Source organism: Erithacus rubecula (genome assembly GCF_903797595.1).
Source record: "Erithacus rubecula genome assembly, chromosome: 17".
NCBI classification, from domain to species: Eukaryota; Metazoa; Chordata; class Aves; order Passeriformes; family Muscicapidae; genus Erithacus; species Erithacus rubecula.
In genome coordinates, this window is record NC_136669.1 from 11102590 (window position 1) to 11246768 (window position 144179).

Consider the following 144179-nt stretch of genomic DNA (forward strand, 5'->3'; position numbering starts at 1 on the left):
GTGTGTGAGTAAATCAGTTCTTTAATACCTGCTGCTCATTTTAATTGGTTGATTCATGCTTGGTATAAATGAATAATGAAGATATTTACTCAGATACAGGAAAAAAAAACCAAACCAAAAAACCAAAGAACCCTCACCAAAACCAAAACAATCCAGTCTTTGGACATTGTTTACTTGATAAAGAGTATTTTCTTTCCCACTATCACTTCCCATCATTAATTTTCATCCCAGTACCCCAGAAATCTGTGGTTCCTTAAGTCTGCCATTTGATTAGATAGACCATGGTAAAATTCAGGAGCTGTTCTGGGATGTCTCAACCAGGCTGAACATGGCTTTCCTTTTCAACATAAAAACTGAATTAGCAGGGCTGTCCAGCAGGGCTCTATGGAATGACATGAGGAAAGTGATGTTGTTTGGTGACCAGCATGGAGAACTGGTATTGATGCTAAAAATCTTGGTTTACTCTACTTTAAACTGAGAATAAGAACCACCAAAACTGTTTCCTAATCTTGGGCTGCTGATCCAACAACCACTGAAAGAAAAACTCCAGAAGAGACTCTTAATCCAAAATGTGTTTCCCAAATTTTGTCAGACTTGTTTGGGCATCTTAAATATACTTCTGCATGAGATCTGTACACCTGTACCCTAGCATGGCATTTCTCTGTCTCCACATCAGCTCTCTCAGTGCAGTGTCTGATATCAGGCTGACTGGGACAGAACTCTAACAGCAGATTTGCATTCCAGAGTCACCAGACAGCAGTCCTGGGATATGACTGCTAATCAAGGGCTGGTGACATCTGTAGCAGAGCAGATGGTGATGTTCCACAGGTCCTGCTCCAGGGGCTCTCAGTTTTCAAGGCAGTTCTTGTAAATTTAGGAACTTTGATCTGTAGTCTTTGCCATCCTCTAGCACTTGGGAAGATGACATAGACAACTAAGCACAAACAAGGACCTTGAAGCACAAAGGGCATGGAATAATCCCTGCAAAACAACCAGGTGATGAACTCTACACCATGCCCTGACACCATTGCCCTTGGCTGTGGCCACTGCTAATACTGAGTTTGGCTCTGCTGTGTTTGTTTGCCTCTAGTTAAAGGTTTTCAGATTTACCCCATTTTGCTGTGCTGAACCCACTGTGTCCCTCATCCTGCATGCACATGTCCTCCTACATGGCCACCAACCATCTGCATAACCCTCCTCAGGACCTGTCTGGTATCTCAGCATCCCCCTAGAGCTGTGGGAATCAAATCATGCTCTGGGAAGGGAGATGAGCACCCCTGAGAAGGTTGGGACAACTTTCCCGAACCTGTTTGCCACATCCAGATGTGCCAGATACATGTTTGAAGCCAAATATGACTCTCCAGCTGGCAGTGCCAGGCCTCACAGGTTAGCATGGATGCATTATCTTCAGGAATTAAATACTGCTCATGTCCCCCCCACTCTCAGTGCACCTCATCTATTTGCAAGTTCCATCTAGCTCAGTACTGAGAGCACCAAAATAGCAGCTCCAAAATAAACCAGCATCAATTTGGTTCCAAGAACTGGCAAGCTTGACAGTGACCCAGGTGAATTCCCCTCTGCCCCTTATGACATTCTGATACTACCTCTGGCTTCTGCAATTCATTTGCCTCCTACTTGGAAGAATCTACTGAGAAATAACCTTGATCTTGACTTCTCACCATTCCCCAGGCAAATTATTATGTTTTCTTACTATTTCTTCACCTCATGGTATTTAGTAATTTTTGTTTCTTGCCTGGGTTCATTCAAAGCTTTAAAGTGCAAAACAAAAATAGCCCCAGAAATGTGCAAATAATGTAAAAATTTTTCAAAGATGAACCCAGCTGGAGCAGGGTGGAGGAGGGAAAATTGAGATTGACCTAAAACAGAAAATGCTAAATGTAAAAGAATAGTAAGGGTACAGCTTTACTTTATACAATAATTCATGGTCATTGAAAAACATTATTAATATACAGGGTTAAATACATTTTCCATTTAGAGTTCTGAGGCTCAGAAATATCTGCAACACATAACCTTGCACAGAGAAAGAACCAGGAGACTGAGAGCACAGGGAGGTTCTGGTTTCTACCTGGAATTCCTTTCTAAAGGGAAATTTCTGCTCAGGATTGGGAGTCTGTTTTACATGATGTTTGTGCCAGACAAGAGCTATTCTTATGTTCATTGGGTATCCAAAAGAGAGACAGAAAACTTTTGACTGTATCACACACAACTGGACAGCAGGAAATCTCAAACCATTTTTATGGAAAGGATGGCTACCTGAAAAAGTAGGTGGGGGAAATGACAGGTGGATGATGGACACCAAAACCCCACACAATATCTACTTACCAGCAAGAAGAAAGTAATAGCCAATTTCCTGCAGAACTGTAACATTTCTTCTGATCCCATTTATCAAAGACATGGGATATAAAGAGGGGAAAAGTCCTTAGAATGAAACTGCTTGTTGGTTAAAAACCACAGCCAGATTCAGATAGTTGCTGCTATGGAGATATTTAATAAAACACCTATTTTGCATTAATTGCCATTTTAAAGTTTAGTTATTTAGTTATTTCTGTTCTTACTAATCTATTTGCTGTGATGTATATCTGAACAGTTTCAAAAGTGGGGAAAAAACCAGAAGTATAACCTTAAGTTGCCTGAAGTTATGACTCACTATATTTTTTGCCTCACTTTTTTATTGCACATAAGTGCAGCCTTACTGTTGCTCATAAACAGATGTGAATCTGTCCCTGCTATCACACCTAACTATGCCAGGGAAAAAATAGAACCTCTCTAACAGCAGCTGCAGTGACACACCATTTTTTCAGTCTACCTAGTCCTGAGTCAGTTCAAGGGCTGCTACAATCAAAGCTAAAACCACTGAATTTTGCACCACAGGATGTCTTAGCCAGGTAACAACTTGAATCTATGTTCATTTACTCCTCTAGTTATGTATTAACAGAAGTCTAGTTGAAAAACACTGTCTTCTCCTCCTTGTTCTTACATGATCCAGAAGCCCACCAGATGTTTTGCCTCTGTCTCCTCTGGCTCTCCAATATTTGTGACAACTATTCAATGCTCTCACAGTGCCTCAAAACCAGTCCTGTGGACCTGCAGCTTGTGATTACCTCTTAACTAATTCTGAAACTTTACAGCCACACCAAGCACCCAAGGTTCTGCTAAGACACCCCCACCAGCTGCAGTATTCAGATGTGCTGAGGTGAAGATATCCCTGAAACATTGCCATGCTGCTCCTCCTCACCCCAGCAATCCCACAGGTGAAGATATCCCTGAAACATTGCCATGCTGCCCTTCCTCACCCCAGCAATCCCACAGGTGAAGATATCCCTGAAACATTGCCATGCTGCTCCTCCTCACCCCAGCAATCCCACAGGTGAAGATATCCCTGAAACATTGCCATGCTACTCCTCCTCACCCCAGCAAGCTCACAGCTGATGACTGAATGCAAGCCTTTGACCAATACACTCTTAAAAAAAAATAATAGCATAAGTCACTAACGAATTTTTCTGTAAAAGTCATTCTCTTGTGCCTTCAAATCAAATGAAATTCTTAAAAATAGAAAGCTGAAGCCTAATTTTCCTGTTTATCTGCCCTCATGACCTCTCCCACTGCAGGTGCATTGTTATTGCCTGGGCTCCCCCTGATGAACCTTACTGCTGTCTCCAGACCTTGCTCAGAGGAAAGTCAACAGGAGATCTGGTTTAGATATGTGAACATCAATAATCAGAGGTCTGAGGGTTGAAAAACACTCGTTATCCTTTTGGTCATGAGACTCTGCCAGTTTGATATCTGAAACTAATTTTTCTGGGACCTTATCATACCTTTGCCATGGCTCCAGATGACATTATGCACTGATGAAAATAAACTTACCTTCCAATAAGAATGCTGGAGACAGTGCAGGGCCTTTGGATGTGCACAGCATTTTTTGACACTTACTTTAGTACTTTAACAACCTGAACCTACCTGACTTTGCTGGTCCCAAAGCATCATCCTTCAATTCCAAATATTCTGCTGCCTATGTGCACACACACGTGCCCAGGGAGTCTGGCAAGCTCCAGGTGTCAGATCCAGATTTTGGTAACAACAGGGTAAATGAAGAAGGAGCTCCAAGGAATTATTGCACTGCCTGCTTGGGATTTCTCTAAGTAACTCTAAAATAATTAAGTTCAAAAATGGTTTATTAAATACCAAAAGATCCCACAGAAAAAGGGAAGATTATATGAGATGACTTGGAAGGTGTGCATAGAGCTAGCTATGGGTCTTAGCACTGTGTACACATGGCACACACAAGTGTTTGCCTTCATTAGCAAGAATCCTATCCCCAGCTTTGATTAATTTCGTTATTCTCTAAATGAAACATTCATTTTCCAAATTAATCTTCTGCAAAGACAAGGTGCAGAACAGAAGCATTATTGGTCTGAGAGCTACACTGAAGGATATATGAAGGAACAAACTGATAAATATCTTATTAGGCAGAAAAGAAAAAGGGAAATAAAATTGAATCAGAAAAAAAGTCCACCCCCAATCTCAGGATAAACTCTTCATATCACAAGCTAAAATTCTACTCTTGCTTTTGATAGCTGCTGTTTTTATTATTAAAGGTTTCATTGAGTCTACATTTTGATGTTAACATATGAAAATACATTGACTGGCACAGAAAAACAAACTCATAAATTTCAACTTTAAGTATCTGTTTTAATGTATTATTGTACTTTATTGGCAATATTCCACCAGCAAATGCCTTTTTATTATTGTATCCCCTCTTTGCAATAAAGAGGAATGCTGTTGACTGGCTTCCATTTTGGAAAATATGAAATCATTGTTTCTTGCTAGCTGTGGGCAAGAAGTAGTTTTCAAACCATGCTAAAGTTGCAAAAGTGTGCTCACAAGAAATATATAGCAAGAAATATGTTAGTACCTTTCATAAATTTTCAATACAGGGATACAGCAAGATCATTTCCAAGCATAAACAGACCCAGCAAAGGAAATATATTATCTTAAATCAGGTATCATTCCCCAGTACGACAAAAGATGGGCTGTTTAACAGCATAAAACAAGCAGACTTCAGCCTAGTATGATATGATAGCTGAGAAAGCTTTAATATTTTACATAAGTAGCCAACCATCTCTGGCTAAATCTTTTATCCCTAACTGAAACAAAAGGCACATTGACTTCTGAGAAATCTTTGCCTGTCTGCAGGGGAGATTGTTGAATTAATTCAAAACTTTTTCAGTAGCTGGCAAAAAAAGTTGAAGGGAGAATTGATGCATTTATTCTAAACTGCATAAATAGGACACATTTGTGAATTCTGCAGATTTTGTGGGAGGAGGGAAGCAGGAAGGGCCAGCATGGCCTCAGGAGCTCGTGTCACCCACACGGGTGGCAGCAGAGCTGGGGGACACAGCAGGAGCTCACCCAGCAGCCAAGTGCAAACCCTCTGCTCTTCCTTTCCTTTCTGTCCTTTCTCCAGCTAATAATGCACAGCCCCACCCTGTATTTCACAAAGTAAACCAGCAAATGGAAAAAGCTCTTTGGAGAAATTCTACCCAATTCTGGGCGATAGCATCAGTAACACAGGTGAGCAAACTCAGTGTCACTGGGCTGGCCCTGCTGTCACTCTGGTGCTTTGAGCCAGTCCCTTGCACCAGCTCATCACCCTGCCCTGTGTCCTGCTGCCTGACCACTTTGTACCACAACCTGCAGAAACCCACCTTTGAGCAAAGGAAGCACCAAGCACTGAATTCTGACACAAAATCAGCCTTGAAGCAAAGCAGTAATGCAGGACCCCTGGCAAAGAAGGTTTTACCTGGTGAGCTGCAGTCCTGCAGTCAGCCTGCAGGCACATCCTCCAGCTCAGACATTCTCCTTGGAAGCTGGAAAACACAACATGAGCCTGCAATCAATGAGTTAGCAGTCCACTACAGATACTCAGCAAACAGGTGGTTGAAACCCAGCAATTTCAGATACTTTTGCCCTCTTCCAGCTGGTACTAAGGCCCATAATGAAATTCTGTTAATATTTCATACACAGGTCTAAGTTAAAACCTAGAATCCTTTATAGGTAATATTCACATCATTTTTAAGGTAGTCCCTTTAATTTTTAATATGCAGTGGTTGGTATGAATAATTTAATTACATCCAAAGATCCACTATAAAACCCAATGATTTACTGACATACTGAAAATTGATTATAGAGGTGGCAGTGTCCTACTCTAAGCAACAACTGATGGTTTCAGTCTGTTTCCAGTGGATTTGGGTCAATTGTGCCATAAAGATCTTTGACACCAGCTGGTGAGCCTCAAGGTTTGCTTACAGCAACCACCTATGAGGGAATTTGGTTTTTCTGCTGTTATACTTGTTCTGTGGTGAGATGAAACCTACATTTTGGAGGCTTGTGAATCAGTGAAAGTTGAATAGAGCTCTAAATTCAGGCATAAATTAAGAGGTGTGGCTGTAGAGAGGATCTGGGTCCCAGTCAGCTGTATTTATTCCTGCAGCAGTCATTCTTTGGGGTTTTTGAGTATAAAACTTTGCCTGCTGATCCCAAGTCTGTGAGAGTAATTGGAGGCATCCAACTGACATTGAGCAGATATAGGTATTGTCCATATAAACACATGCCATATTACAGTTTTGACACCTGCTTTAAAAATAGTTTCTCTTAAGTCTCCAGTGACAGCATAATCATGAATAATAGAATAAGACAGTTGTATGCAAAACAGGAATGAACTTTATTTTCAGGTTTTTTTACGGACTGGTATGTGTTCTAACACACATGTAAAATATTCAGTAATAAATTTGTGTGTATACATATGTGTGCACACACAAATTCTTAGCAGATACAATCTTCCTGAAGAAGAGCTCCTTGTTTTACAAGAATTTGAAGCAACAGGGAATGAAGGTCTAAAAATACAGTCTTTTAAAAATCTGAGAGCAGGAGGCAAATTCTGAGCCAGTTTTATTGTATGTCTTAATTTCAGCCATTTCAGAACCTAATCCTAATTCTAAGGAAATATAGACACAACATTCAATTCTGCAATACATATTTTTGGCACACTTGTAAAGTTTCAATTTTTCCTACAATCTCAATAACAAGTATCTTTATAATGCCAGTTGAAATCAAGAGAGAGCACTGGGGGGCTCCCAAAGTGGTCATTTATTATCTACTTTACACAACCACCTTACCTGGGACTCCCATGGTCTGGGATTTCTAACAATATGGCAGTACCTACAGGAGATGCAATATTTGACAAATTGGTAAAATGATAATTTCAATGTTGACTCAGGGAGTAGATGAAGAGTAAGAAATCTTTGCTTACAGCAGGACTGGCAGGCATTGAGATGAAATGGAATCACACATATAAACATCAAGGACTAAGGAGAAGGATATTTGTTTAGGCACTGGGTTACAGTGATAAGTGCTCCACTCCTTTTGCCCTTTTCAATTATCAGGTCCTGTCCCAAGATGTGATCCTGAAAAACCCCCCTGTAAATCCATTCTGGGATCTCCCTTCTCTCCCTAGTCCAAAATCTCATTATACAATAGGAAACAATTGATACATCCATACAACATTTTTATGCAGCTCCTTTTCCTACTGACTGACTTTTCTTACTGACTTTCTGAGGAGTACACCTCCAGTCTGCCTTAGCAATATGTGTTATTCATTAGCAAGAAGTAAAAAAGCCCTTGTTATTCTTCTATTTGCATTCAATGTGAACATCAATATCACTGCTTAGAGCCATCATTAATTTTTTTAAACTCTAGCCTGTAATAAAAATCTAATTACAGTTCTACCATGCAAACACGTAAAAAAACCCCTCACATAGTCTTTAGTCCCTAAAATCTCACAGTCCAAACACGGGACCGTAATGAAGCATAAATAACCAAGTCTTGATCAGAAGCAGCTCTGAATTGTAGCTTCAGTGGGAATAGATAATAATGAACACATGGTAAGTACCTCAAGAAAATTTACATCTCCACCAAACATTAACGTAAGAGGCATAGCTGAAAAGACATGGCTAAACTCACAACTCCTTGCATTTGTTTGTAAATCTGGAATTTAAAAAATCAGATTTGCCCTCACTTCTGAGGCATCCTTCCTTTCTAAATGGAATTCTTTACCATCAACTAAGACTGTATCTGAAATACATGAAATTCCTGCTCCCCACTTACTCTCAGTTACACCCATCACCCCCAACACTTCAAAAGTTTTCTAAATGCAGATTCAATCCATGACTTCAGACAGTCATGGTATTCCCTGCTATTCATTTTTCTAGTATTTCCAGCACCCCAAGAGTCCCCATATGACCCTTGGGGAAAAAAGCAGCTGCTTATTTGCTTGAGACCCATTTGGAAATGTTGTTCTGCTCAACAGTGAGAAGTGATCCACTTATTACAGGCTGGAACTGTGGATAGGCTTAACTTGCCTGGTGGTATTCTCTTCCTGGCATTAATGAGAGAATCCTCCAGGCAAACCTCTTCTCCTCACAAAGTAAAATACCCTGTCCTTCTTGGCCAGAACGTGTTCTTTTCTGCCTGTGAGGCTGAATTCACAATGACCTGCCTACATGGAAATAAGGCTCAGAAAAGTTTGCTCAAGTCGGTTCACTCAAGAGGCTTCACCTTGAACTAACATTGTCCACAGGAATTAAGATTACAGATTTTTTTTTTCCTTTCTATGTCCTTGTTACAAAGGAGGAAGACAAGGTCACATAAAGAATAAATAAGTGAAACAACACACAAAAAACTCCACATTTTCAGGCAGACACCTGCTTAAAAGACAAGGAGTATATCCTTTAAAACTTCTAGTTTCAGTAAAATTACTTAAACAGTAAGGATTGAAGTGAAGGCAAAATACAGACTGCTTCCTTTCTGATCTGGCACATTCCACTGACACACAAAAAAAGGAATTTTGATGAAACTTTTTGCGTGGTTAGATTCTGTGTTTGTTCTCTCCAACATTTTGGTTTTTAGCTGACTGATGAATGGGATGACGTTACTTGATTCATTGGCAGTGTAAAGCACTGACTTCTTTAACAGCAATCACAAATGGTTTTGAGATATGAAACAAGGGTTGCAGCATGGTCCATTGAGCAGAATGGAGAGCAGTGCCTTCCCCAGTGTCACTGCACATGATATATTTAATGATTGCCACAGTATGTTTGGATCAAAAGTGCTTTTAGTCATCTACGATGTGGGATTCCAACTTCTTTATACTTTCCGAAAGGGCTACAAAGACATTCATAATTTCATTTTCTGTATTCAAAACTCTGAAATGCCCTTTTATACATCAAGTCTTCTTAGCTCCTTTAATTTTCCTTTTAATATATTTGAACGAATATATGATAATAATAAACTGCAATGCTTAAGCATTAAAAATGTTAATTATTGGCTGAAAAGAACATTGAGTCTGCAACAATTTAGGTTTACTATAGCTATAAATGCATTACACCACTATTCTGCTTGCAGCTGTTCATGAAAGCCATAATATTCTACTGTCGTTCTCAATATCTTGAAACATTTTTCAACAAGCAGCATTTAGAGCTGATAAAGAAAAATGGACTTTTGTTTACTAGAACATTTCAAAAATTTTGGTTTCATTTGTTCAGAGATGAAAGCCAGTATTTTTTAAATTCCTAGAAAAAATAGTTTTAATATTTTTTTTGCTTGTTTGGAGTGTTGCATCTATGTGGTAACATTTTTGAAAAATATTATCTATTCTAAAATACTGTATCAAGCAGATATTTATCTAAATTAATACATTGATTTGTGGAGGTGTTACAATATCATGGTGTTTTCCTTGAGCAAATTGTTAGAATTTTTTGCTTTAATGTCTTTATTGGGCTAATGTAGCTGAACAAACCCCAAAGTTTAAAATAGCAGTGAGACTTTTAAATGCAATCTATGCCCAATAAGGAATATTAGGATAGTTTCTTATCTGCAGGAAATAGCATCTTGCCCAATATTCTGAGGGCTTCCTTGAAGAAATTCAGTAAGTAATTGACAGGAGGAGAGGACAAGAGAAAACAACTTCAGTTGCCTCAGAGGAGGTCTAGATTGGATGTTCAGAAAAAAATTCTTTACCAAAAGTGCTGTCCAGCAGTGGCACAGCTGCCCAGGGACGTGGGGCAGTCCCCACTCCTAGAGAGATGTAGAAGTGTGGAAGTGGCATTTGGGAACATGGTTTAGTGTTGGATTAGTGGTTGGACTCAATGGTTTTACAGGACTTTTTCCACCTAAATGGCTCTGTGACTTAAGTGAATAATTGAAAACTGACCAGCAGGCAACAGTGTGAGGTAAAGATATCTCACAGTGACCAAGAACTGACCAGAGGCTCTCCCTGTGCTGTCCATCTCCTGGCTCCCTGTCCCCAAACCTTACTGAGTTCTGTCTGCTGCTGCTGCACACCTGAGGAACAACCACAGAAATTATTCAAACATCTCCCTCCTCTGTTTCCATGCCCCTGGACTGTGCCTTGCAGGGAGAAGTTCAGTGCCAGAATCAACTCTCAAACCCTAACCAGCCTCACCCCTGGGTGAAAGAAGGTGCCTCTCTGAACCCCTGGGGAGATGTTAAAAGTAGATTGACTCTACAATTGCACACAGAAATAGGAAACAACTATAAAAGAGCCACTTTGCATTGGGACTGTGTGGATCCAAATCAAGCATCTTTCTCAGAGTTCTGTGTTCAATACAGGGCATAATCCACAGTTTTGAAACAGATAATGATCCAGTTTAAGTCCCCTCCTCTGAGCAGCCATTTTCATACTATTTCATGACTTTTAGAAAAAAAACAACTTGCTCATTCCAAGCAAATCATATCACATATTCCTGAATGATGGTTTCTGTTCTATGTACTGTACCCTTAATTGTGCAGTTTGATAAAGGTAGTTGATATCCTCAGGATTTCTCTAACCTTTATTTTAGCACACTCCAGGATAGTAACACACTAATCAATTATAGCATGCTGATGGCACATGGGGAGCCCTAAATCTCCTATTGACAGCCCATCAGGAAAGTCAGCACTTTTTTGTAATTTTCCATTTAAACCGTTCCTTGGTACAAAGCCATCTCAAAGACTCTACACTGTTCACTGTCCCATGATCCTGACATGGAGGATACAGAATTTAATATAATTTTATGCCTTTATTTATGTATCTTTAGCTTGCTTGGTTCAGAATTTTTAGGTGTTTTGACTTCACACAGATACACAAGCTCATTTTCAGACAAACACTTGAAAAAAGATAAAAAGGAATAGCACTCATTTTTTATTCTGCTCTTTGGTTTTGTACTGTATTCTCCATGTTGAGGAACTGATGAGAAACACAATTTACTCCTTTAAAAGAATTTCATTTCACGGGATGCAACCTATGGCAGCAATTCATACACAGATATACTGCATGAATTCAGCCAACAATCCATTTCATTGACCAAATTAATTATATGTAAGCTTTCCAAATCATTAGATAGTATCTGTGAATCTGGTTACATTACTTCCTCTTGATCAATGCTAAGTTATAGCAAATGTCAAATGAATTAGTTAAAGAAAAAAAATTCAGCAAAATTTAAATTATCAAAACTGCAAGCAAGGTACATTAACATAAGAAAAATAGCTATGAAAGTTCATTCCAAATGTTGAACAGCACTGTTCAGAACACAGATTTTCCCTTATGAGGAAACCCCATCTCTGTGCATCAGATATACTTGAAAATAACAAATGCTGTTGTATTGGATATTTATTACCAAGTATTGTATAGAGAAAGAAAAGAAAGGTGAAGCCTTTTATTAGGTAAGATTCACTTTCCATGCAACTGTAGAGCTGTGACATTTGCAACAAAGCATAAGAACACAATAAATGTGATATACTGAGAGAGCTCTCAGACATACCTTTTCTATCCTTGAACTCTAAACAAGGATTTCTGCCTCCCTCTCTCCCATTAAAGAAACCCTCTAAGTATTAAAATACAGCAATTTCAGATGGATTTAGTCATTGTGCAACTATGAATTGGTATTCTTTGGAAATAGCTATCCTTATTTCAGAGTGAGGAATGTGAACTATCAATCCAGAGCATCTACTGAACCTTCTGTAAAGGTCAGTCAGTCCTGTTGTCAATGCAAACATTCTGCATGGTTCCTAAGCTTCCCTTTCACAACTGAAAATAACACTTTGGGCAGACAAGGAGGTTTCATTAAGTAAGAAAGGGAAGGAACCATTGCAAAGAGAACTGATACAGTAAGTGCTCTCTAAGACAGAAAATGTCATTAAAAAAATCATACAGATGCTGAATCCTTATTTCTTGTCTCCCTATTTCTAACGAAGTCTATAAACAGTCAAACTTCTGAGGTCAAAATGGTGGCTTCTTAAAATAACTTTGATTTTTCATATAGAGATACTTAAAGTGAATAAGATCTTTATTTCAGAATAGCCAATAGCTATGAGTAAAAGAATTAATGTGCAAAGTGTATCAAGAGAGAAAAAGTGAGCCAAATAATGGATTATCTGACATCCCTAAGGTTTTCTCAGTTGAGGATTTTGGCACATATTGGCTCTGTTTGCTTTTTTTTCACACCCAAAGCTACAAATTGCAGTCACTTCTGTAAAATTGGATGTTTGAAACAACCTTTCTGTTCTTCTGATGTATTTGTAGCACTTTTAGCTGCTTATGATGCACAAAAAGGTAAAAGAAGTAAGGGGACATTTACAGACTGGGGCCAGCTTACTGTACCTCATGAATTCACTGTTGTCCATAATTCTGATTAGTGAGGACATAGCCCAGTTAAATTCTGGGTAAATTCATTCACAGCAGGCTTCCAGGATGATCATGTTTGAGTTTCTACTCAACAACTCTGCTGTTATATGGGTAAAATACCTTGGAGAAAGGATGATGATACTAAAGCCTGCAGATACAGAACTGCCCCATTAGCACTGACACAGCTGGTGCCAACACCACTCTACAAACTTCATGTTAAATCTCTAAAATATTCCCCAACTGTTCTTGCTACTCAGATATCGAAAAAATCTTTTCTGAGAGCTCTGAACGTTATTTTAAGAGTTTGCCCAACTCTTAATCTTAAAAAAGATCTTCTGTCTTAATCGCCATATAGTATTTTCTGCCTCAAAACAGCTGTGTCAAATCTCTTGATCAAAACACACAAATTGCTACTAACTTCTTCAATATCAGCTATTTATGTTTTACCTTAAAAATGTTGCCTACAATTATTTACACAGCACTATCTGACACAAACAAGATACTATCTGTGGAGCATACATTCTACCATGTGAAAATCCATTATAGCAATTTTTCGGAGAACAGTTTAAACAGACTGTTCCCAAGGTAAACTTCTTTGCTGTAACATAAATATGAGTTTGTAAGAGCTCCCAAGCAATGATTTACTGCCTTGCAAGGTTGGTTTGGTACACAGTTGTGCAGTAGTTCTAGCTGAAACACGTTTAATTCCAAGCCTACATGATGACATTATCAATAAGTTTTGTCCTTAACTCATGACCTCAACTGCTAAAGACAAGCTTGCCAAATTCCTGCTACACATTCAGCTGACTGGAAGGAAAAGAAACATAGAAAAAAGAAATATCTAGGCATATATACTGACAAGGCACTAATGAAAGCAACATGGGTTCTTTGGGGCTCTGAACTTGATCTACAAGCTGTAATCAGTTATGAGCAGGAAAATCTCAACTAGCTTCTGGTGGTATTTTGGAAAACAAATGAGGAAGGAAGGTACATAAGGGAGTGCATGTTAAGAAGCAGAGAGGCAAACAAAGATATTTTTTTTAAAATGCTGTGGAATTTAACTCATGATTTCCCAGTTTCTGAGGCTCAGCAGTTATGGGCTACTTTGCCAAGAGAGTGAGAAGGAACAGGGCAAACATCTCCAAGCCCAGTCTCAGGAGGGTCAGCACAGAGAACCTGCACACACAGCTCCCTCAGGCAGAGGACATCTCTCTGCTCCTTGACTCATTCCCAGGCTCTTCCCTGCAGCACATCAGGAGCTCTCTCACACCCTGTGGTCACTGAGCCCTGCTCTGTACCAGTACAGTACTTGTTTTCATGTTTTCACCATGTTTTGTTTAGCAAAAGGAGGAAACAGTGTTCACAGAGATGTCTGTTCCAGATTAGTGCCATAAATAAAAATAAAAGCTTGTTCCTTTTCTTTCTGGTCTGCAGGAAGCTGAGCTGATAGAATACATTTGGTGAGTTTCTCTGCAGAAATCACAACATGAGCAAACCCACCAGTTCTTTGAAAACTGCAACTACCTTTGATGCTGGAAGCAGTAAACAACAAAGAATTCCCAGTCTCCTAATTAACATGAGAAATGTTTGCCTTTCTTCAGATATGCTATTGCAACGTGACTCTCAAAATCAGGAGAGGAAGACTGAATGGTTGGATATTCTGACAGTTTAATAGGAATTTATTACGAGGAAGTACTGCTGCATCATCCAGAGAATTCATCACAGACTGAGAACATGAAAGTGCCCAAGTTCTAAGTGTATTCTGAGATCAGTTAATTTCTCTATTTCTTTTCTTCCTGCAAATAAAAGTAATACTTACAGCAGCTTTCAACACAGATTAACCTGTATATTTGTCTATCAATTTTGCAGCACTGTGTTCACACAAATAATAACACTCCTTATGTAGCCAGGGGTTCCTTATCATCATCAGGTAAGTCTGCACAACACTTTTATGTGAATACATATTATTAAAGACTGACCAATGTAAGTTACTAAAAGCTTCACAACAACAACAACAAATCTATATAATCTATTTAATAGTATAACCTCATAGGGATAGAGAAATTTTATCTTGAGGCAAAAACACAGGTTTGTTTTGGTTTGTTTTGTTTTTAAATTATAAGACTCTATTCCTAGACCAATTCTGAGATGGAAACATTCAGCCTTTTGGTCACTGGAAATAACAGTCTTAGCAACAATATCAGATGAACATTTCAATAACATTCTGACTTGCACTTTTTTTTTTTTTTTTTTAATTCTGAACTACTGCTTTTAGCACTGTGGAGGAAGGACAATCCATGCAGCAGTTTGCCACTGTAGTAATATCTTAACTGAACAAACTAATTCTCCTGAAATGCATCTTAAAACCTTACTGCAAAACATAGGTAAGTGTGATGACAGGAATATTACTGACACAGGAGGAGATTCCCTTCACATCTCCAGGGTGTTGAACCGGGGCTCCAAATCCAAATCAAGCTCCAGAGATCAGGCTACAAGTCAACTAAATTTGTCCTCACCAACACACAAAACAAGCCCAAACAAACAACCCAAACTGTTCTCTTTTATAATGAACATATGTTTTGATCCTGTCTGTAATTCTTTTAATCTTCCTGGTATTTCTCTCCTTTGTTATGAGGAATGGGATGGCAAAAAACTTCTCCCTTGACAAATTGCACATAATAATCTTTCCCACAGGCAGAACTGAGAGTGCAGCACAGTTTCAGACTCTGAAGAATATTAAGGATGTCCAAACAGGGTCACTCAACTCATCGGTCACTCGGGCCCAAACAGCATTAGGGAAGTGTGTTCTGTTAATTTGGTTAAGTAGCTTGAGCTGCAGGACACAGAATTCACAATATTGAGCCACTGGCATTAATGTGATAAAACAGTTAAAGGCTAGCATGGTGGAAAGAGACTAAGAAAAGTTTATAAACCTCATTTAATGGATAAACCCCCCCCCCATCTTTAACATTCAAGTTGTCTTTGCTTCATTGTATTGATTAAAAAAAGACAAGATTTTGACTTGAGGCCTCTGATGATATAAATAAATGCTGAGCTCTCAAAACATTTTCAGGAAAATGCTTCTATGTGAGAGAGAAGTAAGACATCCTAAGTTTGACAACAGCTTTGTCATTAAGTGAAAGTTAATGAAATTTTTCATTTGGATAGGCTTCTTCATTGTTTTACTAGCTGATTTGTGCTGAGGATTAAATGCCAGGCTAACTGCTAAGAAAATTTAAAATTATTAAAAACCCACAACAAACAACCTTTTCTTTTTTTCCCGTCTCACTCCGGGTTATGCAGGTATTCCCACATTTCTTTAAATTTCATAAAGATCATAGACATATTTTTAACCAAACTGCACTTATACCTTCCTCACTGTAACCAGGATCACTGCTGCCACACCACTGCCTTTCTATTACAATTTTTAAGTACATCCATGAAGTATTTATTTTTAAATACTTTGTTCTTTTTCTCTCTTTCACCTGCACATAAACTCACATCCTATTAAAAAAAATGTAGTTAGGAAGGTCAGCCACCAAAGGCAGGACCATCAGGCTTAAGCAGGGTCAAAACTTTACCCAATGTGCTTGTTAAGTGAATTTCCAAACAGAAATGGACTTTTGCAGGTTAAATGTGTATTTTAACATTTTTCTAAAGAGGAACCATTAAACAGGAAGGAAAGAGCAAAGAGTACAGCAAGCTTTGAAATTATAGTCTATCAAGGTCTCCCATCCTAATGATGTATATAAAATTACACAAAATAATAAAGGCTTAAAAAAAATATAGGCCACTCTCAGAAACACCACAGAATTAATATGTATGATATTCAACAAATTGTTTTAAGCAGATGAGAAATGGAGTTTGATTTAGGGATGAAGGGCCCCCTTGGCCCATCAGTCCTGCTCCCCAGAGCAGCTGACAAGTGATGCTGCACCCTGCAAGGGCTGAGACAACAAACACCCAGCTCAGCAAGGGAGAGAAAAATCCACCCAAGCTGCCCCAAAAGGAGGATGGAGCACCCAGGGTGACACTAAGGAAAAGGATTTTGTCTTGTGTCACAAATTCCAAAACGCTTTTCTGAGGAGGAACCATCATTTCTCTAAAGAGGAATCTATTTTCCTCATCACAGAGAGCAGGGGACAACATCCAACTGTTATCTTAGTAAAATCCATTTTTGATTTGGACCACCCCTCAGTATTTCAGCTTAGAAGCTTTTTAGTACTATGAACCCAAGAGGCTTCTCACAACACAAAATATGTTTATCTCTACTCTATGGTCAAAAGTGCAGTCACAAACAGATTTTAACTCATCCTTGAATATATCATGGTATAAGGAGATTAAGGATTAGCTTGCTAGATACTGTGCAAGTGTGAGAGATTATTGTTGATGACCATTATCACATTTCAAATGATTCACAATTCAAAATTTCCTACATGGATCTTCCCTTAAAAACTTCAGCATCAAGCTAGTCTAATTTAAACCTGTTCACTAAATAAGAACTATCTTCCTATTTTAAAATTAGGCCTAGTAACTGGAACATTATCTTTCCTGGTCAGAAAGGTAAGCTGTTCTGCATTTCTCACTTTCCCAAGCTTGCCTTGCTACATTTCCACACTTTATTGATACATAATGTTTTCTAGGAAGAAATGCCCAGATTGCTTAAAGGTTTTGAACTTAGTGCACTTTGTTCCTTCTTTTGTGATAAATAAATACATACCAGGGTGACAGCTGCTAAAGGAGGTGCCAGGTACATAAATCAAACAGACAGAGCCTAGAGGGGGAAAAGTCTCAAATGATAAAAAATTACCAATTCTACAGACCTTGATTACTGCAGAAGTAATGGCTGAGTAAAAAAGATGAGGATTAAGAGAAATAGCTGAGCCAAGTGTCTGAGTGCCACTGGGGCTGGAGGATCACCCTTCTGCTCAATGGAGACAAAAAACAGGACCCTGCACTGCCCTGGGAACTGCTTTAGCAAAGGTCTGGAATGTTAAAGTTTCAAGGTGTCAATTATTTCATGGTTTTTCCAAACCCCTTTATTGCTCTGGTTCCCAAACTCTCTCCATGCTGAGGCCCAACACTGAACAGACTTTGGCTCAGTCTCTCTGACACTATACTAACTCTTAAAACTTGCTTTTCTGAGGTGTGTTAGTTAGCAGCTATTTTGTGGGGCTTTTTCCTTCCTCCTTTTCATTCCCTGCTAAAAAAAAAGTAATTTCAAAATAAATACTGGTATAGGTAAAATTGTTTTCTACTCCATGATTTAATGGCAACACATTTTCTGGTAAGTTCTTCAGCATTTTAAACTTATCCAAGTGATAATTTATTGTAATTGCTTAGAGTTTAATTAGAGCATGTCTTTCCAAATACAACATTTTTATATCTGTCAGAAGCTTAATATTTTAGTTTTCAAGAAATGAGTCTCTAGCATTCAACTTCATTTGGCTTTTCCACCACTGAACCAATAAATTATGACACTGATATTTTTGGTCAAGTAAGACTATGAATAACTCAGTTGTGGTTTAGGATAACAAGAAGTTAGTGAAAAGAGTGAATGGAATTGCTGATCTTAAAAAGAAAGACAGATACCACAATTCAAGAACATCATCTAGAAACTTTGGCTACTAAATAGGATTTTTCAACAACAATTAATACTAAAAAAGCAAATAGTCAAAAGCTACTCTGTGATCAGATTTTTCACTTCAGACTACTTGTTGAGATTCCTTATTCCAGTTTTAGTTATTATGCTCTTGACCAAAACTCCAGGGAAAGATGGTGAGGGATAGCTGATGAACTAGACATATCAGTTCACATAAGGATGCATAATTAGCCCAAATTAATGTTATTGAAGATGATCACATGGACAGTAGGTTGTGAACTTTTATGCCAATGTGTAGAAAATACAGTGTTGATTTTAATGCTCATGTTGCCATAGCTGTAGGAGCGAGACAGGATCACATATTTTGAACCTGAAAAAGTCATATAAAACCTCCCAAGCCTGCAGGTAAATTTGAACTATGCTTAATCAAACAAGAGATTGAAGCTCAGCACAATATTTCAGGCAGGGATATGGGGGAAAAAAATACCTCAAAGCAACAAATTATGTAAGGGCTCATGAGCTGCCATGAGCAAATGAATGGATTGTTACAAGAGCTGTGTCCAGGAGTCTGATACCCACAAGAGACACACTTCAGCCTGCTGTCATGAGGGACAAGACAGTTCTACAGAAGGAAAAGAAAAATGCTGAAAGCCAAATAAATATTTAATGAGCCTACCTTCCTCTACATTTGAAAATTTCACCCCATTTATTTGCAGAGCTCCCTGGCCTTAAGAAATCTAGTGTGGATGTTATTGGGGAAGGCTTCTTACAGCCTGGCCCAGACATTCTGCTCTCCAAGAGGAATAAATCTATTTGCTGGAGCATCTTGGTTGCATCTCTCTGCTACTAAATCCATGCCCAATACCAATACATGGGCATTACAGATATTCCAGCAGCCCTCTTTGCTTTATGGTGTAAATGCAGACTTTTTTACTAGTGTCTTTATAGATATTTGAGTATCCAACATAAAATATTCCATTACAAAGGGGAAGGCTAATAAGAAGCTATAACACAGCACAGCAAGGGCAGTGATCGGGCAAACGGAGAGAATTATGAAAGATATATAAATAAATTTGCTTTTTCACTCTGAAAGGTTACAGCACATACATGCAGACAATCTATAATTCTCCCATTTGCAGCACTGACTGCAACATTTACTGATCTGTGTTACTGCTGCACTCGTTTTAGGCAAGATGAGCTAAACTCATCCCTATTACAGATAAAGCATAGTCTGTGTGCCAAAGATCCAGAGACTTGTCATCTATTTTGATACTGTTATGTTAATGCTGGACTGGCAGAGTTTTTACTTCACAAGAATGGGTTCCAGTGAAGCTCCTTCCTGTGATGCTTTGCCTGGAGTCTCAGCAGAATGGAAATCTTTATAACCCCATAAGGATTTTATGACAGATGCCTACAGGAATATGCACACATATACAGTGTGAGCTAAAGCAAAGCAGCCTCACAGCACCTTCAAATTCTGATCAAGTTTAAATGCTAACGTATTCTTGTATGTTAAAATAGCAGATAGAAAAAATATCTCCCCATAATTAGCTGCTATATTTCTAAAATTTTTAATGACAAAATTAGATATCTTTATGCAGCTGAACCATGTAGTCTTCCATGGTAGGGAAAATTTAAAAAAAGCCCAGCACTGATAGAGAATCATAGAGTAGTTGGGAAAAGACCTTTAATTCTCATCTGCAATTTGGAGCCTCACAGTACAGAAGTCCAGGAGGAAGAATGTGTGCCATGGAACAGGCTTTGCACCCTTGCTTGCAGCATGCACCTTCACGCTGGAATTTATCATGGGAACATTACTAGGTTGGTAAAGCTATCTCCATTTCAGAGGGGTACAAAAAATTGCCTTCAGCTCCTCTGTACATTTTCATCCCAAATGCCACCAGACTGACTTGGACAGGGAGCACCAAATTTTCCAGTGGTGCAGAAATCCAAATTCTTCCAGAGTCAGAGTTACACACCAAGGTAATTTGGTCAATGTCAGTGTCCTGAGGTTCAGTAGTAATTCCCACTATATTTTTAATTAAAATGAAACCCAAACAAGCGCAATCTGTGGGCACAGAGTGAAATGAATCTATTAATTTACAACACAACCAAAAGCAGTGGCCACATTATCCTGAAGGCAGGCTGCCGACTCAGGAAGGGTCGGAAGTAAATAAATCATCTCTGACTGTGATAAATGATCAGTGCAGGATGTGTCAGAGTGCAGGCCTGATCAGCCATCCTTCTGAAATGCTCTCAGCTACCACGGGAGGTTTGGGGGCCTGCAAATATGAAATAGGCTCTTGTTAGTGTCAGAACTGGGCAAATGATTTGCCATGAATTAATACAAAAGCAGAGATTAGCCCTCATCACATTTCTGATCAGTGAGAAAGCAGGTAGTGTTTTTTAATAATGTACTTGCAGTGGTTGTTCCACTTTTTTTCCCCAGAATTGTAAATTCCAGTATTTTTTTCCCATGGTTATCTATTAACAATATGTCATGAATGGTTTAACTCAAGACACATCATTTATCCTCAAAATCCCAATACTTCATGCCAGTGTTAACAAAAATTCATGCTGAAAATGTTCTCAATCCAAAATAAAACATCATTAAGATGCCTAAATGTCACAAAGAGCTATTAACCAGGGGAACAGATCCCATTCCTTTTAAATTCCCAAACCCAGTAATGATTGTGTCACATTTTGGTTCTTTGTCACCTATTGTATAGCCCTGACAGGTGCAGAGACATATGACACTCAATTCCATGCTTGGAGGCATGTGCAGAAAAACATTTTGCTTTGTTTTGTTTTTTAATTAAAAAGAGATTAACAAGAAAAACTGTCAAACCAGGGGGAAAAAAAAACAAAAACAAAAAACATGCCATCAATACGAACACTGAAAAACCCCAAAGAGGTGACATTTCACAAAAATCCCATAAACATCAATAACAGAAGTAGGCTGTGGACTGCATTTATCTCAGCAAATCCCAGGCTGGCACTGGGGAGAGCTCAGCAGCCTGAGGGCCATGGAGGCTCACAGCAGTCACCCAGTGCTGCTGCAGGGACAGCTCTGTGCCACCTCTCAGAGTGTGCCCCTGCTGCAGGGACAGCTCTGTGCCACCTCTCAGTGTGTGCCCCTGCTGCAGGGACAGCTCTGTGCCACCTCTCAGTGTGTGCCCCTGCTGCAGGGACAGCTCTGTGTCACCTCTCAGAGTGTGCCAGCCCTGCTGCAGGGACATCTCTGTGCCACCTCTCAGAGTGTGCCCCTGCTGCAGGGACAGCTCTGTGCCACCTCTCAGAGTGTGCCAGCCCCTGCTGCAGGGACAGATCTGTGTCACCTCTCAGTGTGTGCCAGTCCTGCTGCAGGGACAGCTCTGTGCCACCTCTCAGTGTGTGCCAGCCCCTGCTGCAGGGACAGCAGGGTCACAGCCTGGGAGGGCTGAGGGGGTCACATTTCCCAGGACAATGCCTCCAAGGCTGTGCAGAGAGCACAAGAGCAGCTCTCCTGGAACCTTGGCAAGTCATCCTCTCCCTAAGGTTCCCTTTTCTCCCTCTATGAAGCATGAAAGCCAAACCTGATGGCAATGGCAGACAGAAAAGCCCAAGCAGGCACTACCTCTGCTACTCCTGTGGGGTTTGCACTGATCCTTTTCAGAACCCTAATTTTGAGAAAGGTCACATATTCAGGAAGAAAAACCCAATCCTCTAACACAGAGGGTCAAAACAGTTATGGTTTGTGGCTTTTTTGTGGTTTTTTTTCACCTGTAGCTATGCAATTAGGTCAGATGTCCAAGGTGATGACTGTACAGTGGCTATTCCTAGGAGTAACTCATACTTGACTATTCAAAACATCTCTGAAGCCCCTTCCTTTCTACAGGACTTCTCTGAACCTTCAGCCCAGCTGGGCTCTGATCTGAAGCCCCCCAGCCCTGCAGAGCCCTCAGTGAGGGAGGGATCACACAGCTCCTCTCTCTGTGACTGCTTCCTCCTCAAACACTAAATATCACTCCAGGATGAGACAACAGCCATGGGACTGAAGTTAATTGTTTCACAAAGTGGCCTGGCTGCACTCTTGCTTGACTAATAAAGTCTCTTCTTGACTAATAAAGATTTAGACTAAAGGTTTCTTTACAGTTTGTCAAACTTACTGTTATCATTTGATTGTGAATTTCTCCCTTCTCTTTGATATTACTGGCACGATGAAAAAGTTAGGGCCACAAAATTAATTAAAATCTCAATTATGTGGAGTCCTCCTTGCATTCCGCTATTATATAAAGCATTAAGTTATCATAATTCCATAATAAAAGGAAAAAAAGCAAGAGAGAAACATCAAGCAAATGATGGGAAAAGATAAAGGATTTGATTTTTATGTTAGATATGTGAGCACACAGAGCTGTATATCTTCTAGAATCAGCTAATGTAAATGCATTACCAATTTGACAAGACATGGCATTAAAAAAAGGTATGAATCCATTTGTCTTAGGTGCCATCACTGATCCTGGCTGTTTTTATGTATCCCTGAAGTTCCAAATTATTTAGACCTGGAGTGCTGAAATGTATGAAATGTATCAATGTAAACAACATCCCCAACCTTTCCTTCTAAGTTAATATGAAACAGGTTTTTCTAATCCTTTTGGGAACAGAGCAGACAGTCAAAATACATCAGAATATTTTTTCTATTTCTCACCTGGGCAAAAAATTGAAAATGCTGCAACAAATAGTTTTGCCATCTCTTGTGACCAAACTGAAAGTCTCATTACTCTTGTTGCTGGCTAAAAGTATCACTTTCAGATGCTAGTGATACCATGAGAACCTCAGTTTTCATTATTAGAAAATAAAAACTTTCCCAGCTGTCATATCGAGTACAGATCCATGATAACACAATGGCTAAGACATAATGAGAAAAACAATTGTTTAAAATAAAATTGTGACTTTGATGAAGAATATTAATATTAAATGGTTATTAAATATTGCTTAGGAACACTGAACTAAATCCTCAATGCTATATCCAATATTCAACAAGGAGCAACAGAATAGTTAAAATTGTATAAAAATCATATAATATCAAAGGGTGGATGTATGAACAAAGCTACCCCCAGAATTTTAGCTTCCTGTAACAGCAGGAGATTTGCTAGGCAAGATTTCCAGACTATTGCACCCCTTTTCTGTTGAAGAATAGAAAAATCCTGCAGCAGGTCCAGCTGCTCTGAGGGAAGGGAAATTCCTGTGCATGTCATGTGCAGGTGTAAGCTTGAGCTCATCATCTACCCCCTGCAAATGCAGGGCACACCACACCATTTTCTTAATCCTAATTTGTCTTTTGCTACAGTGTTTGGCATTTCAGAGTTAGATGGAGAGGGACAAAAAACTCAGCCCAAGAACTCTGAGAGGCAAAACAGTTTGTTACTTGTTTATTCAAGTGTATGCTGCAGAACTCCAAAGCTTAGCGCAATATATGTAGTGCAGACAAATGGAATTTTATTTAAACCCCATGGGGGACACCAGCATGCTGTGTGCCCAGATTCCTATCCCACCCTCAATTTTCTCCTTCCAAAAGCATACATTTTGTGCTATATAATCCTTTCTACATGCTTGCCAAAATGACTGTGGGATGAAACACCACAGCACACTGCCAAGGCAGTGCAAGGTGAGATGCTGTTTGTTTGTTTTTCTGCAGCATCAAATTCAGAATGAAAAGAATGAGAAAAGTGACAAAATGAAAATTAAAGGGAACAGCTCACTGACAATTAAGAACACATGTTCAGCTGTCATTTTGAACAACATTAATGCACAAACAGACAGATCTTGGGGACTGCAAGGCAGCACTAAACTGAGCCCTAGTCACCCACTAACAACTCACCCTGCTCTGAACCTTGGTGGGTTCACAGGCCACTAACTCATATTCAGCTAAGAGGCTTTAGTAATGTAGATTAATGTTTCATGCTCTAGGGAACAAGCTTATCACAAACTGTGTGGAGAAACTCTCTTTTCCCCTCCAGGGAGCAGAATTACATAATCAGTTAAGTACATTATGGTTTCTCAGCTCTTTCTGAGCCTTGGTCCAAGCAACCAGCAAAAACCTCTGCTGGGGTAGGTGGGTAAAGGGTCTCTATTCCAGTGCCCACTACCCACCAGAATGGTACCAAATAAATATATTAGCAGCATTCCAGCCGTGCTACTCATTCTGTTTAATTTCATCCATTAAAACCTAGCCCATTTTCTATCTGTGCTCCTTGACAATTGGCAAATGACCATGAAGCAGCCCATGTTTGCAATCACACAGCCCAGTGCTCCCCCAAACAACCTGAGAGCAAAGGCACATTCGTGGACTCCTACCAGCACCTTCCCTTTCTCATACAGGAATGGAAAACAGAAAGAGAATTAGGTTCCAAAGCAACATTCATTATTAAGGTCATAGCTTACAGCAGGCATGGCTACTGCAGCCAATTCTTGTTGCAACTTAAACTGAACGTGCAGCCATGTGATAAGAGATATAATGAGATTTTTAACACAGGGCTGCATCTGAGTGTTTGACAAAAAAAAAAAGATTCAGCTGGGGTACAATGAACTTATTTATTTCCATTTGAGTTTAGCAAAGGTTGTCCTACACAACTGTGAAACAATTTTACACTTTTTAAATGTATTAGCTTTGAACTGAAACAGTAAATAAACTATTTATTTGGATTTTTTTTTAGTATCTCAAAATGGATTAAGAAGGGTGTGTAGAGAGTATAACCACCACAGAGAACAATTTTTTGATGGCAGGCTAATGGGATTGCAAAGGGTTATTTTGCTGGAGAGGAGATTTTCAGATGCTTTCTCTCTAATGAAGGTTTTGTTCCTCACTTACAAAGTGTTTCTTGCCTTTCTTTTTCACCCTTTTCCTTCTTCTTCTTTTAAACAAGTCAGGGAAAGGTGAATTGCCTTGGAGAGCCATATTGTCATTGGACTAAATTAAACCTTAAAAGATCAAAGCTTTCAAAATCATGCTGAGATCAAACTGGGATCTTTGGAAGATTTAGAGGGAAGGAAAAAAACACTGATCTTTATGGGTTGTCTGAAAACATATTGCTCTTCAGCTTCTCAAAATATGCAGGAGGAACTGCTCTGTGTAAAACACCCCCAATCTCCAGTGGTAGCAGTGCAGTTTTTAGATAAATCAGTCTGAGAACAGGTGAAATTCACCTCTGTTCCAAGAGTCCACAGGTCCTTCCCTGGCCATGTTCATTTAACTCTCTAATGGCTCTGTGATTTTCCTATATATTTTCTCTCATGTGACCTTCTAAATCTCATCCTTCCAAAGACTGCTGAAGATAAAATAATGTTTAAATAAAATTTTTAAAAATATAAATCTTTCACAGCAGCAGGGAAAACAATTTTTTAAGTTAAATGTCTGCTCTCTTCAGAAAGCTCTAGGGACTAAAATGGCCTTTAATGTCCATGGGGCCTGATATAATTTTTCTCAAGTTTGAAAATGACCTGTACCTGCTGCTCCTGTGGTACCTCTGTCAGTAGTGGCTGCCCCAGCCAGGGGGGCACACACCTTCTGGGCAGGAAAAGAGGCAATTTCGAAGGTCACCTGTTTGAGATTTTGCCACAGGGCTGTTTTGGGGTCAGATTCTCTCTTCCCTAGTGCCAGAGAAGGACACTGACATGCTGTCACATCTGGCCTGCAGTAAGAGCTGGTTCCACCTACAGCCATTTCTCCCAACCTTGACAGACTCAGGATTGCTGTGCCACACCTGTGATGGTTAAACCCACCTTCTAAAGCTCTTTCTCTCTCACCAAGGTCTCAAACCTGCAGATTTCCAGCAAGCCAAGCCCAACCCACAGCCCCCCAACCCCACTGACTCCAAACCCATCCTTGTTCTGGGTGGCTCTGGGTTCCCTTGAGGAAACCAGGACACTGAGCACAGTCATTGCTCTTCATACAGCCTCACCTGTGCTCAAACATGTGACAAAATGGCTGGGAAAACTGCTGCAAAATGCAAAGGCACTGGGTGTAGGTAAGGGTAAAGTGTTTAGCTTTCCAAATGAAAGAGAGCCAAATTAATCAGATTTCAATATTGCACAGATGCACAAATAGCATTGAGCCAAATTGAAATGTTTGCCTTCACCATATCCATCAGAATTTTCCCTCAAAAGACATTTATTCATAGAACTAATGTTCCTGCGTGAACATTCAAATATAATTTTCTCTGGGATTTCCTTTAAAGAACTCATGATGGCACACATTCCTGGAAAAAGTCAATTCTGAGGAGAAAGAAGAGGAACAAGAAATGTATTCATTTAAGTCCTTGACTTCTGACTATTAGTACTCACAGTCACTTTAAACCATTTACAAATGATTATTTAGATTTTAACATAACAAAGACCAATCTGACAGTTTATACTGGAAAAAATACCTACATCAAATTATTTCAGCAATATCCTCAGTGGATTTAAATAGCTATGAAATTCAATACAGGGTATGGAATGATCACATTTTACAACACTGCAGCATATATTCTAAAAGGAATTCAGAGTTTCAGCAGTATCAATAAAGAATTAAAAGTCTACAAGGTGTTTTAAAGAGCAATTCACTTATCTATGTTAAGAATAGGACAGCAGTTACTATTCTAATTCAAAAGGCATAATCTGTAATATTGACTAGATTTAATCACCACTTAATTCAAACTAATTGTGTCAGATGGGGTTACTCCAGTCACATTGTATTTGCTTCATTGCTAGAAAGTTTTCATGTCTTTTATAAAACATTTTAGCTCAGTACCCACCATAGGTAAAATGGAAATCCACATTATTTCTGGCAGATTATGAGGGGCAGAGCAGGGGACAACTGGATCAGCTAAGTATTTCTGAGACTGCAGCAGCAAGGTTTTCTGCTCCCAAAAACATCAAAATTGTACTATGCTTTATTACAATGAATTTACAAATGAGTCCAACAAAAAGATAAATCCAAGTATCCCTCATGCATGAACTCTACTGCAAAACAGGATGAGAAATCATTTGACATACAGAATAAAATAGATGAAGCATATAAAAAAGTAGGTTTACTCTGTGATTTTCTAACATTCCCCCTGAACCATAGTGCAGGCAGCAAGGCAAAAATTACTAAACAAAAGGATCTTAGAAGCTGATAAGAAATATTCAGCCTGTTCTTTAGCATACACAGAGATGCACTATTATTAATATCAAAGAAAACACAGCTTACACTCCCAAATGCTGATTTATCAAACCAGAAAAGTAGAAGAGACAATTTTCCTCACTCTGATTTTCAAGAAAATTTGCTTTGGTGCAAAATGTATACCTCATTCAGAGTTCCCATCCATCCCCTGAAGTATCCAACAGATCATGGTTTTCTTCCACTACCTTTAAGAAAATGGCCCAATTTTTGTAGTAAAACATGCAAGAGAGTTCTCCTGTGCAGTATCACCTCCTTTCTAGAACATATTGTCAAATTCAAGGCACAAATGAGAACCATGCTCTATTTTACCCAAGGTTTCTGAACTCCCTGAGAAACTTTGTTTATTTTCATAAGTGTGGCTCAAAACACTTGCACAGGACTTCAGCAACCCCCTTTAGGAAAATCCAGCTAAGCCTTTAAACACATGCATGGAACATTTTATGTGAACATGAACATCTCCACCAATGCCATCAACTTTTCAGCAGCCTTAAAATCCAATATGAGCTTCAAACATTTTCTGGATTAGACCTTCTCTCCTTTCTTTATTAAAATGGGACAGTGGCTATAAGCCAACAGGAACTCTAGTGATAAAGTAGAAGACATAAAGCTGGAGAGAGATGTGATAAAATTCACTTCTATACATGAGGAAATGACTCCCATAACTCATTTCAGGCTTTACTTGTAAATAGCCTGGCCCTGTAAAAAAGCTGCCTCCATTTCTGGATGCACACTACACTGATTGCTGACTAGCTCTAATTCCACTGAGCAGGGGCCATTCTGAAGGGCTTTTGTTTCACCATCTTTACTGGATTTGTTTTTTTCCCCTTTGGATTAAAGAAGTGAATACAGAAAAGCAAAAAAAAAAAAAAAAAAAAAAAAAAAAGGTTCAGAAGGAAGACAGATCTACTGAAGAGGTAAAATTCACATTGCAATTTTTCTTCTGTTCCACAGGCTGGATGGATGATCTACCTTTCTTTCAACTTGCCTTTGCTGGAGGCAAGAATAGTGACAGTATGTTATAGGATAAGCCAAGGTGCAGAGCAGCTGGATTCTCCAGCCTTCTATAAAAAGGCCAGCAGGATGAATTTTGGTAAGGTCTAAAACTATCAATTACCTGTACATAGCTCTTGCAACATTGACTGCTGAGGTATATAATCTGGAGAAAGTTCTTCTGGCCAAACACACCCTCTCCATTTTACTGTATCGTGCAGCTGTCAAAGAAGTATCTACCCAAATCTTTGAAACACATAGCTGTGAACTGATTTTTATAGGGTGCTCAAAATTCCAAGGCCACAGTGACTTCTGTTAGTTTGGGTTCATTAATTATCTGTCATCCCCTCATATCAGACACTGATAAAACAGAGAAAAAACAAGTCCTACATCAAGGGATCAAGTCTATAGTGACAAAAAAGGCACAGAAGATAACTGGAACAAATTTATTTCTACAATAAAAGAAGAGGGAACTTATTCACATTTAAAAGTGGGATGGACTGAAAATAAAGCTCAAAAAAATTAAGAAAACAAAGCAACAACAAAGTATTGTGTTTCCAGAAAAGTCTCCTAAAAGCACATTTTACATTTTTGAACAACAGGAGTGCACAGGCTGCTGTACCCAGTGCAGTACTATAATGTACTTTCAGTCTTGGTCATTTGTTAGGAGTATAAAATTTATATTCCCTGTGCTGAAATAGATAAGAAAGGTAAGCAAATCAGACACTAAACAAACTCTGGTTTGAACTTGGCTCTTGCAATTATTGCAACTCAGTCAAAACTCCCTCACCTTATTATAAGCCTATCCCATAAAGATTCAGGCTAGAGGAGCTTGGTGTGCATCCAGCTTCAGAGAGAAAATATGAAGATACAGTGAGATACAAAAAATCCCCAAGTGTCTTTGGGGGCTCTTATAATGCCACAAAGCCTGGAGATTGTCCCCAGGAGACTCCTCATATTTGCTGGGGAGGGCAAGTCTGAGAGATGCTCTGGTCTAAGTGCTGCTGGCTGGATGTGCCTGCCCCATAAAGTACAACACTGGAACCAACAGCCCTCACCTGCAGCCAGAGGGACTAAATCAGGAGCCAGAGAGCAACTCAGAATGAGCAGCATGAGGAGAACTTAAATTATCTGAATGTTCTGCATGCAAATTCTCTGTTTGTACTTCAGTAAGGTCTTCTGCAGGAAGCACTGCCTGAACAGCAAGGAAAGAGAAATTACAGCCCAGGGCTGAGGGCCCAGCAGCCACTGCCTTTTACACATCCACACTTGGCTGTTTGGGTAATGCACTGGTCAAATTTACCTGAATTTACAGCACTGGGTTGGTAATAGATCAGGTACAGATCTTTTTGTCTGTTTAATGTTAATACAGGATTATAGATGCAAAGCATCTTGATATTTTTAATAATTTTTAAATTGCAGTCTATGTATACAATTATCCTAACAACACCTAACAGGATCCAGGAAATGTCTTGGTATTTATACAAAGTCTCTTGAATTTTTTAAGTCTATTAATAAAGAATCGGAATTATCACACTTCCTTTAATATCAGAATTCACTGTAATTTTTTAAGAGAGAAACAATCCCAGCTCCCTTCCTTCTCCTAGGCACAATTATTAAACTAAAAGGAAAAACTTATGAGAAAGAATATGCACCTTCAGAACAGAATCATCAACATGAAAAGTTTTCTGTTTTCAGGATATACACAGACTTGGATTCAAGTACAAATTGCCTTGTTGATTTTTATTTTTAAATTTCGTTAGGATTTTTTAGACTATCTTGTCCTGATTTCAGACATGAGAGGCTGTTCTCTCAATGTACAGCATGCTGGGGAATCTGATGAGTTCAGTGCATGCTCTGTTAAGATAAATACCTGTAACACAATGAAGATTCACCCTAGGAGACCAACACTTCTTGTCATGAAGGATGCCTCCTGAGACAGTATTTAGTCTTCAAGTGTCCTATGAGAGCCACTGAACATTCTGCTACTTAAGCAAAGCTCCAGATAATCTGAGTTAAACAATAAATAACTGCTTTAAGTATTGCAGTTTTATTAAACACTTCCTGGCTAAAGGTGACCCCACAGAATGAACCAGATGAGGAATTGTAGCAGCCATAGATTCAGATACTGCTTCTTATAAAAGAGAAAAGCAGAAATTTAGATAAATCTACCTTGTAGATAGATGGCAAAGCTGTTGTTTGATAGCCAGAATTTACTTTGAGAATAGATGGGCTGAGTCCATCTTCACTACCACAGAGCTGCCCTTTGCCAAAGAGCTGCAGTCACAGCCTGATGGAGTGGCTGTACCTGTGCCTCTGCAGGAATGCAAAAAAAATTATGGATAATGGGAAACTTCTGGGAGGGGAGAGATGAAGAGAGGATTCTGTTTTATACCTGTTTCAATTATAAACAGTACCAGGATAAAGTTCCTCCCTGACCTCTAGGCTAGCACAGCCCTTCAGGCAGTGACACTGCAGACTCAAACTTAACCCTTGTTTAGCCAAAAACCCCAGCTGGGAATGAGACACAGCAGCCCTTGCTGCTATCCATCCTGTGCCTCACCACTAACAAGTCTGGGAGGAAAAGTTCCTTTGTGGATGCACACAAATCACCAAAAGTGCACTCGATGGAAATGAAATCCAGACATAACAGCCTATTTTCTGTTAATGAAAATTTCATCTATAATTACTTGCATAATCAAAATCCCATTGGTTTTAATGGGAGTTTCTGAATAAGGAAATGCCCTTTAATCACCTCCAAGGTATGCAGGTATGTACAAAAATACACACATTATCAGAATTTCAGTGTGCTTATAAAGACAATGTGCTTAGTTAGCTATCAGATAGTGTTATTATTATTATTATTCAGATGGGTTCCTCCACAACAATGTCAATAAAAACCATTTCTTCCTGTCAGCCATGAAAGTGAGGAATCAAGTCAATGCATATGGGAAGAATGGATTGCCTGAGACCCTTGCCATGTTTGTGAGAATATGGAAGTTGATGTCCACCAAAGACTCTTTTAAATGAGTCTATCTTATATGAATTTATTTTTAAAAAGCATCTTTTCAGTCTTGGCCTTGATATTTCATTACAGTCTGTATCAGTTCTAACAAGAGTATGATTTTCTTTTTCAAATGAATATTCCTTACATCATCTGACAGTCTTTAGTATTCATCTTAAAAACTCCTTTTGGCATTTGGTGGACCCAGTTGTGCCTGCCAGAGCATTTTTAATTCAATAATAAAACCATGTGCTAAGGCAGTCAATTGACAACTGTTAATATTCAGTTCTTGTTCTTGATTTCTGCATTTTTAAATGACTCTGAAATGAATATCAGAGCAGCTCCAAAGGGGTAGGTTCTGCCTACCTCACCTGCAGACATTAGAAACAATTTTCTACTGAAGTATTAATTGAACAAAGTTTAACTACCAGGTGTTTGCTCAGACAGAAATGACAGCTCGTCAAACCAGCTCATTCACTTGGATCTCCAGGTGGAAAAAACACCTCAGCTGGACCCTGGGAGGGCTGGACAGTGCCCTGGAGAGAGGATGCTGCTGTGAAGGTGGGGATGCAGGGAGTGAGGACTCCACCACCAAAACACCTCAAGAACAGCACTTTAATCTCAATTTTTAACCCCAAATTTATCAGTAGAACATTTAAGCACTCTACAGACTTTAGTCACTTTTCTCTATAGTAAGACTTAGAATTAAGTGCTTTAGGATTAGTAATGTATTTAAGCATGTCCTCAGAAGTTTGACTAAATGAAAACCTTGAAACAGATATATAGAGATCAATATACATACAGATATAGATATAAAGTAATTGGCTCAATATATCAGTTTTTCATCACAGCCTCACAACAGATTTCAGAACAAACTTGAGAATTTCTCTCCTTTCATATGTGTTGCCATAAGTCTGGTCACACTGTGGAAAGACTAATTCAAAAGGTAATCAGCATGCTGAAGCTACCATTGCAACATCAAAAATAACAACAGCTAACATCTGTTTGGCTTTCCCACAAGCCACTTTGGAAGCACCAGCAGTTGCAGTGAGGATTTTTAAAATCTGGCTGAAGTTTCCAGATTGGTTCTGAGTCTGGGGTAGTGACCCCTGTCACTCACTACACTCCACAGAGCAGCACAGGGACACTTCTCTGGGACCCAACACTGTCCATTATGAGAATATCCTCTTCAGACCATAACATGGGGGAAAAGTTAATTTACCAGAAGGAAATGAGGCTTGCACCACAGTGCTGTGGAAAGGTGAGTTCCTGCCAGAGAGTGGCAAAGGTAAAGGGTGACCACTCATAAAGCTTCTGCCTGGAAAAACATCCAAGAGGAGACCTCCTGTTTGGGAGAAGCTTCATACAGATCAGAAACTTGAACACACAACTACATCCCCACATTTGTGGTAAATATGATACTGCATTGATAAAACAGTCTCCAGAACACATGTGGGGCAACACATGGGAAAATCCAGGGAGGGATCCAAGGTACCTTCTTTGCCTTTTCTTGTCTCAGTCTACCCTGGGATTTCCTTTCCACCAGCTCCTGGTGCCAGGAGCTGAGGCAGCTGCTGGCTCTCTAGAATGGGTGGCAATTTTCTGAATTGCCCACCACACTGCTCAGCTCTCTTTTGGCATAAAGGACCTCCAGAAAAAAATAACTTTATTATTCTCCCTTGAAGTTCCAACTTGACTTGCCTTTTTTTTTTTTTTTATCAGTTCAACCTCCTCTGTTACAGAAAAGAATTGGCCTGAATAATTAGATAAAAGACTGCCAAGCAGTGATAATGCATAGTGATTTTTCTATTTAAATTACAGGGCCAGTGAATAACAGAAACATTTGTGGTTCTCTTTAAATCCCAGCAGGCAATGAATGAAGCCCTTAACTTATACCTAGGGGATACAAAGGAGCCAGAAATTGCTTTCATGACAATAAATATCTGCATTGCCTTGTAGTTCTACTGAGTTTGGAATTGATTTTTGGTCATCTCTTAGCTGCACTTTAAAAAGTCTGAATTTGAATCAATTTACATACTCCCTAACAGAACACAGATGAGCATAATTACATTAAAAATAAAAGTGAGTATGGCAGTCTTCAGTCTTTGCCTGACATTCTCAACTATTCTGTCCACCACATGCATGACCTAATTGATGGAATCATACAAAAGCTCTGGAGTATCACCACTGTACTTTTTAGAAACAAGTTAGAATTTCCTACCTGAAAGCCTGATGCAAATTCCAGCCCAAATCCAGCAAAAATGTGTTTATTTTAAGAGCCTGAAAACCAGGTAGATGTTTCATGCAGTGTGCTTCAATAAGAAAAACTGTTACTTTCATACTGTCTTTTTGCTGATATTTCAGAATACTCAGAAACTAATAACCAACTTTGGGCTGTCAGGCAGATCCAGAGATAATTCAATGAGAAGTACTGTTAATCCAGAAGAAAACTTGACAGTTATGTAGATCTAGCACTCATTATTAGTTTATTAATATTTGATTAATCTTGTAACAGGAAGTAATCAGTAGTGCAGGAGCATATGTCTAGATCAGCACTGACAAATTCCATTTTGTTAATATTGGAGCTGGGGTGTTTTTGTGGGTTTTTTCCAGAAAGAAAGACAAAAAAAAATGTTAACTTGGGAAAGAATGTGCAAGACTTTTATGGTCCAAAGCCCTAGAAAAAGAAAAGAGTACTAATTAAAATTAGAGCATCAATGAGATAAATTTTAGCATTCACTACCTACAAAAACTTGTGCACCTTTATCACATCAAATATCCACACAGTGCTGGCAGCAATCCTAAAACAAACTCAGTGCCCACACTTTTCTAATTATCATCAACATTAAGGTCTAAATGATCAGTAAAACCTGAGGGTGGGGAAGGGGAGGAAGGAAAAAAAAATAGTTTGTGACTTCAAAGCATCAAAACCAAAATGCTGTGTTATGAAATTCTCATCTTTCCTTGACTCACAGGTCTGTGCTTTCCTTATAAGCCTTTTACAATATTTAGCTGCCCAGAGGTGGAGCTCCACCTTTCTGATACTTCCACATAATTAATACTAAAATCACAGGAAAATTAGAAATGGTGCAGAAAAGCTGCTGGCTAACTTATACAGGAGGCACAATGTTTCCTGCAATGTTTTATTATCAAGTCTTGCATTCCTTTCCAAGGCATTTTATAGGAAGCACTGCAGGGGAAGAAAAAGATTAAAAGACAATATACTATGGACTATTAATTAAAGAAATAATTAATATGATCAGTTCAGCATCAAAGTAATGCTGTACCTGAAACTATCAAGACAAGAAGTTATATCAGCATCTGTTAATAGCAGCAGGGTTTAAATGAGAACCAGGAAAAAAATGAGAGTATATTATAGAAAAGAAAAAGCCTCTCTCTAAACGACTGTCTTTTCAATTTATTATAAAGGATACAAAGGGCAAAGAGGGCCTTTCATACGAGATTTTCAAAGCTTTCTTGGAAATCACACATTCATAGATTTTCAGGGCTGACAGAGGCCAGCACAACCATAACTTCCTGTTCAACAAGCCAAAACTCATGCTCACATTCACACACCCCACAGATCTTGTGGCACTCCTCAAAGTTCTTCAGTCTTCCCATTTATTTCCTGTTCCACTTCAGTAAAATCTTGCAAATGCAAAATGTGTGATCCAGCTCTGCTGCCTATACCTGCATCCTCAGAGTGCCCAAGATCTGCTTTGACATTCTCCTACAGTGCACCAGTTGCTGGGCCTTAATTTGTTTTTTTGGGGGGCTCTACATTTATACAAATGTGTGTTTCCCCTGTCCCTCAGGGATTTCTCTCTCCAGCCACTGCTGCATGTTCTCTCACCAATCCTGTGTCATGGAAGTGGCACAGGACTTTCAGAAGTTACATATTCCATTCCTCTTATTCAAATCAGGGTAACCTGTATCCTTGTTTTAAAAAACACCCCAAATTAGAGAAGTGCCATACCCTTCATGTACCTGCTGGCATCCTGCTGTGCCACAGTAAATCTCTGTAGGTGCAGCTCCAAATCCTATGTGTTGGTTTTATGTGGATTGCTGTGCTTGCTTTCCCAGCTCTCTGACCCTTCTCATAACTCTGTTCCAACCTCCCCATGGAAAGCCAGAAGGGGAGGTTGCTTCACACACCCCATGCTCTTTGAGAATTCATCCAGCAAAGCTCACCTGAAACAAGTCCATGACAAACAGTGGCCTCTGAGTTAATTTATTTGGGTAGTATCTAGAACAGCATCTCATAAATCTTTCAATGAGCAACTTACTTTGTTATGCTGATCATGGGTAGGCTTTTATTAAATTTTGGTATAGATTTTTATATGATTTAGTCCTTTTAGTCCAAATTTCAGCTTTCTCCTTGCAAGAACAGAATTAAAACTCTGGCTGAAGCTGCCTCTGGCTTTCACAGCAATTTTTTAATGTGCAGATGCAAACTGTCCAAGAAAGGTGGCATGTTGAACTGTTTTCTATTATTTTGTCAATGAGTGTGACTATATTCCCCAAGGAATTCCTCTATAGCTAACTGGAGTTCCTTTTCACGCAGCAATAAAAATGAAAAGTTTCTAAAGCTGGACATGCGAGAACCTTTTTCTGTCATTTCAGCAATTTACATTTCAATTCAAAATAAGAATTCCTTGGGAGCTTTTCCCCTTCCCCTGCCCCGGATACTGTACTCCAAGATACAGCACTAAATTCCACTGATTCATTATTCCTATTAAAACAAACAATAACCTCCAATTGCTTAGCAAACCAAACAATTGCAAACAGTAAATTTAAACAGTAAAACAGGGAGCACGTTGGGTAAATGTTATTTCCCTGAACAAGGAAAGCTTTGGGCAAAGTGCTTAACTTGAATACAACAAAAGGCAATTTAATTTAGTAATACAGCTGGATGAAAAATGGAAACCTCGGGTTTAATAAGAAAGGGAAAAAAGACAAGCATATATCATCCAAAAGGATAATTATGAGAAACTATTTTGTATGATCCAGCTAAATCAAAGCTTTTAATGCTTTCTTACTCCTGTCAAAGGAGGGAGATTTAGTGCTTTAAAAATGGGGATTTTGCAGACTCCACTGCCCAGAAAAAATGATTTGTCCCTTGATAAATTACTATTGGGTTTCCTACTTGAAAAAAAAAAAAAATACACTTACATTGAAATAAATGCCAAGGAATGGCTAGAGAATTTATATTATTCACTCGTGTCTGTCACTGGATTGGTTGAAAAGTGACAGTGCCATTAAAAACATTCTCTTGCCTCTCGACAGAATGGCACAGAGGGGCCATGCCAGCATTTCCTGAATGGGAAGGAAATGGATACAGCAGCAAGAGTAAGCAAATCTTTATTCCCCTCCACCATCCTGACACACCAAAGAGTGACTCTGGGTGTCCCTGTGTGTATTTTATGTTTAGAATCTGCCAATTCCAATGAAAACTCCCTTCCCACTGGGATGGAAATTGCTCATTAATTTTCCTAAGGATTTTCAAGGGCTCTTAAATAAATCCTAGAAAATTTTTCTCTCTTCTGACAGATTGGAAGAACATACATATATGGTGATAGCTGAAGAGCTGCAGTGCAGTAAAAGCAGGTTTTTCCCCCAAGAAAGGAAGGTCTGAAGGTCTGTTCTTTATCCCCCAGTCCTTGAACAAGAACTGTAGGTGTCCTCAGGCAGCAGAAACCCTGGGCAGTCACAGGCACTGGGAAGGGAGTGGGACACTCACCAGGGACCAGATGTCTTCCCCAGGGGCTGTGTGGACACCAAAGGGATTGTTCCTGTGATGTGTTTTGGGACTACCTAAAAAGAGAGGCCAGACAAAATTAAGGGAATAAAAAGCAGTGCTATTTATTGAAGGTTCTTCAGGGATATTGAGGGCAGATGAAGCTCTCTCAGGGGCTACACCCAGAAATGGACAACAGGGTCACAGGTTTTCATACTTTTTTATAAGTTGGGTCCATTTGCATATTGGAGGTTAATTTTCAAATTACAGCTTCAGGTAATGAAGTCATTCACCCCATCTTTGCTCCCCCAACTCACTTGAGTTTACATCTCTCAGGGCCTGAGACAGTAAAATGTCCTTGATTCCCTGGCCTGGAGAGGAATTGTTGTGTCTGAACAAAATTGGAAAGCAGGAGCTGACACTCCATATGGAGTTTAGAGTTATCCAGAATTGCTGGATTACAGACAAATGAAAAATATAAAAGCTTAAATCCTAAGGCATCACCTGCAGGTATTAGTGCCTGGTAGGGGCTCAAGGTGCTATGCCAGAAGCACCTCAGTTCTTTGGGGCATGGCTGGGACAGCACATTCCTGAAGCCACCTGAGCTCCTCTCTGTCAGACCTCAAGAGCTCAAGTCCCTGTCCCCAAAACTACCTCTGTGCCACCAGGGCCAAAGGCAGAACTTACAAAGGGTGTGTAGGTGGCAAAAAAACCCAAAAAAAGCCCCATTGCTGGAAGTGGGGTGCCATGGGCAAGGTTCATAGAGCCACACAGGTTTACAGGACAGATTTTAGCTGTACTGAGCACTCAGATACTCATAGATCAGTGCTAATTTCACACAGACTTTTCATTACAGTCTGAGAGGCTCCTAAAAATTATTTTGTTAATTTCTGAGTTTGATATGATCTCAATACACTTTCTGTTCTTCTGTTCCATCCATAAGATTTCCTCATTCTTTAATTAATTGTAACATCAAGTTTCTAGCACATGCAAGAAATCTTTTGCATATTTAATCACTGACTGACATTGACATTTATCTGTCTCCTGAGAGTAGTAACAGCTACATGTTTTAATGTTTCTTTGGGCCCTGGACAACTTTTATGCCTACTAATGAAATGAGTATCAGTGGGAGAGCTCTGAATGCACAACAACAATCAAAAAGCAAGAATAAAAGCTTTCCCACACATGCACAGTCTTATTTGTTTGCAATCATTCAATGCTAAAATGCAGAATAGAGAACAAGCTGGAGAGAAATAAGAGAGTTTGACTTAAATGCCACAGTTTTTCATGTAGAGTGTTTAATCTATTAAATCTTTGCAACAGAAACAAACTTCTTTCTCCTTCACTCCCAAGAACCTGCCATCTCTGGCCCTGACTCATGAGCTCACTATTTAGAAACTGCCAGAATATGAAGACAACAGCAAAAAAAGAAAATGCTAACTTTAAAAGACAGTTTAGAAAATTTCCATCTGAACAAGGAAATCAGTCTCTAGAAACCATCACTACAAATTAGCCAAAGTTAGAGGGATTTTATGCAGTAATTTCAAAACCATCTGGCTTAGAGTCTTAAAGTGTCTACTGTTTAAAACCATATGGGGCAATGCCACCAAACCTGACCTCCAGCTCTTTAAATGTATTTTACATAGTTGTGCTTCATTATCCCAGGTACTAGGATTTTAATTTTTACTTCTATCTAAATCCCAAGAGGATTTCACTGGAGAGTTACTATTTGCTCCAGGGTTGTCACATTTTTAAATGCAGGAAGAACCATTTTATGAATTTTTGTTTTCACTTCAGAAAATGTAGTTCAGTTCTGCAGTTCAGCAAATGCAGCATTTGTAAAAATCTAATGAGTTACAAAGAATATCCAAGTCTCTCTTAGTAATAAAATGAAAAAAAATTAAAATAATATCATTGAAAGTCACAGAAAGTATGAATCATTGTCATTCTGATGTCTCAATTCTTTTTTTCATATGGATTATGCTAACAAAGCAAAAAAAAATTCAATCTATATCTTTCTTCTGACAAGGTCTTCTCACAGAATTCATAATTATATCATCTCTAGCCATTTATCTTAAGTTAATAATTCCACTGCCCTTCTAGAACTGGCATTTTGCAAATACACTACAGAAGCTACTTGAGGCAGTAATTTATTTTCAAATAACATTTTTATGTTATCCTTTGGCATGTAGGCTTAAGTAGATTGCTTATCTATAAAAAATGAATGTAGTAGAAAGTGTACCTCCCAAAATAAGTTTCATGAGAAAAACTAATTTCTTCCCAAAAATTGAGTTCTAATCACTAATTAGCATGCAAATACTAAAAATTACATGGAGAAACAAAAGAATAAATAGGGATTATAGCAGAATAATCCTTCCAGAGGTTTTTTTTTTTTTTTCCTAGTCTATTGTTTTCATGTTCTTAAATCTTTGAAGAATTAAAGAATAAGGCAAGCCATTGTGTCTCTGCCTTTTGCAGGTGCTCCCTTACAGTAGTTATTCCTAAGAACTGCTTCCAAACATCCATCACTGCTGTCCAGGACTCCTTTGAGCTGGCAGCCACAGCTTTGGTGGAGGGCACTCGAACAGGATACACCATAATGAGATTCAGCTGGTGAAAGTTGATTAACAAAACATAAACAATTTTCAACTGTTAGGATTATTAACCTCTGGAAATCCTTGAGATGAGAAAGAGTCTCCATCCCTCAATGTCTTTAACAAGCCAAGATAAAAGGGCAGAGAACAAGGCCTCAATAGGAATTATGAGCTGTGGTTGGTTGGTCCTTGTCACTGCAGATCATGGAATGTTAGGGAAGGGACCTTTAAGACCCTTTAGCCCCTCAAAGACCCTTTAGTCCCTGCATTCCTGTCAGGGACACCTGCCTCTAGATCAGTTTGCTTAAGGGCTAATGGAGCTGTGTCCCATTCATGTACTTTCCTGGCTACACCCAACAACAGATCCCTGTCCTTGGCACCCCTTCCTCCAGCCCCAGTGACGAGATCAGTGTCACCACAGGACTCCTGAGTAGGGATCTGTGCCACTGGGATCCCTCTGGCTGGAAATGCATGAGGAGCCTCAGCAGGGCCGGTCCAGGCCCTCCAGCATCCCTGGATGGATCCCTGACAGGGATCCATCCCTTTTGTAGAGGGACAGAGCTCACAGCATGTCCCAGGTTTCGATCAGTGCATCATTAATACAAATCAGCTGATGATTGCACTCTGGATTTAGTGATCTCTGCTGGAATTTATGGGGCTGCAGGACATTTTCAGTTCAAAGATGTTTAATCTTCAAATCTCTTCCCCTTTGATCTTAAAGTGCTATGTCTTCTGACAGCCAGGACAAAGGATAAATCCACAAAATCAAAATGGTTTTCTAAAGCTATCTTTGTCAAAGGAGTTAGGAACAGAGGACACCGTCAGAGTTGCTCTCTTACCATCCAAGATCAATTCTGCAGGCCAAATCCTCAGCCAGCATAAATCAGTGCAACTTCATTCAGGTAAAGTTGACAGGATTTTTTACTACCTGTGGAACTGGTATTGAGAGTTCCACAATTTTGTGAGCCTCTTTAATGTCTACAAAGGCCCTTAATGAAAAACAGCCAATAAACACATGCTAATAATCTAGCCTGATACACATGCAAACAAAGTAATCAGGTAAAGCAGGCTAGAATTATGATTTTACAAGATACTGTAAGCACAGGAAGAGAGAGAAGATAGAAAATGCATTCACGGATCTACCACTTGCCTTATTTTTGTTTTAAATTATAGCCCTGTAAATTTTTCTGGACTGTTTATTCAACATGCAAAAAAGGCAGCCTGTGCATAAAGTAGCCATTGTGAATCTCCTCATTTCTACACCCATTAGCTGAAAGTATACAGCCAATTCTCAGCCTTGTATTTTAGGTCATAAATCTGCTCCCTCTGTTCCATGGGCAAATTAAAAGCTATATATCTTTTGTCAAAGTCTTTCTGACACAGAGCTCCTACCTTCACAGCCTAAGGCTAGCTGTGTGTCTGGGAAAATTATATACAATAGGCACTGACAGCCATGGAGTCCAGCATTTAGGCACTAGTCAACATATTTTTATACATGTAAAAATCATCCTACCTTATAACCTGAGCACAATCTATACATATTTAAAAGGATTACGGGGGTATGAAATAAGAAAAATGCTTTCAAAAAGATGGGAAGGTGGTGTGAATTTGATACCCCAGCAATCTTTACAACTGTTCTGCATTAAGCATATGCATTAGCCCCTGCATTGCACTGATACAGGCTGCACTGGCACAGCCAGAACCTATTTCCTTGTGCTCTAACCACTGCCATGCTTCATTTTCTGATGAATGTGTGGGCACTGCTTTTGATTTCAGCCCAATGCGCAAACAGTATATGTATTTTAATTAAATGCATACAAAATTATGTTGTTTGGGAATGCCAGCTTTGTCATGTGTCACAGAAATGGCTTATCTAGTTATACTGGAAGTTTATGGCCTTGAAATGAGGCATTGCAAAATGGCAAGAGTTAAGAAGCCCCCACATGAATTTTGGCATTGTGGAAAACTTTCTAACCATGGGCTCCTGCACATCTTTTAAAAGCTGTAAGAAGCTCACAAAGAAGTAATTTTAACTGTAAGACAGAGAAATATTTATAAGAAACTGAGGGTTTCATCTACTTATTTGTTCAACAGTTCTGCCCCTCTGCCCAAGTCAGCAGCTCTTCACAGTGTCTCATTCTCCTCACACTGCAAGTGGCCCTTGTTTCACACTTTTACCTGAAACACTGCTTGCCCTCCTTAGACCTCTTTGGTTTATAGCTGCCATTTTCACCATGTCATATCTCATACACTGTGATCAGAGGTGTTCCTCTTTATCCTTTCCTAAGTGATATTGTTGTCACATAATTTACTTGTTCAGTTATTCTTTCTGGAAAACCTGGAAGGCCTGTCTTCCTTCCCTTTAACACAGAGCCACAATGTCAATAGAGTTGGTAGATCTGATCTGCAGTTTCCATTTATTGCTCATTCTGAAACAAGCACAAAGTAGTGCCACTATCCAAAAACACCTCTTACTCCTATTTTTGAATACATGGTTTATATTCCTTAGGAGAACATTTCCCTTTCCAACTGTCATCTTCTGTCCTAAAGCAACCATGTTTAGGATGCTTTTATGGGCCATGCAATTTTTCCTTCTCAATGATGGTAGTTAAATTTGAGGATGTGATGCTGCTGTCATGTCATTTCATGCAGCACTACAGGAAGGGAAGTCATATCTCACTTCAGAACAAACGTCATTTACAGAATACAAAGTGATAGAGAAGAGCATTAGAACTGTTTGCAGAGTCTTGTAGTCAGGTTCCTCTGACTTCCCAAGCTAGTTAAATACATGCCCAGGCCTTGCCAGTCTTAAACTACTTACAGACTTTTATTGTGTATTTCACACCAATTCAATTTCAAATCCCCAAGTCTGATTTAATTAGAAAGGCAACAAAATCTGGGAAAGCAACCAGGCATCTAAAACTGCTGCAGTCTGTAAGTGAAGTAGATGATGTTTATTGGGCTCTCAGAACATATAAACTGCTCAGCATCGCTGGCACTCCCAAACTGACAGCAGCTTCCCTAATGGATCAAACAGCACACTTTTCATCATGCAAGTCTCCAATAAATGAGGCTTCCTTGGGCCCAATCCACAGCTGGCACAGCTGTGGCCAAGTCATTCCCACACCTGCAAGGACGTGGGAGCACTCACACAGGCAGAACAGCTCTTGAACAGATCAGTCTGCAGCCAGGATGGACTAGTCCACAGCTTCCCCCAGAAAAAAATTTAAAATCACTGTAGTGCCAAGGCTGCATCCTGAAATCCATCTCTGCATACACAGATGGAAGACTTAATTTGCTTTACAAAACCCAGTTATTTTATGCTCTTGCATCTCATGCTGCACCAGTGGAATTTCATGCATTTCTTGTGAAAGTGGCATTTTACAATAAACACGTTTCTGACTGCATTGTTTAGTGCCCTGACATTGCTAATAAGCCTTTGGTGTGCTGGCCCTGTGACTTTGCTTGTCTGACCCTCACTTGGTGTCCTCAGTAAACACATTGATCTGGGCAGAAACATTTAAGTAATAAACCATTGCTCTGTGTGAGGAGGACTATCAGATTGCAATCAGAAATTGTTCTCTTTTTAAGCTGCTGGAAATGAAAAACACCACAACACTGGCATATCTGCTTGCATTGTTATTTTAAATTATATACACACAGCATCTTAATAGAAGAAATTATATGCTCCCTAGCTGACACATTTCACAGTTAGAAATAGATGTTAAAACATTTTCAAATAACAAATTGACAATCTTAGCACTGCTTTCCATGTGTGTGCATTCCTTAAAACCACAACCAGAATGGGGAGTAAAAAAAAAATTGAATTTATAATCCACCGCTTACAGAATTTGCAATAGTTGTCTTTATTTTTTTTTTTAATCTCTCAATTGAGAGAAATAATTTTTCCAATTTCCTTTTAAACTTCTGTTTAAGGTCACAATACTGAAGAGAGGAAACTATAGGAAATACACAGATGATGCATATGCATTTAACTGCATTTTTAAAAACATATCTGTGCTTCTAAATAGCTTCCTAATTTCAAAATGTTTATTTTTTCCTAAAAGATTGCAATTCACATTCACACAAACAGAGTGCAAGTCTCTACCAACTCTAAAATCTCCAAGTGGAATGTCTGTCAGACATAGTAGTACAAAACACTAGGTCAGGAGCAGTCTTTGTGGAATAATTTTAGCTTAATACTGGAAAAGGAGTAAGTAAAGCTCCCAAGAAATGCAGTATACTGATTATCTTTCAAAAGGAATGAAGAAACCCTCAGAAAGAGTGAGGTGAAGTGTCTGAGGAATCCTGCAGTCACAAGATGTGGTCCTCCTTATTTTTGTTTTAATCTGTTTATACATGGGACATTCTCCATCTTCAAAAATGGAAAGTTTTCTTTATTTTTTCCTCAGTGTACTGCAATTTTCAGAGAATTCTAATTTTTTTTCTGCCATAACCACACTGCACACAGAACTACACTCACAGAGGGGACAGAGATGCAATATCAAAATGTTAAAATATCAACTCTTTTTGCAACACCATGGGAATTATCTCTGTCCTGACACCAACCATTTACATGAAATCCTGGTATGCCTCATGCCATTAATAATTTTGTTCATATTTAGTAGTTACTAACATCCCTCAGCCAAGGAGTCACTCTTGACTTGGCTAAAACTGCACCAGCCACCAAGTGCATCACTCACAATCTATCTGAATTCAACAGAAGAACTTTGTTAAAACAAGACTAATCTTCCCTCCCTCATAGACCAAGCATGTCTCAAAGATATGTTGAAATACTGAATAGTTATGATTAATCAGTGAGGAAAAACCCAAATCAGGTTGCATAATGTTAGGAACAGAAATGCAGTGCTTCCTTGTGTGCTCATATAGCCATTACTCCTGTTAGACATATTTATGTTTGATATAACACCACATACTAGACTAGAAAATTATGATTTCCTCTGCAAATTCTGCATAGAAATACTCCAGGAAGAAGGCAGCAATGCTCCAGAATCATAATTCTTGTTACAAGCAGGAAGGAAATGAAAACAGAACTGGGGTACTTTCTCCATCTCTGGTCTGAGGAGCCCAGACTGTTCAAAGAACAAATAATAGCAAAAATTTCCTCTGTCTTGCAGAAGTCCAGAAAAGAACAGCAGAGAAGGCAATTAGTTTAGGGAGCAATTATCTTCCCTGAATGTCTTTACAGGACGGAACTGTGAGACAAGGCTGGAAAAAAATCAGACTTTGATAAAGGTCAGTGGCATATAACCTATTTTGGCAATTACTTGTCAAATATAAGAATGGCTTAAAACACATTGAAGCAACTCAGGAAATCTGGTGACAGGACTGTTTTAAGCAATGTACTTGCTATTCCTCAAAAGGTAACTCTGAATTTAACACTGGCAATACTGAAATAAAATTGGGAGTGGGAGAATGAGGAAGGAAGCAATATGCCACCTCCCTGATCTGAGGGGTTTGTGGCACAGCTGTGCTGTGGCACCTGATGCCATTTGGGTTGTTGTGCTCTCAGCCACTCCAGGCTCTGTCCTTCACCCTGCCCCACTCCCAGACACCAGTGACCTGCTGGCACATGGAGAGGGCTGAGCCCTCCTGTGCTCCAGGGCAGCTGGGAGGATTTCAGAATCTTCAGCACACTCAACGCCCCACTAGCAAGCATCCTTATTTTTTATTTTTTTTCCACATTGAATTACAATTCTCTCCCCTGGAGATTCACCCCCTAGGTCCCCATGCAAAGATGGGGGATGTTTGGGGTCAGATTTGAAATGTTTGACCCACCTGCTGTTCCAAAGCTACACAGGCTGCATTTCCCCAGCAGTTCTGACACTGTATGATTTCGTCTGTGCCAGTGGTGGAGGCTGATTGAACATCAGGAGGGAGAGAGAACATTCCATAAAACTGCAGGCGGAAAAGGTTTGCCAATTATTTTTCTTCTCATGACTTTTAGGATGCACAGATTCCTTTTGGCAGTTCCCTTTGTTTTGTGCCCATAAAATAAGTTTAATAGCTGAATTTTCCTTAAGATAATCAGAGGCTGTATAATTTATGCATCTGAATAGCATTGTAGACAGATGTAATTTTGCTTGAAGTTTCAGCATTACAGTTAGTAATGACTCTGCTGGCTGTGTTTTGTAGAATTTGCAATTTATTTAACAGTTGACTGAGCACTGACCCCATATAATATTGCCATAATCAAAATGTGGCAAAAATTAAAAATTAAAATCGAAAAAGAATTCTGTGCCTCCTGGGAACAGGCAGCCTACAAGTGGACAGTGTATAGAAGCAATCTCTAAAATGACAGGTAACTAACATGGTCTTTATAGCAAACTAGCCAAAGATTGAGCTGAATTAAGCTTTGAAACATTCTCTAAGTAATAGTTACGGCTTGAGCCATTTGGTTTTGTCAGCCTTTCTGCCATTCAAGTTCCTGTGCCTGATTGTTTCAAGAGTTCCTGCCTTCCCCAGGTGCTGTCCCACCCTGCAGAACCCTTCCTTGCTGTCCCAGGCACTGACCATGTCCTGCTCACCTCTCCCAGCACCTCCCACAGCAGATCTACGAGTATGTTTGGGTCATTACTTTAGTTTGGCCCTGTTTATAATAAGGTTTGCAGTTAATCCACCTTTTAGCCCACCCACCGGGTGACATTTAATAAATTGTATTCTTCATTAACATTTCCTGCTCAAGCATTATAGATGATTAATGGTGATAGAGGAATACAGTGTCATCAGCATAAAACAATGATTTATGGTGATAAAGAAAGCAGCATCATCAGCATAAAAAATTATTAAGTTATTTGAAGAGCTAAAGTTAAGATGGGAAGAAGCAGATCCAGAATTTGCTGCAAGCTCAGTCTAGCTCTGCTGCATTCATGTGATTTTTCCTGTGGAAATGAGTGGGGCTGGCACTTTTCAGTGTCCCCAGCAAGGGTGACAGATCCTGCTGGAGACACTGCACAGGGATGGAGTTTTCTCTCAGGCTCCCCCACGCTGCCTGTGAATCCTCACTGCATTCCTGAGCCAATTCAGATCACAGGCCAGTATTACACCAACTGCAGCAGGCTGCACTGCAATTTGTGTGCTGTGAGGGATAAAAAGAGCCATGAAAGAGTTCCCTTCAAAGCACTCAAAAGGCTGAAAAGATCTCTCAGCTGGTTGCCATTTACACTAATAATCCAATTGGAGTGAGAGTATTTCTAACAAAGTTTAAAAATGGCAGCACAATTGGAGACAGCAGCCCAAGATAGAAACAGCACTTGAAAAACAGAAAAATAAGTGGGAAAAAAAATTGCCTCATGGTTCACAGATACAGGACACTTGATCCAGTTTGGAACATATATTCAAGACTACAATGCTTTAAACCCCATGCAACTTCCCAAAGTTTCTCACATCAGTGTTTTTGTTTGTTTATTTTCCCCAAAGGAAAAGATCCCAATGACAACAAAAAAAACCAAAAGACAACTGTGCTATAAAGTCATATTAATTTGACAGTCCATTAGGAATGGACACCTGACCTTCAGGATTCTCTAAAGCAGGGAAGGGCTACAAAGCATGATAGCTGGTTACATCTAGGCCACAAGGAAAAGCTAACATCACAAACATAATTAAAAAAACAAACAAAAAACACTGTAATTCTTTGCACTCTTCTCTGAATGTCACTCATTAATAATAAAATTAATAAAAGAAAAAAACCTAACACTTTAACAGTTTGGGAAGGAGGGTGGTGGGGGGAGCTGAATGGAAGATAATCTATTCCTATTTTCATTCCATAGTCACATTCACTGCAGCTACAGAATCAGGTATGCCAGCAGTCAGAGCAGTTACCTTCTTGATAGCATTGTTCCTAATTATTTGCTGTTCCTTCCCATTAATTTTCAAACTTGATTATCTTGATTTCAACACTACTAAAACAGTCATTTAGAGAAATAATGGAAAAGAATGGTTCCAGTGCCAATTCATGCTGTCCTCTTCCATAAATCGCACTCCAACTTTAAAAAATTCATTTATAGCTACGATATTTTTGACTTTTGTGATGTTTCCAGGCCTCTTTAACCATCAGCAGCAGACTGACTACTGTGAGATTTTTCCTCCTGCATAGTCTGAGTGTCCACATAGAAGAGCCAGTGGCAGAGGAAATTAATCTGAAAAATTCTCCCCTCTCACAAAATGGAAACCTCTGATTATGTCTTTAGCATGAACATGGCAAATTTAAAGCTACAGTCTAAAGGTGCAGTATGTAGCACTTAAACAAAAACATGCAAATTTGAGGCCAAGGAAGCAGGGATCCTGCTTTCCCCTCTGCTCAGGTAGCAGCCACAGGGAAGAGCCTCTCCTGAGGGGAGGAGGAGTATTTTGGGAGCAATGACCACTGCACATATTGATTCTCTAGATCTCCATAGTGTCAGCAAACACATTTTCAACGGAAATGTCTCCTAGAGGTTTCCTATATGGTTTTGCATGTCACAAAGACAAGATTCTCCTGACACAAATTACAAATTTCTCCATTCAAGTCAAGCAGCAGCCAGGATCTTTCTACTAACATGAGGAGATGCTCCCTGACTGGATGAGTTCAAGAGAGTCATCAATAACAAAAGGGGAAGAAGGATGGTAAGAACTGCCAACTGTTTTCTATATATTTGTGTTTAAATATTTGAAAAAATTTACTTTGACCAAGTTCATAGTGTTTAAACCAGAATATTAACGAGAGCAGAGAATTCTAAATGAGTTATGGAAAATGTGTGCACATCAAAAGTCATTCACTCCAAGAGTACATGATTGTACAGAATATACAGACTTGGGGTAAAGAAACATTTCAGGTTGCTTCTGTATACAACAAAATGAACCAAGTTTCCAGGTCAGGACCTGGCTTGTAGAATTGCTTTGAACAGCAAATTAAGCTCCATTCTCTGCCCCACTGCTTTATGGACTGTCTTGCATGATCTGATATTTCTCAACTATTATTTTTTCCTGAAGTTCAGTTAAAATATATTGCTCCAAAACCCACAACTTTTACAGGTGAAGTGGAAAGGAAAAAAACTAGAGGCCGAAAAATACTTATTTGTTATTCAGCTGGGAAAGGCAGACTTGTTTTACTCTGCCTATCTCACTTGCTGGCTGTTTTCTTTTTCACCTGTGAAAGCAGTTTCTGTAATAGCAATTCAGTTCTTGTTCCTCAGACTATGTAGAGATTTGTTTGGGCTTGGATAAGTGCCCAAAACATACTCCTAACTATTCCAGTTCTATTGAGCCTCTGAAAAAGAGCTACATGTATCTTTTCAGAATTTAGGTCTTCTTATTTCAGTCTCAGATGAGAGCACACAAAGCTAAACAAGGAGAAAGGGAGGAAAGTGATCTGAACTACACAGAGATAAAGAATGGCTCATTTAGAGCCTGGCTGGAGTTCTGGATGAATGACCATCTTAACTTTTGCCTTATTCCAACAATTCTTCCAACCATGTTTTAACCCTTGCCACATAAAAGTGGATTATAATGATACTACATTTTAAGGTAGAGGAGATGCATGCAAAACTCTAATTTTTTCACTGGAAGTCAACAGTAAAATATTAACAGCAGTGACATGAGAGATGGCACAGTCACATCAAATAGAAAAGTTTTCACCTTGAGCATGGTGTAAAACTTAAACCATTACAACATAATTCAAACATTTTAAAATAGGAAGTCTCTCAACAGCTAGCATTCTAAAACTCCAGTAAGTTTTTTGTTGTTGTTGTTGTTGTTTTTCCATCATGGGACACTTCTCAGTAGAGATATTTGTAGGTGATCTGGGCTATCCCCAGTGCCAGGCTGTCTGTGAAAGCAAGGCAAGTGTCACAGTAGTCAGCAGCAGGCTGGCAGGTAGAGCAGTACATCATGGTCACAAACAATCACTCCAACATCAATCATCCTTCAAACAGGAGGAAAAAATACCTTGTTCTCATTCATAAACATGAGTTTGTTTTCAGATTAAATCCTTGCCCTATATTGCCTCAAGAAGTGTTTGAGCATGGACCTGGAGCAGTCCACCCCACTGAAATGTTGGTTTTTATAGCTTTGGTCAGCCCAAAGCTGCTTTCATTTTTTTGGCAGCACAGCCATGAGCTACAGGAGCCACCCAGCCCTCTCCTTTCCTGCACAAGGCACAGCTTTGCTACTGCAAAAACTTTAAAAATTTTTAAAAGGCCAGTGGGATGAGATATTCACCTTCCTCCCTCAATTCCAGCTATTCTCTCTTTTGAGAGCATCAAGTCACCATAAGACCATGTTCACCTCTGCAGCCCCAAGTAACTCGAGTGCCCTCAGGTGTTTTGGTGGGGCTCAGGTGACTCTGCTGTTCCAGAGAGCCCCAGAGCCTCCAGCACAGACCTGCTGGGGTGTTTTAGGCTGACACTGAGTGCAAGGTGTCCATAAGCTCTCCAGTCAATTTTGCCATGTGCCCTTCCCTGCTCAGTCCTCCTCTCCTGATCTTTCACAGGAGTTTACACAGAGCTTGGATTAACAGTGTTATTGGCTTTATGTGGAACAGTCCCCACCTTCAACTAACACAGACAACCAAGAGTTGTCCCAGATTCATTTGTAGGGAACTCAGTGCAGAAGAAAGTCAATCAGCTCTACCAATAGCAGGAAAGACCCAGAGCAGCTCTAACAGTTTCTAATAGCTGGCAAATTCAGATGGAACAATTCTCCAGGAGCTAAATTTGAGGAGTTGCAACCAGAAATGTATTTATTGCTAATAGTGAATCCTGCCAAGGTACCAAAGACTGAGCAGAGACCACAGGGAAGAAATGTAACCTTTGTTTGAGATGCTGTGGGTGCATTACAAGTCACTGAATGGGTGCCAAGGAGAGGAATGCTTTAAGGCAAAATGACAGGAATTCCCAACAGTGTTAGGTATTTGGTTGATTTGGAAAATTAGATCATTAGAAACTCGGGTGGTTTGAGTGATTTAAATATTAGAAGCAGAGAAGAAGAAATTAAATGCAACAGGAAACAAGAGCAATGACATACTGGAAAGGAGCAAGGAAAAACAGATGCAATAGTTCAAAATCACACAAAAAGAGAAACAGGAACAGATGGATTTCCATAAAGAATAGAAAAATCTCTATGTTTACTTTCATTTGAAGCCAATGGAAGAAAGAAGTCCTAAAGGCATTGGAATAGTTTAATTTTCAGAGCTGGTCTGGTTGACATTTTCTTTTGAACACCAGATTAAACAGCACAACTCAGCTCACAGCATCTTTGCTATAAATGCTATGGGGCTAAAGAGCAGATAAGCAGCAGCATTTAAAGGCTTTTTCCTTATGCAAATAAGTGCTGGTAAATACTATCAACATACACATATTTTGAGTAAGAATGAAAATAAAAATTGTTGACTGCTCCAGTCTAATCCTGATGCCAACACCTGACATACATCAGCCTGAGACTTATGATGATTCCAAAGATGTCCTAAAAGAGACAAACCTGTAAACACATTTAACTACCTACATGCTATTACTCATGAGTTGCAGTAGTTTTTTAATTTCTCAGTCAGGATCCCTTAACATGAAATATGAACACAGTGACATGACCATCAGGGTGCTTCAACTTCTTCACCTGAAGCTTCCATTCTCAAAGGCAACGAATTGACAAGAATATCAGTTCCCATATTAAGATTAGACTACAGGCCTCAAAATAATGAACAAAACTTTCAGAAAATACTCCAAAATTCAAGGTTCCTCAATTCTTCACAGGGAAGAATTAAACACTGAAAATTTAGATGCACATTTCAATCTTTATGTTTTTGCCATTTGAAATTACTTAAAGTTGCCTTATTTTATCTTTTGAAGCTTACAGTAGTAGAAAAGTGCACACATTGAACAATATTTTCCAATTCAAAAAAGAAGTAAAATGTTAAGACAAAAGCGACCAGCAAAATCAATCAACCAACCAAAAACAGTGAAAAAGAGTGAGGGCTGAAAGAGATTTTGGGAATGTCAAGCAGGATGTCACAGCAGCACTGAGCTCACCCCTTTGGAAGCAGAACACAGCCAGCACCACACCTCTGATATAGGCTGGACACTAATGGAGCCCTGAAGAAACTGGTGGATATTCCACTGGGAAAGCAGATCCATAAAGAGCCAGTTCCATGGAAAAGGATCTCAATTTTATTACCATTTTTGAGACCAGACAAGTTTTATACTCTAATATGTCTGCAATAACATCTGATATATCTGACTTAAAGGACAGAATTGTAATAAAGTTAGAAGCGTACAAAATTGCAGAAAGGACAATTTAAACTGAAGCTCTCAACATTAACATCCAGGTTTTGAGCATTCAAAAGTGAGCTATGAAGCACCAGAAAATTGAGACCTTTGGTAAATGTCAACCAGGGGAAATGTGACTTAGATTATTAGAGAGTCAAAGAATATAATCCACAGTAGATCACTTCAACCCTGGCTAATTACTAAAGGCACCAGTTCATTACACTGCTCTAAGTGTATCTAATTCAGTTTGCTCTGCAGTTCATCTATTATGTCTTTTTTATGTGTTCCTGCACCGGCTGTTGACATGTACAACCTGCTCTGAAGGTGCTTCTCAACTCCTGCCATTTCCACTCAGTAAATCCAGAAACTGTGGCTGAGGTTTGCTCAGTTTCAAGACCCAAAACCAAAAATCAACTCCTCACCTCCCCCCCAAAAAAACCGGAAACTACAGGTGAGGTATAAACTCATGTTTAAAAATCAGGACCACAGTTGAGACATTTCTTGTATTAAGTTAAGCAACTGGAGTTGGTTAATAAGAAACCACTGTCAGATGCAAATTTGAAATTCAAAAGAACAAAGCTATTTAACCTATGATCAGACCATTTAAAAGTTACATTTCATTATAAAGAGCTACTGAAATTTATTCCCATGAGACTCTGTTGGTGTTGAAATTTTACATGGACTCGAGACTTAAGTATATTCATATATTCAGAGGGGGAAAAAAATCTCATTCAGGGTTAACAACTACAAGTATCCAAAACATTTGTAAGTCACAGATGACTGGGGAGGTATCTTAAAAGGTCTTTTCTCACTTGTGTATTTTTCTTGTTGTCTGCCTTGGATGCCTTTTATTGACCAGTGCTGGTTGGCTGAACCTTTGGTGTGGCTTAATATGATCACTCAGGCAAACTCCTACCCCCTGAATCACTTAAATGTTCTGAACACAACACCCAGTTTTTTGCCTTTTCACAGAGCAAGCATAAGGTAGTGACAGCTACACACACCTCACAGACCTCTACAGCATTTAAAAAGACTTTAAGGACTTCAGAAGAGCAGCAAAACACTTATTAACAGGAACAAATATTTTAAGTTGGGAAATTTGAAGTGTCAGTTCATAGAAATCTCTACTCCATATGAAACAATATTTACTACCCATATCTGACTTCCCAGTAGTTCATAATAATAAAAGCATTTTTTTAAGTGACCATAACAAATTTCTTTTACACAGTCCATGCCATTCTTGTCACTTTTATGGCTTGGAAATACAGCAACATAATGGATATTAAAGCTGACATACTCCCATATTTTAAATAGTTCTCATCTGCTCATATTTTTTGTTTAATAGGGTTCTCAAAAGTCATTCACAGCTAATTGATATTAGTTTTAATTGAGTTTTGTGTAGGTATTAGAAGGAAAACTGAAAAAACAGCTTGCAGTAATTTCCTATACAATGAATCAAAAAATGCAGTATATGTGAAGACAGTGTATAAATTAAAAATGACTGAAAGGCAAAAGAAACTGCCAGACAAAAATGATCTGTGAGTGAAACAGGACCCATTTACTTCTGTTTGTGCAGTGGGTGGACAGTCCAGCTCTCTCTAGCACAGATGAACAAGAAAACCAAGCAGCTTAAACCCTCCCTTGCAACAAAAAGAAAAGTCCAGGCTGTTCTGGAGTCATACTGGTCATGCTGGGAGGGAGTAGCTGCCTTTGGCCTTCCACTACCCAACTAACCTTCAGCAGTAAACTACCAAAAATAGTGTTTCCTAAATCCACAAGTTGTCAATAGCACAACACGTTCCCAGCAGCACTCTTATCACATCAGTTGCAAACACAGCCACAATTCCCAATGTATTTTTTAAACCCTTGGATTGTGGAGAGCAGGCAGAGCCCCCAATCTGGACAAGAGCCTTCCTTCCAAAGGCAGCTCTGTCTGCTTGCTGTGACCCACAGGAGCTGCTGGGGCACATTGCCAGTGGGATGGTTTGTACCTGCTGGGACGTGGTGGTGGCTCCCAGGCTCTGCACATTGCCTGTTGGTAAGTGTGCCAGCATTTTCAGGAATGTGATGGCAAATTACTGACCAAGCTTTAGCTTGTGAAGGACATTAGTAGGTTCCCTGAGCTGTTTGCAGCCCCAGGTGCCTACTCAGCTGCTCTTGGGTTTTGCCTCCTTTTTAATCTGGATCAGCTGAAGCAGGGCAAGCTGACATGAGCCTGCTCGCTCTTCAGTTGCTCCTTTACCCAGCACACCACAGACACAGCTCTATGCAGCAGCAAATACATCAGAGCCTTCTTGTGCCTCAGAGCCTCTTAATCCAAAGGAGAGATAAAATCCTGAAAAACCAACTGCATGATACAGAGCAATACAGCAGAGTACTGGGTGTTATCACTTCCTCTCTCACTAGAGCTGACTTTCACGTCTGTGATCACTTTTCCTTCCTTTAAGCCCCAAACCATCACTCTAAAGAAGATAAGGAACCAAGGAACATGGGGGAAAAAAATAAAAGAGGAGGATTTTATAGCCTTATTCTAGACCTTCTGCACTACTAGCAAGCCAAATGCAACTGCTGCTACCTGTGCTGGAAACCAAACCCCGGCAGCACCAGGCACTGACCTCCATCCCCTGCCCCAGCAAAGCCACAGAGACATCCACTGCTGTGACCAGCACCACAGGTCTGGCCTCCAACAGCCCTTCTTCCTGTCCCAAAGTCAGCCTGCAAGCCCCCAGCACTCAGACTGCTTCCTGAGGGTGATGACCCTGGAAATACCTCTGCAGCTGACACCTGGGAAAAGCTGCCTGGTTCAGGGGTCCCTCACACTTCAGTATATAATGAACAAATTGCCTTATCTTCATTAATACTCCCCCCACTGCATGGTAGAAGAACAACAAATACATCACACACTATTGCCTGTTGTCTTCTTCACTTTCATAAAGTTGCCCCTGTAGTCTGCAGGTCACTCATGGAGTTCTTGATGCCTGTATATTAAATACAGCAGGATGATTTGTCCTCCAGGTCCTTCATTCAACACAGTAGGCAAAGCTCTGTTTTCTGGCAAAACTGTTGAGATGGTGAAATAAAGACTTTCTATGAAGGCACAATACAAAAAACACTCAGACAATGAGGGCTGGGCTGCAAAAATAAAGAAATGCTCAAACCCTGATGTTTGCACCAGACATTTCTTTTAAGTGTGATTTGATTCCAGATGCCACACATCAGAGAAAGTAATTAGTTTATTGGAGTAATTTCTGCTAAAATATTAAAAGGCTTATCCATCACCACATGACATTAAAAAATTACATTTCACAGCATTTAGAGAAAATATACTATTTCATAAACACAAAAAAGGACTGCTCAAGATATGTCCTGTGTATTGGCAAGGAAGGTAAAAAGCTTAATAAAGAGAGATTAAAATAATTTGCAAGAAGTGTTTCAGACTATAACATCATCAGCAATAGTTGATGACCAAGGATTAAAGTGGTGATGAAGAAACATTTGGCAGTGTGAGATTTGAAGCATTTTAGATCTTTGGGCAAAATGTTACCCTGCATAGAGTGTTTGGGCAAAATGTTACCCTGCATAGAGTGCAGCAGGCTACCAACAGGTCTAATCACTAATATTTAAAGTGTACATTCCTATTATTTGAACCCTTGCAGTGTGCAGAAATGACTTGCTTTCTTTTCAACACTTTTTCTGTGCCTAGTTATATCTGCCAAAATGTTTATGCTTTTTTCCACCACATGACATTTTCAATCTGCTCCCCATGATCATCCCTAAACTGAATGTTTGTGCCCCATTACTATTATTATGATTATAATTATTACTTTCATCTTCATCAAAACCTGATTTTCAGATTAACTTTCTGAAATAAAAACCTTGAAAAACTTTAGGGAGACTATATCTTTCAATCAACATATGGAGAGGCAGTTTGGTTTTATGGTTTGAGTTTAATATCATCTTTACCTTTACTTTTACTTTTGAAACAAACGTAATATTTCTTTTCAAAATTGAAAATCCCAATAACTTTCTTTCCACAGTGTTTGTCTCCTTCAAAACTACTGCAATTTTGCAAAATAGTGAGAAGACAATGGTATTTGGGAGTAAATAATTTAGTGTTATTTTTTGCCCAGTAATGTGCAGTTACTTGGGGATTTCTGCCTCATGTAGGTTGGCATGTGCTAAGTCACTTAATGAGCAGAGGACACGTGTGCTGGTGCATGTCCTATAAACTATGGAGCAACACTGCCCTCCCCACTTGGAAACTGCCCAAGTGTTACAAATCCTTACTTAACTAGGATGGATATTTCCCCACACATTTTTCTCATGTCCTGCAGCTGCAAGACCACTGCAGCTTTACCTCTACACCACTGTGGGCTAAGGGAAGCTCAGTGAAAGCAGTGAGTTTCTGAAAATGACTGCAATTACAGGTCAGAATTAGAAACCTACTAAGCACAGGTTGCCCTGGAGCCTGCCATACCTGGATTTGGCACAGTTTCTGACTGATGTCACCTCCCAGTAGCAATGTTTACTGCTTTAAGGTAAAAGGTGAAGCAAATCTGCTGTCCTTCCATTTACCATTTTAGCAGGTCTAGGGAAAAAGCCTTTTGACACATGGCCCCTTAGACAGAAATTGAATAAAGGCACAATCTGTTAGAGGCATGTTACAGCACACTACTACTTGCAAAGGATAATTTTATTTATTTTCTTTTCTGATTTATGTGCCTGAATGAACAATCTCTCAGTGCTCAGAATTTTATCAGAACTGTAAAACTGGGAAAAAGCCAGTGGCCATTGCTTGGCAGCACAGCCCTTGTTCACAAGCCCCAGTGCAGCTAGGAGAATTGTGACAAAAAACAAATGTTTCCAGTGACCTCTCCTCCCTGCCCATTCCTGGAAGTGTTACCCCTGCAGCCTGTGACAGGTGAGGAACTGCTCAGAAAAAAGCAAGTGGCAGAGCAGGTGAAAGGGAAGGAGGCAGATGGGAATGCTGTGCATTGAGTACACTGGAAGGGAAAGTGTGGAGGAGAAGGGAGAGCCAGGCAGGGCTCAGGTGCAGGGCAGGGCTCAGGTGCAGGGCAGTTCAGAGGCTCTCAGCCTTGGCAGTGAGCTAAGACAGCCTCACTCAGCATTTCCCTGCTCTCCAAACCAGCACTGTGGGCTGATGGAACCATAGGGATCAAATCCAAGGCAAGAAAAATAAAGCAGCTCTGAAACACCGTTTCCCAAAACAGAGAAAAATCCCACTTTTTCCTCAAAGGGTTATTTTTCCTCCCTTCAGGCATCAAAAAAGACAGATAAAAGGCAAAGAATGTATGGAGAGCAGCCCTGAGGAAATGGACAGTGGGGCTTGGAGCGAGCTGGGATAGTGGAAGGTGTCCCAGCCCATGGCAGGGGTGGGATGGGGTGAGATTTAAGGACCCTTCCAACCAAACCAATCTGTGATTCCATAACAGAGAAAGAAAAAAGAGATGGGAGAAGACAGAATTTTGAAATCAAACTCACACCAAAGAAACTGCAAACTCTGACTCTTACTCTCTCACCATTAACTTTTATATAGCAAGCTTGAAACTAGTCAAGCTGGTGAGCACAGAAAAACTTAAATATAAAGTGAAGAAAGCTTGTTTTATGCACAGTTTGTCTGATATCACCCAATCTCTAAACAGTCCTATTTTTAGCTGAAAAATAATTTGTATACCAGCCACCTCTTTCCTCTTCAAGAAAGCTCTCTAATTACAGGTAGATGCCACAAGACAATATCTGAATTTATAATTTATAAATTACCTTGAAGCAGGTTTGTCTCTGGCGAATTTAAAACATTACCTACATTTTCATGTTTTATCCACAGCTGTCAAGTGAGCAATTTCCCTACCTTAAAATATATACAAGGAAAAGTGTTAACCCTGAAGAGAAGGAAAAAATTAATCAAAATCTCTGTCCTCAAGAAAAAGTGGTGATACTCCCTTCCATCCCATAAAACTGTGATATAATACTGACCCAAACTGCCCAGTGGGGTGGGTGATAGTGATGCAAACATTCTGGGATGTGGAAACACCTTCCTGGAGCTTCTGCCAGTGTCTCAATCCCAGTGTAAAACAGACCCAGCCTCTCTCATCTGGGACTGCCTGAGCCCACATGCAGGACCCTTATTCCTCTTCCTCTCCACAGCCCTCACACAATTTCTAGTTTTTCCTTTTAAATGAAGCATTTGAAGTAGTTTCAGGACAAGGGATAAGGTGATGTGCCCCTGCCCCTATAAAGTTGCAATCCCAGCCTGTGGAATGAGTACTTGGGGAATGCACAGCTGGGTCCAGCTCTCTGATCATCCCACTGAAAATAATTTATGTTATCAAAAAAAACCCCAAGAGCTACTCATACAAAAACTACTGTAGAGCTGTTTTAGGACTCCAACTTCAGCCCTGTGTGCACTGGTGTTACATAAACATAAGGGCTGACATGAATGATTCAGTGGCTGACCATGAATGAGACAAGCTGTCTCATCAGCACAGAAGACATAACAGTTTGGGGTTTAATGAAACCTTGAGAAGTAAATAAACATTTCCTATGGGTCTAATCCTGGTACATTTATTCCTAATATAAATTAACTTTCAAAAGAAGAAAAATAATTAAAATTCCTTGTGAAGGGAAAAAATTAAAAATATTGCTGCAAATGATCATACATACCACTGTGATCATCTGCAAATTTAACAGTTCCAAAACCTTTAAAAATCCACTAGATCTTTAGGAGTACATTTATCAGCCATCTTTTATCACAGCAGAAATAAAGACACAATGCTGACAAAGTCTGGCAGAGAGAATCAATGGCAGAACTAAGTTACAAAATCCCCTGATTCCTACTGCAAATATTACTCCACATTACCAACATTATCAACTGCCTTTTACAACCAAGTCTTAGTCATAAAAGTTACTCTATTTCATCTCTATAAACTTAGAATGAATAACCTTTTCTATTATTTTAACTTTGTGGGGTATTTCCTATTGGAGATAGATGGCAAATCCTTGTGCCTTCCTCAATTTTTAATTTTAACAGACTATTTCACACACTCCAAAGCTCTGGGCACCACCCATTTCCTTAGTCTCTCCATTATCCCTGTTTTTTTTTTAATACTGAAAACACATGAGCATTTTGCACACCGTACCCCAGCACTTCTGAGGTCAGACACCTATAACAAAAGAGTTTACTCAGACAAGTGCACCAGTTTTCCCCAGTTTTTAAGGGGATCAAAGTTGAGTTAGCAGTAGCTTAATTCCAGCTGGATCTTCCTCCCAAACTTCATTTTGTAGGAGATTGTGTGGTAAGGGAATAATTTTTCATCTCATGCCCACTTTGTTGCAATGGCAATATGCATGAAGAAATAACAAAATGGGCACAGAGACCCACACAATCCATCTGAAATACACTGGGTTTTGGGAGTTTTCTGTGTTTGTTTGGTTGGGTTTTTTTATAAAACGCTCAAAAAGGGGAATATTTGATTGGATTACTGTTTAAAACCCTCAATACCTGGTGTTTCTTTTGTAATATGTTCACATACAGTGCTTTAAAGTGCTAGAAAACACTTGATGTGCCTCAAGGACTAGAAGACCTCTTAGCACAAATTCTGTGTGTTGGAGAGGGCTGGCCTGTGCAATGCAGCACATTGTGGCTGGTGCACGAGTGAGTGGACTGTTACTTTTCAAAAGTTTATCATTTAACTGCTAAAACATTACCATTCCATACAAACTCACTGAAAATGATGCAAAATACACAGTTCAAATACAAATAAATATTGTATTCCATCAATGCCCATTCACAATTCAGATGAGGGAAACTCTCATATATTCCAGCTTCAGTCTGACTGAAAAATGCAATATTGAGATGAGACCAGGGGAGTCTCATGTGAGGGAGCAGCAGCATTCCCTGAAATACAAGTTTTCTCATCACACAAGAAATTGGCTACTATTACCTACAGTCAGGTGAGGAAAAAAATAATAGTGGAGAATATTAACTCAACTAATATAAACCAAATCCTTTCAAGAGCTGTTGGATAGGACTTGGGACAACCAAGATGATCAAGACTTTGTCCTTGGCAGTGTTAGACAGACAAAATAAATCTTGGCACCTACACCTATTTCTACTGATGATTGTTTTGTTTGTGAGGATTCCTCCCTGCAGCTCACCCTCACTTCCCTGCCAGGGTTCCTGTATCAGAGATGCTTCCCTGGGCTGTGGTGGCCTCTGCTTGGGCATTTATAATTTATATTTATATATAACTACTCCTGTCTGACTCAAACAGGTTTGAAAAAGTGCCTCATTTCTCCCCTGATTATCAGTTCTTTAGACAGATTTACAAAACACCCCAAAAACATTGCAGCAATGAATGCTGCTGCTATCCCAGTACAACCACACAAGGTTGGGGACTTGTTTTTTAACCACATAAGACCAGGTTATGAATTTTTTGCTGGTACAATCTTTTGCTGCTGCAAATCTCCGTGCTATAGTAAATAGCAGAGGCAGGTTACTTCTATTCTTGCAGAGAGATGTGAATCACTTGCAACCTAAAAATGCATTTTAATACAGCCAAATTCAACATCATACAGCTGGGAACACAGTGAGTCTACTAAATCTAAAAACAAATCTGCAAAGTAAATCTACAGGCTGAGAAAGCCTGTCTGGGAAAGCAGCAACACAAGATTTAAAGGTCACTCTTTAGAAAGTTTTGCCATTTTTGTGACAAATAGTTTATTTGTTGAAAAATACACCTAGCTGCACTTTAGGGAGGGCAAAATTTGTTGGGTAATTAAGGTGAAATTTGCAATAGCTTTCAAAGGTGAAAATTCAGATTTTTGTTCTGTTGAATATTACTTTTGTGCATTTTAATAATCAAATGTGTGGGTGTCATGTCTGTGGTGATATGCATTCCTGTTTCAAACACCTGAGTGTCACACTGCACATGCTGCAGTTAACAATGAGCATCCCCCATGCTTGGAGCTGGGTCTGAAGTTCCACAAGCTGCTTTCTGAGGTGCTTTGGAAATGGGATTTGGGAGTTCTCATACCACTCCTCTTACATTTCAGCAATTTCCTGGGCATGCACATATTGGGGGTTTTTTCAATGGCCTTAAATCATCTGTTTGTTCACATCTGACTTCCCTGGTATCACCCCTATATGGTCCCAAAGGATTGAGTGCAAGATTCACTGTTACTCTCTCTTCCCCTTAGAAAGAGGCACAGTTTCCTACCCACTCCACAGCTCCAGCAATAGTCAGGAATTATTAGTGTTTGATGATCTTTTGTTTCAAGACCTCCATCTCTTGTACTTTGAAATTGAAATTCCTTTGCCTGCAAGGCCCCCAGAATCTGATAGCTGACTTTTTGAACTTTCCTAAACTGCAACAGCAAAGTAAATCTATCAGCTCTGCCTCTTACAGTAATAGCATTTACTAAGGGAGGAATAAAGAAAAAAAAGGCAACTAGTGCTAGCAATGTCTACTAAAACTACTGTCCTCACCTTTTTTTCCCCCCTCCATTAGCTGAATTAAATCTTATCTATTTACAGACTCTATTGAAAAGATCTGTTGAAGTACTGGTATATCTTGCTTGGATTCAGAAACTCCAGATGTCAGAAAGATTAGAGAAGGAAAAGCACTTTAGCAGCTGCATGAATTGTGGGAGGGATTTTTTTTTTTCAGAGAAAGAAATCTCTGGCTTTGTTCTGCTTTGTCTTCTTTACACCATCTCCATGTAGCCTGAGCTGTGCTAATCCACAAAAACAAAGAGGAATAACCCAGTAAGGAAAAATAAATGTTTTTAGAATATAGAGCCCTGATGCAATGAAGAGTTGTACTACCAGAGATCATTTCCTTCTAGCTTCAAAATTCATCTACCCCTTTCCATTGGTGGTACAGAACAAGAACAGACATTTACAGACATCAAACACTTCTAAAAAGTTTCAAATCTCTCGTCTCCTGACATGTATTAGTCCTTGCTGTACCACAAACCTAAGAGAAGCTCTTCTCAAGGAATTGTAACTGAGGTGGGTGAGGATTAAAGGGAGCAGTATTCCCAGGGGAAGGACACATGGGAACATTGCTGTGGCCACATCCAAACAGCAGTGCCTTCCTTTTTCCTCCTCATTTGAGTGGCATTCTCATAGTAATATTCCTTTAGAAAAGACCCTCCCCTTGTGTTCCAGGAATGATCAAATCTCTCTTCATCCAATCAAACAAGTAATAAAGAAATCACATTTTTCAGCTAGAGAAATCACTAGCTCAAGAGAACACCCAAGCCATGAGACTCTCTGGTGCTTTTTTCTCCCAAAGGGTTCACCAGTATTTCAAGTATTAAAGTCCTGATTTAAAAAATAAAAATACAAGCTCAGTGAGTATTGATACATTTTGAAATATTTACCTTAAATTAATACTAATTTACTTTATGCTTTGAAATATTTACCTCAAATTGCAGAGGTATATGTGTGTTAAGAGCTGTTAAAGAAGGATTCAGGCAGTCAAAGAGTTGAGAATTTGAAGGAAGAAAAGAAAGATTTCACTGTTCACAGAAGCAGTTATTAAGTTTTCAAGACTAGGTAAAGCTTAAGATTCAAACAGAAACACATCTTGGAGACAAGAGAAAAAGTTGGGAAGTCCAGAAAGAAAATGCATCAAGGCAAAATGAACAGAAAAAGATTTTATGTAAACCCACAGATTTCTATTATTAGATCAATTTCAACTATCCTGTCCCATTCAGAGCATCTCTGAAAAGAGTTACCTTTAGCAACCAGAAAGGAAGGAGGCAACTCTTCAAGTCTAAAGCCTTCTGCACAGCCTTCTTACAGCACAGAGGATTTTGGTATGACACACCAACAGTGAGCTGCACCCCTGTGCTCTGGGAAAAGAATGATTTTATCAAAGACAATGGGTCACCAAAGCTTCAAGAACAGCTAGTAAAATACTAGTACTTTTCTCTTTCAGATACAAAGTTCATTGCTTTGAACCCATCCAGGCATAGAAAGGATGCTCACACTGTCCCCAGCCCTCACTTCTCTGCAGCAGCCAGGGTGTGTGAGACAACAGTTCCAAGCCTTTCCACAGAAGGACCTGCAGTCACACAAATGTTTAGGGTGTGAATTCCCCAGTCCAAGTGGGAGCCCTCCCACAGCTGACAGCCAGGTAGTTTACTACTCAATTCCAGACCTATTCCTGTATCTGGCACTTTCTGTTTAGCAAATTCAAGGAGAAGCTGATGCTGTGTAACAGCCAGCCACAAATAAGAATATGGGTACTTCTTCTGGACTGAACTTGAGGCCCATCTATTCCAATAAGATGGCTCTTAACAGCCCTCAGCACCACATACTTTGGGAGAAGCAGTAAAATCTGTATTAGGCAGATAGCAGATAATCCTCCCTCAGAGTGGATCTCTTCTAAATTCTCAGCAGAACCAGAGAAAAATCCCCAAACAGTGGAGTTTAAAATCCTCAGGGTTAAATAAAATGGTTTTCAAGAAGCTCATACGTTGAAAATAAATAAAAAATATTTACCAAATAAAAACTGGTTTTATTTAAAAATCAGATTGTCTTGGGGGAGGGGAAGGAGGAGGGAGAGGGAAAATACTCTCTACTGATTAATGAGATCTACTGCTGATTTTTTATTGTACTGAGGATAAAATATAAAAGACTGCTTAAAATTCTTCCCTTTAGTGCTAGTGTTTCTGCATGTGCTGCATTGGTATGTTGAGCCTAAACATATCAAAGCTATTTGAATCATTAATATCATACCCTAAGCCACTAAGAAATGTTGCGTGCCAAGCACAGGAGCACAAGCAGACAACTCATTCATAACAGAAACATTTTTTTCTTCTCCCACAGATGCAATCAAAATCTAGCAGGACAACTAATTGTAACTTAATCTTTTCAATTCTATGAGCAAAACCAAATTTTAGGTATGGCTGGAAAATCTTCAGAAGGAATAACAACAGGGTATTTCTGGGCCCCTCTGGGATTTAAAAGCTAGATTCAGTGGTACTAAGTAAAGTACCCCAGCTACATTTGCTAAATCAAATAATTGGACTAATAAGGACATCTGGAAACTGTTGGTATCAAGCAACACTCAGTTTGTGTTTCATTCATGACCCCAATGTGTGGCTGGAACAGGGGCACTGCTGTTTGCAGCACAGTGCCAGGTGCTGGACACTCCAGGGGAAGCTGGGGAGAAAACTGGCAAATGCATCTAAGCATTAATATTAACACTGGTTCAAGGTCAGCACGTTATTTAATGAGATGAGAGAGTGTTGTCTTTATTAGCAGATTAAGAACTGCATTTAACTATATTCTCAGATGGGATGGTTGGTGTTGCTCAGGGCCATTAAAGCCTCTTGGTGCTCTCAGGCTCCTGGCAATGTAACCCCTCTGGTTGGATTTGCACTGGTGTTTTATTATTTTGGGGGGGATGTGCTTTCTTCAATTTGGAGACAGATTCAACTCTTAGAGTGTTACTGTTAAAACAAGCTTTATTCAGTTCAGTTTTGCTGACTGACTTACCATGGCCTAAAACTCTTAAAATTGAACACACTTCTTTCAATTCAGAAGTGCTTTGGTGGAATCTCAACAATTGCCAGATATTGCAAGATTAACCACTGGACTATTAAACAAGGACTCAAAGGATGTAGGGTTTAGTGCACAGATCTGTTAATTAAAACCAAAAAAGCTGGATATGTAACAACTGTATTTCTCCCTCATCTACTATATAAAAGACTACTAACTATTCTTTGGAGCCTGATTCTGAAGGCCTTTACAAAGGGAAAAAAACATCCATTAAAGTAATATCAGCAGAAGTCAGTTGAGCTTATAATAGAGCTGGCTTTTATACAATAGGATCCAAGAAGAAATGGATAAACTTTAAAAGCAACTACTTTTAAGACAAGTAATTTAGTATACTCTGTAATTCCTATATTGATTTTTACAATTTGAAATTTATCCCTTTTCCTCATAAGATAAAAAATAGGCAGCTGTTAACAGCCTGAATTTTCACAAGTTCCACTGCCCTGGAGTACCAGACTGCTCCTTGACAACTTCACCATTAGTGCTCATAGGATTCTCTCCTTTTCTGCACAGAAGGGATCAGAACTCCAACTACAAGACCAGACTTGTTTTGTAAGAGAGCTAAACTACCACAGCTCACTTAATCCTGTCAGCAGTAACACTTAGGAGCATACAGAGAACTATTCTGCATGTCATTTTTACATTATCTCTCCCAGCATCAAAACTAAGTTTATGCAAGGGAAGAAAAGCTGAAAATCCACAGGCAAAAGGAAAAGTCATGTTCTGCAACACACTGATAGCTCAAGTGCTACTTGAAGATGATTCAGTCACCTTGAGTTTTGACTTTACATTCTTTAGAGTTGTCAAAGAGACTGCAGTCTACATTGAGACTCTTTTCAAAAAATTCAACAGCTGCTTAAAAAAAATATAAAAATTGCAACAAATGCTTCCCTGTTAGTAAAGCAGATCAGTCTTTGATCAGATTACTTTATCCCATATACCCAGCCTTGTCACATTCATAATCCTGGGGCTGCCTCCCACACTGTCCCACACACAGGGGGACAGCTCCAATGTCAACACTGACTTCTAGATCAAATCTATTTCCTGGTCTCAGCTTTGCCCAGTCATCCCAATTTTCCTGCATGTGCTGGTGCTCTCCTTGCAATCACACCTTACACACAAGCTCTTTGATGGCACTCTGAGCTCTACAGCTCCAAAATAGAAGAGCAAGCAAAGGCAAGCATTTCCTCTCTCAGTGTCAGGAATCCTGCCCATGGCCACTCACAGCAACCTGTCCTGCATCCATGGAAAAGTATAGAAGGAAGGGATTCTTATCAAGGCCTGTGACATGCAGCTTTCATTAGCAATATACTGAAGGAGTTTAATAGATTTAAGAATTTTCATAGCACGTGAATTATACCTGCACACACTCAATTCACCTTTGAAAAGAGAGACACCATAACTGTACAGCCTAGAGACACAGGCTGGATCAAACAATGCCAGGGAACATAGGATTGTTTAAGTAAAATTTAATGAAAAGTACGAGCCTCAAGCTAAGCACAGGAGCCTGTTATCATCTCAAAAAAATGGAATGTTAGGAGTTAAAACACAGGTACAGATCTTCTGGTTGTTTTTTGTTTTTCATGCAACAAAAGACAGAAGAATGCAAAAGCGGCATCAAATGGCATGAAAAGAGGAAGAAATCAAGAAGAAAACATTTAACTTTTTTCCTGTAGAAGAACAGGCCAGAAAGACAGTTTTCAGTGAAAGGTTGAATGGCAAAATCTTGGGGGAGCAGCCTTTCATTTGGGCTTGTTAGTAAAGAACTGCAATCTAGAGAGTTGACTCCATTACCAAATCCTCCACAAAACTTGAGCAGCTTGCAAAAAGTCTGAGTTTTTGTCTATATAAAGTGACTAATGATAAAATGAGGTGCTGGAGTAAGACAACAAAACTGAGCAGTTCAAGCCCAGAAAAGCAAATATTGAGACTACAGACAGAAAAAAGGGAATTAAGCTGAGATTATTTCAGTTCTTGTGCTGCCTCATAATATGCAAAGCCAGCCCCTTTGTCCACGTGGCCTTGACTGTGCACACAAGATCTGTTAACTTCAACTCTTTACATTATAAACTCACATTAACTTCAACAGGGCATTTATCTCCACAGATGTATTCTGGCAATAAAGATTGCAATTCAGAGTTCCAGAGTTCTGATGATTCCAATAACATGTGTATTAAGTTTAGGAGTGGTGTAATTCTTTGTAGGATTGGGATCCAATATTAAAATCTCTTCATGAAAGAGACAGTTCCTTCCTGTGTTTTCATACCAGAGCCACGGTCTTTATTGCAGCTTTTATGAGCCACTATAATTCAAATTTCAACTTCCTTTGATTGCAGCTTTTTCTTTTTCCTATTTTACTTGTGCATTTCATTTCACATGCCCTGCACAACCTACAGTGAATATGAACAACCACGTTTGCCATAACAAAGGAAAACAGAAAAGCACCCTTGTCTGCAGCAGTGACCATTCTGTCTGGATTGCCATTGATCCAGTGATATTTTTTCACATCCATCCCTCGAGATTTATTCTTGCAAAAGCGATAACCAGTCAGAAGAGTTATCACCTTGTCTCCTTGTGGAAATGCATTGCCACCCGAGCCACAACTCATACAGCAAATATCAAGGCCAGCAGTGGAATATCTCTGAAACTAAAAGGTGAACATTTCACCTAATGGCAAAACAAAATCCACAAAAAAACCCCATTACATGTTTCTTGCTGAGATAGGTTTTTTCCTAATAATTTTTGCTCCAAAAGCAATTGGAGTCCACGTTGCTCACACCTGCATAATGAAACAAATCAGACAAAACCTACTCTTTCCTATGGCTGTTATTCACCCACAACTTGCATTATGGATCACCACGTTTCAGCAATCAACAACGTGCTCTGTGTTGAACATTTGTTTCAAATGGAAATAGCTAAACCAAAATCAAAGGAAAGTGTTCTGTCTTTGATGTAGCTCCATACATTTGTTATGCTGCGAGGGCTAAGGCTGCTAGACCCAGCTGATGTCAACGGATTGGTTAAATCCTCTTTCAGACTTTGTGGAAGGAACAATTAAATCCCTGTAGATACGGCCACAAATGCTTTAGTGATGCCACATTTCCCCAGCTATTGCCTGGTTTGCTCCCATTGTGTTTCTGGGAGAAAGCCTAAAGGAAAGAGCTGAGACCAGGATGCAGAGAGGAGACAAAGTGAGCTCTCCCAAGACAGAAGGTTAATCCCTGTGTCAAACTGGGGTGCCTGGGCAAGGTGACTTCCTGATTGCTCTTTCCTCCTGTGACCGAAAAAAAACAACTCCACATGCTGTCTGTGGGAAGAAATGTCACTGTATTTGACAACTAGATACCAAATGTTGGTGATGACTTCAGACAAATAACTACTAAAATTGTAATTACATCACAGCGCACCTAAAAGTTACAGAATTAAACTAAAATATTTGACAGCTGTTATCTGTCATAGCAAATGTGAATGTTTTCCTGGGCAGGAATGTGAACCTTGGGAACCTGTAAACTCTACAAAGGCAGACGAGCTCCTGTCAGTCACACAGCATTGTGATGCGGTAGAAAAAACAAAGAAAAAACCCAAACAAATCAATTAAATAACCCCAGCAAGCTGTGTAGGCTTTTCTAGAGGAAAAAAAAAAAAAAATCCTAATTCACACAAGTCGCATAATTGTGTATAATATGTAACCACAGGAAATAGCTGCTTTACCATGTTCATCCATTCAGAAAGGAGAAAATGGGAAGAAGGAAAAGCTAATCCTTTTGAGGCTGGCACAGGCTGGCTCCTGCTGCAGCAGCTCTGGTTTTGTGCTGCCAGCTGTGAGTGCTGCTAAAGCACTGCCCTGCAAGCTGGGTTTGACTCAGGCACGTGGGGCCTGTGCACATTGAAAAATGAAAAGTACCTTTCCCACACAGTGCTGCATTCAGAGGGCTGGAAATATTCCAGCTCCAATGTGAGAATCACTCATTTTCCTCAGAAAGGAACTCCACAGGTGATATAATGAATGGTTTCATTCAAGTTGATTAGGCGCCCCTGGTCATCCTGGAAAATGACACTAGAATGAAGGGGAAACTCAAGCACATGAGCTGCACAGCAAAGCAAGAAAAAAGTTAAAGCAGAGGAGAAACAAAAATGTATTGTGGAGCTTTAAAACCATTAATAACCCAGACAAATATTTTAAAGAGGTTAATATATAAAAATGCAACTTCATTTTTGACTTGGGTTTTTTGTTTTTTTTCATTTTTGTTGTCTATTTGGGTTAAGGTTTGTTTTTTTGTTTTGTTTTTTTTTTTTTTTTGTAATACACTTCAGGGTTATTTTGTTTCATTTCAACACAGAAGTAAGACAGTTTTGAAGTATAAAAATCTTTCATAGATGGAACTTCCTCTACCACAGAGCACTTGTCTGGAGTATCACATCCCAGTGCTTCAGAGCTTGGGATCTCATAGAGCATCCTGTAAATGGATTAAATGGATCCATTAAATGGAGTTGGTTTTGGTGCTTCATAATCCTATCCAGACAATCAATACACACTTGCTTCTGACACAACTACTTCATTACAGAGTCTGCAGCTGCTTTTGCACCAGGGCCATGTTACCTACAGAGCCTCAGTCACTGAAGCATTTCGGCAACTCAGGCATAGCTTGTTAGGAGGGTGTTGATCCTGGCTCACAGGCTGCAGAAAATCCTGCCAGTAGCTGAAGATTTCTTCACAAGTTTCAGACATTTAAAGCCAGAAATCACTGAGCAACACTCAGTGCCAGAAACTCAGGATCAGCTTGAGGTATAGATTGCCAAGGGTTTTTAGTGCAATTTTTAAAGAGGAATTTATTATATAGTGGTTTTTAAGCCTTTTTTTTTGGTTGGTTTTTCAAACAGATGTGGTTTTTTAAATAAAAGTATTGCAGAGGAAAATAACTTGCAGAAGAAGCTAAAGAAATTGTAATTTGATTTATGTGGTACTATGATTTATAATAAAATTTAAAGTGCTCCTGATATAGGAGCAGTTGAGCATGCCATAATAGCCACACGCTTTCTCAATAGTGATCAGCATGGTCTGATAAAAACAATTCCTTTACACACACAAAGAATGAACTCAAGAAAACAGCTAGGCAAAATAATAACCTTTAAGTTACGTAGCCACATGAGAAGTAAGGAGAAAAAAAAAACAACCAAACAAACCACCATCTCTCAGATAGTTGAGAAACAATCTGATTGTATTGCAGATCATTTGCAACACTTTGAAGAGAAGGTCATTTGGGCAATAGCTCTGTCAATGTATTGAAAGAATTAAAATGAGCAAAGAATGCTGTTTTGCTATTCTTGTAATGCACAGTTCTCCATTTGAAACTCCATCTGAAAAACATTCACTTGTAGCTGTTCACAACTACTACATCAGCAAAATCCTGCAACAATAAACAACATGGAAGAGAAGATCAACTTCCCTCCCTTGAGAAATATTTTTGATGGGTGCAGGGGAGGAGTCCCTTTGAAGGCTATTTAATACTTCAGTGCATTTATCACTTTGAAGAGGATTTCACTTCTAATTTTCTAATTCTGGCAGTGCAGCTTTTTTCAAGCTGGGGATGTTCTTGCTTAGTTATCTTCTCTGCTACATATTTCACACAGAAATATTGACTAGGCTTCAACCTCAAGCCCTTAAAAGGCTGTGGCACCCAGGTGTCAATTCCTATGGCACAGTCTGGAAGCAAAGCTGGCTCCCATGTGAGGAAGCAGATCCATGAGAATCTGGGTTCTTATCAGCTCTACTGACTAGTGCACACTGGAAGGTGCCTGTTTTTTCTGGTTTGTGTGTTCTCAGTGTGTGCATGCACACCCACAAACAGTGTTTAGTGCTGAGCTACCCCAGGTACTAAAACAGCCACATACCCATCACCCACCTGCTGCTTCATACCTGGAAAAAGGAATATTTCCATCTTCCCTTTCCAAACTTATTTTCTTCCCCATGGCCACATCAAAGAAGAAAGGAGCACTTTAAGTGTCAGGCAGCACAAGGATTGTCTCTCCCAACACAGATTCATTCCATAATGGGCATAAACAAGCTCCTAGTGGTTATTATAATATATTTTACTTAGCAAGTGCATGACTTGGGATCACCAGGTTAGATACTGTGGGTTACAAAAGTGATTAATGCCTAATACCCTTACATCTGAATCCAGAAACTAACATCTTGAATTAAGAAGATACTAAAGTTAACCAGAGAATCATAATGTAACTCAGACAGGAGGAGACCCTCAAAATGTCATCATGAATCAATTTCTTGCTCAAAGCAGAGGTAACTTCACTGCTGGATAAAATTGTTCAGCTTTGTTTCAGTTAAGTTTTAACTCCTCTGAGGATGAAGATAATTTCTAAGTTTGCTGCATATCCTAATAAACTACATAAAGTGTATAAACAGCCAAAGGATATTAACTAGAATTTATAAGTCAGAAGGTTTTTATTTTTCTTTTTTAGTAAAAGACTTCACACTACCCAGTGCTTTGTTTTAGGTGTCTGTATAGTGCTTTCAGTGATTAACAAAGAGAAAAAGAAAATTGCATCCTGTCTTAAGCCTCCAAATCTGTGCACACCTCCAATAATCTTATTTAATTAGATTTTCTTTTTTAGTTTTTAAAATTAAAGATTTACTACTATTCCATAAATCAGAGGTATTTATTTTCCTTTTGCAGCTTATCAAAAATTGGATAAATCTGATGGAAGAAGACTTGTCTTGCCATTTTTCTTTAGAAAAATATTTTGTAGACAAAGAAGCACAAAACTTCTGCCATGTCATGAGTCTCTCTTCTAGAAAATGGAAGAATGTCCTATTGAAGCTGCATAGAAATGATCCTATTATATGTGAACCGTTTAGAGCACAGTGGTTTCCTAACAATTAGAGCTTTATGTGTTTTGTTCACAGCTTATATAAAAATTCTCAATAGACTATTTGCCCTCGCCTTCTCCCACGGAAAGTTTGAGAAGACATCAGTAAAGATTCTTTATGGCACCTAATTTATTCTCTTGAAATTACCTGCAATTCCTTGGTAAAAGAGATGTTTTCAAATGAATTATCTCTCTGCCAATTACAACCTTTCTCATCATGCTCTGGCTCTTTAAGTGCACCAACATGACAACTTCTAGCTAGGAAAAAGGCAATGTGGTTTTTTTATTTTTTTTTTTTCTTATGGCAGTTTGATTTTGTTTCTAAATTCACAAGCCAGATTTTGTGAACTGTATTCAGAACTCAGGTAGAAGTGCTCTGTTTTACAGTTCTGTGTAACACACCTCTGAAGACCACAGAAGCGTGGAAAAGGGGATGGTGGTGATCTCTCTCCCATAAAGCAGCTAATTACATGATCATCTTGAACTCTCTGAAGTCAATTACTGTAATTACTGCAACTGTTGTGTTGTCATATTTCATTTGGAACAAAATTGTAGCGTGAGAGAAAACTGCCAAATATGGTGCTCCAGACTTTTCCCACTTCACAGAAATGTGTTTAAAATGAAAGAGTGTCCAGCCCCTAAAGTGCCCATGAGCCTGAGTCCCTTGACAGGGACCCTGTTGATGGGAACCCCTGTAAAATGGAGTAAATTCAGCACAGGGACAAGGCTCAGCTGCAGTGCAGAGAGCAGAGCAGAGGAGGCAGCCTGAGAGCCCCTTTGGCTTTGCTCTAAACTCCACTGGAGCAAGAACACTTTCCACAGTCACCTCACCCACTGCCTTCCACACCCTTCTGCCAGAGCCCAGTGCAAACAGGACAAACTCAGCCCTCACTGCAGGCCAACACTGATCCCCAAAACAGAAAATCCCACTGGGGAGAAACTTCTGCATCCAAGAGATCTTCAGAAGTTTGCTTGGCTTAAAACAAAGATTGAATAAGAAAAACATTATAATACAAGGTTAGGTTAAGCTTCATCCTGATGGAACTATTTATCTGTCATACAAGGATAGGTATATTCTCCATGGACTGCTTTTTTTAAGGGCACATACACAAGCTATTTTCTCACTACAGTGGGGATGTCCAAATAAATCTCTTACAGGCAAGTAATAGGAAATATTTCAGCTCCAGATGACTACACTTGACTATTTCCCAACCTTCAGGAAAGCCAGTGAATGTCTGAAAGTATTAACACTTGGAAAAGAACAAAGAGAGAGGAGTTTACAAAACACAGCAGTAACAACCTCTGCATTAGCCCTGTGTTCCTACTTCAAACACAAACTCTTCTAATACTCATTACCACACAAAATGTGCCACACTCTATTGCAATTCTGTTTTGCTTCCTTGAAGCAGGATACAGATGGTGATATAGGCAGTAATTTTTTTGTGCTTTAAGGTGCCATAAATATTTAAGCCTCTCTCCTGTTACTGCCTACCTCAGGAAAGGCTGAGCAGATTCTCCAAGGAGCAATACTGAAACAGATAAACTGTGAGCCCTGCTGAGGGACCTGCAAGCAGCATTTTGATTTTAACACAGCTGTGGTCACTAGAAGTTTGCTGGGACAAGGTACATAGGGCCTGGCAAAAATTCTTTGAAAAACTGTTGCACAGAGCATCCTTTGTGCCCCACCAAGCCTTCTTAGCACTAATCCTTGTTCAAGAATAACAAAACCTCCCAGGATAACTGTGCCAGACCAGCACAGGCTACACCAAGGCAGACAATTGGATTTGACATTGCTCACCTTCAGCATGTCAATGTGAAGAGAGAACAGGGCTAAAACCCTTCTTGTGTCACCCTTCACTTCTTATTCCCTGTCTTCATGTGCAGCAGGTGTGTCAGACAGCAGGATGAGGCAAGAGATGTCAGCAGGGCTTTGCTTGCAGATGGCATTGTCCAAGACTAAGAACATTATTTGGTAAGGAATTATGGAGAAACCTCAAAATTGATAGGGCTTTTTTGTGCTGGCTTCAAGCTATTCAGGATTTCATGCTTAAAGTCTCAAAGATAACATAAAATATTGAGGGGGAAAATATCAGAACCATTGCAAATTAACAAATTCTGTCTGTAACGTTTAATGAGGTAGGCAGCATTACCACTTTTCCCAAGAAAACTCAGGAACTTCATCTGGCTTTTTCTACTACCTCCTGAAAACACTGGCACTAGAAATTCTGCTTTTTTGGGGGTGTTTTTGTCCTTTTCCATATAATTCTTTGAATTACCTAACTGCCAAAGAACAGATAAGGACAATGCAGCACTTTTATACTGATATGCATGATAGAATAAATAGTTTTCATTCCAGAGAATTAAATGTATTCCATGTTCTCACAATGCCTACTTAATAGTTTTGGGACTCTGTGTGTGTTTCCCTAAGAAGAGAAAAGCAGAATGCACTACACCATTTTTTTTCTCCTCCTGGATCTAATTATTCTCTAATTTAAATGCAAAGGCCAATCCAGGTTGCTCCTGAGACACTGTGGGACTCTATTAGGATCTTTTACATTAAGACTTTTTATGATAACGATTATATGATAAAGAGCATCTGGAGTCTAACACAATATTAGCACTATTTCTTAAAGGTGTAACCCTATTTTTTCCCAATTTAACACTCACCTTGGCTGCACTCACACAGCCTAGCTTAAGGGAACAGGATTTTTTTCTTCCAAGGAGCTTGTATCAGTTATGACAGTAGCAGAAAAGCTTGGTGCAGCCACACCATCAACTTTAACATCCATTAAACACAAAGTTCTGCATCTTCAGGCTCACCTGAGCCAATTCCCTGCTGTTCCAGCATCTTCTACACAGAAATGACCTCCTATTTTGCTCATGCTATTTGAAAACAAATATCATTAAAACCTTGAGACAGTCCCAAAGAGAATTCCCTGGCACATGTGTTGGAACATAACATTTGTTACATGGCAGCCCTTCCTAAAACCACACACCAATAACATTGTGACCTCCTTCTGCACACAAGTAGCTTACAGATAAAGAAACAAAACATTCAAAAAAGGCAATGAAAGACAAAACCCAGGATTTTCACCTGCAGTTTTTAAAGTCCCAAAGATGTATTGATTTATCCACAATTTGCTTCTTCCTCTAATTCTCTCATACATTTCATGCCATTGCACAGGTATGTATATACCTACCCAATTAACAGAGATGAGCACTTAGATTAGATTTTAAAAGATTCAACTTCAAAAAGAGCTTGAAACACAGTTTTTACTCTAGATAGTTGAAAAGGGCTAACTCCATTTCTTACTCTTTTTTCAAGCACAGTACAAACTTTTTGTTTCTCTTTTTGATGAAATATTAAACATATATGTGAAGGAAAGTATCATGAATATGAAAACACTAAATTTTTTTTAAAATCATTAAATTATACAACTTTAATAATTTTATTACACTACCACACTACTGCAACTGCACCATATCTGTAAAGAAGGCAGCAGGCTAAAAGAGCCAAGTCACCTTGCATTTTCTATGCTGAGCTATTTGTTAAAAAGTTTCATCTGTGCCTTTTTATTTTACCACTAAACCAGCAATCTACATATTGACTCCCTATTATATCAACAAACTCATCACAAACAGAACAATTCCACAGATTACTAAGTACAGTGTCTATATAGGAAAGCAAAGAGTTTTTCTCATCACTGTAGCTCTGAGATGAGCTCCATACCCCACAGGCTACACTACAAGAAAAAAAGACACTTTCCAGTCTGAGATACAGTTTCAATCTATAATTAATGTACACATAAAAGCCTAATTATTTCTGGAGACACTTGCAGAAGACAATTTAACTGCACATCTTTAACCAAGTAGGGCCTATTAGCCACCAAACTGAGCCACAATAGCAAGAAAGTTCTGTCCTGGGTGTTCTGGAGCTGAAAATGCTCCCTGAGGCCAGCCCTAAGAAAGGAGCCAGGCTGAGAAATTCCTGCTGTTGGTCTCTGGTCTCAGGGTGCCTTTTCCAATTCTCTTGATGTAAAACTAGTTCACACAGTCTCAGGTTCATGTTCCATACTTGCACTTCTTATGTTCAGTGAGTAAAACCAGTAATACCCATTTTGGCTATTTTTCTAATGTTTTGTGAGGCTGTTCATACACTTCCCAAGAAATAACATGGAACTGAGAAAGAGCAAAACCAGTAATCTCTTAGGAATGCTTTCAGAAGTTAGAAGCTATCACCTGAGACCAAAGACTAGAAAAGAATACTAAAAAAATGCAAAAATTTTCCCTCAATCAGCAGAATACATTTTACTGGTTTATATATCTAAATTATTTACTCAGTTTAGAGTATTTCCATAGTCCAAGACAGTGACAGGAAAGAAAAAAAAACAAAACCTAAGCATCCTGTCACTATCTGACCATCATTTAGATGCAGTCCTTCTCTAGAGAAATTAATGTAGCCTCAAGAAAAACAAGAGTGCTCCAATTTATGTTATAGGTATTCTTTGCTTTCCAAAGCATTACATGTGACTCTATAAAACCAATATCCAAAGTTGCATTGCTTCTTAAGAGCAATGATGAGAAAGGAATTTTGGATTGGAAAAGGAAAAAAAACCACTTTTATACCTTCCAATTTTTCATTCCACTAGATGTTCAAGATGAATATAAGAATTTTCCAAAAGTCAGTTTTAACATATAACTAAATTGAAGCCCCAGGGATAGAAGTAGGCCAAAGACCAGCATTATTAATTTTATTTTTAGTTAAATCCCATTTTTTATAGGATTTCCTGATACTGAAAATTCTTAGATATGCATTTTATGTGACTTGTCTGTTCACTATGATATTTACACAAACCACTTAAAAAAAAAACTAGAGACACTAGAATAAGTAATTGATCTATGATTTATATTTTATATTAGACCAGTCTTTACAAAGATTATAAGGAATATATTGAGAACAATTGCCCATAGTTCTCAATATGTCCATTATAGTCCAGGTGATTAAGGATTTACTATTCCATTGGCACATATAGTTATAGACAAACTGTTTCCCTGCATTGTTCAGGAGCTGGTTGATATTCTTTGACAGCATTCCTACCTTTAGGATTGATGAAACATCTGCCACAAGCAAAACAGATCTAATTAATTTAACCAATTGTTTCCTGACTTTGAGTTTATTGTTGTTTCCATATTTGAAGGATTGTGAAAATTCATTAAACAAAACAAACCTGTTTGTGAGATTTTGGTTCAGGATTTTTGTGTGGAGGAAAACTAAAGAAATTAGAATGTCAGCTCTGTCATTCAGGATTTAGAATTGCCAGTGCAAAGCATCTGAAATTCTTTATGTGATATAAGAATTTATATGGCAGAAAATCTCAGAGAATTCTAGATATTCTTTTACTTGAAATGCTTATAATTTTAGCATTATCTTTTCCAACACTTTTTTCTCTCCTGCTTACAATTAACTGCAAGGTCATCTAATTTAAGAATCAATTGTCAATGTTCTTGAAAAACTTTAAGGAGCTTTTTTTGCATCTTCACTTTAATCCTGCCTGCATAGGGAAGGATGACAAAACCTAGAGAACCACTTCCCAAAGCAAAGAAAAGCAAAAATAAGTGCAGCAAAAGGGAGAGGCTGTGGCTCAGTCTGGTACATCCTTCAGGCAATCAAGGGAAATCTGCATCCCTGTGTGTGTGCTGGGGACAGCCAGGCTCAGGCATGGCCTCCTCTGCCAGCCAAGGTGAGATGCAGCTCAAAGAGAAATCTCTCCAATTGCACACCACCAGGAGCTGGGCCAGTGACAGGCTTAATCTTCCCAGTCCCACACAGGGCATTCTCCAGGTGTTGTCATTTCTCACAGGATCACATCACAAGTGGCACATGGACAGAGCTCTAGGTTGGAAAGAGGGAAGATCAACACTACATTAGGGGGTAAATCTGTCTGTGTTTAAAGACTGATTATACTGTACTGAAGATAGAGCCAAAAGGACTTCTTTGGGGTTTTTAGCAAGTTACCAGTTGATTTCATAGGATCAGACCTCAGAATTTCCAGACAATCCCTCTCTCATGTTCCTGTCTCCATGATCACAGATTTGTTCTGGTTGGAAAAACCCTCTGTTGGAAGAGACCACGAGCCCAGCTGCTCCCCCAGCACTGCCAAGGCCATCACAAACCCACTGCCACCTCTAGACATCTTTTAAAACCCTGCAGGGATGACAACACCAGCACTTCTCTGGGCAGCCTGTGCCAATGACTGATAACCTGTTCAGTGAGGAAATATTTCCTAAGTGCAATCTAAACTTCCCCAGGCAAATCTTGAGGCCATTCCCCCTTGTCCCATCACTTGCTACTTGGTGCAAGAGTCAGACCTAAGCCTCACCTACCACCTCCTGTCAGGGAGTTTTGGGGAGTGATAAGGTCTCCCCCAGCCTCCTTTTCTCCAGGCTAAGGAACCCCAGCCTGCTCAGCCACTCCTCATTAAATTTGTGCTCTGCACCCTTCTCCACAGCATTACTCTTATATAAAAAAACCTCTGAAACAAGATAGATACTTGTTAAGACCAAAAGTGACCCTTAGTTCATTTTAGCCTGACCTTTCATAAACCATGTGAAATATTTTTCACCAGTTGCTCCTGCACTGGGGCTTAATGACTTGGTTATGATTAAAACAGGCCATCTAGTAGGTACACACTTGGAAAAAGCTGACCAGCTCTATGAAGTGATAGTAGTGCTTGAACAGTTAGTGAGTCTGTTTGTTACAAGTATGATTTATCCCTAATCAGAATCTTTCCAGTTTTAATGACAACTCCTATTTCTATGGCTCTGTACTACAGCGAGTGTAAGTAGAGGTTTCCAAAACAAAAACTCATTTAGGACCACAAAGTAAATGCTACTGCTGTAAAACTGAATATCTTTTGACATGTGGTTGTTTGGTCTTGTCTTTATTTAGACCCTAAAATACAAAACTATTTTGTGTATTAAAAAACTTTGTTCTTTGTATGTTGTTTGTTCAATCTTAAAATAATTAAAACTAGGTTAGAGTAGTGTGGTGGGTTCCTTTATTTTCTGGTTGTGCAGCTATTTTCACAGCTAAGACTTTTATTTCACATTAGCACACAGAGAGCAGCTCTCATGCAGTCAATGCTCTGCAAAATTGAGTAAATTTTTTTTAAGCATGTTCAAGCAGAGTCCAAAACCTAAGACTGCTGCACATTTTCTTTATGAGGATTTATCACTTCTGTGTGTGCCTGTCCACATCAATGGTAGGAAAAAAGGGTTAACAAGCAGCAATGATGTAAAGGAAGCCCTCACACTCAATAATGCTCCACAAAGACCACTCACAGGGCTTTAGCTGCAGGAAGGTTTTACAGGTAAGAGCTAAATTCCCAACAACCCCAAAACTTCCATTCAGCAGGTCTAAAATGAGAAGCAAAAAAATGAAAACCCAGCAGCAAGTTCATGAACTTCTTTCTTCAGTGAAGCTAACAGATGGTTCATCCAGTGGCATAGCAGCTATTTACCTTTCCTTTATGGAAACAGGGGCTGACAAGCTCTCCCACAGCAGAACAGCTGCTCCTCAACTGCCTCTAACCCACAAGCTAGACTGGCACAGGGGACTAATGAACAAAGATGTGATCAAAGACTTGTTGTTACATCCACAGAGCTCTCCTACAAACATCTGAAGGGTTCACTCCAGGTACCAAGAAAAGGACTAACAGAAGTACTTGTCCTCTCCAAGATAAACAGTCACTACCAAAGCACTGTGGAGTGCAAGATGAAAGAGGACAGCAGAGGACTTTCCTGAAAAGGCCAGGGAACAGCAAAATCTGTGAGGAAGAAATCTAGTCAGAAAGGGAAAATATTTGTTTGACACAAGGAGCAGAAGAAGAATCATTGAAGCTGCTTGAACCAATTTCTCAGCGCTAACAAACTATACTCAGGAAACAAAGATTTATGGATATCGTGGACATCCAGAGAAAATAGGATTTGATCAGACATTCAAAGGTCCTGCAAGCACACCACTTCTCCCTGACATTTTCTTTTCCTTTAGGACTTGTGCTGACAGAGAATTCCTGATTGGTAACCTATTTCATTGCTTCTTTATCCTTAAAATTTGGGGTTTCCCCAATGTCTGGGCTGCTACTTTCTTGTAAAAATGTACTGCTTTGCCATCCAAGTACAACACAGACTTTTCCTTTCCCTTTCCAGCACTTTGTTATCTATTTGAACACTATTCTTATGTACTCTTCAGTTTGAAATAAAAGCAGTCTTTGCTTTCTCAAACAAGCTCCCATAAAGGCAACTCAGCATTCTGCTGCAGCACATGTGGCCCAGAGAATAAATAAACAATAAAGATATTTGCCCATCCATGTCTCCTGGTGATTCTGCAGGGATGTGCTGCCCTCATGCAGTGTGGTGGGTGAGGTTTTATTGTGATATCAGGCATGCAACTCAGAATTACTGATAGCAACAAGATGCTAAAGCCATTGGATGCTAAATGTACCTGGAAATGTCTGTGACAAAAGAGTGTGCCCAACCTTGGCTCTGCTGGCTCCATCCTGTCTCTTTGCTTGAATATGGACAACAAAACAGAAAGGTCTTTGCTGCTCACCCACAGCAGGGTTACAAGCAAACCACACTCCCTTGCCCTGCTCTTCCCACTCTGTTCCCACAGGGCAGGAGCACATCCCTCCAGCTCCAGGGAATGAGAGAATACACACAGGAGCCATGCAGAAGCTGTGATTCCTGGAGGGTGTCTCTACTGAGGTAGCACCAGAACCATAAATTATTCATGTGCTTTCTCCATTAATATCTCATTTTCCTCTCTCTTTAACAACAAGAATGTCACACATAGAATAACAAGGCTGGTAGAGACCTCCAAGGTCATCAAGTCCAACCCATGCCCAGACACCTCAAATAAACCATGGCACCCAATGCCACTTCCAGACTTTTTTAAACACATCCAGAAATGTGTTTAAACACATCTCTGTTTCCACCACCTCCCTGGGCAGACCATTCCAATACTTTATCACCCTTCCTGTAAAAAACTTTTCCTAATATCCAGCCTGTATTTTCCTTGGTGGAGCTTGAGACTGTGTCCTCTCATTTGGTCAGTGCTGCCTGGAGAAAGAGACCAACCCCACCTGACTAAAGCCACATTTCAGGGAATTGTAGAGTGATAAGATCACCTCTGAGCCTTCTCTTCTCCAGGCTGAACAACCCCAGCTCCCCCAGTCATCATTACTTAAAATATTCCCAGAGCTTACAGAATAACTAAAAATGTCTCTGATTGAATGCCAGTGCAACTCAATTATTTATTCTCCAGTTTCAAAAAAAATATTCAAAAAGAATCCTTATGACCAAAATCAAAACTTTCTTTTCATACTTTACATCTAAAATAGCATTTGCTTTCTGCTTCTCATGTTTATTTGCTCTTTTGCTTAAAATCTTGCTTCCATTTTGCCTTCTATCAAGATGGACGTTAAAATGTGGTCTGAGGTAAAATTTAATATGCACAATAAAATTTACCATGTACCTGAACAAAAAGTCACTGCACCAAAAACGGTCCAGTCCAGCAGTTTTCTAAATGATGTAGGAGAAAAATAATGGGGCAGAGTAGCAGAAGCCTGACCCTATTCCCATAAGACTGTAAGATTTATCACCTACATAAGCAGAATGCTACAGAAAAGAGATCTATTGACCACAGCAATAACTCACAGCCCAGTAAAGCTAGCTGAGATGCTAGGCTGGTATTTGCTGATAGTGCCTTTATTATGTGGCACTCAGATCTTTTTTTTAAAGAGCTCTGCTCAACAAGTTACTGTTTTTAATATTATGCACCACCTACTCTTTTTTTAGACCAGCCACTTATTTACAGTACTGTTATTCAGGAGAGGGGGGAGCTGCAGGGAAGGATTTATAGGAGTGGGGATTTACTGTTTGAATTAAAAACTGTGTTGTCGCAATTGTGGATTTCAGGAGAGGGGGAGCTACAGGCACATGCTATCCTGGTATAACAGAAATATTACTCAGACAGAAATATGTTTGCATAATACCTTGTATTCGAATAGAATATTTACTGGGGAGAAAAAAAAGGCAGAAAACTGCTCTCACTTGCAATGCGTGGATTGAATTTTTTGCTGTTTTGTGCAGATGTAGGGAAATGCTCAGCTGGCTTTCTTTAGCAAAATATTTCCTCAAGGGCTTGCAGAGCAAGGGTCCAAGGTCCTTAAGCCATGCTCCAACACTAGAAGATGACATGGAGGGCACTGTCACAGGAGGAGCTTTTGTCAGAGCTCCAAGCTCCGAGCCAGGGCAGCTCAGGGTGCTGGGAGAAGAGCAGGGAGAAGCTGGCACTGGCCACCTTGAACTCAGGCCACCAGCCCTTGACCACCCCCTGAGATCCACCTGGACTGCCCTTGGGACCCCCACCAAGTCACACCCTGACACAGGCTTGGCACCCTAACCCATCCCTAGGATTGCCCTAGAGAAATGTGACTTTCTTCCCTCAGCCTTCACCCCCAGTGCGGCTATTTTAACCCAGCAAGAGATTCTAAAAACATAAACAATGGACTGAAGAAACAACCTGACTGAATACTCCCTTCTCCATCTTCAGATATGCTTCCTATATTCTCTCAAGATTTAAAAGAAAATATAACACTTTTTGGAAGTTCTAACCAAACAGAAGTTGTAAACAAAACATCTATTTATGTGTCTTTAAAAGTTATTTCAATTATTTGTTAAGGAGACTGGTGCAAGTACCAAATACTATAGAATCCTAACTGAAAGAGCAGCAGGTTCTTAGAGGTGGCTGCATGAAAATATACAACCAAAGCACAACTGAGGACATAGTCTAAGCAAGGATAAAGAAAGTGACAGAAGTGTCAGCAGTTCAGTGAAGCTGAGTCCAGGACCCGTTCCTCAGCTCATGCTCTGCTCTGAAATTATTTTGCTTTTCTACCCAAAGCTCTACCTTCACTTTCCTTTGAAACAAAGAAAAGCACAGTGACAGGATGAAATAAGGAAAGTTCCTCTCTGACTAGCAAAGGCAAGATACTTTCTAAATTAGGATCGACAACATTTTCATTTCCAGCATGGCCTAGTTGCAGACATTTTGAATTCCTCCCAAATGCTCTGTACAGTTATCATTCCCATACACCAGTAATCCTCATCAAGAAACAAACCCCGGGCTGTATTTTCTGAAACTCTGAAGACCCACTTGACAACACAAGTCATGTATGTGAAAAGATCGATGCTCACTAAAGGGTGATGTGCAGCTGAGTAATGGCCCAGTTTTACTTTGGCCTATAACAAGGTTTGAGACCAAAATTTCGTTCAGCGTAGAGGCTCATATTTCACACACAAAAAAAAAAACAAAAACAAAAACCCAAACCAAAAACCAAACTGAGAGAAAAAAAACAAACAGCCAAAAAATCCTAAACAAAACCCCCAAAACCAGCAACCAATCTTTGCTCGTGAAAATATAATTGCGTCAGGTAAAATCAAGTTATGCAATTAGAACAACAGAGAAAAATTCTAGCACACAGGGTCCATCTGTTGCCATGTGCATAAATTCTCTATGACTTGCCAAAGTAATTTATCCAGCCAGAACACACATCCAAGCCGGCCAATATCTAGCACTGAGCAGAAAGGAAATTTAAAGAAAGGCACATCATTTATCATTACAGACAGCTCAGCAATATTGTGAACAGGGAGCACAATTTCAGTGGAGGGGGAAGAGGGAGTGGGAGAATGGAGATTGGAAATGCTTGCTGAGCTCAGAGCCTGCTGTAACAGCCGCCTGACATGGGGCTCTCAAGGGCTACTTCCTCTGAGAAAAGAGGAGCACAGAAAGCCGTGTCTTAACCATTCAACCCTGGCCCAACACATATTGTAATTCAATGAATTGCTATTTTGTGATGGGAAAACTTGCTGTCGGGAAAATTTCCGACTGCCCTTGCATAGCTTGCACTAGAATTTAATGTGAAGAATAAACAAACTCACCACTCCATGGCAGTCTTACATTAAGCCTGAAACCTTCCAGAATTAACAGTTGCAAAAGCTTACTTTCACATGCTGAATGTAAAATCCTACCCTTTCCTCTCCTGGCTTAGAGGAGCCCTTGGTGTGGGGGCTCAATGCTGTTATCAAATACAAAAACCTGTCTGCCAAATTTTCAACACACCCTCCAGATTTTGAGGCTCCAAAATACCAATGCAAAGGTAAATTATTAGGGGAAATTTCACTACTTGATTCACCCTCAGCTTGATCAATGAATCAAGTTTATATTAAAGAATATACCAACAGAGGGGTACAAACTTCACCCTACAAAATCTCATTTTACATTAAAATGACAGGAGATTTTAGTTCCTGGTATCACAAAAGCAGTTGTGAATCCATGAACAGGCTGTAAACAGTGTCCTTGTGAAGTCTCAGGCTCCCCAGGGCTTACACACAAGACAGCATTCTGTTGTTCTTGATGATGCATCAACAGTGATGTCCAGTGACATACTTGGAGGCAAGGACGATGTAAGGCAGCTCCAGATAGGAGAGGTAATAGGAGCTGTGGGGAGCAAATTTTACTGGAGGCAGATTTTAAACAAGTAGTTTGGGAGATGTCTGTATTTTCAGGAGCTATTTCAACTGAACTGCCTCCAGCAGTCCTGGATGAAAGCTCAGTTGCAAAGCAGCTGGATGTGAGCCCTGGTTAGTCTGTTCCTACCACACTTTACAAGTCTTATTCAACTTCCTAAGTGAGCACAGACCCTTCTGCTTGCACTCCTTTTGGAGATTCTCTGGCAGAAACAACCCTACAGTGATCCACTTTCACCTATCCTGGGTAGAGAGGAATAACCAGCAATGGTGTAAGTGTGTGCACAGTCTGGGATAGAACAACAGAGTTCTGTTCTGCTCCTGCACGGGTGCCAAAGGAATGTGCTTGCAGCTCTTCATTTCTGGGAGCTCCTTGACTGAGACACAGCAACAACACTGTCATTTCTCAGCCATGGAGCTAAGTGCAGAAAAACCAGCCAGCAGCACAAGAAAAACTAGATTATTAAAATGCATGTCTTCAGTCATGCTGGAAAACTTAAATAACTCTACAGTAAATATTTTAACTATCATGAGATCCTGACGCTGAAAAAGACAACAAATTAAGGACCAGAAAAAGAAGAGGAGGAAAGAAAATCAGAACACAAAAATATTCTAACAGTGGAACAACAAGTGACATACTGCTAATCAAATGTCTCAGTACAAGGTAAAATAAAAGGGCAAAGACTGAGCAGGGTCCTGATTGTTCCCAAACCAAGACTTACATCTGCCTTTGCTGAAAGATAAGATCCATTCTGCCTTATTCCTCAAATGCCAGAAGTATCTCGGGAACCAAGATGGCATTTCTCTCCTAGTTACCATCAACCTGCATCCAACAAAATGCAGTGCTACTGATTTTTTCTGATCAAGAAGGCAAATTAAGCCATTTTTTCTGCCTAAAGTCCAAGGAATTCCCCTCTTAAGATCAAAAAGATGTGATTGTACTGAAAATGTTCCCTTCATAAGAGCACTTAAGCAGAGCACATTTGACTAGTGAAAGTCAAATCAACCTGATTTACACAAAAACAAAACAAATAAAAAAAAAAACAAAACAAATGAACAAAAACCCCCAACATAAAAAAAGCCCCAAAACAAAACCAACAAAATCCAATGAAAATAAAACAACAAAAAAAAAACAGAAAAGACACCATAAAACCCAAAACACAATAAAAATTTTAAAACGGGGAACAAAAAACCAGTCCTCCACACCCAAAACAAAGTAAAATAAATCCCAACCAAAGGAAAAAAACAACCAACTTCAAACCAGAAAAACAACCTGTAGCTCTTTTCCTCACACCTTGATTGATTTTTCAATAGGAAATCCACAAAGCTGGTTAATTTAGAAAAAAATTAAGCTCAGAACACTGCTACTTGCATACAATAAAACTGCTCCTGAGTCAAAGGAACATTTAACACGATGGAGGCAGAAATGGCCTACCAAAAAGAGAAAAAAGGAAGAAAATATTGTTTGTCAGTGGCTTTCATAGAGAGTCAGAGATCAGCCTGGCTTTTCCTGAAATAGGCTGTAAGTTTTCACACCACTGACACTTTGTTAAAGAACACATGGAAAAGTTCAAACTGAAATAACGCCTCAAACGAAATTACTTGACACCGTGTCTGGCCAGTGTTTAAAATAGTTTGCACAGTTCTAGTTAGAACTCTTTCAGTCATGTTTGCTGTCTCAGGGGTGATTAAATGACATGTTTTTAAAACATGCAGCATTGGCCATTTTGTGTTCATGGTGCCATCTTTTTAAATTTCATGAAAGTGGAGTGAAAACAACCCAGATTGGCTTTGAAATACCTATCATGACCTGTACTTCAGTTAACCAACATATTCATGCAATACTTATATGGGATAATTCATCAGGAAAGGTGAAAAATTGTCAGAGAACTGTAATTAAGATGGCAAAGGGGTGAGAATGCCAACTCCTACAACACTTATCCCAAGCAAAGGGTCATTTTGCAGGAGGTTTGTGCATGGTTTCATGAAACAACCATTGCAAGGGCTGACTGCACCAGGGCTCCTGTCAGGGCAGGTCTGAAAGGGCTCAGACAGAAAAGGCTCCTGTCAGAAACCACATTTACTTTAAAGTGAATATTCACCCTGTGGAAACACAGGCTGGAACCATATTAGAGCTCATTATGGCTGGGTCTCTCCCAGAAATGTGTAAAATGTGGGGTTTTTCCACCCCTGTTAAAAGTAGCTCATTTATTTTGTGTATATCAAAGCAGGGCCTGGCCTTTTGGTCCTTGTCAATAGTGCAAGCTACACTGTGCTCTTCAAAAGCCACACACAGCCAGCATCCTTTCCTTGTTATTAAGGGAAACTGGTGCCAGTCAAACACGGACAGAGCAGAGCTCAGCTCCAGCTCAGGAATTTCTCAGCCACTGACACTTCTATACAGAATTAATTACTGCTCTATACAGCCCAATTGACAGAAACCCTGGGCCCTTTGACAGCAACTTGTCAAAATACAATTCAGTGTGGATGTAGTAACATACTGAAACTGGCCTCAACTAGAAGTACATCAAACATCAACTTTAAAAAAGGCAGGCTTTCTCTCTTTTGGGCTGAGTCACATTTTCATTTTCATAATAAATGTGGAACAGACCACTGAATTTCACCTAAAATAAATAAATTAATGAAAGAAGTCGTTAATCTATTCTAATGTAACGTGCACAATTCTAAACTGATGAATATTTGAAATAAAGAGAGTGAATTTAAATTATTCCTACAGAACCCACAGATGTTGTAGGCAGGCTCAAGCATATGTGTTCAGTTTAGTCATTTTACAGAGTGCACAGCCATAGAGATTGGCTTAGCTGGAAAGTTAATTTTTATTTATTATGTTTAGCCCTAACATATTTGAGCACAGGCTCGTTCTTTGCTTTGGCTATGACTGAAATCATAAAAGGGAGATGCAGAAAGTTCTTTGTTCTTTATAAAGCTTCTAGGAACAAACACAGGAAGCTGTTCTGCAGGAAAGATTCAGACTCTTAACAAGAACAGCTTTTACACAATAATGTCTAAAAGCTAGAAATGAAAGAGGGGCAGTATTTCAACATATTTTCAGAACAGATTCCTTCTATAAATTTGAATTGCTGCAGTTATCTGGTACAAACTTTGGCAGATTTTTAGCAGACCAGATGTCCACAATAAAATGCTATTTAATGTATCAATGAACAGTTTCCAATATGCAAATCACTCAGTTTCTGCAAACATCTTATGGACAACTGCCAATATGATGGGTGCTCTTTTCAGGAGAGCAGAAGTGGCTGTGGAGAGTCCTGGGTTTCTGGTAAAAGCACCATTACAAATTATTCATTTCAGAGCAGTGCATAAGGAGCATGTTTATTTCTAGCAAATAGTCTAAAAACCATAATAAAGTTAAGTTACAATAAAATTGGGAATAAAATCAACAATGCCTTCAGCAGCAGGAAGTCAAAGCAAGAAAAAGCAAATTATCCACAGGATGCTCAGCAATTGCTTCCCACATAAATTGTGTGAGGTGGCAGATTCCCAAGTGCTCTGGTGCTTTGCACTGCTTGGTTTTAATGCTGTTTTCTGTGGCCCCTGTTGCTGACAGTGACCCAGGCCAGCAGAGCAGTGACACTGGCCTGGTGACAAGCTTGGCATCAGGAACACAAACCATCACCCTGGGTGTATCACATCCCATGGGCAGAGCACTCCTCAGGGCTAGGAGAAGTAACCAGGTGGGAGATTATTTCCATCACAGCCTCTAAAGCACCAGCAGCCACCCCATCCTTCCACAGGGCAGGGTCTAAGGCCAAGCACATCTTTGATCCTGAGGTGAAGCACAAGGATTTACAGCTCCATCCCTCCCTCTAGGCCCTTCCATGTTAGTTACTATTTTCTCATTTCCCTAAATCATTCACTCAGCTGATAGGGCTTTTCAGTTTGTTGTAATTTGATTTTTAAATAACCACCTTGCTGACATATTAAATTGTCTATGGATTGTTTTTTTAATCTTATAAGAACATTACAAAAATCAGTTATGTATGGTATTTACTACTATAAATCAGGAGTGTGCTGTAATTTATGAGAAAGCCCCTTTCCCTCTCACTCCAAAGGAAACATGATTGACCCTGACACAGTTATGTGCTCCAGAGGGGAGACAGTCTGTCATGTTCAATCATTTCTTGATCAAATCCAAAATGGCAAGTTAATTGTTTAATTAAGGGAACAAGGCCCTTTGAAATTTTCATGTTCTACATAATTTTATAATGGGCCTATGTAAATAAAATAAATAAAATCTGATGGAGCGGAGAGAAATTTCATAAGAAAAACCAGTGCTAAATATCTGTGTTACTAACAAAAAGCTATCAACAGCCAATCTCCATTGACTAAGCCAAATAAAATAGTTTTGTAAGTATTTTGGAATTCATATGAAAAATAATTAGCACAGTTGTAGCACACTTAAATTATACACCATGTTTAAGACAAGAGTGAACTGCAAAGTCAGAAAGCCATCTTCACTTTGAGGCAAAACTGAAAAAAAAAACAACAAAAACCCAGGATTAACAACAAATAAATCAATTTGTGGGAGATTGTGCTACCAGTGCTTCAACATTTAGTGTCTTTTGCATTTTAGGGGATTTTTGCCATCAAAATTACTGTTGCCTATATGAAGAGGTCCCTTTTCACAGCCATTGCAAGTTCATTTTTATAATGTAAAACTCTGCATTTGGAACTCTGCTCCTTAACCACACACTGATTTATTTATCTGTGAATGGGCCCCCACACGTGATAAACCCCATTATTTATAAGGCAATGTGAAAAGCACTGATTCTTTTTGATGCATTATTGATTGAGAGCAGAGTACCTACACTTCTCATTAGTAGGATTTCTTCCAGTATTCTGTGTTCTGAGTTTTCAAAAGTCTCCCTCTCTCTCTCAAAACCTTACCATTATTTTTTCCTCTTTCTTTAGTTTAAACTATCATGATTTGGTTGAAACTCAAAGCTAAGTTCACCATGAACTTCTGAACAACCACAGTTTCCAATTCTGACCACAGCATGGCTAAAACATTTCTACAATTCTGGCAGCACAACTATGTGAGGTTTCCAATGATGCTCCTAAATACTCAGGTATTTGGTAGCAAATTCAGACAGTTTAAAGCTGGCTTTTCAGGAAGATTTAAGCTTTTACACCTCACAGCTGTGAAACATCAGTTAATGGGTGTTAAACAAGAATTGTTTGAGACCCCAAATTGTTAAAAGTGGTCTGAGACAGCCCATAAGTCACAGCCATGGATTCGAGGAGACAGGGCAGCCACAGAAATGCTGGGGCACTACTTTTTGTGTGTGTGTTGGGTTTGAATTCATCCAAGCCACATCTCCATCCAATAGCTTTACAAAACTAAGAGGATTTTTGTTTTTAAACAAGGAAGAAAGTACAAGGAGGTGGATGGGATGCTTGTTGCTTATTTTAGATTGACAGCTGTTTGAGGAGGAGGAGGAGGAAAAGAAAAATTTGAAATAAAAGAGAAAGGAAGGGAAAAACACAGAAGAAAAGAAGTTTACAAAAAACAAAGCAAAAAACTAAACCAAGGAAAGAAAAGGAAGATAAAAGAAGTTAGAAGGAAAGGAGAAAGAATTAAAAAAGTAAGGGAGTCAGGAAGTCAGGTAGGAGTTAATTACCAAGCCTCAGAGATGATAGGGAAGACAGCTGTCAGTTCAGGAATAACAGAATGTACACAGGATATTTTTGCCCCCTATTTTACTTTTTAGTAGAATCTTAATTGTAAGATTCACTCAAGACCCTTAACATTGCATAATGGGCTCCCTAAATTTCTCTAACAATTAAGTTCTCAATCTTTTACTTTTGTTTTTTGTTGGTTTTTTTTATTGTGATATAAGTTTCTTGGCTTCTTAATTATGTGTGACAAAGTTTCTAAACTTTTAGCATCACTCAGTTTATGAAGAGAAAACTTGAAAAAGACAAACTATAAATAGCTATAAATTCACAATGAAAGAAGTTGAACAAACTGCTGGACACAGATACCTAAATTCTCTTTTTTATGCCACTCTGCTTCAAAACACATGACTAAAATGCCCCTGTTGTAGAGGGGGCCAGATGAGGTGAGAAAGCAGCAGGAACACAGAATGTGCTCTGCCAGTCCCAGCTCACACAGTGCAGAGGGAAATGAAGTAATCCTGCCAGGATTCATCAGTGTTTAACCAAAACCTTCTTTTCCCCTCCCATCAATTAAAAGATTTGCAGAAAGCAGCAGAGAGGAAAAGGTAATAAGTCGAAAAGTGATGAGGGAACTGGAGGGTCCCATCAATAAAGACACATTTCTCTAACAATTGTCTTTGCTCAGAGAAGCACAAAGAATCTGCTTTCTCCAGCCACGCTGAAAAGCTGTGTTAAATCTCTGATGAGACAAAGATTTTCTTTAAACTTTTATAGGAATGAGAAGGTCTTCACTAATGAGAGTTTAAGGGAATTTCTTAAATCTAAAGTGAAGGATACCAGGAGTTGAACATAACCTGAGGGTTTTCCTGTACATGTTCGCTAATATTACAAAGAGCTTTCAGAAAACCCTCTGAAGATCCTGTTTCCTGCAGGAAGAAAAAGAAGCAGGGCAGAAAGGCTTCAGGGAGCTGAAAAGGAAAGAATATGGCAGTAAAGGTACATACACAGTGTGTTGTTAGAGGAGGGAAGGCTGTCCTAAATGCCACGGTGTAATTCCGGCGTCTAGGAGTTAATTTGAAATGATTTAAAAAGTTCTGTCCTCACCCCTTCCTACAACAAACTGTTCAAGCTCACAGAACTGGTGCATCCTGAACAGAAACACTGTACTTTAACTGGGATAGCAGCTCATGGATAGTGTTTGTGAAAACCTAGAAAGGTTCATTTCACAAGCAGCAACCAAACCCAGGCTATTGGGATTATGCCCAAAGAAGAGCTGTGGAAGTACACAAGAGGACTTATGTCTCTTTCCAGAGATGCCAGTTTCTGTCCTATTGCAATAAAGAGTAAGACAATCCCCATTCACACCTAGATGGCAAGTGAGCCATTTGACACTGCTGCCTGGAGTGTCCCTTGGTGATAGAGAACATAAAAACCAAACCACAGATCATTTAAAAGGTATAATTTTTTTCCCCTCTTTTTGATGGGCATATCTCTAAATACAGCAGACTTGCACTGTGCTGATCCTCCTGGGTCTCCCCTGTTGCAGGGGTAATCGTAGCATGTCAGAACATGAAAAGTTTAAGTTGCACCTACTCCATGACTTATTGCCGAGGGGAAGAAAAATAAAATAAAAGAAACCCCAAAAGCCCCGACAACTATGCCAGATGTGCCTGCCTTTATTGTATTCAATGGAAGCACTGTTTTCTAAATAGCATATTGCTCTAAAGTACAGACAGAGGGGAAGATTTAACCTTTGTATAAATGGAGAGCAGTCAAGGGCAATAAAAGCTCACGTCAGGTATGAGAGGCTTATTGATGCTGACAGGGGGAGGAATGAGGAGTCGGAACACTTGCTCCTGAGCACGAGGTGTCAGCCTCACCAAGACCTTTACAAAGCTCTGCCCTGCTTCTGTTTCATTACAGAAAGCTCCTTTTATGCTGGAAGACCTGCCAGGGAAGGGAGCCACCTTTCCAAATCCTGAGGAAGGCAGTAGCTCACCTTGCAGAACAAGGAGGCTGAAGTAGGAAATGCTGCCATAGCCCCCGAACCTGCAAGGGCAGCACTTAGAAGTTTTCCTTGGAATACAAGGTGTTCACACAGCAGCTTTTGGGGCCTGCAGAGAATCTGTCTGAGGTCTGCTCCAATGCATGGGAGCAGCCCTGGGGCAGTACACAAAAAGAATGGGACTTGGACACAGAAGAGGTGCAAGAAATCCTCACAGAGGTAGAAAACTGTCATGAAGAGACCCAAATGGGAGCCAGGTGAACAAACAGCTACCAGAAATAAAAAATCTGAAGGGTTGCTGTGACCAGTTTGTTCTGAAAGCTTCATAATCATCCTTAAAGAAACATATTTAAGTTTAGTGCATGAACTTTGAAGCTCAGATGACCAGAAGGTTACAGCTGGAATAAAGTAGAAAGAGCAGCTGGGGAATTGCATGGTGTGTGGGAGAGAGAAAAACTTTCAATGCAGTGAATTTATTAAAAAAGCCACCCAAAGCCCCAATAATGTTTTTAAACATTGAGGGAAATCAAAAAGTATTTGCCTTCAGAAATTAGAGTGAAGAATACACAAAAGGAAAAGCTGGGACATCCTGCCAGGAGCACCCTTGCAGCAGCTGAAGGGAGCAGGCTGCAGCAGAGGAGCAATGCTGGGTGTGCAGCTGGGGTTATCTCAGGGATTACTGAGCCCAGGGCTTCTTCCTTCTTTTGGCCTTAGCTTTCCTAAACCCCAAGTCAGTGGCTGACACAAGGTCAGCTCAGGAAAATATTCCTGTCTCCAGTGCTTTTTTTTTTCCCACACAGATACTCAGTTCTAGACCCCCTTAGCATCTACTGTGCAGCTGTGCTGCTTATCCTGAGTCACATTTAAAGTTCTGTTTTTTCTGAACAAGAAATCTGTTTTTTTGTCAGCAAATACAGGAATAAAATTTTACTCAATATTCAAATAGTAGCAAAGTGTCATAGGATAAAAATAAATACTAAATACTTGGGATAATATTAGTTACTAGGAGGATTGCATTTGTGGACTGTTTGGTATTATGTGACACGAATTGCAGGAAGCTGCTCCAGTGAGTATTTGTACTTGTGCAATCTTATTTGCTCTGTATACAGTGGCTCTTGCAACATGGGCATTTGTGCAGCCTTTGTATTTTACATGACTTCCCAAGAGGAGAGGCAGTAGTGAAACCAATAAAGCAAGCAATAAAGCTGTATTAATAATGTATGCAGAGCTATAGATGTCTATTTATATGATACAATATTAAGGTGCAAATGCTTTTTGTTTTTTAAGATAAACATGAATGACCAAACCAATGTTCTTAGTTTTTTTTAACCAACAAAACATCACTGCCCTGCTGCATGCTAAGGAACACTTTCTATGCACACACAAATGCCCCCAAAGTTTTACTACTTTGTATCTAATTATAATATTGGTAAAAACAATCAAAATACTTTAAACAAGAAATATATATATATTAATGTGCTTATTGATTAGGAAGATTAACTGATTGTACTAGTTCAGTGATAAAAAAAATTACTAAAATATGCTGACTTGTAAAATTCAATTCTAACCACCAAGATTTGTAAGAACTTGAGATTTTATTACTTCACTATTTCTCATCTAAGTGACAATGCTCACACTGAACAGCAAACTAAAATCTGTCACATTCATTTGAAAGTGCAGAAGAAATGGTCTTGCTTAAACCTTAGACAAGGATCATTTTAGGGCTTTTTTTGGCAGCAAACATTACTAAAACCTGTTTTTGAGGCTCTTGTTCACATCACCCGAGTGCTTTTGGGTTCTTTACAGTGGCTTGGAGTGACACCTTTATTCACACTTTACTGAGGTGGTTTGTGACTCACCTCTAAACAAGGAGGAGGTGGTGGGGCCAATGCCAAGGAAGATGTCAAATTTCACTGCAGAATTTAAAACATTCATCTTGCTGAGAGCATCTTTGGCATCATATTTTGTTAAATGATAGATCTGAAATATCATTACTAATGGACATAAGTACTTTAATTGTAAAGCAGTATCATTGTTACCATTTATTATTTAAGCCAAGTATTCCCAAATATTTTAGCAAGACTCAAATGCCCCGAATTTTCTAACTCAAAAACAGAAAAAAGTATAACAAGCAGAGCTTTCTTTTCTTCTGTTGTGACAAAACTACAAAGTAGTTTCCCCCTCTGGTGGGGTTTTGGTGTGTATGAAGAGAGACCAGAAGCATTTCTGTTTGATCAAGTGCTTAATATCATAATAGGATCTCAGTTTCTCTTTTTGCCATTTTTATGCAGGTGACAACTGTGTACCCAGATCAGCAGTGTAGAAATCAAATTAAACTTAACTCTCTGACTAGAGTTATGCTTGCAAGCTCTCCTGGAGCTGAAAGTTGCTCTGACTCTGCTGTGTCCAGCCAGCCTGAGGGACAGAGGTCCCAACCCCAGCATTTCCATGTCATCACATGGCTGGCCCTAGAGCTGATTGCTCACTAGGACTATTACACTAGTACTTACCCAGTTATTTCAAACCAATATGTTGGGGGACAGCATGAATGAGAGTGTTTTATCATTGTGATTCAGTTCCCAGCATACATCCAGTGTTTATTCCACACATGCCCAGTGCCAAAGGTCTCTGCTGCCTCTCTGCTGGAAGGAGGACACGTTTGTTCTTTGCTGCACCAGGTGCTGTTCAGTGCTGGGAATTCCACCAGAGCTCAACCCTGAAAACAAGACTTGTGCACTGGAGCTGCTTTGTGTCTTGACAGCCTCCTGAGCAAGCCAAGGCCACCTTGTCCTCTTATCACCCCTATTTCCCATCAGGGCTCAGCTCTCATCTTCACTGCTTCCCTCGCTTGCTTCAAAGGTTAGAGGGGAGAAGCTTAACCTGCTGCTGTCAGACAGGAGAGCTGGGGAGTGTGCAGGTACAAAGGAAATGCAGGAATTCAAAGTGACTGTGACTTAAAAATATATTCTTCAAAAAAAGCGAAATCTGTCTTAGTCTTTGGGAATGACAGAGCACAGTTTTCTTATTTTTGCAGAGAGGACTACACACATCAAGGGAGAGCAATACCCACCTGAGAATTTTTGTATAGAAACATTTTTGAAGCAGCAGCTTCTGGCATAAATTCTACACATTACCAGGGGACAGACAGGTAGTGTTTCACAGGAGGAGAGAGAAGACGCAAAAAAAAAAAAAAAAAAAAGAGTTATAAACAGAAAAAGTCAAGTAGTTGGAGAATAGAAACAAATCAAGACAAGAACAAAAAGAAAACCAAACAAAAACCAACTCCCTCCTCCCGCAAAAAAATAGACTAAAAAAATAGCCTGTCTAATTTTGAGAAAGTTCCTATCTATCTGCAGGATTGCTGAGAATATTTGTGTCTCTCTGCCATGAAAGAGATCCACGAAGAATTTCAATTTAACAGAAATCTATCTGGGAAAGGCATTGAAAAGGTACTGGGTTTGAGCAATATCAGGATTAAAACACATTCTGATAGAACTGAATCAGAATCCGAGGAAAGAACAAAAACATTTATGCTATTTCCCCCATCCTGAGATGATATAATTTGAACTTTATGACTTTCATTAATATTGAGGAGTTTAAATAAATGTGAAAAGGTTGATGGCTACAAGAAGAGATGCATCAGAATTTTGAAGTAAAGGTCTTAGTAAATATAAAAAGCTGCAACAGAGAAGTAAAATCTAAGCTGTTTGACCTACAGAATAAACAATCAGCAAGAACCTGAGGCTTCTCCCATCTCTGGCTGTTTATCTTTGTTCAAATCACTCCGTTGCTCTCAGCTCTTACTTCCCTCCTAACCTTTGTCATTCTTGTCAAATTGGCCTGTAAAGATCTCCAGGTCAGGGTGTGTTTCTTACTGTGCTGGACCAAGCACAGCCTCCATCACATCTTCTGGGCAGCCTGTACTGAAATGCTGATAGATAACCTGTTAGATCTTGGTTGCTGAGAACATAAAAATGTCTATACAGGGTCAGACCAAAACACAGCACAGGATTCATTGACCTCCCTGTGGCCAAGGAATGGTCCAGAAAAAGCACAGGGATATGTCCTTAAATACTCTCTCCCCAGCTCATCTTTGTCACTCTCAGGCTTTCAGCCAGCAGTGGTAGTGGTGCCTTGGTTTGCATGCTGCAACATTCCAGCAGGAATTCAGGGCCCTCCTCCAGGGGGGAGTTAACCAATAAAGCCTCTTCATAATGATGTATGAAGCAGCAGAGCTTGTTTCCTGAGGAGATTACACAATGATTGATAAATGTAGACAGTGACTCTGTGGAGAGAAGTTTCTTCCATGATCTGAGAGTGATGTGGAATTGCTACCAGAACTCCTAAGAGCCCTGAAGGGGGTATTACCTATTGCTTTTCTATTAGGAGCTCTGTGTCAGTGCTGATGACTTCCTGGTAACCCAGACTTGTATAGAAACTAATTCTTTGCTACTTTATGTCTTCCCTATAATCCTTTCATTCTGAATAAATAGGATTTTGCTTTATGGAAGCTGGTTAACCTTATTCTGAACTAAAAATCAGACTTGCAGTTAATTACCAGGATCTGCAGTCTAAAGCCCTGCAATCTGAGCATTTTATATAGAGAAAATTGAAGCACAAAAAAATGGCTTAGGCCAAAACAGAAAATCTAATCAGACTTTGGCAGAGTTCAAAACAACATTAAATCTCTTATTGTAATTGCAAAACATATTCCAGCAAAAACTGATCATCAAATAGCAATAGAAAATAGCAAAGGTAGTAAGAACTAGATAAAGAGGATGGCATTTGAGATACTGAATTTTGAAATCTCATCAAATCATTAACATACCTGGTAATAGACCACAAATTATTTTTTCTTTATAGGTCAAATATATACCAATATACAGTAGAAAAAACCCCTCTTATTCAGTTAGGAAAGAGGGACAAAAATGGCTGATAAACGTACACAGTATGTCTTGAATGAATGACAAAAGTGCTATTGGAGTGCATAGTGACGTCCTTCAGAAAAGAACTATTTTCCCAAACATCAGAAAAACACTTTCTTCTTTCCTTTCTCCTCTCACTGCCATAATTTTACTCCTTTATTGATAACATTGCCAAGACTGATAAAATAATATTGAAGCACTTAGCCAGTTGTTCTTAGATGAGCATGTTTTTTACCAAGCTGACTGTACCCCAGAAGTTTGGATTCATGTCTGGTCAGTCATTTGCTGCTTTCGAGAGCAGTCATTTATTAATCTTTTTATATTCCATATAGCCCCTCCTCAGTAAACTGTGCCAGCATAGACAGCTGATCCAGAGAGAATACCCAGACATAACACTATTTTTTCACTTGGAGATGTTCCAGAATTTCCTGGGAAACACTGGAATCCTTTGAGATATTGCTGCAAATGTAGTGTGAAACTTTTCCATTATATGCTAGGTCAGCCTGCACATAAGTTGAAACTGCAGAAATGGGGATCTGAAGTCCCACAGAAAACTTCAAAATCCACTGGAGAAAGACCTCAAACCCTTACAACATTCTTACTTACACAGCTTTACCTACATTTTCCAGGCTTGAGTTCTGCAAAATGTTTTCAGGTAACTCTCTAGTGCTTCAGCCTTGTTTCAGTCTCAATAAGTGAGTCCCAAAAAAATGTTCAGACTTAGATTGCCAGGCACAGTGATTCTTCTCTTTCACTGCCACTGCTTGGACTCTTCCCTTGCCTCAGCATCCTGAAATGTCTCTGTTCCCACGCACTGGATCAGCACCAGCCACAGCACTCCAGTCTCACACCTCTTGGGGAAAAGAGGTATGAGATAAACAGCCAAGACTTGCAAGGCTGGAGGAACAGTCTCCAGAGTCCATATCTCTACATGAACTGCTCACTGAAACCAATTTGGAATTCTCTTTAATTGATTTAGCACCGTGCCCTTTACAGAGCAGAGAAGGAGGAACAACACCAGCTGTTGATTTACTGTTGGTTAAACTCACTCTTCCCAGTCACCTGTGCAAACCAGCAGCCCCCTGCCTCAAAAAGGGAGGGAAAAACAACCTCTGCTGAAGCTAAAGAAACAAATGAGAGAAAAATCTGTCTCTGGAAAATATCCATGTCAGAAAGTACTCAGCAGAGCAACCAACAAAAAGTTTCTTACCAGACTATTTGGGACAACAGAAAAAAATAAGTTACAGATGTGAGTTGCTTGGAACTCCTAGGGCAAATGTTAAATAGCTCTTTGTGACTCTGAAAGCAGCTTCTAGTCTCTAGTCTTCCTGCAGTCTTGTGCTAGTCTGTGGGTTTTCGTGATAAATAGGTTAAAGCCTTTACACTGAAGGTCTAAACAGGCCAATAGAGCAATCTGTTTGCAGGGCTCCTCCTGGCCTCTGTCTCAGCACACAAGGCATTTTCAAAGTGACCAGACAATATTCTTCTCCAGTGTTACAACACAGGATCTGCCATGGTCTGAAAAGGCCTGTGTAAAATCTTGCCTGTGATATGCTAAAGCAGTTTAACATATTCTTCCCTCTGTTGAGCTATCAGTGCCATCCTGTAAAACGGGGTGGCAGAATCCACAATCCTGAACATGAAGCAAATAGATGGTGCTCTTGGGAATGCCTTAAACATTTTCCTCCCTCTGCTTCCATGGGTTTTCTGGTTTTGCTCCACTCAGCAACTTTCCAGTGTAGGGGGGCACTGAACATGACCTTACAGAATTAGCTACCTGCACAATTCCAATATAAACTGTTCTCTCTGTGGAACGATCAAAGACACTTTCTTTTTCATCAAAACTGAACATGTTAACTAAACCACCATGACAAACTCTGTGCTATTGCAGTCAAATCCAAATGGCTGTTCAGTGATGCACAACAACCTCTTCTTTTAAATCCTAGCCTGCTTTGACTCCCTAACACAACCAGTTACAATTAGATTTTTCATTCTTGCCCCATCCCTTCCAACCACCTGCAGTCAGAGCACACATTTCTTATCCAATCAGTTTGTGCTCTGTACCTGCCAGTGTGGAGATGATCTGAAGTAAATGGATAATAGAACCTACCTGCTGCCTGATTCCTGTCCTGGGGAAGCCTTAAGAAAGGGCTTAAGTATGCTGACAATAAAGACCTGCCTTTGGAAATACATAGAAATAAAACATAAGTAAGGATCATTTGTGGCCTGATTTTAACCATTAGTGGCCTAGATTTTCTGACTCTGCACTTCAGTTCCTTTACCTCAGAACCTGTCAGCACCTCACAATCAGAATCAAATTTGCTAATATTGCAAAAACTAACCTAAAATTTAACCCAGCAATGCTCCTTATCAGAAACCCAACATTGGATTAACCAGATTCACAGAAAGTAGAGCAAAGTGAAAATATGGCAGGTGTAATTCTAGCATAGCATCTGCCCATGCTGGGGCTTGAGTGACTCAGTCTGGGTAAAATGGGAACTACCTTTAATTATCTTGAACCCAAGCAAAGTAATTTTTGGAGATGCCCATCTGTCATAACACAGTCTGTTTTTACCAGGGCTGTTCAAATTCCTCCAACATTTGTAAGTACCGAAGAAAATAATGGTTTTTATGTAGTTGACTAAATTTGCAATCTCTCCCTTTCCTTATGTCTGTGCATACATTATTGATATCTACGCATAGTGGGGATTTACAACTGTAATTTAGCATTGCTCAGTTTACAGAAAAAACTGAATAACAAAGGACTATCTGACAATACTGGGTGGTGCTGGATAGTATTATTACTCAGCTTTGTAATTATCTTATCTCTACTTGCACAGGCATAGTTTCAATCAAAAAACCCTCAGTCATTTCCACTCCTACTGCAGATAACGTGGACCAACAGATCACTTAATCTATGCCTCTTTCTCCACAGAGATGATAACAGAAGTAGGAACTTTCCTGGGATATTCCTGCATCAGACTCATCTCATTGCTGCACAGTGCCATTCCACCTCAAGACCAGAAGTTACAACTCGGAGTAGATGTGGCTCCTATCTAATTATATATTGTTTTATTCACTGCTCCATAGACATTCAACCAGACTTGGGTTTTCTCATTGCGGCTTTAGAAGGAATGGAAATAACTTTGAAAGCCTTTTCAGTGCTGTTATGCAGCCTGAGGAGAGGGACTTGGGGCTGTTGGTTGATGAGAAGTTCAGCAAGGCACTGCAGCCCACCTGTGCCCTGGTCTGCAGGGTGGGCAGCAGCAGGGAGGAGGGGATTGTCCCTCTGCTCAGACCCACCAGGAGCATCCAGGCCCCCACACCAGGATGTGGAGCTGCTGGAATGAGCCCTGAGGAGACCATGGAGCTGCTCCCAGGGCTGGAACCCCTCTGGCAGAGCTGGGGCTCCTCACCTGGAGGAGAGGAGGCTCCAGGGAGAGCTCAGAGCCCTTCCAGTGCCTAAAGGGTCTCCAGGAGAGCTGGAGAGGGACTTCTCATGTAGTCAAGGGAAAATGGCTTTAAACTGAAGGGTAGATTTGATGAGATGCTGGGAAGAAATTCTTCTCTATGAGAGTGGAAAGGCCCTGGCACAGATTCCCAGAGAAGCTGTGGATGCTCCATCCCTGGAAGTGTCCAAGGCCAGCTGGATGGGGCTTGGAGCAGCCTGGGGTAGTGGAAGATGTCCCTGCCTGTGGCAGGGGAGTTAAAATGAAATGGGCTTTAAGGACCCTCCCAACACAAAGCATTCTATGGTAAGAGATTTTGTTCTTCTCCATAGCACTGTGCAGGGAAAACAAAGAATAAAGGACATGCAGGTGAGCTCTGAACAGTCATTGCCCACTGAGTCTCAGGGAATAACCATATTCAGCTCTTTAGTGCTAATTTAGGCTTCCAGTATTTAACTATTTGATTGTCCTTAAATGTTCCCTCCCTATCTGCCAGAGAGGAGCAAAGCTTTCCCTTTCCTTGAGGGAAAAAAAAAAAAAACAAAAAACCAAACAAGCAAAAAAAAAAGCAGTAGTAAATCCCTCTCCAACCCCAAGCAAAGAAATTCAGCTCCACCAAAGAATCTTTGGGACACAGTTCTGTTCAGTAGTGAAATGAAATTACACAGAACTACTTTGCCAAGGCTGTGACATATGCCAACTGCAACCATTGCTACAGTAGCATATACTTAATTTATAGCTTTTACAGAACATTTTTAGCTCTAATTATGCTTTCCTCACACTATTTAAATGTATTAAAAAAAAAAACAAACAACCAAAGAACTCTGTAACACCTATTCCCTAATGCACATTTGCAAGCAAAGCATCTATGGTCTCAAATCCAGCATGACTCACGTTACAGAGCAAAAAGAGTAAGATGATTAAATAGACTGCCTCACCCAGCTTGTTTTTACACATCAATAAATAACCTCAACACAGCAGAAATAGAGATGTGGTTTTCTGTTTGGAGGTAATTCAAACACTGGCTCTTCTTCAGACCTTCCACACTATGTAAAATAGAGCTGGGCAAATAATTCATTATGAATTATTCATTCAATTAATTTAATTTCTTCTGCTCACTAATTAACTATCTTGACTTTTTTGAATGTTTTCATTATCTGAAAATTATTTACTCAATAGTTTCTATGAATAACTCCTTTCCTCTAGATTGTTCACAAGCAGATTACTGCAAGAAATCAAAATAGTAAATTCAAGCTGTGCTGAATAGTTATAATTAGATATGCAAGTCATATGGAATTTTTCTAGTTCCTTATTGGACATACGGAGAGAAAAAAATCCACAAGAAACCCTGCAATTGACACCACAGATTTCTCCTGCAAATAAACCCATTCCAAGACTAAAATTTATTTATGAAAACTCTTGAATATATTAATTTTATAGCAGAGAATGGCTTTATCTTATTCTTGGAAAAAAAAACCCAAACCAGTGAACTAAGCATTTTAACTTAAAAAGTGAAACACAGCTTACATGCTTCTATTCTTGAACCACTTCAGCCTGCCCTGCAAGTCTGGGTCCTCCTGCAGGCTGAAGCCCCCTCTCCATTTCCCTGCACCAGTAGGGCAGGACTGCAAGGTCACTGGTACCACTGGGGTGAAGGGGATGTCCCAAGCCTCCTCTTTATTCCCCACCAAGGAGGAGGTCACCTCATGGCCAGTTTAGCTGGCTCTAGGGAAGCTCTTACAAAAATTGTGTGATTCTTTTCCTGATTTTCAGAGGAAATTGAAACAGGTATGGGAGAAACAGAGTACATAGAGTAGTTCTTGCTTTTGATTCAAATCCTACCTCAGCACAGGGTTCTGATCCCTGAGAGCAGAACCCAGGCTGTGCCTCAGACCCCCAGCTGCAGACACAGGCATTAAACTATATCCTTGTCTTGCTTGGGTGATGCAATTGTAAGAAGCACAAAAGGGAATGATGAAATGGGGAACCACAACATGATCAAGAGCAGGAAACATGGCTGGGGAACCATCTACATATACAGACAAAAGGTGCATAAAAAGTCTTTCAGCAGTACAAAAGAATTTTTTCCCTGCATCATCTAATAATAACACCAACAAAAAAACTGCTCCCAAAACCCCAAACCTACCTTGGGCACATCTTCCAGCAGCTGGTGCTGCTTGTAGATGGGAGTTCACTTCCCCTCCCTCCATGGTGAGGGGAAAAGAAGTTAAGATGGCAAATAATCATCTCCCAAAAAGCAGAGTGCTTCAAAAGGAAACAACTACCAGCAGCTCCTCCTTGGACAAGGCATCCCCTGGTGTGGGATGGAAGGTGGGACAGCCACCACCACTGCAACCATCACCTCAGCTGCTGCCATTAAACCACCAGGCAATTCTCCTGCCAGTTTACAGCCACCTCCCCACCCTGCTCCTCACCCAGCCCAGGTGGAGGCATTGTGCTGTGGATCCTCATCAGGTGTGAACGATCAACATTTAATGCAGCTCCTGAGACACAGGTGCTGTGAATTACTCCCAGTTAGAGTTCAAACTGGGCTGATCACAAGAAACCTGCCAGATTTGGATGTGTTCACCCCCAAGAACAAATCTTTGCCTTATCTGTGTGCAGGTGATAAATTATTTTGGTTTAAATCCTGAAGTGTCAGTTTGACCTTTTTCTTCAGCACATTGAAGACCATGGACTCACAGCTGAAGACCTCATGAAACACAAGACTATGCCTAGGGTTTGCCAAGTGGAATGCTTAACATGCCTTACAAATAAGATGTTTTTAAAAGAAAACATTTTCAGATAGTCCATGTTATAAATAGATGAATTATAATTACTGTTAAAATAATTCCTATCTCTGTCTTTAATCTAATATAGTGTTTCCCGCCAACTAAATTTAGGTAAAATTAGTGTCCTACAGTATTGTTATTCACACAAATCAATTTTTCTAGAATATCACACAAACCTGTGTTGATTAAAATCTTCGAATATTCCTTAAACATTTAGGACCAAACACCAATTCTGCTCACAAAAACAACCTGAACTCATTTCTTGACTGCTGGAATTTCACTTGTTAAGTCTCCTGCATACGTGTTACAGCAAACAGATGAAACTGCTGGTGACAATGTGCATAATGAAGAGACCCCATTCCTTACAGAGAAGGCTAATTAATCATTAGGTGAGTGCTAGTAAATTTTCTGAATCACCAAGTTTCTGACAGACATGCTGTTAAGCCAGAGAAATGCCCGCAGATGTTGCTTGCCCATCAGAGGGGAACTTATTCTCTTGAGGGCTCTGAGCATCTTGTCACTGCTTATTTATTTATTTTTGAACAAAACAAAAAATTAGCAAACCCCTCCAATGATTAATGTATATGTGCAAGCAAATGATAATAGCATGAAGCCTATTAATAATTAAAGCCAGTGCTGGATTTTAAGATACTAAAGTTGAAATGTGAATTGCTTTCCAGCAGCTCTGGAATGCTACAGTTAATGAATCTATTGCACTGTCTCCCTAATAGCTTCAGCATAACTTAATTCAGAGAAAACAATCCTGAATTTTCACAGCAGGAATCTCAGTTTTACTTTACTTTCTCCCTTTGCCTTTTAGTACTTTACTAGAGCAGTCTCCACACGAAGGCTCCATCACCAAGTTCATCACCTGTGTCATTGTCCCCCACTGGATATAGAAGCCTGAGCCTTGGAACAGCTCTGTGTTTGCCAAGAATCCCCCACTGCTCCCACAGGATGTTGCCAAATGTGCCACAAACCCCATGGCAAAATCAGACCAGCACCAAACAGGTTTCTGCAGGACCTTCATCAGGACAGAGTACTCCTCAAGGGCACCTTACATCTGCAGTTTCATTTAAAACATCCTTCTCCATCACAGATTTTACAGGAATGGTCTCAGAAAAATATTAATGGGTATTTTGTTAATTATTTCTGTAATCACATGGATATTTTTCAGGTGCAGAATTCCAGGCAGGGCCTCAGCAGGATTCAAGTTTGAAACCTCTCCTCCTCACTAAGCATTTTCCTTTCAACTGTCTTGAACCTTTTTCCCCCCTGCCATTACAAGAGGGGCTGGCATATATGAAAACTACAATTTCTTTTATTCCTCCCCTCCCTCCCCAGGTATTAATTACATTATAGTTCATTAGCTCAGCTCATTAAAACCACAGTACAGGTAGGAAATAAGTAATTGGCTAGGTACAATTATTACATTAATTGAATTAGCTGTTTTGTGCTTTTATCAAAAAGGTGACCTCTGTGGAGCCTGGAATAGGTTTTCCTCCCTTGCTGCTTGCTGGGTTGCAGCCTTGGGTCTATGATCACCTACAAGGATGAAAAGCAACATTCAAATTGCTTTTGGTGGAGTTCAGACTGAGGGGAAGAGGCAGCTGCATCCAGACACTGCTGCACAGGAGTGATGAATTTTAATATGACTTACTCAGACACCACTGATGCTTTATTGTGTCCAGGCAAAGCACGAGCCTGGATGTGGGAATGCGGGATTGTAGTGCTTGAGACAGGCCAGATCTTTAAAGAGCCCAGAGAAAAAGGGCTAAGTCCCAGGGAAAATAGAGAAAATATTCACACATCTGCACATAAGCATGGGCTGGATTGGTGACAGTGCCACAGGGAGCACAGCAAGCCTTTCCCCCCGTGTCACTGTGAACACTGCACAGGGCTCAGCACAGCTGCCCCCAGCCACTCCTAAAAGGGGTTTTATTTCAATTTTGCTTTAATTAAGCAACTAGAATGATTTGTTCCTAAGAACAGCACACAAATGAGCACCGTTGATGGAAGCAGCTCTAGGGATGCTTTCAATTAAAACAGCAATTGGGGGGGGTGGCAGGCATGGTCCAGTTCCTAATTAAGTAAATATGACATCTCCCACTGGCTAAGGTGGGAGCTGGACAAAGCCCAGAACAGAAAGGGAAGGGATCAAGCAGCAAGTTCAAGTGAGTTCAAAACAAAACTAAGAGGGTTACTTGTCACTATTATAGGAAAATATTTGTGTAGTCTACAAAGGAGTTTCTAAAGAATCTTCTATCCAAATAAAGCCTATAGATGCCTTATGTTTAGGTAAAAAGCAAAGCAAAAATTTAAGTAAAAAAGGGGATTTATTTTTTAAATTTCATCTCTGTGTTCATTTTGAAAAAAAAAAAACTCTTCAAAAATAAAATATCTATGACTGTTCTGAGGTTAAACATTTTCATTGCATCACAGACACTCACACCTAAATTTCACATTGCTAATATCTAGGTTTGTGTGCTTACTGCTTCAGTATTGTGTCACTTCCCAATGCTGGCAAACATCACAAATAATACCTGTCCTTTTGTGCAATCATACAAGGGACAGGGCTGGGATTATAAATTATCTCCAGAGAAATAAGAGGCACAAAACAAAAGCTTGTCAAGTCAACTGGAGCAAATTGGTATTGTGCTGGAACAAACTGGAGAACTAACAAGCAATACAAATGAAATCATGGACAGCTAGAGCAGATTCATAGTTTATCTTCCAGAGTCAGTTAATGTCAATGTCAGTGGAATTTGCACAAGCAACAAACCCTCAACCTCAGCTCTACACCAGCTGACATTTCCTTCCTTTTAAAATTGGCAGTGGAACCTAAATTTAACCTCTGGAGAATATGCCACATGACATCTGTGTTCTTTACATGTTCAGCTTAAGACTTTGAAAGCTAATTTATCCATGCAGCACCTCAATAAGTGACTTGCCTAGCAACTGCTGAACTCCTGTCACTTGTTGGCTTCTGGCAGCAGAGCCTTTTTCTCTTGAGAACTCATTCTTTAATAATGACCGTCTTAGACCCCTGAGGAAGACACTAATGAGCATTTGAAAATGCAAAAAAAAAAAATAAAATTAAAAAATCATCTAACAGCCTTCACTGGTTTTTGAAGAAACACCTGTTAAAAGTGATCATTGTACCAATGGATTTTTGCAACAAATTGTGCCAGGCTGTGTTATTAGATTAATATTGAATCTCACGGCCAAAATACAAACCCTGAAACAGACGCTTGAAGTACTGAAAGCCAAATTAAAGATTTCTTACAAAGTGCTGCTTCTGTTACATGCTTAAGAAAACAGTATGTGAGAAGAATTTTAAAGCAAATATCCCCTCCAAAGCAAAACAGCTTCGAAATAATAAAGTACAGTGACAAAAGTGCCTTGTCAAGATGCCCTGGATCCAGATGTAAGTCAGTGAAGAAGGGTGTGGAGAAGAGGCTTTTCCAAGAGCCTGTCCTTGCACTGAGGGGACACAGCAGTGCCTCAGACACAGACAAGGCACTGCAGGTTTTTGACAACATTTCTGCAGTTTCTGTAGCTCTACAGAGAAAGCACCAATTGTGCAGCCATGTGTTTACTGAATTTCCCCCCTCAGTAGAAGCAGGTTTCCTCATTCCACCACTGGGCAACACAAAACAATTCCAGAAATGCAAAATAAACATTCTAGAGAAAGCAAACACATACTGCAGGCATTGGTCAGAGGGTCTGGTGTCACACACCCTGTTCTCTGTCCATCAGGTTTGGGTGCTGTAGGGTGTGACAGTGACACAAGGCAAGTCTGCAACATATTTACATGAGTTTGAAATGGAGACTCTGAGTACCAAATAAAAGCAGGTACATCTACCACTTCATAGATATTTTAGCATCTTCCCCTAAAGAAAGAAAGCTGTATTAGCAACAAATCAAATGTTCTGCAAACACCATGAGACCGGGAGAAAATGAGTTTGAGATATTATCCTTGTTCTTTACTTACACGCCCACATTTGCAGAAACACTCAACTCTATCCTCCCTTTATATTAGAGGAAAATTAATTAAATGGGTAATAATTTAGAACAAAAAAAAAAAAGAGAAATAACCTGTAGCACAAAGACATTATTAATGAAGAACTGTTACTTGAGAATAGATGGATAGATGCATTAAAAGAAAAACAAGGAATAATTTAACATGTATAAAACTGTACCTTTCAGATACCCATGGTCATTTCAGTAAAATTATGTGCTTCTTTTGGGAGAATCCAGCTCTCCTGAAAGCTAGGTAAGAGTTTAAATTACTCCATCTATTTACAGTTATTGAATAGCAAAGTGCTAAAGGAAGCTGTGTCAGAGAATAGGAAGATATATGCTGATAGCATCATGTCACCAACCTGAGATGGGCTCTTGCACTTGAATATTCAAGCAACTTTACACAGGGTAAAAGAACTATTCCTATGCATTATTGAACCATTGTACAGATGGCATGTGAATCAAGTTCTGGATTGGCCTCTCTGTAAAATAGGAACAATTCTAAAAGTCTCCTGATTGCTGTCTGTAGACTGGTGGCATCAGATAAAGCACTGGGAAGAAAGTCACATACCCAAATTTGTTTGCTCTGCCAAAATTCACACACCCACACGTGCTCATGTGCACAGGAGTTTGTGCACTTTGCCCACTCTTCAAGGAAGAAGTGGGGTACAGGAAACTAGCAGAAAAATAATTCAGATCAAATTAAAATCTGTGGCTGCAGAGAACAGGCTTCATTCCAAATTCTTTCTTTTCATTCCAAATTCCAGAGAACATGCCATCCAACCCACCAGCACAGCTGTGAGGAAAGAAGCTTTTGCAGTCCCACAGGTTTGGTGTGGAGCCTCTGGCAGACCTTAAGGACAGAGCATGGCAAATGGCCAGGGGGGTCAGGGCAACCATTCCCTCACTCTGGTTACTGAGGGTTGTTTTTCTGCTCACTAATTCCCTCTTCCATTTAATTAGACAAAAATAAACACAAAGCTGAATCTCAATTGCACGTGGTTAAAATTAATCTCTTCAAATTCTACAGACCCCAAATCCTCTTGGTACAACTTAATTTTTAAGGGATGCCCAGCAATGATTTGCTATGAGATGAATAATGCATTTATATCACATACCAGTTGTAGCAAAAATAATCTATAAATGTTTAATAAATATCCTGTAATGCTTTTGGTGAGCATATTATAAATAAGTAACAATAGATTTTCAATGAAATATTTATATGCATTTTGGCTATTGTTATGCTTTAAGTGTTCAAGGAGCCATTACTAACAAAGTGAATGGAGTTATCAAGGTTATAGATATGTTCTGCAAGCCATTTATAATGAAATGTTCAACAGTTAAAGTAAATGCATTTGTAGAGGTTGTTGACAAAGTGTAAGTGTCTAACAAACCATTCATACTAAACTCCACACAGATATAAATGGTACCTAGGCATTTGATAAGTCATTTATAGTGGGACAGGAAACTCTTCTCTGCTGGGAATATATTGCAAGATCCTGTGTGTCCCTGCACCCCATCCCTGCAGCATGCTGACAAATCCCTTACAACTCCTATTATTGGGATGCAGCTTAGCTGTTGCATCCAGATAACCTGAAGGGTCAGCAGCAGGGATGACTTCCAGACAAACACTGGGCTCCAAAAGCAGCCTGAGGGCTCCTCCTGTGCTGCTGTCCTGAGTGTCCCCTGCTGCAGGCACTGCTGTGGGAGGGACAGAGGGGATGCTGAGCTATCCACTCCTCCATGGCAGGGAGAACAGCCCTGGGACCAGGATCTGACCCCAGCAGGACAAACTGTACCCCTTCAGCCTGACAAACAGAGTGCTCTGGTGCTCTTTAAGAGGACAGGCACGAGCTATTCCTAGGGATATTAGTGCTGGCTTTGCAGCACTCGCTGTGATCACACGCTGACCCTTCAGGTTTCACACACCTGTCCCCGTGGGGAGCACCTGAGGCTGCCTTTGGCTCCCACAGCTGCCCTAGGTGTTGCTGCTTTGTACTCTGGCCTTCCTGAGCACTTTCACAGCTCCTAAAAACACCCTGGGCTCTGCAGCAGCTGCTGCTCACAGCTCTTACTGACCCTCAAAGGCTGAGATGCCCAGGACAGCAGCATTGTTCTCATGACAGGAAATCATCCTGGCTCCTCACTTAGTGAAAAGAGCACTACAAATAGCTGGAAAGGTTTAAAACCTGTCTGAAATAATACCATTAAAGGTGGAAGGATTTAACTTGCTCTCACACAGCCACTCAGCCAAGGCTTAACAGTAGGGGATTTGGCTTGGAAAACTGCAGCAATGTCAGCACAACAAGTTGAATACAGGAAAAAAAGTAATACTCATTTCTGTATTTCAGTTAATCTTCTAAAACATAGGTCTATTATAGTCTGCTGGAATATGCATATGGCCAGAACAGAACTGAAAAATAAAAAGAAGACTTCCTTTCAGTCCCTCACAAAGATGACAAAGTGGATGCCATTGAAAAGAAGAGGACATCAATGAGAGATAAATTAGCCAAATCACTTGCTGAAAACATAGGATTATATTAGGTTAAACTTCTGAGGAAATAAATAGAATTTTAAATTCAATAACTTTTGTTGACATTATGAGCTATTGTATAGCAACTGTAATGCAAATTTAATTGCCACACTATTTTGTGTGTTCCACAGCACTGATTCATTCCAGGGTCAATATGGAGTTTGCTCCCTTTGTGTCTCTACCAGCAGTGTCAGGTACATATGAGAAGTATTAGATTTTGCTCTTCACTTATCCCCTTTCAAATTGCAAAACCAGTCTAGGAAAATAACCTTCACTCTGTCTTTAGCTAGCTGCAAAGGTACATTCTTATCTCAACTTCATCCATATCCTCAGTTTTATATCAACACTAAAACGTTAGAGGGAAATACTTTCTAATAATGATGCATTAATGAGTGATAAATTACAGGGGAAATACTACTTAGAACATCCATATTAACACTAAATGAGTTCTTCATTATTAATATAGTATCATAAATATAAAAAGGGAATTATAAATAATTAGGTTATGATTTTATATTGTTAAACGCTAGAAATTATCTTTTTATTTAAAATAATTTCAATCTATGTTGGAAAAGCCATCCACCCTTTGCCACAGCCTTTGATGCCAAGTGAAGCAATCTGAGAAGGAATGGATGTTCCAAGTGCACAAACCCTGCCCTGCCTGAATCCAGAACTCATTCCACTAACAGGGAAACTTTGTTTTGCTGAAGATTAGAAAACTTGAACTAACACAACCACAGATTCTAGAAAAAGGAAGTAATAACTTTTTTTACTTGTATAGGATAACACCTTTCCCGTTGTGATCATAAGCATTTTATAAGCATAGGGGTCAAATGAAAGCCACCAATAAAAAGTGTGTCCAGGTGACCTTGTGCCAGACATCCCCAAAAGTGCCAACAGCAGCTTTTGACTGGACTTCATCATCCCACATCTTCACCTTTTACACTCTGAGAGTGCTAAAGAACAACATGGCCTTTTACCAACAAAATATATTACAACGAGAAAACTCAGATTTGTTTTCTCATAATTATTTTCCTTCTCTCATTTCTTAAGCTTCTCTGATAAAAGTCCTCTGATACATCTACTAAAAACTGCTGAGCGTGATGCTGCTTCACCACAAAAGAAAGAATTTAAAATAATGTGTTTAGGCAGTGCATGAAACAATAAAAAAGATAAGTTTCTGTGACTTTTTTACCAGCTGACTAATATCAGGGTAAAGGGATCAAATACTTTGTGTTTAAGTGAGAAAATGAGAGCTCCACCATGTACAATAATGACATTTCATGCAGGAAAACCTTACTAGAGTACCAGAGGGGTCTGGTACTTAGTTTAAATTTAACTAGGTGATGGAACTGGTAGAAGGGACCTACAAAAAGGCTCTTTAGTTTTCTGCATTCTCAGTATTAAAGGAGATATTCTCAATATTCTCTACAAAGATGAATTTGCACAACCCATCATTAATACAAGCTTTGGAAACTTATCACTTCATCATTTTACTTTGTCACAGGTCTAAAAGAAAAAGTGGCATGTACACAGCAAGTGACAAACTGCAATCTCACAAGCACCGTGTCTATGCAAATGCTGTCAATAAAGTTCTAAACAGCTCATTCATTGCCAGGCTCATACCCAACACTGAAGCTCTTCTTACCAAGCTCTTGCAGGCTGGAGGTTATTTTTCATTTAGATAAGACCGCTTAAAATATAACTATCTTGCTGAGATATCATTTGTCTTGCCCATGCTTTGAAGAAGCACAATCAGGAGTTTGCTTGCCAGCCTTGCAGGGAGACAGGTGGGTGTCACAGCTGCCTTCCTGTGGCCCTGCCCCTCTTCCCATCCCCTCTCCATGCTCCATAGGATGCTCTGCAGGCCACCAGCACTGGAGTGTCTCTGGACCAGCCAAATCTGTAAAATACCCACACACATTTTTGCATCGTTGCTGGGGTTGGTATTTTGGATTCTGGGCTGTCCCTGAGGTCACAGAGGGGCAGGAGATGAGAGCCAGCACAAGGGGAGCAGTGGAAGTGCCAGTCAGCAGGACAGGAATGGGAACACCCCACCAGGCTGCAGTGACCTGTTAGCCCAACTTCAACTGCTCATGGCAAAATGGATGAGAAAAACACCTGAGCCTGACTGCACTAAAAAGTGTTTTTGTGAGGGAGCTCTCTGTGGCCACTCCAAGGAGCCTTCCAAGTGCAGCTGAGATGTGTATTCTGCTCCTGCATCCTCTGCATGGAAAGCACAATCTCACACAGGGATAGAAAATGTGGGCAACTGAAAAAACTTGACTGCAAAGGTGTCTCAAAATGAAAACCAGTAAAAAATGCCTAGAAAGAGAAACGTGGATACATAATTATTTAATGAAGGTCTGTGTTTTCATGTGACTATCTTAATGTCATAGTTGTGCTCCTAAATAATAGCTGTATGAAGAAAACCTATAATTAGGGGACATCAAGAGCTTCATAGTAAACTGGAATAGCCTGTCAGGTTGAGATTTCTCTTTCAAAAAGTCTTGGAATTGCAATGACAGGAGTTCATTTAATGGATAAAAGATAGTGATACTGCTGCTTTCTTGTGTTACTGATCTTGCTTTTAATGAGAAATGGTGGGTTTTTTTCCCTTTTTCTGTTGGAAGTTATGCATTGAGCCTCCGGCCTGCTCAGATGCATTCAGTACAACTGAAAAGGTTCTCCCAGTTTCTGAGGCTGTATATTCAATTAATGTAATATGTCACAACATTTTCAAAATGCAAGTTTCTTAGAAAAAGAGACATTACTGTGAAGAAAGGAATTTAAAATACATGTAAAACACATTTTCTTGGGAAAGTATTTGATTCAAACTGTTAGAAGACAAAACCCATAAAGGTCTTTCTTATGCCTTCCTTCTTAATCTTCAGCCAAAGTTTCAGGACCATAAATTGGCATCAATAGAAACTGCATCTCAGGTATGAAAGGAATATATGGCCTTTAGAGAAAGAAATTTTTACACTTAAAAGAGAGAGAGAGAGAACATTTCTATGCTTTGCAGTCATTCAGCATAAAATTACTTACTTATTATTCATGACTGTCTTTAAATGCTTTATTGAAGCATAATGCAAAAAAGTACCTGCTCATACTTAAACCCCAAAATTTCACCTATCCATTCTACATTTAGACTTTAGCTTCAACATCTGTTAAAAAATTCCTTTGTTTTCCCTGGTTTTTTGACATTGCCATGTCAGTGTTGCAATCATTGTCTGGGTTGTGACAGGGTCAACCACCCACTAAAAAAAACAAACAAAAAAACCCCAAAAATGAAAACACAATACAAAAAAACCCAAGCCCACAGCAAATGCAGTTGTACTGTTTTCAAAGGAGAGCAGAAGATGGGGTTGCTAAGTAGGGGCAAAAGAGAGTCTGAGGTTGCTTTGGGTGTTCAGTGCCCTGGGACCCTCACACTGGATGTTTTCCTTAAGGTTTGCTAGGAGTGTTTGGTTCCTTGAACCCAAAATCTTCACATACCTCCACTAAGCCTTCACATTCCACACTGAAGGCCTTTGACTTATTCCTCTCATGTGTGCTCAGGATATACAAGCTGTGCTTTCCGAGGTATTTTTGGGAGTAGGGGAATGGAAAGTCCTGATTTCCTCCTGCAGCCTGTCTCAGACTCTGTGCTTCTGTAAATCCTGGTGTATCAACAAGCCTTTAGTCCTACCTGGGGCTGCATCCCAGGGGAGTGGGGCAGAAACCAGCTTGTGTTTCTACAGAAAAAAATGAACTTCTGAGGATCAAGCCACTATCCTTCTCAATCTGGCTGAAGAATAACAAAGCAGAGAAAATACCTGCCAGTGCCTGAATCAAGCCCAGTGTGGATTCAGATCAATTCCATCGAAGCATTAAGCAGACAGATATTAAGCACATATTTACAGTTTGCAAAGATTAAGAACTATGTTAGTGAAGGACAAACAGTGGTTTTGTCTAGCAAACTGTTTCATCTGTTAATGGTTGCAGATTTTCTGGTGTCAGGAGCTGTTTGGTTTTTTCCAGCTTCAGGTCCATGCAAGTCCTTCTCAGGTAGAAAATGTGAGTGGGGTGACTTCCCCTCCTGCCCTCCTGCAGTTTGCTCAGCAGAGCTGACATTTCACAGAGAGCCCAGAAGCACCCTCTGCTCACCTGTATTTCATATTCCTGCTACCACTGCACATCCTCAAGAGTCCTGGACTATGCATACATTCCTCACCATCCCTCTAATTCCCAGTGCAGCCCAAGCTGCACTATTTTACTCAGATACAAAGCAATGGCTGAAGCACTGACACCCTCCTTTTCCTTGCAGCTGCTACAGATCTCCCTACTAAGGTGGGTTGTTTGCCACACAAAGCTCTGATCCCCTATAATTAAAGAGACTTGGCCCATTCTGGATGCCAGCACTCTCTCCCTTCAGTTTGTCCTTAGCTGGGAAGCCCAGCCTGTCATTGCTGCAGGAATCACCCTCTGGCAGCAGGAAGCCATGGAAAACTGGGGTTCCCATTGCAGCAAGAAGCCAGCATATACCAAAGGCCCTTTTCCTTTGTTTAAGGAGCCCAGGGTACACCTGAGGCTGTCCTGCAGATGAAGGGAGCTCTCATCCCGCTGGCACAGCCTCCCTGCCCAGTGGAAGTTTGCTCTTTGGGCAGTGATTCTGGTGGAATGCAATCATTTAAGTGTGATTTATGGCGGGCTCTGCAGCTGGCTTAGTGCAAGGTGAGTGCACAGCAGTGCTTTAATAGTCCTTTTCCATTAGCAGGTATGTTTTTCAGTTGGCTTCCCTGCGATTGGAAGAGTTATAAACGTAACATATAAAACACTGTTGGTAAATGTCTGCAGGCTAAGAGAGTTTACTGCTTGCCTCTCCGAAGGTGAGATAACTATATGCCTCTGGAAAATAACCTTCCAGGTGATAGCTGTGACTAAAAATTTGATGGGGAGAAGGAAAGAGTGTTTACTGTAGTGAGCTTAAAAGGGACATCTATTCAGAAGCAGATCTAGGGGGGAAAAACAACCTTCTCTTTTCTTGCACTGCTCTTCTTGCTTATAGGCTACCTCTCTGAATATCCACACCGATGCTAAATGGCATTAATAATTGCTAAGTTGTATTAAATTGCATATCAATCAAATTAATAATGTCTAGCGTACTTGAGGCATTTAGGTTCTTCAAAATCAGTAGCATCTGCTCCTATTAAAAATGCCAGATGATTTGCAAACCCAAACTTTTGGTGACAAACGCTAGCTAACAAGGTGAAATTAAAATTTACATCTTACTCCAGCATAATGAATATAATTTAAAAGAGTGATAAAATCCTTTGATTAACCCTCATCCCATTTTTTGCACAGCACTATTATGCAAATTAAACACTGAAAACTTAGTACCAGCAAAAGATTCTAATAAAAATATATTCTAATTTAAAAATTAAGAAAATATAAAAACATGCCACTGGATCTGTGACTGCACCCTTTGTCACTGCTGAGTTAAAAAGCATAACTGGGGGCATATGCCACAGTGAGATAACTCATGTCTTGAGTTACTGAGGGATTAGAGTTTGTTCCTGTTTCTTCTACCAGGCATCATATTATTCCCACAATTATTTTGGTGTATAATTTAATTAGCCTCCCTACTATAATCAAGCTGTGCTCTGTCATCAGAAACATTCAAACCCTGCAAAATATGCATCAGAATTGCTGTGTTCTGGGTTGCTGGGTTTTGTTCCGGTGCTTTCAGCACTCCTGTTGTTTATCTAGTGGCAAAGTCCTAACAAAAGCATTCACTTTAAGTTCTGCCTGATCAAATGGCATCTGGCATGGCTCTGAGCATTTCAAATCTTTGTTCAAAGTCCTCTCAGTTGGCTCCCCAAGAGTCCCTCCTGTGTTCTCCCTGGCTGCAATGGGCACAGCAGCAGATCTGAGTTTTCAGTTTCTTCTCCTTCCACGTGGATGTTTGCTTTGCAGGACAAGTCCTGGGTTCCTGCCTGCAGGTTTTTGGGTGGGTAAGCCTGCTTTTCTAGCACAGGGCTAGGACAGCTAACAAGTGTTCAATATAGAAACTTCTTTAAATTCACAATATCCATGCTGCAGAGAAAACTATCGCTGTGCAGGGGCACAGATGAGGTGGCACAGGGGTTGTAGTCTATCTCTCAAATCCCAGCTGCTGCTTAGAAATACTGTATCCAATGCTCCTACCAAACCTACAGCAAGTCATTGACCAAACTACTTGTCTGCTTCTCCCCCTCCCATCCAAATTAGAGTAGCTAACTTAATGAAAAATGATTTCTTTTTCTTTTTGTCGCTTAGGAGGGTCTGAACATAAAGCTCTTATCACCAAGCCACAGCTGTAGGAGGAATCCTTTAATCACAGCCTTCCTCCTTGAAGAAGAATATAGATTTATGACTGGACTTTGGTTACTGAGTGAGAAAGAAATATTGCCAGCAGCCACCATACTACTTCCCATAGGCTGTAAACAGCTTTAATCTGCTTTAGCTGTCATTTTGAAGTCAAGAGATATTAGAGTACAATGTAATTATGTAGTTGTGGGCAGAAGCACAGTTTATTTATTTTAAACCAAAGTGGCAGAAGTAAATTCCTAGCCTGTGCCTAAACAAACAAACCCTCCTCCCTTGCTCCCTGCCACCAGCAATCCCAACCCTTTGGTGCTGATTTGCTCCTCCTTTCCTGGGGACCCAGGTCCCCATCATGCTGGGATTCATTTGTCTTTCTTTCCCAGACACACAAAAAAGAGAACATTTTCTTGACTAGTACAAAAAGCTACTAGAAATGCTGGTTTTGTCTGGGGCACTCCAGGCACATGTTCACCTCTGAGCTTCCCAGGGTGAGAATCTGCTCCCAAAAGCACAGACACTCATTTTCTTACTCAATATAACAGGTGCCTGTTGCTGTAAAGAGAGGATTAGAATAGCCTGGTTAGTTATCATTTATCTTTGCTTTTCTATTTAATAGGGCTTCTCAGGAAAGAAATCTCCTACTTAATTATTATACACCAATAAAAGGTTGTTTATATTTTCCCGCATCTCTAGGAAAAAAAAAAAAAAAAAAAAGCAGCTTCCTTTTTTTTATTTTTTAGGAAAGACTACTAAGTTCAAGACTGGAATATGCAGGTTTCAGCACTTATTGGAAGACTTTCCTGTGTTCTAGATGAATGCTGTAAACACTCAGTTACAGAGTTACCTGATGTTCTGATTTGCATGTAAGGTGATATCTCTTCAACAGAAAATAAAACCTCATAAAATCACACTACTTCCATTGTCAGCCACCAAAATACCCATTCCCCAAATTTTTGCAACCTTTAACTCTGTCCTGTCCTTGAGAAATCTTTACAGTCACTTTCTACCAATATTCTCAAAAGATTCACCAGAAAAGCAGAATCCTATGTGCTTAAGTCTTAATTCAGAGCATCATCAAAACAGCAAGTTTTATTGCAATCTGACATTTATAAAACTGCAATAAGCATGCAGATATGTTTCCTCACCTTATTTATTAAGTGAACATAATGAATTTACGTGGACTGCTGTCATTAAAGAATGCTTGCCTCTTGGTGTGGAATTCCAGGGAAAAAAATTCTAAACCATACTTTCCTCTTTACATGATCTAATACTGCTGTCTTTTCATGAGTTAAGACAACAAAGCACAGATAAATTGCAGTTTTCCTGGATATATATTGTTTTATGCTTCATATTGCATTTTAAAATTCATAGATTGAGGGATCTATTTGCCATCAGCTACATCCTATTGCCTTTGCAAGGAGCTGCTGTGACAATTATGCAGGACACTGCAGACTCTCTGGATTTTCATACCAATAATCTCCTCCTGATGGAGTTTGTCCACCCCCCAAATTCTATCAGAAACTGCTTAAAATATCTGAGCCTGATCTGTGCTGAATATCATCAGTTCAACTGGTTTTAGGTGGTGCACAGAGAAGATGTCATGAATTAATACCAGTGTGACCTAAAGAAAATATATTTGTTCATTCATTATCAAAAAGAATTGGAAAAGAAATTAAAGGCAATGTGTGGTTTATTAGACAAATTAAAAGGAGTGATGTTCTATAGCACCAGGAGCAGTAATTATCAATTCTGTCTGAAAAGGGAATAAACAGTTCTACAGGGCTCTTTGCAGCATCATTTTGCCTCTGTATTCCAGCAGGCATCAGTCTCCATGGAACCCAAACAGTTATCCAAGCAAATCATTCCTGCTAAGAGCAGGACTTCACCCAGCAGCACTGAAGATCTGGGTGCTGTGGGCCTGTCAGGAAGGAATGCTGGGCTGAACTGCTAATTTCAGAAGCTGAGGAAGGCACATCTGTGGTAAATATGAAGAAGGAAGTGGTGTGTTCACTTTGAGGGCCCTCACTCCTACCCTGCAGCTCCCTTGGTTCTTTATTCAAATGGCAACACACATACAAAAAAAGAAAGGAAAAAAAGAGGCAATTTTAGGTCACTTCAGAGCATTAAAAAATGAAGATGTAGAGCAAAGAGGACAGGAAAACTCCAGCACAGTCTCAAAATTAAACCACTGAGCTTCAAAGATTGAAAAGTCTTCTCAGCAAGGATTAACATGTTCAATTAATATTTTTTATGATAAATTGTTGTGATAATGAAATGAGAATAGAGACTGGGCATGTAGCAAATATTCTGGAGAGTCAGTGACTGCAAATTTCTCCATTCTTTTCTCCATCAGCATTCACCAGTCATCCCAGACATTAAAATGTAAAAAACATAATCCTGTACAAAAAAGCACCATGGTCATAAAAATGTGGGGAAAAAACAGAAAAAGAAAAACCTAAAAAGCAGTCCTGCAATTTCTGTTGAAGTAGACAGGGATGTTCATTCAAAACTGGCATCTTCTAGTGGGACACACCAAGATAAAGATAACCATCAAGAATATCTTTGTAGGATTAATGCTGTAGGTGGGGTCACACTGACACTTTTTTGTAGTAAACTCTATGATTAATAAAAGTGCTTGGAAAGTGGTTCTTTTACTGACAGACAGATATATATTGTATGACCCAAGCTCTTCCCAAGTGCCATCTTATTGTCAAAATGCTGAGAGAGAAATTTGATATGATTAATGTTCTCCCTCTCTCCCTCCCCCACACCGATCAAACACAAAAAGACTAATCCAGTTGCCTACACTGAAGCAACGAGCAATAAAAGGGTGGTTTCTGCAAAATTCAGACCTGTTATCTCAAGAGAAACCTTTAATTTTACTCATTTTGCACTACAAATAATTAAGGGATATGAGTCAGAGGGCTGGCAATGATCCCCAGAGATCACTTAAATATTTTTCCCTGCTTGCAGGCAGAAAAACCCTTCATGGTGTTTCCCAGCACATGTGTGTCTGTCTGAGCCTTTTAAAGACCCAGCATCCCCAGCCACCCTGCTCCAACATTCCATGGTCAAGGAAAAGCTTTTCCTAAGAGCTGAGCTAAGTTTTCATTTCCATAGTTAGAATTTCTTACTCCATCTGCCACCAGCATGGAAAACCTGTGTCTTCACCATTATTTCAAACTTACCCAGGGTGACACTTCTGTCAAAAGCTGTGATGCCAGTGACTGGCTGCATATCCCTGCTGTGGCCCTGCTGGTGGCTCCAGCAACTCAACATCTGTCAGCTGAGCTGCTGATCCAGCTGAAAATCAATGGAAAAAAGCAAGAGGGTAGTTTTGAAGCAGATCCATGGCTACGAGGTAGCAGGAGGTCAGCTTGAAGGCTGAAACTCTTTATATTGCTGCCACCAAGAAAAACCTCTTTGGATCATCAGCCCAAGATTCTTTCCCACTGAATTTCCTCCTTGCTGTTTTCCATCCCACATGTAGGCATTTGAGAAGGAGTAAAGCATGGAGTCCACAAGGTGGAATGAAGATAAAGTTCCTGATGGGAAGAGATTGAAAAGGTGTAACTGATAAGTAGCTGAAAACCTCTTTTTGTGGGGCTATGAGGGGATTGTGACTTCACTAAAATTCCTTTAAACTGTGAAATATACTTGGGTAGGATGGGTGCTTGAGATGAAGACTTTTTTGCCTCGGGAAATGGAGCTCTCTGTTTTGGGACTGGAATATGAACAGAGACATTTGATAGGAATTTTAAAACTAAATTCAAGCATTTGAACCTAATTTGCTGTTCACAGGGGTATAGTGCTACCTCTATCCACTTCTTCATGTCCCTTCCTCTACCTCAAAGACTGCAAATCAAACACTTCTTGAGTATAACAAAATTGTTAAAGTACAGCAGTTTCATTTTAACACCAGAAAAAAAAAATATTTATGATTAGAGCATTATGTGCTAATATAACACTCAACAATTAAAATTACTTGCATCCAAATTTTATTGCCAGTTAATGGCATCTAAAATAATATTGATAAAAAATGATGCAGAATATCTTCCCAGAAGTCTAATTCTGATTCATAAAATTGTTTCCTGTACTGGCTTGAGTAATGACACAATATATAATGGGAATAATGCATCCCAGTTGTTGACAATTTTCTGCAAGTTCTACATTAGAGTTTTTCATAAACTTACACAGAAACCTCAAGAAAGTAAACTCCATATAAAATCAGTAAGCGGGTCTAAAAGGGTTTCTGAAACCAGCTCGTTTTCCCTGTAGCTCTAACAATGCAAGAGGGAGCAGCAGAACAGACTCCAAACTTGGGAAGGTTTTCACATTTGCAAAGGTTTTCAATAGGTTCTAGTCCAAGCACACTGCCAACCCTGAGAGAAGTGAGCAGCAATAGAAAGAAAAAGAAAGGAACAAATCAACAAGAACCTGGGTTGTGCTAATTAGCCAGGATTTCCCCTAGCTCTGAGAGCTTTCAGAATTTCAGAATTCAGCTCATGTACATCCACTGGAAGGTGAGCATCCACTGATGACTCCTGTAAGCAGCAGGTGCTGGTGAAACCCAAGCACCAAACTTGCTCCTTTTACTGCTCCCCAAACTTTGCAATCCCAGGAAGTCTATGGATTACAGCATACACTGTTCTCCAGTGGGATGTTTTCTCTTTTAGCTGCTCTTCATTCTCTCCTCACAGAACTCTCTAGGAGGAGTACAGGAGAGGCTGTAACTCCTTCTCAGAGTCAAGTCATTGCCAGCCTGCTGTGCATAGCAAACACTCTGCAGTGCTCCCTCCTGCTGCACCAACTCTCCCTGGATGCTACAGACAGGGCTCTGTGCAGCCTCTTTGGCTACATTTGGCAGAAATTAGGGTCATCAATAAAACAAGTCAAAGCCACAGTGCAGACTCCCCTGATTCACAGCAGGAGGGAATGCTACATCTTAAAGCAAGAGCTGTCATTTCAAATGTCACCCAGTATGTCACCAAATGTCACCTTCCTGGATTTTTTTCTGTAATGACAGTTTAAAGCTGTATGTGATGTTTGCTGAACTCCCTGGTAGATCATCTATTATGTTCCACTTCAAAATCAGATGCTAGACCTCCCTGACATCTGGCAAGCGATTGCCCTGTAGTTACAGCAGTACAAAATGAAAAGAAACCCCAAACACCTCCCCACACACACGTGCATGCACACACACACATGCTCACCAAGCCTTTACTTTCAAAAACACCTTATAAATGTCTTCTAGTCCACACAGGCACTTAAAGATCACAGCAGCACCTTCACCTTTCACTGCACATCTTCAATTGATTTGTCTGTTTGTGATCTTGGGGGGTCACTTCTCTGGGAAGGTGAGTGTTTCTTCAAATCAGTTTAAAAATTACCTTTTTTGGGTTTTTTAATGAAAATTCTGAGTAGACCTGCTAAATACCTAGGGGTTAAGACAGGTGGACATCTAAATTCTCTCTTTTTAGACTATACAGGTGATTGCAAACAGACACACATGGAAATGAGTCTTAAGTCCAAACATTTAGTAGAATTAGTACAGGAAAGTTTGTCCCAAAAATAGTTTTGGCCACTACTTTTGATCAGTTTGCCATCATGGTTAAGTTCTATTACATTTTTTTTTAAAGTGTTCTTTCCAGTTTACATGCAACATTCTGAATATCAGTAACATTTGGAGTATAAGGAAGAAAAAAATAAGAGTTGTTCAGGAACATTTTCACAGGAACTGCAGCAGAATTAAACATGAGAGAGAACACTCAGATCTGTCAAGAGCCACACCCCAACACCATCAAACTTTTCTGCAGTTTTTAGCTAACACCTGTGCTCTGATAATCCTTATTTTTAGCAATCTGTGCTTCTAATTGTGACCTCATCTCTTACCCACCTCAGCAAATCTTAAACTGATGCAGGGACAATCTTCAATTGCATTAGTTATTTTTAGGACAGTTTCTAAAACACCTGCAGAAGAAGTGGGCAGTTTTATTCATAACACTCTCCAGCTTTATTTCCCAATTAGCTCACTGTTTTTTAATGCTTGCTTTTTTCTTTCCCCTCAACTTTCCCTCTTCTCTTTACTCTTAAAATTCTCGGCACTTGATGATTCTCCAGAGCTGCCAGGTGTCTGGCCCTGGCCAGTGCAGGGCTCCTGTGTCTCAGCACTACCCTCAGTGATCAGTGGATCAGTGTAGCCCATCTGTCTGGCTGTTGACACTGAGCCCCCCCGAGCCTCTGTTTTCCTGTTCTATTTTTGTGTCATTCAGCAACACGCGTTTTCCTCTGAGGTCACCCTTAAAGGTCCATGTGTCATGTTTTTCATTTCTGCCTTGTCAGGAAAATCTTGCCACTGCATCTATCAAAATAATCATCAGGCCTTGATGTAAGAGTGTGGTTCCCCTCACATTTTTCATTACCAGATAATTTATTAATATCCTCCTGAGCAAGGCTGGATTCAGCTTGCTAAAACTGCCATCAGTGGTGACACAGTAACACAGCTCTGAGTGTTCAGCTTGGCAAACGCTGAGACAAGAAGTGTCCTTCAACCTCTCCCACCCCTTAATTCCTCAGCAAGCTCAAAGATTTTGGATCCTGTGGTTCTGGAGGCTTTTGGATTCGTGCCATTTCAGCAAGGATGACCTGGGTCAGCCTCCTCACACCAGCCCTGGCAGCACATCTGGCTCTCCCTCCCTGACACTGTCACTGGCATGGAATACACACCCATTAAATGAAGTAAAAGTGACTTAAGGATAGACACACAAGCAAAAAGCTTTAGTGTTGGGAGTGTTGTTAGGTATCAAGAAACTGCAGGCAGTCATTTTACACCTCAGGCTGAGCCACTGACACTGCTCTGGATATTTTCTACCCAGGCTCTGCTCTGTTCCAGCTGCTGCATCCTGCCCACACTCCCTTCCTGCCCCAGCACACTGCTCCTGTAGCAGCCATTCCTCCTGTACATTCTATTTCCTGGGAAAAGCATCCTCTCCTGCAGCAGCCATTCCTCCTGTACATTCTATTTCCTGGGAAAACCACCCTCTCCTGTAACATCATTCCTCCAGTACTTTCTATTTGCTGGGAAGAGCATCCTCTCCTGTAACACCATTCCTGCTGTACATTCTATTTGTTGGGAAAAGCATCCTCTCCTGTAACACCATTCCTGCTGTACATTCTATTTCCTGGAAAAAGCATCCTCTCCTGCAGCAGCCATTCCTGCTGTACCTTACATTTTCTGGGCACAGCATCCCAAGGCTGCTCAGGCAGCTCCCTGCTCCACTGCAGCCTGAAATGGGAGCACAGGAGGCCTCCACAGAAGCGGCTGGCTAATGGCTCTCCGGGTGGACATTAGGGGAGAGATGCATTTGTGACATGAGTGGCAGCTGTGCAGACACCAGTTTATGTGATTCAGCACAGCTATTTCATTAATTGCGTTTCACGGTTCATTTCCTCAGATTACACTCAAAATAAATAAATAAATAAGAGTACAAAGCTGCCGTGTTCTCTGAACCATCTATCAAACAAAAAGAAAGGGGGGAAAGGCTCTTATTTTAATTGGCTTCCTACATATTTTTCTGTCTTAGGTGCTTTTTAAACTGTAAAGTAAAAAAATAAAGTAGATTGCCTAGTATATTCTGCTGTCTAATTATCTCTTCAGATTTCCACAGAGACTGGGTAACTTAGAGAGAACCCTGCTATGAGGAAGCAGGCTTTAACAAAAGCAAAAATGTGGAGAATTACCTACAAACATGATGTATCTCTATCTGTTGTTTTATATGTTTCTATTTCGTGACTTAAATTTAAAACAGAAAAACTGTGCGTGAAGTCTTTGGAAATCAACAGCTTTGCTTGAAAACAGATCCTTTATGTATCTTCACAACTATATTCATAATGTAAAAGTAATTACAAGAAACAATGAGAAATGCAAATGCAAAAATTGCTTTGATTCAAATCAGTAATTCGAGGGCTCTAAAAAAGGGAAGCAGCTCATGTTTGAGCAGGGAGTGACAGGTGACTTGTTCAGCACCACAAAAACCAACATGGTCATGAATTTATAACACTAAATGTCATGGGGGACTGTCCTAAAAAAATATTTTTTTCATAAACTAGCAGTTTTAACATCAGCAATTTAAAAAAAAAGAAAACATCTGCAAGGAGTTTTTGATTTGAAACACTGAAATTAGTGTGGAGCCCTGACCCAATTCCTGTGGTTGTTGTTGGAACCTTTGTCACTCATAGTCAAAACCTGAGCTGAATCAGATACAGTAACCTTCTAAAGATCAAAATATCTAAAGATCAAAATATCTAAAGCTGCTTTTTTTTTCCAAAAAACTTTCCTTAGGAAGTTCTTCACGTTTCTAGAGGCAAAGCTGCACCCAGGAACAGCCTTCAGCCTTGCTGAGAGCAACCATGTGGCAATGTAGGTTGAAATCTTCATTCAAATGTAATCAGAGCACGTTCTAGCTAAAAGCCTTGTAAAGAGAACAACTCTTCACGAGAAAATGAACATCCCCTCAGAAAACAGCTACTCCTGACAGGGAAAATACCTAGTGCTTCTCTTTGCTTGCTTGTACAAAATATGCAAATACAGAAGGCTCGATGTTTGCAAAAAAAAAAAAAAAAAAAAGAAAATGAGAGTGAACATATTTAGAAAAATATGGGGCAGGGAGTCCAGGCAAATGCTGAGTTATAATCACCAGCCTACTATAAACACCAGCAGTGTGAGAAAGGCTCTCTCTCTCTCTCTCCTCTGTGTTTTAGTGCTGCTGCTAAGCACCAAGCTTTTTTGTGGTTTCATTTTAGCAATCAGGATCTCTCGTACTTCCCGGACAGATGGCCATTCACACTTCAGTGCTCACTTAAACACATACGTCAATGATAACAGAACATTCCAGCTCAGAGCAGGCCAGTGCAATCTTCCAAATTCAAGGCTATCTGTCATTTTTGTTAGTTATATAAAACCGGAGTCAAAAGAAAGTAGGGCTGTTCCTATTTGGAAGGATAGAAAGAAAATGGAAAATTCCACCTGGCTTGCTGTCAACATGAAGCTCCAGCAAGGCTATTTAAAAGGATTTGAGAAGGTTTGAATGTGTAACCTCTGCTGATCCAGCAGCACGAGCTCATGGGGCCTCCTAAGACATGGGAGAAGCAAATATCAGATTAGAGAATGAATGCTGGGCCTGGCAGGCTGCTCAGAGCCCCCACCAGTGCATTAATTCTGGGTATCCCTTCAAATCCATCCCATGCTTATCATGTTATGGGTTTGTCTCTTGAGGAATTAGGTGAGCACCAGCACCTTGCAGCTGCCCTGCCCAGCACAGAAAAGGAAGCTGGAATGGAAGGGAAAGGATCTCCCTGGCTGGGACTAATCCCCTGAATCTGCTCAGAGTGGACACAGTACTTACAGGGATAAAGAGACAAAATCATCTCCTGCTGCCACCAAGGCAGCATCTTAGACAAGAAGGAAAACATTTAAATTTAATAACATTCTCTTTTGCTTCAGGGTGGTCTCTGTGTGAGAAATGGAAATCTGAAACAAGGGAAAAAAAATCTATTCATGACATTTCTGGGTCCTGCCAGTCACAGGAAGATCCTGAATTCTGCTGAGAACCTGTCCTTAACTGAGCTTGTCAGCAACTGATTATTTTTTTTTTTTTAGTTAAAAATGAACTTTACATGCAATCTTTTTGGAACTTTGCCAAACTTAAACCAACCTATGAGGCATTTAAAGTTCTATTAATTAGTAATTAGGAGGACAGAATTAACACAGGGGAGCATTTAGGAGAGTGTATATGTAATCAGCCAATAATTACCAACAGAGAAACAGAACTGTGACACGGTATGAGTTTCCAGCACATCCACCTAAGTGTGTAAAGATAATGAACATAGCAGTGGTTAAATATTTTAGGTTGCCATCCAGGGGAATGTTTGGTAAGTCTACTTCTGCAATTTGCACCTAAGCCACTCACCATAAACCTAAAGAGGCTCAACTGGCAATAGAAACTTTCATAAATTTACAGTGTTGTTTATTATCCGGGTGTAAAATCTCTCTTTTCAGAGGACTGCCAATAATGGAGACATTTATTGTACCAAACTTTTGTCATGTGTGTTTGCAAAAGATTTGTCATCAATAACCAAAGCCCAGCAGTGAATCAACAGTTCAGACAAAACCACCAAACAAATGAGTCCTATAGGTGTAAAACAAAGGTAATGAATACAGCTTGACCCTGAATGGTTCTATCATTCTGAAAGTAAAAACTGTGCAAACTGCAGAATTTAGGGAACAGTTTACAAGGGAGCTAACTGGATTTATGGTGCAGTGGTTTACATGGTCAGGAAAAGCCCTGCCACCCCTCTGTGGAAGCATAACACTGGTGGTACTGGAAGAATACAGTCAAAATCCTTATGTATGGATCATAAAAGATCAAAGAGTTATCAAAAGCCTTCAGTATTTTCTGCCATTCATAGTACAAAAGATAAAAAAATCTTTGAGATAACACAAGCACAACTCCTTCCCAAGGCATAAAACACAGCTCTGAGTAGCTGGATTTAACCTTAGCCATGTGGTTAGTAGTGGAAAAGGCCCCTTAAACAAACTTGTCTTGTCAAACACATTGTGAAATAAAAGAAGGTGACCCAGAAGATGTTTCAAAGCACAACAGAGGAGTGACTTTACAGATCAGCAGCTTAGACAAAGTGGAGGAGCTGACCCAGGGTAGGATTAGCTGGGGAGGAAAGCTGTGTGTGAGCACCTGATTGAGCTGGAACAAGACAGAAGATGAGAATGAAACACCCTCCAGCTCCTCACAGAAACCACTGCTAAACTTTGAGGGGAACAAGATAAATTTGAAGGAAGAGAATAATTAGCTTTTCTCCTGGAATATAATTTGTAATTCATTCTGACTGAAGAAAGAGGAGTGTTTTCTTTGTGGAGGAGGCTGAAGGTATCTGAAAATCTCTCTGCCTCACCTTTGTGCTTTTTCTGATTTAAGCTTTCTCTTGTAGCTGGTGGGAGCCTTTAAAGTTGACTGGATGCAGATAAGAGGGCAGAATGGTCAAGATGTGTGTTCTTTTTACAAATTGTTTGTCTGTGTTTTATAATCCTCTGTGGTTGAGGTTTAGGATGAGATCTGCCACAGCTGGTTGTCAGTCCTCCACAGGAGTGCCAGCAAAGCAGAAATTGCTTCTGGGTGAACACTATTAATTTAAAATAAGATTTCTTTAGAAAAGGATAGAAAGGATTAATATAAAATTCATTTTGTCATAACTATGTAGAAATAACATCATTGTTCTTGAAAGTAACTGATGACTCTGCCTCCTGCTGTAAGTTTTATGTATTTTTCTTATGCATTCTCTGACAAAAATGGGTTAATAGCCACTATAGGCTTGGATACAATAGACACCAAATACTGCATCTCTCCTTTGAATAGGTCAAAATGTTTCACTGCCCAATAATAGATACTATTTACATAAAGATTTACTGATGCTTAATTTGAATTTCTTGTTTGAGGTTTGTTTGCCTGTTTTTCACTTACATGAGTTTTGGCACTCCCATGTGGTTTAAGATGGTTTATGAAAGCTTTGCATTTTCTTTCTGCAAGCTGCTGTTACCTGTAAACACATATTGTGATATCTAGATGAACAAAATCAGATTTAAAAAACCCTACAAATATTATTACAGCACTTAGAAGTGCTGTGCTTCAATATTCCTCCTATAAGATTATTAAATCAGTAAGCACAGTCCAAAGCCTGTTGGCCTCATCTGAATTTTTTCAAAAAGTACATTTTCAGCCAAAGAGAGAGCTCTAACTGCTTGGTAACCTAAATCTAAAGATGATGATTCACAATCTTGCTCTCCATACAATTACTCAGTTCACTATGTGCTATCTCAGCACATTCCTCTATCTATTGCAGGACTCTTTTTTAATCTCAGTTTTGCTGTGTACTACTTGACTACAGAATTGCTGCTAATGTCTCCTAATTCTGTGCATATTTAGGTCTGTCAGCAGCATAGTAGCAACAGGAAGAATTTGCTTGGACTATCAAATTATTCTTTGTGGAGCAGCTCAGTTCAGTAATATTAATGACTGTATAAATAACTAAATAACTTCTTATGGTTCTGCAAGATGTAATTCTCTTTTAATACCTGACCTTCTAATGTTTTAATAAACTTATTGAAATTCCTTTTTTAATAATTAAACATTGTAACTATAAAAAGAGAGGATTTGGATATTGTCTGCAGTTTAACTATCATAAACAAGAATTTTGCCTTTCAAATGTCAGTTGTCAAACATTTTGTTGAACATATGCTTTTCATTTAAAGATGAGGATAACTGCCTGAGCTGCTTTAAAAATATCAAGCTGTAGATATCACCAGTGCAGCCCATTTTTTTCACCTCTACTTATTTCATAATAGTTTGTGGAAGATATCCAGAAGAAATCTAACTCTGTATAGGAAATAAAGGAGAGCCCCATTAGAGCTGGACTTATTCTGTATTGATTATTGATTTTATATTTTTACTGCATTAGTGTCCAGGAGCCTTGCCCCTTACAAACAACACTAACACCTGTAATTGCACCTAAGTCCTGCCACCAAAGGAGTTGCAATCTAAAATCTTCACCTTACACACCCCTCAAATTTTTCTCATGGCTAAATATAGAAACAACATGTTTCTAAGAATATTTCTGAGCAAATGGATTGTTCCCCCTGTTTCCTCCAAGCACACATCACACCCCAGAAACCTGAATGGCAGCTTGGTTGCAGGACTGTGAGGTTAACAGATGAACACAGTGAGAGCAGCAGAAGTGAAAGCTTTGCACTGGGGGAAGACAGACCCATTTCTCTGGAGAAAGGAGCTTTCCTGACACATCCACAGCAGCTCTGGAGCCACAAGGAGGAAAGACTCTGAGGGCTAAAATAAATAAATTAAATAATAAGGTTGTCCGTGCACAAGCTAAATTAGCTTTGAAAAATCTGCAAGCTCTATTTCTTCAGGTAAATCAGAACTCCCAAGTAAACTAATAACAAATGCCAGCATAACACTTCCACATAATAACTTTCATTGTAAATGGAGCAGGAAAACAGGACTGGTTTTAATAAGATAGAGATTGGTTAGGGAAAAAATTACCTTAAATTTCCAGACCACTTGTCTATATTTTATGCAAATAGCTGAAGAAACTCCAAGTTTTTTCTTACTTATGTTTTCTGAAATTATGTTATACTTACCTTTATTAGTGTGCTTGAATAACATTTTTTTGCTGCCTCATACCCTAAGACAACAGTTTGGAAAACTGTGAAATGCTATTTCAGATGGAGGAGTCTCCAAAATCCAATCTACATCCATTTTAGCTCCCTTAAACAGATCATTATTTGGTTATCAGACACACATGCCAAGTCATAAATTAATATTAAAGTCAGTGATGGGACCTGAACCTTGATCTGGTGGCTTCCCAGGTGAGTGCTCTGCACTTGAGGTAATAGAGTAATTAGACAGCTTTTCCTCTGAAGGATAATTGCTAATACATGTTAGCTGTTGGAGAGAAGCCCTCCTGAGGAGCAGATATGGGTTTCCTTTTTCATTAAAAAAGAAACTTCACTTTTTCAGTGGTTAACCTTCAGCATATTAAAATGTTTAGTGCCTAAGTTAGATAGAAGTGTTCCTCTGAGTAACAAACAATTAAACATAGCAGAGAAGGGGGAAGGTAGGACTGAGACAAACCCACAGTGAAAATTAACTCAAAGCTGCCCTGCCAGCCATTCTTTAACCCACAGGACTGCAAACCAGCACACAACCTGTGTGGGGATTGATAAAGGTATTAAAGGTAATAAATCCTGTGATGCACAAGGAGCTCAAACAGCCTCACCCACAACTGAAGTTTTTCAGAGATGATCTGTGATGTGCCACACCCCATGTGTACAAACCTCCCTGCTCAAAAAGTGCAAGATTTCTGTTCCCTCATTTTCTTGAACTCTGCTCTTGGTTTTAGAGAGTCATAAACCTGGTTATATAAATGCATATGCATCTATTAAATACACCAGATTCATAAATGTCATTTGAGCTAAACTTGCTAGTTAAACCTACTAATTTTAATAAATGAAGATTACATTGACCCATATGAAGACAGAAACATCTCATATGCTGAGTCTTTATATTGTAGATACTCACAATTTCTGACAGTTGAAAGAGAACCTTACATCTTGTGAATACAAATCTAATACCACGTGAGAAGCTCAGTTTGGTTGAGTGTGCATTGAAGTGTGCATGAGTTTTCCTACTGACATGAATTAAACCAGGTTTGCAGTCTAAATCATTTAGGTCTGTTCCTGCCTTCCCTTATATCTCCTGTAATCATTAGCATTTTAAAGACTCCATGTCCAGTGGGTATGAAATGCTGCTAATCTAATGAGTCTCAGAATATAAACACCAAGATTTCAATTTCTTTTTAGGTTTTTTTGTTTCCAGAAAGCATTTTTACTTTGAGAAGCACAATGTAAGATATATCTCAATACATTACAGCTGAATACCTCATATTGCTTGACAGAATCCTTGGGTTTCATCTATCTGGTAACTCTGAATGAGGGTTACAAACATCCCTGCATCTGGACTTCAGTTCTAATATGAGATTTTAGCAGCAGAGCATACTTTTCTTCATTCCAACTTTGTTTTTGTTTGGGCTAGATTTGGTTTTGTTTTGTTTTACCTTTTCTCAGAAGTTTTCTATAGCTTCTCTTTCTTTCCTTCTACATCTTTCCAGGCTGACCAGGCATTCCTGGAACTCAGCAATTCCTGTCAATCACTAAGAGTTAAGGCCACTTCCAGAAAATTTGAACTATCAGCATGGCAGCATTACTGCTGCAGGGACAAGTGGCATGTCAGCACTAGTGGATGGAGCCATTTACAAATTGCATTAAAAAAAAAAGAGAGGGTATGATTACTGACCCCTGGAAACAGAGTGAAAAGCCATTATAGCATTTTTGGTTATCATCCCAGACTGCACAGTAATTTTGACACTGTACAATAATAAAGCAGCTCTTTGTTTGCAGGCTCCACTTGCCCAGGGCACTGCTTTTCAGTCAGCACCAAGTGTGCTGGTCACTGTCTTCTGCAGGGGATGGGAAGTCAAGCTCCTGTCCACAAGGCTTATTGAGAGCTGCTCTGGGCTTTGTGCACAATTGGAAATGTTCAGAAATGTTCATTTGTCTATTTAAACTTCTGTTGGAATGGCCATAGGTGCCTAACACTCAGTTTAGGCTCTCAGAACAGATAAGTGGTTTCCTTGAATTTCTTTGCATAAATAAATACCCACACATACAAAAACCTGATGTGTCATTCTGACAAGATGTGAGTCACTTTTTCTATTTGTGAGCTTCTTCCATGGATCTGCTACCACACATCCCCACAGAAAATCCCTGGATATCCATGCACCCCTTGGAGAGCAGGTGCCTGGTAGCACAAGTGAGGTGAAGCCACACCATTGCACTGCTGCATCTGGGGACTGGAGACACAAGAACACCTCTTCAAAATGATTTATACACCTATCTTCACTCACGCCTCACCACGGCCAGGGCAGGCAGAGTTTTCATGGATTAAAAGCTGCAGAGGTGATGATTCCCATTCCACCATAAATCAAACAAAGGAGAGCAGCAGTGAGATCTCTCTCTCTGCCACCTCATTTCCAAAGTAGCTCAGAAAGGACAATTAAAGGAGGCCTTGTGTCTGCATATTCATCAGTCCTTTTGCTGAGGCTGCCAGCATGAATAACTGGAAGCCACTTGTGGTGCTGGCTGACAGCTGTGCTCTGAGAACCTGATCAAGAGCACTGTGACCTACAAAACCTCACTTTACAGATGGGAGATCCTGGGTTCACTCTGGGCCTTTTGGAACTCAGCTGGCTGAAGCTGAAGTTCAGCCTTGGGGCTGGGCTGGCTGTGCTTGGGCAGCACAGTGGGAACATTTCAGGGATGGCTGTCCCTGTGCAGGATGGTGCTATTGAGTGTGCTCTGAATTGTTTTGGAGTGGGGAATTATTTAACAAATTCTGCATCTTTGTCTGTTGGCAGGTTACAGTTCTGTAATTTATTCACCCCTGCTTTATCTGCCAAATTCTCTCCAATTTTTAGTCTATTAATTGAGCACCAACAGTGTACATTATGAGTATCTGCTATCCTATTGTTTCTGATTCTCCTCTGGGTGAGGAGAGTTCTTGGCAGCCAGTTTCCACTGTGAGCACTCAGGCTTCCAAGTTCCCCATTAACTTTCTGATGAACATTCTCTAATAGTCACTAAAAATTTACTGTTTCAGCAGCATTACTGCCATTGAATTTACTTGCCTGAATATTCACAGGAGTCAGCTCAAACAATATAAATCCAATATGTTGCCGAATATGAGGTTTAAATGTATATTAATCTGATTTTTTTTTTTGTTATCAGAGTATGATGGATAACTCTGCAGTCTGTCCTACTACTGATATTGAGGTACTGGTAATATTTCAGTTGGGCAGACACTGTTTTCAAGGATTTGCAGCCACTATCCTTAATGCCCCAATTGGCATGTACACCATAGTTTTATTACAGTTCATTTATTGACCTGGGTCTGAAGAAGCTATTGGTTAACATATTAAAACTGACAATAACTATACTGACATATTTCTTCTTAAACCTGAATTTTGTTTATAACACTGCTAAAATTAAATTTTTGTCCAGCATCTAGGATCCAAAAATTAGTTTACAGAGCATAATTTGGTTGGGTTTGCCATGGTTTGCTTCACCCATGTGCATTTTCTGCTGCTATTACTAAGCATTTCATTTGGCTGACATTTTAATCTACCTGGCACAGAAAAAGACTCCTCTCTGATTCTGTTTCAGAATTGCTGAAAATAGTATGTTTAGATGAACTCAGTATTTATTAGAGGAGCAAACTGTTATGATGCTGGCCTAAGAGTTTGCTTTTAAATTTATCTGCCTTTTAAATTCCAGAAGATATGGTGGTAGAGAAGGGCTGATGCTTGTGCCATAGTGTCCATCCCACAGGCAGAGGCAGCTGCTGGCTTGGGTGGAGTGAGGAATCAGGATGTCAGCAGGATGAAACAGAACTCATCCTGCAAGAAGAGCAGGGCTCTGCCTCTGCTTGGTGCCCATCCCATCAATCTGAAATCTGACCCCACAGACCCAGCAGAGAGACACCAGACACCCTCTAGCTTCTGTTGGAGGGGCTGTCAAATACTGAGCTCTCATGTGGGGATTATGGGTGGGATTTTTTCAAACTCTTATCTGAATGATTATGCAGTAGAAATGAGCCTTTGGGGTAGCCAGTTCCCAGCCAGTTTTCTCAGCTTTGAAAGGGGAAAAAAAACCCAAACTAGTGTTTTGTACTCACTGTGACTTTCTGAATATTATTATTCCTCTAGGGTTGTTCTGGCTTTACATGATTTCACATTTCCCTAAATTTTCTTCGCTGCCTTTAAGTATTACTGTAAGTCCCTTCACCCTTTTGCAGCTTGGCAAATCAGCTTTTTGTTTAACCCTTTGTGACAAACTTATTTCAAAGATGCTCTTCTCCCTTCCTCTTGCTTTCTAAGTTATCAAACAAGACCCTGGGGATCACTAAGGATACAAGGGAATATTTCACACGAGGAGCCTAATGCCCTGATCACATTCAGGGTTGAGTAATTGCATTTCATGCATAGTGCATGAACACGTGGCAGAATCTCCCCTTTGCACTGTCAGCTAGACACAGCACCATGGATCAAACTGTTATTTTTCAGATTGCTGCAAATGCTTTATAGAGAGAAATATGTATCTGCCAGCAAAGCATTTTCCAAATGAAGACAGAGCATAAAACCAGCCTGCAAGAAACACAGCCTGGTAATGGTGACATTTTGCAGTTTGACTGTGTTTGCCAGGTGAGGAGTGAGGGGTTCACATGCAGGCAGGTAAAGCTGACAGCATCAGCACTCTGCTTGAGCCTGCCCTCAGTCTGCCCTGCTCCTCTCCCCACTTCTCCCAGCATTTCTCATCTCCTCTTCAAGGAAACAACACTCACTTCTATCAGGAGCAGCACATGTGAGCCACCGTCGAGTTATATTTTTTTTTCCCCAGAAAATACCATCACTGATGCAACTGAAAAAAAAAAAAAAATGAGTAAAGGTGTGGGTTTTTTTAAAACAAAATTTGCTGTTAAAAGGGCAAGGGAATAAGGGACCTTGCTACAATGAATGTTTTACTTTATACATCAAATGCTTTAAAACACTTACACTTTTTTCCTGCAACTTTAAAGGAAGGTTAGAAGTATTTCTAGAGGTGATTGCTTGCATGGAAGTAAGTGGGTCAAAGACTCTATACTTGAAAAATCTGATCTTTTTTTCATTATTTCACTCCCAACACTGGCAAAACAGAGCTTTCTAAACTCACTTATTTTGTAAATATTAATGTAATAATCCTCATAAACCCCAACATTTCCCCCCCCCCATTTAGAAGAATTATGGGCATTTTGGTACCTAGGAGGAACACAACACAGTATTCCCATGCCTGTGATATCAAATTTTAAATTTTTGCAATACTCAGTAAGAGAGATAGAAAAGCAATGTCAACTTAAACCAGTGAGAAATGCCAAAGGATGCTCACATTAGGAAAACATGAATTTGTATAAATCTAGCTCTCAGAGGTTAACAGGTCTGTTTTCAGTCTGGAGATTTCAAATGTTGGCTGTTAGGGCTAAGTTCACCTCAGAAACTCAAAAGTCTGTAGCTGTTCACAGAATAAGAAGTCAGTTGATGGCTGAATTGAGACAGGGTTTCTCTGTTTCTTGTCATCCCACTCTGATGCACTTGAACTTCTTTTTCATTTATGGGAACATTTTGAGATACCTGATTATTGTCTGATTGTCTGATTACAGGAAGTGTATAAAATCCATGTATCAGAGCATTAATATACCCCAGTATGGAATTTTTTTTTCCCCCCCAAACAACTTCTTAGACCTGTATAGCTGTCCTTACTTTCTTAATCCTTTCTCATCTGGGTATTTTCTATTGTATTCTCTTTTGATTTCCTAATGTCCTACTTAGTGTTTGGCAGCAAATCAGCACTACCCTGATGTCTTAAGAGAACAATTTACAATGACTTTAAGGTGTCTTTTGTGAGTGGGAATACTTAATTTGGAGCCCATAATGACATAAGAAAAGTTAGAATTACTTTCCTCTCTATAAACAATACTTTGATTTAATTGCCCAATAACTCAATATAAAGTAATCCTCCTGTAACTTTTCCATGTCTGCTATAGATTAAATTGTCCTACATAAATTTAAACCAAGCAAACTTTCTCAGAGAAACTCTCTCTATATACACAGCACAAGTTCGAGCACAGAGCCCTGTGAGACCTCTCTAATAACCTCCTTGCAGCATGAAAATTTAGTGTTTATGTCCATCCTTTGTTTCTCTCTTTTCACTAGCTGTTAGTTCACAGAATGAACTCACCCTTCTTAGAAACACCTCTTTTGACAAAGCCTTTGGAAATTCAGGATTCTTCTGTTTCTCAGACTCAGCTTATCATTTTTGCTGCTGGCACCTGTGGATCTGCTCAGTCACCTGTGAATGGACATGACAGGTCCCAAATGCTGTCAAAGACCCCAAATTCACTCTGTATAATTAAAGGGGGAAAGTGCTGAGCTGTGGCAAACACACATATATGGCTATAATCCTTTCATCAGGTGTCCTGGCTCCAGCTCAGGCAGAGTTAATTTCTTTTCAGTAGCTGTTGCAATGCTGTGTTTTGGATTTGGAATGGGAATAGGGTTGATAACACAGCAATGTTTTGGGGTTTGACTAAGTTGTGTTTATCCTAAATCAGGGACTTGTTTCCTTGTCTCATGCTCTGCCTGTGAGGTTTGCCAAAAAAAACCCAAAAGTAGGAGTAAGCACAGCTGGGACAGGTGACTGAAACTGTCCAGAGGGTGATTCCATACACAGAGCCCAGTATATCCATCATGCCCAGTGTATAAACTGGGGGGAGCTGCCTGGCAGGTGTGACCAGGGTTTGGGAAGGGGGGTCTGGCATCAGTCACCACGTGGTGAGAAATTGCATTGTGCATCACCTGTTTTGGTTTTTTTTTCCTTTCTTTATCATCATCATCATTATTATTTACTACTATTGTTGTATTTTACTTTATCTTGAACTGTTAAACTGTTCTTTTCTCTACATACACAAGTTTTACTTTGGTTCTCCTCCCCATTGCACCAGAGTCAGAGGGAAGAGAAAGGGGGTTCAGAGAGCAGCTGTGTGGTGCTCCATTGTTTTTCCATTGGGGTGCTGGGTGTCTCCTGGGGCTGCCTGAGCCCCAGGGAGGGGCTGGCACTGTGGCCCTGCTGCCAGGGGCTGCCAAGAGTGATGCTGCTGCTGCTGGTTGCCCATGTTTTGTTTGTAGGTTTGAGATCTGCTTGGCCCCAGGAGGTGAAGCAGTGTGGCCCTGGCAAAGGGTGGAAGTCAGCACTTGATGCAGTGTGTCCCTGAGCTGTGGTTCTCTCTCTCTGATACTCTCTGTACTTCCCACACCTGCCTGATCAGCTTCAGCCAGGTGTGTCAGTAGAGAACAGAGACCTTGTCATATCCTGCCAAAGAGAGACAGGGCAGTCCATCTTTGTCAGGAGCAGCTGGCTCCCAATCAACACCCAGCAGCTTTTCCCCAAACACTGGGCAGAGTGTGGGGGGAGGCAGGGGGATGGCAGGACCAGAAGGGACAGACTTGGAGAGGAAATACTGGGAGCACAAACAGGTCCCTGAGGGAGGGAGAGGATGGACAGGGCACTGCTGGAAGGAACTAGAAATGGAGGTGGCAACACAAGGCAAATGAACACATGCAAAGTGTTTGTAATAGAGACATGCAAGGGATTTAAGATACAAAAATAAGCATAGGAAACCAGACTTCATTTTCTGCTGTTCACAAGAAAAAATAATTTCTAATAAGGTCTCCCTGTTAACAGTCTTCTCAGATAACAGACATTTTCAAAGAACTAATGGTCTCTTCATCTGCTGCAGATGATTCTTTTTTATGCAGCTGATTGTTAATTCCTACAACTCTTGTAATTCCAGGTTCTGAATTAATCTCCATTCACTTTCAGAACGTAACTATCCTATTACTCCTTGAAGTCACTCATTAAATACACCCTATCTTATTCAAGAAACACACTGAAATCCTGATGGACACTTTTGTTACTCCTTAGTTGAAGTACTTTAATGCCCTTGATTTACTTTAGCTCCCTAATTTCTGTGTGAGCTGTTTTGCAGTGATCCAGAATCCAGCACATTCTGTCCTTGAACTCTCCACTTCTGTAACTGCTCTGATGCTGTATTTGCTATCAGACTGTACATAAAAAGCCAATGTTAAAAAAATGTTAAAAACCTTAGTGCACACTAGATATGTCACTGATAATATCTCCCACCCCACTTTGATCATGGTCATCATCCAGTGGTTCAATCTGGCTGCCTCTAAAGACTGGAAACCACAGCAGATCTGGCCAAAGTGAAAGCATTCAGTGATTACTTTTTTTTTCTCATTGATTATCAGCAGTGAGCCTTGCAAAAGCATTTGCATCACACCATAGATGGCTGATTTTCAGCAGAAAATATAACTGTAATAGCCATAAAAGAATGTGCTCCGTACTGACACTTCTTTATAGCATTCATTATGTATGTAATTACAAATAATGGTATATATTAAAAAATAATAGGATAATATATACACCGTTTCTCCAAAAGTAAAAATTCCCCATCTTCCCAGACTTTCTGCAATACTTTATGACACAGAATGGTAGATTCAGGATTTACTAGACCACAGGAGAAAGCTTACTGGAGATTAATGTAATCAATACTGAAAACATTATCTTGAGATATTTTAGGGAAAAGCCAAAAGCTGGACTGTTGCAGTTGAGGGATCAGGCAGGTAGCTGCACCCATATATTACTGCTGACTCCCAGCACAGTTAGCACTCCAGCCAGACTCAGAAAAACACCTACTTTAATTTTAGGAGCTCTGTTACTGAGCCATGCACTGAATTTTCCTATATAATCAGTGAAAGCTGATTTTCTCCTGCTACCCTGATGCTGCCCTGCAAGGGCTCTGCCTCCTCCACACTCCCAACCATCATCTCCACCTGAGCCCAGCCCTGTGGGAACCCTCCAAAGCTGAGAGAGGAGGGATGAAGAGCTGCTGCTCTCAGCACCAGGGTGTGTTGTGAGACCTACACATGGGGCTGCAAAAAACACAGTTATGGATGAAGAATCCATTTTAAGCCACACTCTGTGTTTTTGGAATCTAAACATGACATACTCTCCACAGAAGGCAATTTAATAGCCTTGCATTTGTACAGGTGGCTTATAAAACAAATATGTCTCTCCTCCAGCAAGTAGCTGTTAAAGAGCAGGTAATACACAAACACATGATCAAACCTACTGCCTGAAAATGTGGGGCAATTAAGATATTTTATTGCATGCCCTTCTTAGCTCAATTCTGGTATAGTTACAAAGTTGTAATCTGAAGCTCCCTAAAGCGTAAAAAAAAATTAGCGTGCCGTTCACCTGAATAAAAGTGTGTTCCTCACTGATTCCTTTCAATGGTCTGAAAAATAAACTAACTAAACCCAAAGTTTTCATGAAGTAACAATAGCCAGATCCAATATTTCAATTTTCACTGAATTGCTAATGCAGCAGAGGGCAATCTTCAGATAAGTAAATGTAAAAATATTATCACAAGAACACGGTATATAGGAATAGACAGGAGAAAAAGGCTGTGTGACTTTATTCTGTTCTCTCTAGTTATTTCTTGCCTTTCAGCTAACTCCAAGCACCTGCAGGAAAGGCTGAAGGGATAAGGGCAAGAATGAGTCAAGCAGTTTGGTTAGAAACATTCAAATTGATTTCATTTGCTATGTGGAGAGGAGAAATATTATTCCTGTTTCAGTTTTAAAATCTAAAGCCAAAACAGTTTCATTTACTTAATGACAAAGCTAATCACAGCAGAAAGATTAATTTTTTGTTGAAGTACTTTGCAATATAAAGAGAGTTTTGGCAAGCTTCTGAATAATTGTATGACATTTCTGCTTTTGTGCACTTCTCTTTACTGTCATATACAGATATCTGTACAGGAAAGAGTTCCTGTATTTTGACAAAGATGTAAAAATGTGGATGGAAATGTGATGACAAAATCTATGCCACATTAGATGACTAAACACACCACTGACCCTTAGAACTGCTGTCTAAGTTGGGTCCATTCTTGCAAACACTCCAGCATTTCGTATTCAGTCGTGGGTTTTGAGATCATGTTCCCTTAAAGCATCTTGGACCTCACAAGGCTACAGAGGCTTCCCATCCAGAAATCCAAATATAGTCTGATGCTGCTCATCTGACTCATATAAAACAGAAGCTTCAAGGCCTGCAAAATTTGAATATTTCTTGATTTTTTAAAATTGCCAATCCATATTTTTACTCCTGTTACCAAGAAAGTCTATGAAAGTTCACCATCCCACACACTCCATGTGAAAACAAAATGATTCCACAAAACCACAGCCTGATCATCTTGACCATCAGTCTTTGCTGAAGGAAGCTCAAGGAAAAGACCTGCAGTACACCTGCAAGTCAAATAAGCCTGAACTATAAAAATCTTTAAACAAATATAATAAAACCTGCAAAAGTAATTTCAAAGAAAGAGGAATTAGGCAGTAGAGGCTATCAGGTATATTCCAATGCAGAGTTCTACCAGCACAGTCAATGCCATACTGAAGACTCCCAGAAAAATAAAGGAACTCCCTAACTAAGCAGATAAAAATTGCCAAAAAAAAATATCTTTAAACATGATGGCCTTGAGAGCATGCTAAAATATTCTGGTTCCTTGGTTGGAAACGTGATATGCAGGTAACACTGAAAAATTTGTTCATTTGAAGCTCCCTGTGCTTTCAGGGCTGGAATGGTGTAGGGCATAGCCCCAGGAACACAGCTGCTGCTCAGAGCCAAGGCAGGAGATGTCTTCTTTTTAGCTTTATAAATCAATCTCGTTCAGGCTTTCCTGCTTTGACACAATGTTCTAACCTCGGAGAGGGAATTTTGTATTTGGGTGAGAGATGGAGGGTAACAGATTTGCTGAACATTCTGCATAGCAAAAGAGGAGACCTGGCTGCTTTCAGAGGGTGCTCCCTGAAGCTGAACAGGTTTCTGTTAAAATAAATGGCAAAGCAAGCAAAGGGAGCTGACAGAACAGGCAGACACCTTGAGCTGTGAGAGCAGAGCAGAGCACACAGCTTTGTTCTGCAATTGATTTAGCAACCCACTGCAGATCATCCTGAACTCCCATTTCCATTTGCAGTGGCTGCAAGGCAGCTGACAGACCACAAGGCTGCTCTGTAGCAGCCCAAACCCTTGCAAAGTGTCCTGCAACACATTTTTAAAATACACATTTATGACTCGTGGCCTTCCTGATGCATTATCCTATACTGCATGAAAAATTGCAAACTAGCATGTGAAGATAGGAACTTGGTAAACATCTACAATTTGCTCAGGAGTATTCAGCTGCAATCATGCTTTATCATAATCAGCATTTGCACCAAGCACCATGGATGAGAATACTTCATTATTCCCAAAAAGTCCAGCTGTTTTTGTACATGGCACAGCTGTGCAATGTGAAATTCATAAAGTTATTCTGGAGCAGTGATAGATACACTTTTACCTATCCAGAACCAAAGTTATAACCTCACTGGCCTTTATCATGTTTGCTTGCATATTTACACTCAAAAAAATCTCCTTTAAATGAAAAGTTCAAGGAGGAGGCAGTGGAAGGAAGAAAGCAGAAAACAACAAAGTGACATCAGACTTAGATCAAGAAAACTGGGCAGCTGGTTCATAACTGGTGTTCAGGGCAAGAATAAATTAATGGCCAGGCTACGGTTCATACTTTCATTGTAAGAAATGCATTTGGGGTTTCAGAGGGTAAAATTGAGGTCAGGGGGATTTGGCATTAACAAAAACATTGTCCTTGCTTATGAGCAGGAAAGAGATTGGTGAAAATGTGTATTTCACCCTCAGAGCAGAATTATACAAGCTCGGGAGGGAGCTTTAAGACCCAGGTTCTATGGATATTAGCAGAGTCAGATATACAGAAAACACTGTGGAGGATTTCAAAGTATGAAAGGCATAAGGATTATATAAACTTGAAGAGTGAATGAGGTTGAAGTGCATTCAGGAAAGCAAAAAAGACTAGTGAACCAGAAATGCCTTGCTCACTTATGATAAAATATCTAGTTAATACCAAAGAAAAGCTTCAAATAGACTTGTCTAGTTCTTTAGAAAGTCACTATAAAATAAGGCTGGTATTCTTTGTATAAATACTTTCACAAATAAAGACTCTTTTAGAAAGAAGATTGAACTTGGTAAGTAAGCAGCTTAAGCAGTAAGGAAAAGCATATTAAAATTATTTCTTAACTTGCAGAAATGTTGAATAATAGTCCATGGCCATGTTCTGTAATGACTACAGACTCTGCACTGTTCCCACAGTAATGTAGCTTGCACATTTTACATAGGAGACACACACCAAAAGGTTAATTTGATCCACAATGGCAATACAAACCAGGTAATTAGCACAAGTGCTCCAGCTCCTTACTCTTTAAGCCCTTCAGGTTTGCTCTTTTCTTGAGAAATGGGGAATTCACCAGCTAACCTACCCTACCTTTCACAATTTTAATGTAAAAGACAGCTCAGATTTAGTGGGTTAAATTATTTTGACTAACCAAAATAAGTAATAAAAAGCATGAAATACTTTCATCTTAATTAGCTCATATTCAATTTGAACAGAGTCAGACTTGCTGTTTTCCAGAGGAGGATATCAGTAGACCCTGTAAACTCCAGAACTGCCTTGTTTTGCTTATGGGTGATCTTACCAGAATTATAAGACTCAAGTGAACTATGATAAGAAATAAAAACACATTCTTGCATAAGAAGCATTATAGAGACACTAAGACAAAGCTCAGCACTTCTCCATCTGTTCCCAATTCAAAATGTGATCCTCATCAATTTTGAATGTGAGACTAATTTTGTTAAATCAGGCATCCTCCCACTCCTGGGTGAGGATTTTTTCTCTTTTCAGCTGCAGAACTCAGGAATGTGACCTGCAGGACTCCTGTTCTATGTAGGGTCCCCAAAGCAGTGGGATGCAGCACCCAGAGCCAGGAACGTTCCTTATTCCCCCAAAGCTCTGGGCACTGGAGCTACACGGGCAGAAGTGCAGGGGGTGAGGCAATCACTAAACCCTTACAAGTGCCAAATTCTTGCTCACCAAACCTGCTCCAGATCTGCCTCCACCTCATTGTCTGTGTCTCCTCATTTGCAAACCTCATTAGCAACTCATTAGGAGCACTACAGATGCCACACACAGACTTGTTCTGGGAGAGGGAATTAGGGAATCTAAGAAACCTAAATGGTTGTTCAGACAACGTCCTGATTGTTATGTGAAAAATAATAAACTTTTGGCAAACATAGAGTGAGGAAAAAGATACACTCTTTTAGAGTCTAAAAGGTTAAAACAAAAGGAATTGCTGTCTGGGTCAATTCCCAATTTATACTTGGAGTTGCAGTAATAGCAGGAAGAAGTTACAGCCTTTACTTTAGTGCCTTTAGGAAAGACTCAGTTTATTTAAAGGCAGTCAGTGTCTTTTTACAATAATGAACAGGACCTTTCTTTCTACCCTGCTGTTAGTACCAACAGCTCCTAAATAATTCTGACAGTTTCTTCTCTCTTAAGAAAAAAATATTTTGTTAGAACAAATACCAGTTATCTCATCTTATTTCACACCCAGTTCTGTCTAAAAATCAGGTATTTGGAACAGACTCAGCCCTTCCCAGAAAAACTCATAGCAAAATTCTGTCTTGACTCTATGGCAGCAGCTGCAGCACAGCTTCATTCACAGGCCTTGTCTGAGGGAAAAATGCCTTTTGAGGACCAAATACCTGTAAGCAGACATAAAAAGATGAAAATGTTGTGACCTACACTTATCCAAGGATTCTCAAGCCCCTCTGTAGTAATACTGCCTGATGATATTGGGTGAGGATACCTGTGCTAAGACTGTGATGGGGAAATGGTAGAACTTAGGCTAGATGTAAATGACTGTCATAGGTGTGACTTTGAGTAGTGATCCTTGAACATAGGGAAAAAGTTGAATTCTGAGTGGAAATATCTCAAAAATTGAGGACTAGGATATGCTGTTCTCCATTACACCATTTTGCCCCACCAACATCAGTTTTATAGGCTGTAAAACTCATTTCAGTGGCATTTATCAAAGCACATTTGGAGAGAAAGGGACTATTTTAAGGCCAATTTTTACACAAACAATATAAATACAAGCAGGTTTCCCTCTGGATACACCAAACCAAAGTTCTTACAGATGCCATGTTCTGTCTTTTACTGTTTTCTACTATTCTTCCTTTCTAAAATCATTTAAGCAGGATAAATTTAATCAGCTATGTCTTTAAAACATTTAGCCTGATCAAGTAGAGAAATGCAAAGTAAATATCCAAAGGGGAGGGATTCTGAGGGTGTTCATGGAGTTCCTGTCACCAAGGGAGCTCTGCTGCTCTTCCCAGGCTCTGGCCCTGGCCCTGGGCAGGCAGCAGCTGCTCTGAGCTCTGGGGTCAGGAAAAGGGAAACTTAGCAAAGCCTTCAGAAATATCCATGGACATGCATTCTAAAGGTTGTTGGTTAAAATGCACCTGTGAGGGCATCAAACTCTTAGTTTGATAGCTCATAGTAGTGTGAACATGAAAAACTTCAGCTCTCCTCCCAGGCAGCCCCATCCCTGCTTCCTGCAGTGCACTGCATTCATGTATCCTTTACACCTCTCAGCAGTCATATCCTAATTAATATGAAATTGTTATGCATTAAGGATGACCTGTGTAAGATAAACTCTTTGGCTGTTCTCAGGTTTTTGCCAAGAGCTCCCAGGGAAGTAAGGGATAAACCAGGCAAATGAATACCGGTAACAGTCTGAGCCATCAAGAGAGGCCACACTGCCCCTTCCTTTCTGCCAGTGAATCCTAGACTAGACTCTGTCACCTTTAGAGACACTTGGAAACATCACCTGTGTTTGTGCAAGCCCAGGGTCTCCTTGAGGGTGCTGGCTTGAACCTGGCTGGACCAGGGACTTCACCACAGGCTGCACATCCTCCCCTTCCTGCTTCTCATCTTTCTCCCTCCAGCTGCAGCTGCCAGGGGTTTTTGTGTCCT